The sequence below is a fragment of the Stomoxys calcitrans genome, chromosome 4 (genome assembly GCF_963082655.1).
Source record: "Stomoxys calcitrans chromosome 4, idStoCalc2.1, whole genome shotgun sequence".
NCBI lineage: Eukaryota > Metazoa > Arthropoda > Insecta > Diptera > Muscidae > Stomoxys > Stomoxys calcitrans.
In genome coordinates, this window is record NC_081555.1 from 68,031,106 (window position 1) to 68,175,284 (window position 144,179).

General features: G+C 37.3%; 1 protein-coding gene across 1 annotated transcript; it reads right to left on the minus strand.

Moving 5' to 3' along the window:
* Positions 1 to 12,862: 12,862 nt before the first annotated feature.
* Positions 12,863 to 104,280, minus strand: LOC106093929 (homeobox protein B-H2-like). The gene is made up of 3 exons (XM_059367422.1): positions 103,342 to 104,280; positions 37,037 to 37,259; positions 12,863 to 13,971 (listed from the first exon to the last, which is right to left on the minus strand). Exons 1-3 carry the CDS (start codon positions 104,111 to 104,113, stop codon positions 13,308 to 13,310), a joined length of 1,659 nt encoding a protein of 552 aa, XP_059223405.1. The 5' UTR covers positions 104,114 to 104,280; the 3' UTR covers positions 12,863 to 13,307.
* Between the last annotated feature and the right edge of the window lie 39,899 nt (positions 104,281 to 144,179).

A 144,179-nucleotide genomic window follows, 5' to 3' on the forward strand; every position in this document is an offset into this window, starting at 1 on the left:
CTACTCCCACATATATTTATCTTGAGCCCCATACTTCCATAGTTTTCCATAGAAAATCGGTTCAGCCGTTTCTGAGTCTATAAGGAACACACAAACATACAAACAAACAAACCTACAAATAAACACAAATTGATTTTTATATATAAGATATTTTTGACTTTAGTTTATTGTGGAGAATAAATTATTTATGAGAGAGGAGAAAATTCTAGGCCAGGCCGAAGGCCGTTTAATTTCTTCCTCGTTAGAATGCATTTTTATTTAGAACCAGTAAGGAAAGGCAAAAGTCGGGCTGTGGCGACTTTATAATACCCGACACCTGAACTATAGGTACAAAGTGGGAGCTTTGTCTAATTCTGAACCAGATTTGATGGACCTCAGCGGATGTTTTCAGATGGTTCATTAAACAATCCGTACCAAATGTCGTGCACATATGTTCAAACTGTAATAAATACGGTTGACATATGGCTTATATGATTGCAAATTACCCAAAATCTCATGAACATATATATGGGAGCTATATCTTAATCTAAAGCGATTTTAACCAAACTTCTTAAATATTGTGCCAGCCATCGAGGAAAGAGTTGTACACAATTTTGGCAATATTGGTCAATAATGGGCTTGCAATGAGCCTAGAAGTGAAAATCGGGCAAAATACATAAAGGGTGATTTTTTTGAGGTTAGGATTTTCATGCATTAGTATTTGACAGATCACGTGGGATTTCAGACATGGTGTCAAAGAGAAAGATGCTCAGTATGCTTTGACATTTCATCATGAATAGACTTACTAACGAGCAACGCTTGCAAATCATTGAATTTTATTACCAAAATCAGTGTTCGGTTCGAAATGTGTTCATTCACCGTAACGTTGCGTCCAACGGCATCTTTGAAAAAATACGGTCCAATGATTCCACCAGCGTACAAACCACACCAAACAGTGCATTTTTCGGGATGCATGGGCAGTTCTTGAACGGCTTCTAGTTGCTCTTCACTCCAAATGCGGCAATTTTGCTTATTTACGTAGCCATTCAACCAGAAATGAGCCTCATCGCTGAACAAAATTTGTCAAAATTTGAACACATTTCGAACCGAACACTGATTTTGGTAATAAAATTCAATGATTTGCAAGCGTTGCTCGTTAGTAAGTCTATTCATGATGAAATGTCAAAGCATACTGAGCATCTTTCTCTTTGACACCATGTCTGAAATCCCACGTGATCTGTCAAATACTAATGCATGAAAATCCTAACCTCAAAAAAATCACCCTATATATGGCAGCAAGTAACATTAAACGACATAAGAAAAGGAAGAAAATTTGGAGAGAATCGGCTAACATATGAGCACTTTATTGCAATATTAGTCCATATCGGACGAACATATATATGGGAGCTATATCTAAATTTGAACCGATTTATAGCAAACTTCCTAGATATTGTGGTGGTCGTTGGGGAAAGCGCTGAACAAAATGTTGGCAAGAATGTCGAAAGTCAAGACAAAATTCGTCTTGCTAAATTTCGAGAGAATCGTTTAACAAATGACCATTTTATTGCAATATTATTACAAATCGGACGAACATATTTATGGAAGCTATATCTAAATCTAAACTGATTTTTGCCAATTTCAATAGGCTTCGTCTCTAGGCCGAAAAACGTGCCTGTATCAAATTTGAAGACGATCGGATGAAAACTGCGACCTGTACTTTGTACACAAATAAACATGGACCGATAGACGGACATAGCTAAATCGAATCAGAAAGGGATTCTGAGTCGATCGGTATACTTTTCAATGGTTCTATCTCTCTTCCTTCTGGGTGTTACAAACAAATGCACTATGTTGTAATACCCCGTACCACAGTAGTGATGTAGGGTATACAAATGTTGACTTTATTTAACTGTTAGACCTATGAGAGGGGGACAACTTTAAACCCGGGTGAAGGCATTGGTAAAATTTTTCTAAACAAAATTACATTTATATTCCAAATATGGAGGAAATTAACCTGACTTTGACCGAGCATAAGATTTTCTCTTCTCTCATAGGTCCAACAGTAAAATAAAGTATTCATTCTTCTAAATCTTAATAAAAATGGCTATTGTCATGGCCATTCCCAAAAGGGCTATTGCATTCCCAAGTAGTACCCAAACAACAGACATTGACATCGTTTGGGCGATATGACATTTGTCGTTTTGAGCGAAATGACGCTACGTCTAATTTTTCGCTCCGGTGTGATCAACATGTTGATATACTCGTATTCTTGATTGGTTTACCACCCATTTCTGTATGTACTGCGAGATACTTTGTTTTTTTGGTTTTTCCAGGAATTTGCAAAAAAATTTTCAGATGTGGTTTTTCCCACCTAATGCTGGCAACGTTTGTGAGGTGCTATGCCATGTAAAACTTCTCTCCAAAGAGGTGTCGCACTGCGGCTCGCCGTTCGGGCTCGGCTATAAAAAGGAGGCCCCTTATCGTTGAGCTTAAACTTGAATCGGACTGCACTCATTGATATGTGAAAAGTTTGGACCTGTTCCTTAGTGGAATGTTCATGGGCAAAATTTGCAATATGAAGCACCCGAACATTGAGCTTCAAGTTAAATTTTAGTGTAAACGTGACTCCTTAGTACTTAAATTTGTTAAATATTTATATTTCCGTGTCTTTAAACAATTTATCAGCTCTTTGAAGAGGTCTACCGTTCCGAAAAACAGCAATTCCAGATTTGATTGCATTGTCCTCTAAACTCCACAATGAAAAATATTCTTTTAAATTGTTTGTCATCCTCTGCATAACATTGGCATCATCCACTAAAAGCACTATGAGTTCCGCATAAAATAATAATCGGACAATGTATTTTCAATTAAAAATTTTGCTGAAATCGGACCTATAAACAAATTTGTAATGTTAGCTGAATAACTCAATTAAAGCGGTTATCAACTCAATAAATCAATTAATTGGACAATTGTTTATTATTTCAAGTTTGACTGACCCAATTGAAGTAAATAATTGCTATTTTCCCATAAATAAACCATTTTTTATTAAAAGAGCAAGTAGGTGGAATATTACTCCTCATATAATTTTACCGCAGGTGCCTTCTCTGTAAAGTGTACAACGGCGAAATCATTATACCCTACTCCACAACTGTGGTACAGGGTATAATAACTTAGTGCATTTGTTTGTAACACACAAAATACAAATACAAATACATTGATAAGTATACCAATCGATTAAGAGTCACTTTCTGATTCGATTGAGCTATGTCGGTCTGTCTGTCTGTCTGTCCGTCCATGTTCATTTGTGTACAAACTACAGGTCGCAGCTTTCTTCCGATCGTCTTCAAACTTGGTACAGGCATGTTTTTCGGCCTAGAGACGAAGCCTAATAAAATTGGAAAACAATTGGTTCAGATTTGGATAAGGCTCCCATATATATGTTCGTCCGATTTGCAGTAATAATGCAATGCCTATTCTCTTGAAATTTAGAGGGAAGTTTTTATCTTCACTCTCGATATTACTGGTGAATTTCATAGAAATTGGTTCAGATTTAGATATAGCCGCCATATATGAATATCGCCCGATTCTCACTTCAAGAGTCACTGCAAACGCATTTTTTGACCAATAACCCATCTGAAAACATCCACCGAAGTTCATCAAAATTGGTTCAGAATTTGATATAGGTCCCACATTGTGCTTATAGTGTAGTTGTAGGGTATTATATGTCGGCACCGCCCAACTTTTGCCCTTCCTTACTGGTTTTCATATTGAAAAGTTTCGTAAGGAATAACAACCTTAGCATTTCGTATATATTGTAATATCTAGAATTCATCCACATGAAGAGATATATCTAGGAAATTGTTTTTCTGTTCTGCACTGCAATTCACAATCCTAATTTTTTTTGCAAATTCATTTTTGTCTAGAGGCGCGAATAGCTGTTTTCTCTTAAATTATTGGGTTGCCCAAAAAGTAATTGCGGATTTTTTAAAAGAAAGTAAATGAATTTTTAATAAAACTTAGAATAAACTTTAATCAAATATACTTTTTTTACACTTTTTTTCTAAAGCAAGCTAAAAGTTACACAGTCACAAGCTGTGAAAAAATTTGTCAACGCGGACTATATGAAAAATCCGCAATTACTTTTTGGGCAACCATACATCAGGATTGCACAAAATGACAATATGGTTGTGTGGGAGCGAAGCAAGATATATATATTTGGCCTATTTGCACTTCAATTCGGATTACACGAATGTGAGAGAGGACGCAATGCCATCTTGTTCTTGTAGCAATAAATACATACCCTGAATGTTATAAAAAACAATTTTAATTAGTGCAATTAAAAATTTGCTATGCATTGGTCTTTTAGCCATTCATATATCACGATTCAATGGCAAATGTAATTTCAATGTCAACAATAATTATCGAAGCAAATAAATACTTTGTAAAAAATATTTTCATAAATCACCACTATGTTTAATTGGTCAAATTCAAGACAATATTTTATCTGTGTATCATTTATATAACGTACGAAGAGTAAGGGAGAGAGAGTTCATCCTTATTGAACACCCACTTTTGATTCAAAGTATTCGGAAACCTCATCTTTAATCCAGATCGCCGATATTGTGTTGGTGTGAATGTTTTAAAGGACTTGAACAAACTTTTAGGAGATCTAGAAATTTTATCGTACGCTGGCAATCCCGAGACCACCGTGGCGCAGAGGTTAGCATGTCCGCCTATGATGCGAAGCGCCTGCGTTCAAATCAATAGCGAATCCAGGCGAGACCATAAGAAGCAATCTTCAGCGGTAGTTTTCCACTCCTAATGCTGGCAACATTCAAAGAGGTGTCGCACTGCGGTACTCCGTTCGGACTCGGCCATAGAAAGGAGGCCCCTTTTCATTGAGCTTAAACTTGAATCGAACTGCACTGATAAGTGAGAAGTTAGCCCCTGTTCCTTAGTGGAATGCTCATGGGCAAAATTTGCAAATGATCAAGATGTCTACGAGATCTGCACAAAAAGGGTCGCGACTTTTAAATTTTCGTTGTTATGTTGCTAACTCAGAATCACTTTCTGATTCGATTTAGCTCTTTCCGTCTGTCTACCCGTCTGTTCATGTTATTTGAGTAAAGTTTACAGGTCGCAATTTTCATCCGATCGTCTTCAAATTTGGTACAGACATATTTTTCTACCTAGAGCCGAAGCCTATTGGAATTGAAAAAATCGGTTCAGATTTGGATATAGCTCCGATTTGCAGTAATAATGCAATGAAATTTTTATTTGTGAACCGATTCTCTTGAAATTTGGTAGGAGGAGTTTTCTTTTGACTCTCGACATTAATGGTGAATTTCATAGAAATCGGTTCAGATTTAGTTATAGCTGCCATATATATGTATATCGCCCGATTTTAACTTTTTTAGTTACAGCAAGTGCATTTATTGGCCAATATTGCCACAATAGTGCACATCGCTTTCCTCTACAGCTACCACAATATCTGAGAGTTTGCTCGAAATCGGTTCAGATTTAGATATAGCTCTCATTAATATATTCGTCCGATTTTAAGAAATATTGCAATAATGTGCTCATTTGTTAACTGATTCACTTGAAATTGGATTTTCTTATGACTCTAAATATGACTGGTGAATTTTATAGAAATCGGTTCAGTTTTAGATATAGCTGCCATATATGTATATCGCCCGATTTTCACTCAAAGATCCACTGCAAGCGTATTTATTGGCCAATCTTGTCAACATTTTGTACAACGCTTTCCTCGGCGACTACCACAATATCTGAGAAGTTTGCTCAAAGTCGGTTCAGATTAAGATATAGCTCCCAAAAAAACGTTCAACAGATTTTAGGTAATTTGCCATAAAATTGTCATTTGTCAACCGTAGTTATCACAGTTTGACCATATATGCTCGAAATTTGTTACGGATTGTTGAACGACCCATCTAAAAACATCCGCTGAGGTCCATCAAAATTGGTTCAGAATTGGATTTAGCTCTCACATTGTACTTATAGGGTAGGTGTAGGGTACTATACTATCGCCACCGCCAGCGCTTTGCCATTTCTTACAGGTTAATCGATAAATAAGTGGAAGATATAACCGAATGTTATCGTTTGCACTCAATAACATAACTACATTATGCGAGTCTTTTTCACCATATTTGTACATCGTTTATTTATGATCCGATTATTCTTCGATACATGAAGTTATTATATTCTGGTTTTTAACACTTCACGGCAATATCCAAAAAATTGTGGCATATCTGTCGTCTTCTTGTTCCGTGAATTATGAGCTCATAAAATTAACGTTAATATTGTTGTTATCATCATTCGAGAAGGTCTGTGACAAATACCAAGACTCGTCTTCTGCTTACCAAAATTGGAAATGAAGGCGGCAACAAAGGCAACTCAAAAACACCGATTGCCATTTAAAACAATTAGTTAATTAAGTTACACATTTTTAAATGTTTCAAAGTGTTTTCGAATTGAAATGTAGCGTTTAAGTAAAAGTGACAAAGAAATCTCCCAACCGATGAGCACTGAATTAATAAAACCTTATCTGAGGCTAAGGTTGAAATGCAATTTGAGTTTTTTTGTTGTTTGTTTTAATTTCGGGTAGAATTTATATTTCAAATAAAGAAAGTAAATTTATGGATTTTCTGACGAACAAAGAGAATCAATTCATTAAATAAAGGGTGATTTTTTTGAGGTTAGGATTTTCATGCATTAGTATTTGACAGATCACGTGGGATTTCAGACATGGTGTCAAAGAGAAAGATGCTCAGTATGCTTTAACATTTCATCATGAATAGACTTACTAACGAGCAACGCTTGCAAATCATTGAATTTTATTACCAAAATCAGTGTTCGGTTCGAAATGTGTTCATTCACCGTAACGTTGCGTCCAACGGCATCTTTGAAAAAATACGGTCCAATGATTCCACCAGCGTACAAACCACACCAAACAGTGCATTTTTCGGGATGCATGGGCAGTTCTTGAACGGCTTCTGGTTGCTCTTCACTCCAAATGCGGCAATTTTGCTTATTTACGTAGCCATTCAACCAGAAATGAGCCTCATCGCTGAACAAAATTTGTCAAAATTTGAACACATTTCGAACCGAACACTGATTTTGGTAATAAAATTCAATGATTTGCAAGCGTTGCTCGTTAGTAAGTCTATTCATGATGAAATGTCAAAGCATACTAAGCATCTTTCTCTTTGACACCATGTCTGAAATCCCACGTGATCTGTCAAATACTAATGCATGAAAATCCTAACCTCAAAAAAATCACCCTATATTAAGAGAGTGTGGCATACATTTGTGTCAGGAAACCAATAGCAAGCATTGTTTCGAGAAAAACCAAAAGCATGTCAGTGTGAGCAAGGAATGAGTGGCAATTATTTATTTTACATTATTCATGTTTTCTATATTAAAAACATAAATTCAATTAATTATTGCTTCAATTATTCTAATTACTACCATATTTCCATGCACGCTGTTTGAAATGATGGAAACCGTATCAAGTTTGGTTTAACCGTCTCACAGTGAAATGGGTTCGAAACAATTGGTAAAAAAATGTACTGTTTGAGAACTAGACAACTCTCTGGGGTTTTAAGAGAACCCTGCCCAGGCGCATAAAGTTCCCTGTTCACCTGGGCCTTTTGAAAATTTGTTCGGGCTGCCAAGACTTCTTTTGACCGAGGTAGGGGTCTTGCTTTACGATTCATTTGTGGCTCTATTCGAGATTTAATTGATTCGAAAATTTGCAAACAACTATGCCGCAAAGAGTGTCCACATCTGATTATTCAGTCAAATGTTATAAAGTTTGGAAACGAAAAAAAAAAAAAATTCCACCTGTTTGTTGTAATTACGCTACAGCTTTAAAAATTAAGATATTAAGCAGGAACTTTGCACAAATAATTTTTTACCATAGGCAGGTTAATTTTTATGATTTTAAGTTCACATATTGACCCTTCTCCCATGTTAAGGTCTTGAAACCATTAAAGGATTTATTATCCAATTTTGCCGAAATTTGGCACAGTGAGTTGTGTTTGGTTCCTTGATAGCCGTACCAAGCATGGTCTAAACTGGACAGTGTTGTTGTTGCCGTTATAGCCAAATTTGCATGTGGAAATGGTGATCTTCGTCAAGCTGCTGTAGATGAGCATATTCGCTCTATTCCAAGTGACCGATCGTCGCGGGAACAGGATTGACCATTGATTCTTTAAAGAATACGAGTACAGCTATGGTTTCATAAATGATGAATTTTTCACCAGATTTTGGCGGAATGTGGTTAATATATAAATCCGTGGTGATGGGTATTCAAAATTTGGCTCTCCATAACTTAATTCCTTTAAACTAGGCCATTGATATGAGAAAAGTCGCAGCTAAGTTCATTAATGGGAATCCGTCCTGATACGCTGTGCTTTCTTCAAAAATATATGAAACATAATTTTCCTTTGGTAGATTGAATGAGGCTGATGGCGAAGGGATACATGCATTATTCGCATTATTTAGTTGCCTCGCGGATGCCTAAGGCAACTCATCATGACAAGATCGATCAAATATTGTGAGGATGAACTTCTGACGGACTCAAAACATGACTCAAACGCAACAGTGGTGCAAATTCTGAAACCTTACTTTGGTCCGGGTTCTGCAGATAAAACTCCATCATTCTAAGGCCGCTTCGATGGCACGAGAGGTCCATGTGTGTGCGGAGGATTGGATCGTGGCCTTAGAATTCCTGGCTTTAAACTACTCCAGGGCACGGGATATGGGAAACACAGAGCCTGTATTTTTGCAAAGAGTGGTCTAAATATATTTTTCTTCTAGCAGTAGCAAAACTTAAAATTAATAAGTCTCATCACTGACTGGGTCTCTTAATATGACACACCCACCATTCCGAGATGCCGCCTTCAAGCCTTAAGTTGCTTGTTGACGCCGCTTCTGCAGGGAAAAATAGCCTAATTGCAGGAAGTAAGGGGTTAGATGCCTATCGAATATATTATAAGATGAAATCTGGCGATAGGTAAACCTGACCTTTATTACCAGAAACAGGCAAGAGGTACTAGATGTCACATTTGTATCCGAGGATATAACCGGAAGGATACGCGAAGTGTTGGATAACCACAGCTTCTCTGATCGTCGTTATATTAGTTTTAGCCTTGTGCTAAAATACCGCAGAAGTGGTCCCTCCGCTAAACAGAAGACTATCCCTTTTCTGCACGACTATCCCTTCTAGACCAGAAAAGGAAGTAGAAACTGCGGAGGAAATAGACATAAGGGTCAAGCAGACCAAGAAGGCCCTGAATGACTCGCTTGTGTCAGCATGTCCAAGTGCTAAGCCAAGGGGTAAACAGCGACAGCCGTGGTGTTTGGTGAAAGTCAAAAATGCACCACACGATTGGGACGTTTATAAAGCTGAGCTAAGAAAATAAAAGGGCGAACTGAGAAAGGCTCAGAACAAATCCAAGGTGGAATTTTATAGTTCCGTGGAGGATACATCTCAGGCTCTACGATAAGGATGTATGGACAATGTCAAGTGAGAAAACATTAGAACTACTCCGTGATACACATTTCTCGGGAAACTCTTCAACGGACAACGTGGCGCCAGAGAAGCTCGTCACTGTTATGCATTTGTCGCAGTTTATTCGAGAAATTGTGTCTGAGCCAAAAATCCTTTGGGCGATAAAAAGATTCGACTCCTTTAATTCGCCTGACGGATTTTATCACAAGCCTCTCTGATTATTGGGAAGATCACTTGAGCTATGGGGTATGCCCATACCTCAACAGTTCAGCAGGAGTATTATCAGGGCTGGCCGGGTAACGCCGTAGATATATCCCTGCGTGGGTTACGACGCACAGGGGGTTTAAATAGGTCAGAGCTTACGTCCTCTGTTACCGGTCCTTCGTAACTGAAGAAAACGAGCCATCGCTCTAATTGCTGTTCGGATGTTGTTAAATCCGATCCGTCCTCATCTTTTACTATTGCCGATGTCCTTATATTGTTGCCGCTCATTTGTTTTAATGACTCGTTGACATCACGCATGTTTCTAATATTAGCTGCATTTTCGACTGCTTTGCCAACATATTAAAGAATATTCGCTTATCTCTGCGAAATAGGTATTTATACAGCGCGGCGGAGGCGCGAAATTCAGTCCTGCCAGAGGTTTTTGTAAGACTTGATTTTGTCCATAGCAGAGCGTAGCGTACACGTTTCCGGTGTACGTTGCTTATCCACAACCAGAAAAATTAGTCTGCTGATATCGGCAAACATAGTCTGCTGATTTTAAATTAAAAATTTTGAACTTTTGAACTAATTTTTTGTTCAAAAGCATGTATTTAAAAGTAATAATTATTTTGTCTGCAGTTTTTCAAACTTGATCAAAAATTAGCAAATTGTAGAAAATTTGAATAATTGTTACTTATATGCTTGTAAAATTAAAAAATAAGATAGATTATAAAAATTTTTGTGGCCATTGTCATTCCTGGTATCGCCAAGTCCTAGCATTCCTATGATTGATTGTAGATTATTGTTGTTATTGCCCACCATGTCCTCCTCTCCAATAACAAGTTTAACGTCTCCTTTTGGTAGTGAGCGTGTCACTGAGTCGAGTTGGGAATAGAATTGACCCTTTGTTCCGTCGGCATCGGGTTCGGTTAGCGCGTAGTATTGCAAAATGGAAATTTTGCGGAATTTTAAATTTAGTCGTGCCGTCATGATGTTTTCAGATATGACATTGTATGATAGATCATCAGGGTGTTAGTAACGACTTTTGCCGAAGCTATGAAGACGTTGAGGAAGAAGAGACTATAGAATATCTGCTGTGTGTGTACCGCACTGGCAGTTAGAAGGAGTTCCACTTCAGCTTCTCATTTCCTTGAGAACCCGTCTGATTTAGCGGATGTGAACCTTCACAAGTTATTGGGCTTTTAAAGCGATCTGGATGGTTCAGCGGTAAGAACTAGAACTCCTTTTCCTGTGGTATCGAAATGGACGAAAACATCCTAGTTAGTCTAATGGCAGATTGCCAGTTAAACCTAACCTAACCCAGGTTAGGCTTGCTTGAGTAGAAGGTGCGAATATTAATCTGCCCCATGCCACTATGGGCATACACTGCCCTGTGCTACTTACAAAATTCCTAATTGTTTTCCATACAACGCCCCTAAGTTGGGTCATATCTGGTATTGTGTCCCCACCTCCGTGCCGATGTCTGTTAGCTGCGAAAGCCGGGCATTGAAATAGGAAATGCTCCAACGTTTCATCATCTTCCCCACATACCCTGCAAATGCTATCACTTATCGCCTATTTTGCATAAGGGAGCTCTTAGTCCTATGTGCTCTTAGTCTTGACCTTCTTCTTACTTTCTTTTAGTAATAGACTCATCTTTTCACGATCTGGATCTCCCAATAGGATTTTTGTCGCCTAAACGGACTTAACTCGGACTGCCTCGACCCGAAACGCATCAAGCTAACCAAGTTTATTGGCGGCAGTCCTCTGGCCTTCCGTGCCTTCACTGCGCGTATTAGGATTAGATTTTAGATCCATGGCTACTTTGGAAAAAATTTTTAATCTTAATTATTTTTCACAATTGTAGTAGAAAGTGGAAAAAAGCATATCATTATTTTTTAAAAGTTGTCGAATTTTAGATTCGTTCAGATTTGGATATAGCTGCCATATAGACCGATCTTCCCATTTAAGGTCTTAGGCCCATGAAAGCCACATTTATTATCCGATTTCGCTGAAATTTGGGACAGTGAGTTGTTTAAGTCCCTTCGATATCTTTCTTCAATTTGGCTCAGATCAGATTAGATTTGGATATAGCTGCCATATAGACCGATCGCTCGATTTAAAGTTTTGGGCCCATAAAAGGCGCATTTATTGTCCGATGTCGCCGAAATTAGGGACAGTGGGTTAAGTTAAGCTCCTTGATATACTTCTGCAATATAGCGCAGATAGGTCCAGACTTGGATATAGCTCATATATACCATATAGACCGGTCTCTCGGTTTTAGGTTTTGGGGCCATAAAAAGCGCATTTATTATCCGACATCCTTCTTCAATTTGACTCAGATTGGTCCAGATTTGGATATAGCTGCCATACAGACCGATCTCTCGATTTAATGTTTTCGGCCCATAAAAGGCGCATTTATTGTCCGATGTTGCCGAAATTTGGGACAGAGTGTTAAGTTAAGCCCCTCCACATATTTCTGCAATTTTGTCTAGATCGATCAAGATTTGCATATAGCTGCCATATAGACCGATATCTCGATCTAAGTTTTTGGCCCCAAAAAAGACGCATTTATAATCTGATTTAACTTAAAGGCTTTTCGACATCCATGGCGTATATGGTTCAGATCGGTTTTTTACTGGTTTCTTTTTCAACAGTCCCTATACTATTTCTATCATCATCAAATCATCATCTTGACGATAGATATTTACCGCGCAGAAGCCTTAAAGTAGATCTATATAGCGTGAGGTCCAGCGCTTTTGGAGAGAACGTCGTGATTTTGGAGAGAACGTCATGATTTTGGAGAGAACGTCGGCATATCAACCAGGTCTAAACAACATTCATGCAGGCACGGTAGCAGATTCGGTGAATAGTCCTCGGAGAACGACCGCCTCCCATTGCACCTGTAGTAATTGACCTCCCCCGGCCAACCAAAGTAGGTCTGGCCCAATTACAATCCGGCAGATGCAACAGAGCAGGGATTGATGCCAATATGCAAACTTACCTTGCGAGGAAAATATTTCTATACTGAGAAATATTTTCCTCATTCCTTCAGAGCTAAACCCCTTGGCGTAAGTTTCAATTGTGATAATGCTGATTTTAAAAATTTTATTAATTATTTTAACATTTAAATGTGTTATATGCTAGTGTTTGTACAAGAAAAATATAATTTACAAAGGTTACAAATCTATTACAAATCTATTTGAGATCCATTGACGCTGGGTTATGATCGAAATTTAAAATTCAAACAAGTCATCAAAATTTCTCTCAGAATCTCAGATATCAGCTCAAAGGATCACTATCACACCTAAGAGTATTTGAGAAATCTTTGGTTTTCGCAGATGAATCGTCTCTTTCGCACCGTTTCCTGCTGAAATGTGAATTTTCAACAAATGTGACGCCAGAGGCAAATAATGGAAATGCAATGTGCCGCATAAGCTGGAAAATTCTATAATTTCCTAGCTCGAGGCGAATTCATATTCTTGGAATTCTCTCGATTTGTTAGAGTTAACTAACTACCCATTGCAACTATGTAAAAATATTTCATGCCAGGCTGCATCATAAATGGTTTTTGTGGTTGCTTGAATGCTTTTCACACTTCGATGGCGTCATCCTCATCATCTGCCTCATTATCACTTGGAGATGTGGTAGCGGTTACCGCTGCCAATGTTTTACTGCTTGATTGGGCGGATGAACCACTACTGGTTGTTGGCTTGTTACGTGAATTCTCGTGTCTTTCTGGAGGGCTACCCGGATTCAGGGGAGGACTACAGGAACGTTCTATAATTTCCACACTTTTGCGATTATCAGCATCTCCTTCGTTCTCTTCACTACGAGTTGGGCTTTTATTGTAGAGACTAGACTTGATAGAGGGCGAATTTGTGGACCCAAACGATTGAGTCGCCGTGTGATAATAACTGCTAAGCGATTGCAGTGAATTGGAAGCACTCAGGTGAGGTATGGGCGTTGGAGTCAAAGGCATGGCACCTAGTCCACCGGAGGACAAAGGACTCATGGAATTCATGGAGGGATACATACGATACGAAAGGGGCTTTTGTAGTACAGCAGCTGCCGCTGCCTGACGATAGTACAGGTCTATTGGCGTAGCAGAAGTCAAATGGTGGCTAGGGGGTGGATGAGCATAGGGCCATGTACTGAGATAGGGTGAACCGCCATAAAGTCTCTGAAAAGCTGCATAATTTCCAGCCTCTGCAAGCAGTTCCAGCCCAACGGCAGTTTGACGCTTCCATTTGGTTCTGTAAGGACAAAGAAAAAAATTTCCAAATCAGCAAGAAATTATCTAAGCAAATATTGAAGAAGTAAATAGAGACCACGTATATACCTATGTGACCACTTATGATACAGATATTTTCAAAAACTTTATTCAATTATACATAAACTTTTACTGATATAGATCGCCATTCACTTCTTTACATAAACATCACATAGCGAAAAAGTATTTTTTCATCCTTACAATTTTCCGACATCTAGTAACAGCACCTCCGTTTTCCAACAGAGCAGCACAACTAGCCCTAGTATCTTACAGTCGCAAAAACTACTGATTATACTCCAACAGAGTCATATAGGTTTGCTGTCAGAAACTGGAATCGAACAGCACTCAGTGATATATGACAAGTTTACCCCAGTTCCTTAGTGGAATGTTCATGGGCAAATTTGCATTTGCAATGGCAGCTAGAAAACCCATACAAAAGTACATATATTACTAGAATTAAACATTCATTAAATACATTAGGAAAGATCAACTTAAAATAACGCATGTTCGCCCATAGAAATAGGCAGAAGTCGAATAAATAGATATTGAGACCACAGTAATGGATTTAGATCAAGAATTCTGTAATCCGAAGCCGAATAAGATATCGGTTAGCCCGTAGTTACGGGTCCTACATACACACGGATGCGCTCAGTCGTCACACATGAACCGCGGTGGATTAGGTTGGAATCAGCAACGTCATCGAATTCGCATGAAGCAAGTCATGCAAATCACAAATAGATGTAGACGAAAGTAACGACTAGACATCAGTATAATTAAGGAGCAGGAGCAACGAAGAAACAGAAGGAGTGTAGCAGCGGTACGTCGACTCAATATATATAATATATTGAATAGAAATGGTAAAGAATAGTCTGTATGACAGAATAGCAAAACGAATCTAATATTGCCCAATATTTACTATATAAAACGGCCGATTCCATTTTAACCTTGCAGGTCCTGCAGTGAATATTTGAGACTTAATACTGGTATCAAATGTGGTCCAAAGCGAACCCCTTAGATATAGCTGCCATATAGACCAATCTCCTGTTTTAAAGTCTTTGGAAAAAATGGCGCATTTATTACTATATTTGGCTGAAATTAAACCTAATATTTCACCAATTTGGATGTAGCTGCCACATTTGAAAGCGAGCTTCATTCTGTGCTGCCACACGTAAGCAGTGCTTTTAGTCGTTAAGGTTAAGAATTGTTTAACTTCGGCGAGTTACTTTTTTTAAATTTGTTTACATAGTTGCATTTTTCAATGCGGCGATCCTCAACGTGCTCATTGTATTTAGGTCTCTAAGCAGTTGTTATGAGTTTGGGTGCGCATCGTTACAACGGAAAGAAAAAAAAAAACGACATGCAGAAAAAGAGGTAACAAGGAAAAGCGTGTTCGGCCGTGCTGAATTCTACATACCCTCCACCGTGGATCGCATTTATCGAGTTCTTTTCCCGGCATCTCTTCTTTGGCAAAACAGGATATAAGAAAAGATTTGCTCTGCCATTAGAGTGATATCAGGATATGGTCCAGTTTGGACCACAATTAAATTATATGTTGGAGACCTGTGTAAAATGTCAGACAATTCGAATAAGAATTGCGCCCTTTGTTGGCTCAAGAAGTAAAATAGAAAGATCGATTTATATGGGAGCTGTATCGGGCTATAGACCGTTTCAGACCATAATAACACGTATGTTGATGGTCATGAGAGGATGCGTCGTGCAAAAATTCATTCAAATCGGATAAGAATTGCGCACTCTAGAGGCTCAAGAAGTCAAGACCCAAGATCGGTTTATATGACAGCTATAACAGGTTATGCGCCGATTTGAACCATACTTGGCACAGTTGTTGGATGTCATACCAAAACACGTCGTGCAAAATTTCATTCCAATCGGATAAAAATTGCTCTAGAGGCTCAAGAAGTCAAGACCCAAGATCGGTTTATATGGCAGCTATATCAGGTTATGAACCGATTTCAACCATACTCAATACAGTTGTTGGATTTCATAATAGAACACGTCGTGCAAAATTTCATTCCAATCGGATAAGAATTGCGCACTCTAGTGGCTCAAGAAGTCAAGACCCAAGATCGGTTTATATGGCAGCTATTGGGTTGCCCAAAAAGTAATTGCGGATTTTTCATATAGTCGGCGTTCACAAATTTTTTCACAGCTTGTGATTCTAGTACATTTGATTAAAGTTCATTCTAAGTTTTATTAAAAATTCATTTACTTTCTTTTAAAAAATTCGCAATGACTTTTTGGGCAACCCATATATCAGGTTATCGAGCGATTTGAACTATTGTTAACACAGTTGTTGTAAGTCATAACAAAACATGTCGTGCAAAATGTCAGCCAAATCGGATAGGAATTGTGCACTCTACACACTCAAGAAGTCAAGACCCCAGATAGGTTTATATGACAGCTGTTACTTTTAGCTTGCTTTAGAAAAAAAGTGTAAGAAAAGTACATTTGATTAAAGTTCATTCTAAGTTTTATTAAAAATTCTTTTACTTTCTTTTAAAAAATTCGCAATTACTTTTTGGGCAACCCATATATCAGGTTATCGAGCGATTTAAACTATTCTTAACACAGTTGTTGTAAGTCATAACAAAACATGTCGTGCAAAATTTCAGCCAAATCGGATAGGAATTGTGCACTCTACACACTCAAGAAGTCAAGACCCCAGATAGGTTTATATGACAGCTATATCAGTTTATGTATGGACCGATTTAAACCATACTTAACACAGTTATTGGAAGTCATAAAAAAATACCTCATGAAAAATTTCAGCCAAATCGGATAAGAATTGTGCCCTCTAGCGGCTCAAGAAGTGAAGATCCCAGATCCCGGCTAGCTTTACTCGGACGGACGGACGGACGGACATGGCTTCTTCGACTTAAAATGTTATTAGGATCAAGAATTTATTTATGGGGTCTTAGATGAGTATTTCGAGGAGTTACAAACAGAATGACGAAATAAGTATACCCCCATCCTATGGTGGAGGGTATAAAAACCAGTAAGGAAAGGCAAAAGTCAGGCGGGGGCGACTATATAATACCCGACACCACCTAGTCTACGAACTACTTTGAACTAACTATTGTTAACAATTTAACAACTATTGGTTTGGTAGTTACCTCTCTGATAAATGCCAGCCAAAAATAACTGATCTTGGACGTATAGACTACAGAAAAAACAGCTAAATTTTGTAAAGATCGAACCTAAAATGACGCTTCAACAGCCTTAAAAATCTATGTCAGGTTTAGGACGTCAAATAAAATAACTCACGCAAAAGTGTGTAAAGATCGGTCCAAAAATGTGGCTGCTACAGCCATAAAACTCCATATCGGGTGAATAATATATATATGGGAGCTATATCTAAATCTGGGCCGATTTTGACGGAATTTAGCACCCATATTTAGACGGCAAATAAAATACCTCATGCTAAATTTTATAATGATTGAACTAAAAATGAGGCTTCTACAGCCTTGAAACTCTATATCAGATGAAAGATATATATGGCAACTATATCTAAAATGAGCCGATTTTGACGAAATTTCGCACCCACATTAGGACGTCAACTAAAACATCTCATGCTAAATTTTATAAAGATCGGACCAAAATTGTGGCTTCTACAGCTTTAGAAGTCCATATCGGATGAAAGATATATATGGGATCTATATCTAAATCTGAACCGATTTTGTTCAAAATCAATAGCGTTCGTCTTTAGCCCGAAAAAGTGACATGTGCAAAATTTCATGACAATCGGACAATAAATGCGAACTATACCTTGATCACAAGAATACATGGACAGACATAGCTAAATCGAATCAGAAAGTGATTCTACGCCGATCAGTATACTTATCAATGGGACCAGCTCTTTCCCTTGTTAGCATTGCAAACAAATGCACAAAGATATAATACCCTATACCAGAGTAGTGGTGTAGGGTATAAAAATAGTCAAGCCCACACGTACTCCATGAGTCATCACCGCATACCGAAAAAGTTACAATTTGGTGCGCTTTATGGGTCGTCATTGGGCCGTACTTCTACCGTAATGATCAAGACCGATAGGTTACTGAGAATAGGAATCGCTACCGTTCAATGATAACAGCATATTTTTGGCCCCAAATGCATGATACGGACTTGTAGGACATTTGGTTCCAACAGGACGGCTCCACAAGCCTCACAGCGAATGTCACAATCAATTTATTGATAACCAGGTTTGGAGAACATGTCATCTCACGAAATGGTCCAGTCAATTAGCCGCCTTAGTCGTAATTTTAACCTTCCACTTTGAGATGTAGTTATCAATCGCCGAGATTCCCTTTTCCCTTTTGTTAAAAGAGCTTTAGTTAATTTAGAGGATGAGGCAGCTGTTGAAAATAATGGCAAGTAATTTCAGCGAGTTGCTTTATTGGATGATTTGAAAAGCCATCGAATCCTGCAAACTTTAGAGACTTAGGGCTCCATATAATATTAACTAATTTACTTACAGTAAAGTAAAATATTCAGTGTGGACATAGGGCATCAACAAGCTCTCTCCATCTAGAATGATATTTGGCCAAAGCCTTGGCTTGATTCCACACTTCCAACTCTCTTTTTGTACAGCAGATCCATATGTTTCTCGGGCGTCCCCACCTTCGCTGTCCTTGCGGGTTCCAGTCTAGGACATTTCTCGCTATATCATCGCACGGTCAGCGTAGAATATGACCCAACCAAGTCCCTTCTCTCTTCCGGAATTCTACATCGACAGGGAAGTGTTTGTTCATATTTGCAATTCTTCATTTGAAATACGGTTTGGCCAGAAAATTCGAAGAATTTGGAAATTGGGTAAAATTGCAATTATAATGAAAACAAGGGCAGATGTATTTACTTCGATTGAGTGGAAATATTTTTATGAATAAACCAATGTGCAACTTGAGAGAAGTCGAAAACTTGCAACATTTCATAGCCAGATGTCCAGTATTACAAAAATTTAGGGTACGGCTTTTTGGAACTGTCTATGTAGATGAGGTACACTTAATACAAATAATAATTGGATCTCTATGTTGTAAATATATTAATTTATATAATTATGGTAGCAATGCCTTGAGATATCAAAACCACGTAATTAGAGAACAATTTTGAAAAAAAAGATGGAAAATATGTAAATTTTTCTTTAACTTTATAAAAATTGTGACTTAACATTAAAATTTATAAAATTTGTATTTCCAAAATTTGTGTAACTGCATACATATTAAAATTGGCTATTGAACATCACAAATTAAAACAAAAATTGACAGACATCGATTTTAAATTATTGTCATTTATTAACAACACTTAAATTAAGTTGTGTTTTTTGTTTTTATACCCACCACCGAAGGATGGGGGTATATTCATTTTGTCATTCCGTTTGCAACACATCGAAATATCCATTTCCGACCCTATAAAGTATATATATTCTTGATCAGCGTAAAAATCTAAGACAATCTAGACATGTCCGTCCGTCTGTCCCTCTGTCTGTTGAAATCACGCTACAGTCTTTAAAAATAGATATATTGAGCTGAAATTTTGCACAGATTCTTTTTTTGTCCATAAGCAGGTTAAGTTCGAAGATGGGCTAAATCGGACTATATCTTTATATAGCCCCCATATAGACCGATCCGCCGATTTAGGGTCTTAAGCCAATAAAAGCCACATTTATTATCCGATTTTGCTGAAATTTGGGACAGTGAGTTGTGTTAGGTCCTTCAACATCCTTCGTCAATTTGGCCCAGATCGGTTCAGATTTGGATATAGCTGCCATATAGACCGATCCTCCGATTTAGGGTCTAAGGCCCATAAAATTCACATTTATCAACCGATTTTGCTGAAATTTGGGACAGTGAGTTGTGTAGGCCCTTCGACTTCCTCCGTTAATTTGGCCCGATCTGCTCAGATTTGGATATAGCTGCCATATAGACTGATCCTCCGATTTGGGGTCTTAGACCCACAAAAGCCACATTTATTATCCGATTTTGATGAAATTCGAGACAGTGAATTGTGTTAGGCCAATCGACATCCTCTGTCAATTTGGCTCAGATCGGTCCAGATTTGGATATAGCTGCCATTTAGACCGATCCTCCGATTTATGGTGTTAGGCCCATAAAACCCACATTTATTATCCGATTTTGCTAAAATTTGGGCAATGAGTTGTGTTAGCCCCTTAGATATCCATCGTCAATTTGCTCCAGATCGGTTCAGATTTGGATATAGCTGCCATATAGACCGATTTCTTGATTTATGGTTTTGGGCCCATAAAATGCTCATTTATTGTCCGATGTCGCCGAAATTTGGGACAGTAAGTTAGGTTAAGGGCCTTGACATACTTCTGCAATATCGCACAGATCGGTCCAGATTTGGATATAGCTGCCATATAGACCGATATCTCGATTTAAAGTCTTGGCCCCATAAAAGGCGCATTTATTGTCCGTTTTCCCAGAAATTTGGGACAGTGCTTTGTATTAGGCTCTTCAACATTTTTATGCAACTTATCCCAAATCGGTCCAGATTTGGATATAGCTGCAATCTAGAGCAATATCTCTATTTAAAGTCTTGGCCCCATAAAAGGCGCATTTATAATCCGATTTCACTGAAGTTTGACACAGAGTCTTACAATCCCAATCCCATGGCAGCCGGTTGTACGCACCGGATTGACCCGATGGAATCGTCATCGGCAAAGGCTGCCGCCTCAGTGTACGTGTTCGTCTTTTTTCGTCATGGAGAGGCACATCCCGGAGTGCCTTCTCCGTATGCTTCTGGTCCGTGCCGGGATTGAAAAGAACCCCGGACCCTGGTTCTGTTCCGTTTGCCAGAACCGCCTTCATCATCGGTCAGTGTCGGTGAGGTGTAACCGGTGCTCGGAGTGGGTACATTTCCGTTCTTGCTCTGGCCTAACTTCGCTACGGGAGTATAGTCATACTGGCTATGTCGCTAGGTGCTGTGCGAACATAGCCAGCAGTGGGTCACAAGCGTCGCCGTCGTCGCCTTCGGCGTCCTCGTCGTCGGACTATGTGACCCCCCCGACCTCTCCCGTACGGCAATTTATGCAACGACAGCACCCTAGCCCTACTATTGCCAGGCCAGTGCCGGGAAGTGTATCGTTCTTGCAGTTAAACTGCAATGGACTGCGAGGCAAGATTGATGAGATTGTAGATTTTATGAGTCGGAAGAGCATATCGGTCGCAGCGATCCAGGAGACAAAGCTGACTAACACCTGCAGCTTGCACAGTTGTCACGGCTACAATGTGCTACGTAAGGTTCGCTCAAGGAATGGAGGTGGTCTGACCCAAAAGTGATGACGGCCTGGCAAGCCGTCATCTCTTTGGGGTCAGACCACCTCCCCATAATCCTCACCATCGACCGACCACCCGACTTCATAACCTCTGAGCGCCGGACGTTCATCAATTACAAGAAGGCCAATTGGACTGGCTTCAGAGAGTATACCAATCGCCGCTTCAATGAACTGCCACCCCCCTCTGATGTGCTTGCGGCCGAGAGGAAATTCATCAACGCAGCAGCCGCTCGCTTTATACCAGCCGGTCGAATACCGCAAGTGCGACCCAATTTCCCGGCGCAAGCAGTGGTACTCGCAGATGAGCGTGATGGGATTCGTGCTATGGACCCCGCTAACCCCAGAATCAGCGAGCTGAATCTTGAAATAAACAGGGTAGTCAACGAACATAAGCGGAATTTGAGGCTGGAACACTTGGAGCATTGTAACTTAGGCACCGGTGCAGGCAAACTGTGGGCCACTGTTAAGTCTCTTCGAACCCCGGTAGACGGGACGACAGGACCTCAGTCACTTTTGGCGAGATAACCGTGACTGATCCGAAGAGATGCGCCAGGTTGTTCAACCGTCAATTTATTGTGCATCCCGAGAGAGACAGGGCAAGGAGGAGAGCCATTCGTCGTATTCGTGGTCTCCGAGCCGATGAACAGCCATCACAATTTACCGTGGGCGTAGTTACGAATGTCATCCGTGGCGCCAAATCTTCCAAGGCGTTGGGCCCCGACGGAATCTCTACATTGATGCTGAAGAATCTGAATTTACCAGGAGTTGAGTACCTTACCACTGTCCTTAACCTGTCACTGAACACTCTTATAGTTCCCGATGTCTGGAAAATGGGCAGAGTGATCCCGCTACTGAAGCCTGGTAAAGACCCGAGTTTGGGGGAGTCGTACAGACCGATCTCCCTTCTCTCACCAGTGGCTAAGACGCTTGAGGCATTACTCCTCCCGAGCCTCGTAGGAGAATTTCCATTCGCCGAGCATCAACACGGATTTCGGAGACTGCACAGCACAACAACAGCTTTGCATGCCATCACCACACACATTTGCCGTGGCTTCAATCAACCCAGGCCATGTGATAGGACGGTCCTCGTGGCACTAAACCTATCGAAGGCATTCGACACGGTCAGCCATGCCAAATTATTTGAGGACATCGCCAACACGTCCCTCCAGCCAGGCCTGAAACGTTGGGTCGCGAATTATCTGTGTGGCCGCCAGTCATTTGTGGAATTTAGGGATAAGAAGTCAAAACACCGTAGAGTGAAACAGGGAGTTCCCCAAGGTGGGGTGATATCTCCGGCTCTGTTTAACCTCTACCTATCCTCCATCCCACCTCCTCCAGACGGCATAGAGATCGTATCATATGCGGACGATTGTACGATCATGGCATTAGACCCCCACTCATTGATGACATCTGCGATAGGCTGAACGTCTACCTCAACGAGCTTGCCTCATATTTCGCTGCAAGAAATCTGAAGATATCCGCCACACTGTTCACTACAAATACGCGTGAGATGAATTCTGAGCCGACTGTGACGGTCGATGGAGAAATGATTCCGACCATCAAGTGTCCCAAAACACTTGGCGTCACATTTGACAGCTCCTACACTTTCTCCCCACATGCCACAGCAATCTGCAATAAAGTCAAAAGTAGAAACTAGGTCCTCAAGTCACTCGCTGGCGGCACTTGGGGTGCAGACAAAGAAACCTTGTTGACCACGTACAAAGCAATTGGCCGGTCTGTGGTAAGTTATGCAGCGCCAGTGTGGTCACGTCAACTTTGTGACACGCAGTGGAATAATACTCAGATCTGTCAGAATGCCGCCCTCCGAACTGCGACGGGCTGTCTCCTTAGTTCTCATGTGGACCACCTCCATCAGGAGACAAAGATCCTACCAGTGCGAAGACATAACTACATGCTGTCTAAGCAATACCTTTTGGGCTGTTATCGCAGAAATCATCCAAATCATCATCTTATGGATAGATACCCACCGCCCAGAAGCCTTAAGGTAGATCCACACGATCTAGAGCGTGAGGTCCAGCGCTACAAGAGAGAACCTCTAGATCAAGCGGCATATCAAGCGGGTCTGAACAACATTCATGCAGACACGGTAGCAGACGCGTTAATTGGCTACCGGGTGAATGTAGTCCTTGGAGAACGACCGCCACCCATTGCACCCGAAGAAATCGACCTCCCCCGGCTAACCAGAGTGGTTCTGGCTCAATTACGTTCCGGCAGATGCAGCCGCCTAAATTCCCACAGAGCTAGGATTGATGCCGACGTGCAAGATGTATGTCCCGATTGTAACCAGGGACCGCACGATACACGTCACATGGTTAACTGCCCGGCCAGACCCACTCGACTCAGACCCAGATCCCTGGGGACGCACCCCATCTTAGTCGCGGAGTTCCTGGGTCTTGACAGAATCAAGCAGACGAAAGATAGTACCCAATAAACTGCTACAACAACAACAACAACCGAGTCTTACATTAATTAGGCTTTTCGACATCCGTGTCGTATGTAGTTCAGATCGGTTTATTTTAAGGTTTAGCTAGTATACTTATTAGTATTTGGTCCAAATCGGAACCTATTTTGATATAACTGATATGGGACATAAGGTATGAAATTTTCACCGAATTTTGATGAAAGGTGGTTTACATATATACCCGAGGTGGTGGGTATCCAAAGTTCGGCCCGGCTGAACTTAACGCCTTTTTACTTGTTGTATACTAATTTCGTTATTCCGTTTGTAATACATCTATATATTGATATAAGAGGCGATAAAGTACATAAATTCTTGATCGTCTTGACATTCTAAGACGATTTAGTCCTGTTCGTCCGTCTGTCGAAACACGCTAACTTTCGAAGGAATAAAGGTAGGCGCTTGAAATTTGTCACGGATACTTGCTATTAGTCCTGGTCGGTTGGGATTGTAAAGGGCTATATATGTCCATGTTTTGATATAGCTGCCACATAAACCAATCCTGGCTCTTGACTTCTTGAGCCTTTAGAGGACGCAATTCTTATCCGATTTGGCTGACATTATGAGCAATGACTTCTTCTATGGTTTCCAACATCCACCATGTATGGCCCGAATAGGTCCATAACCTGATATTGCTCCAATAGCATAGAATTTCTTATCTATTATCCTTTGTTTGCTTATAAAGTGATACCGAGCAAAAAACTTGACAAGTGCCATTCATGGTGAAGGGTATATAAGATTCGGCCCGGCCTAACTTAGCACAGTTTTGTTTCTTTTTTTTCTCACACTTGGTTTTTGAAACGAACCTAAATAAAAGATAAACCATCCCTAGATCTATTTAGCTGCGATTGTCTTCAATTTTTTTTGTCTTGTCAAAAAGATATGGAGAAAGAGGTGTTAACTGCTTATATATATGGGCCCAAAAAAAAAAATAAATCAAAAAGTAATGATGATTTAATTATTATATCCGCAATCGTCGAAACGAAAAGCGCTGCATCATATAAAGAGCTTCCAAAGAGGGACTTTTTCAGAGACTTGTGGTAGAAATTTCAGAACGAAAATTCTTTTTTCACATAGCGTTAGTAGTCTAATCTTGAATTTTACACCAAAACGGTGAGGTCCTGAATATCATATTCCCCGAATTAAAATAGTATAGAAAAAGTAAAGGGATAGCTGACAAGTATATTTTTGAAGTCGAAAAACAGTGTTCTTAAAAAAAAATACTTTTTGAGGGCAAAAAACAATTAGCATGAAAGCTAAAATCCTTTATCAAACCGGATATCGCAATGAATCCATAAACAGGATAAAGGAATTACTTATGAATTATGTTGAAAAAACTTCGTTCTCAATTTGGAATGCTATAAGAATAATATTTGATTTTGACTTTCATGTCTATTTAAATGAGTATAGACTTGACCCGAATATTTTACTTAAATTTATGACATTGTTTTGATTTTTCTGTATTATCCTTACTTATAAAAAAGGATACAGATTTTCAATATTTTATTTTAAAGTTAGCCACATTTTAAAAGATAACGATATAAATACTCTACAATCACTTTCTACTACAATTTTGAGAAAATTAAGATTAAGTCTAGTATATTAATTGAGTATATTCTATTCAAGTGAGTGATGATGACTTTTTTACAACCTCATATCTCTGTATCATCATTTGATGAGTTGATGATAAGGTGATTCGAAGAAAAAACCTCGCGCACAAAATGATGTAAAAAATTTCACAAAAATCATTTTATCGTATGAAATTTTATTTAATTCACAAATAGGCAAAAGTTCATTCATTCCTGCAACAGGAAATAATTTTTGAGAAAAAAATCAAAAAGTCAAACAAGGTCCAAAATTAACTTGCCAGGTAGAAATGTAGTGCAGGCAAATAATCCTTTTAAAATACTTATTATAGTGAAGACTTTTATTGAACCTAGTTTCCCTTTATCATATTTTCATGAGTTTTTTAAGATAAGAGAAAATCGTAAAGAAATTCGACTAAAAGAAACCTTACACACAAAACAACCTTTTCAATATTTAAATGGAACAAATTTTATTTAAGACATTAAAAGGCAAACTCAAAAAGTCATCACCCTAGTAAGCACACAAACCGTACTAAAATATTTTAGAATGGCGCTTTAAGTACAAATCTTAACAATATATTTGCCAAGATAACGATAAAAATACAAATGTGACGCCGCCAATTCTTAATAGCCCCCTTAAGGTTGCTCCCTCAAGGTGCTCAATGTGTGAAAACGTATGAACGGTTTATAGGACTATGGAATAATTCAGCATGTGTAGTTGTTGGTTCTGTACCAGGGATCCGGAGTGGGTACCTTTTTTCCGATCCCGCTAAGTCACCAATTTTCCTCTTCGCTCCGTTCCACTCCACGCTTCGCTCCTGCTCCTTTACAATTAAATTGACTATTTTTCACAGAGCAAGAGCTATACAAATTATTTTTACCCTTCAGATTACAACATCAAGCAATTTACAACTCCGATTATACATATTCATGATCGCCTTCCCTATCGGACTATATCTTTATAAAGCCCCGATACAAACCGATCTCTCGAATTAACTTCATGTGGCTCTAGAGGGCGGGATTCTCCGCCAATTTTAAAATCTGTTTCTTTTATGACCTCCAAAATTCTTCTTAAGTAATCGGTCCATAACCGTTTATAGCTCCGATCACCCGATTTTATTTCTTGAGCCTCTTTTTGCAAAATATTGTCTATAAACTGATAAAACTCACATATGAATAATACGACCTCCCGATTTTACTTCCTAAACCTCTAGAGGTCACAATTCTAATTTGATTTGGCTGAAATTTTGCATAATGATTTCTCTTATAACATTCAACAAACATGTCAAGCATGGTCTGAATTCGTCTCTAACCTAATATTTTTCCCATATAAAAACGGTCATCCGTTTTTACTTCTTAAGCATATACTGGAAGCAATTCCTAACTAAATTTTTAAAACAAAATTTGGTGCTTGATCCTTTTTAATTTCTGACTATAAAGAAAAACCGTGGAAAGAAGTAAACAAACCCGAACAATGGTGGATGGTATGCAAAATTCAGCCCGACCCAACCTAACTTGTTTTTACTAGACTTAATACTAAACCTTTTAAAATTAGTAGAGTCGGTTCTTTAATACATTTTCGATAATGATTTAATAAATTCAATGTTATCTCGTGTGATTTTTTAAGAGCTATAGGAAAGTTTATCAAAAAAAACAAGTAAAAGCGTGCTAAGTTCGGCCGGGCCGAATCTTATATACCCTCCACCATGGATCGCATTTGTCGAGTTCTTTTCCCTGCATCTCTTCTTAGGCAAAAAAGGATATAAGAAAAGAGTTGCTCTGCTATTAAAACGATATCAAGATATGGTCCGGTTCGGACCACAATTAAATTATATGTTGGAGACCTGTGTAAAATTTCAGCCAATTCGTATAAGAATTGCGCCCATTGGGGCTCACGAAATAAAATAGAGAGAACGATTTATATGGGATCTGTGTCGGGCTATAGACCGATTCAGACCATAATAAACACGTTTGTTGATGGTCATGAGAGGATCCGTCGTACAAAATTTCAGGCATATCGGATAATAATTGCGACTTCTAGGGGTCAAGAAGTCAAGATCCCAGCTCGGTTTATATGGCAGCTATATCAGGTTATGAACCGATTTGAACCTTATTTGACACAGTTGTTGAAAGTAAAAATAAAATACGTCATGCAAAATTTCAGCCAAATCGGATAGGAATTGCGCCCTCTAGAAGCTCAAGAAGTCAAATCCCCAGATCTGTTTATATGACAGCTATATCAGGTTATGGACCGATTTAAACTTTACTTGGCACAGTTGTTGGATATCATAACGAAATACTTGGTTCAAAAATTCATTCAAATCGGATAAGAATTGTGCCCTCTAGAGGCTCAAGAAGTCAAGACCCAAGATCGGTTTATATGGCAGCTATATCAGGTTATGGACCGATTTGAACCATACTTGGCACAGTTGTTGGATATAATAACAAAACACGTCGTGCGAAATTCCATTCCATTCGGATGAGAATTGCGCACTCTAGAGGCTCAAGAAGTCAAGACCTAAGATCGGTTTATATGGCAGCTATATCAGGTTATGAACCGATTTGAACCATACCTGGCACAGTTGTTGGATATAACAACAAAACACGTCGTGCAAAATTTCATTCCAATCGGATAAGAATTGCGCACTCTAGAGGCTCAAGAAGTCAAGACCCAAGATCGGTTTATATGGCAGCTATATCAAAACATGGACCGATATGGCCCATTTACAATACCAACTGACCTACACTAATAAGAAGTATTTGTGCAAAATTTGAAGCGGCTAGCTTTACTCCTTCGGAAGTTAGCGTGCTTTCGACAGACAGGCGGACGGACGGACGGACGGACGGACGGACATGGCTAGATCAACACAAAATTTCACGACGATCAAGAATATATATACTTTATGGGGTCTCAGACGAATATTTCGAGTAGTTACATACAGAATGACGAAATAAGTATACCCCCCATCTTATGGTGGAGGGTATAAAAACAACATAAAATTCAGAAATATACATGAAATCTTGATTTGAATCGATAGTACGGTTCATTTAATTCAATGTTTGGATTGTATTTCCTGCAAATGTTGATCGTGACTGTGACATCCGCTTAGTCCAATTTGGCATACTCATTCCAACATTTCGGCCAGTATCTCACGAATAAATGCTTCAATGTTGTCTTCCAATGCGTCAATTGTAGCGGGGTTGTCTGTATCGACATGCAATTTAACATAGTCCCACAAAAATAGTCTAAAGGCTTTATATTGCACGATCTAGGCGGCCAATTGACCGATCCCGAACGAGAACTAAAATATTCACCGAACTCGCCTTTTAATAAGTCCATTGTTACGCGTGCTCTGAAACCACATGTCAAGCAAGTAAAGCTCTTGCATTTTGGGCAAAAAAAATTTGATATCATCTCACAATAGCGCTCACCATTCACAGTTACCTTACGATTCGCATCATCTTTGAAGAAGTGCGGCCCAATGGTCTGGTCTTCACTACAAAATCGACAATTCTGATTATTCGCGTACCCATTGAGCCAAAAATGAGCTTCATCGCTCAATGAAAGAAGCGCGCGATGAATTTTCTAAACAGAACATATTTCGTTTCGATAACAGAATCCACACTTAATTGGCAGATGGGTCCAAATGACAGCTGTCATGTTCTGTTTGGATGTCAGAAGGCTATGTACAACTCACTGTTTCCAATTTCAAAGAAATCGAATAATAAATGCGCATCTTGTGGCTACAACAATAACCAATATCAAGATCATAATTGGCATAGATGCCAAAGAACTCTCGGTTCCAAGTTTGGTTAATGAGTGCGCTTTTTATGAGCTTAAGACCCCAAATCGGCTGATCGGTCTATATGACAGCTGTATCTAACTAAAGTCGTAAGTGGATTATACTCGGCCCGTATATCGAGAGACCTAGTGCAACTCCTTTTTTCACACCTTGGCGAAATCGAGTTTAATTAATTCGACTGTTATGGCCTATGACTTTATACCTGGAAATCGGTTTTTATGGCAGTTATTCTTAAATATAGTCCGATCAAGACCCTATTTGGCATGAATGTCAATTGGTCTAACAGAATCACTGTTTCGTCAAAACCGCCATATCGTTCTATTTGCTAGCTATATCCAAATATAGGACGATCTGGACCACAACTCACTGTTTAAAATTTTAGCGAAATTGAGTTATAATTGCCCATGTTAGGCCTTAAAACCCTTTACCGGCAGACGTTCTTTATTGCAGCTACACCTATATATTGTTCGATCGGGACCTTATTTGGCAAGAAAAACCCACCATTGGGAATTTCAGCAAAATCGTATACTACAATATATACGCCTTACTAAGAACATAGCCTATGTACGAGTGAAATGCGAAGCTGTGCCAAGTTACAGCTCGATATCAAAACTTTTGAAGACTGTTACATGATTACAATAGACGGAGGGATGGAAATACACACGGTCATCGTTAAATCGCTTTATAAAGAAGATCAAGAATATATAAAGATCGTAGGTTTGAAAAGTAATATAAATGGATATATGTACCACCTATTTTTTTCTTGTCTAAGCGGGGAGGATTTGGGGATTGGAAACCGCTCCTGTCGCCTCCGAATCCCTATACAGAATGCCATCTGCAAAATCTCACCCATGTCGGTTAATTCACCCAATCTCACCCATGTCTTTTAACTATTGCCACTTCCAGATGTTCAAGAAGTAGTACCAGGAGGTGGGCTCATATGGTAACTGTATCCGATTTGGATCGACTTAGGCCAAACCTGTCACAAATAGAATTCATAAAAGAACACCAGTTGCAAAATGTTAACCAATTCGGATTGAAATTGGAATCCATGTTGATTAGAAGAACTAAGTATTTTTATAGAGCAACTTCATCATAAGAAATTTATTGCAATGTGTTGGCTCTATCTAATATACAACTTGATTGTGAACATGATCTTAATTGAATGTTAAACTGATTCATTTGCATCGTCATTGAAACTGATAGACCACCAACGCAATAAAATAATGAAACAATAATAAGCATGGAACAATTACTATCCACTTCAGTAAACTAACACATGGCGACAAGAAAGACATTCTCCCAGAAACTAAATTCTCATGAATACTTTTAATTGGTCACGGACCTTTTCAGAGAAAATAAAAGTTTTCGTTTTTGAAAACGCAACAAAGAAATTCGTTATGGGATTTTAACTGAAAGCATAAATGATACAAAAAAGGAAACCATTTATGCATACAATTTTATCAACAGAAAATATTAATTCATTAAAAGAGACAAAAAATGGTAAAAACAAAAACGGCTACAACTACAATGATTACCAAGCACCACATTTAATCCAGAATGACAGACAACCGTTTGCCATCATCAGCCGGGTACACATAAACGCTTCTCAAAACCATTAATGCACATGTCAATGCAATTCGAACATCATTAATCATTGCTGAGGCAAAAGAACAGTGGTCAAAGTGAAAAATAAACTCCTGAATTTAGTAGGCCTCTTCCAAAACCAGGCAGGTATTGTAATTTTATATCGAAGCCAAAACTTGTAGTGTCATTCACAAAATTGCCCTCAAACCGAAGTGAAATGAAAAAAAGATAAAGCTGCAGCTTCAGGATGATAAAATTGTTGTTGTGGCTGCCGCTGACTCTGTCGTTGTTGCCATCCCATATTGGTCTGTGTTTATATTTCTCACTTAATTGTTTTGTTATACGCCTACCGGCATTTTACAGCCTCTAAATGCTGCGGCATTGTCCGCTTTTGTGTTGAACAAATTTCCTGCTGCTGCTTTGTGTAGTCCCTTCTCCGCCCGTCTGCCCTTGTCTGGGTGCCATAACACAGCAATAGCATCTCTTATTTCGTTTTACAACATAATTGGGATTTCGTCTTTGGGAAGCCATTCTTTAATCCAATTTCAAAAGTCAGTGTAATCCTATTAAAACCAAAAATATTTGCACTGCACACCAGCAATTGTCTTCGGACAAAGTAGGATCGGTCCAGTGAGCAGTGGGTTAATGAAAATCTCTAAATGTCCTAAAAAGCCAAAGAGAGCAAGGTATGAGAATTTCATGCTGATTTTTGCAAATTTATGTTAATAGACCGGCGCCTAAATTTCATTAAGAACGGCGACTTTGTCTTCCATTTGAACATTCGACAGAAAACAAAAGACTCAAGGCACAAACCTGTTTTAATAAGAAAACAAAAACAACACGCCATAGTAAAGAGCGTCTTAGTTCAATTCGGTAGCATATTATAAATTGGTGTATAAATTCGAGGTCTTTTTAAACATTTGATAAATTATTTGCTACAAAATTGCTACACTTAGAGATTGGTGCCCGATAGAACCAATAGTCACATTAATTATGCTTGTGGACAACAATTTCTTGATAAGTGCATCTGAATATATTCACTTCAGCACTATACTAATTTATTGCTAGCTAATTATAGCCAATGAAGACTGCATTAAAACCAAACAAATAAAAGCGTGCTAAGTTCGGCCGGGCCGAATCTTATATACCCTCCACCATGGATCGCATTTGTCGAGTTCTTTTCCCGGCATCTCTTCTTAGGCAAAAAGGAATATAAGAAAAGAGTTGCTCTGCTATTAAAACGATATCAAGATATGGTCCGGTTCGGACCACAATTAAATTATATGTTGGAGACCTGTGTAAAATTTCAGCCAATTCGTATAAGAATTGGTCCCATTGGGGCTCACGAAGTAAAATAGAGAGAACGATTTATATGGGATCTGTATCGGGCTATAGACCGATTCAGACCATAATAAACACGTTTGTTGATGGTCATGAGAGGATCCGTCGTACAAAAGTTCTGGCATATCGGATAATAATGGCGACCTCTAGGGGTCAAGAAGTCAAGACCCCAGATCGGTTTATATAGCAGCTATATCAGGTTATGAACCGATTTGAACCTTATTTGACACAGTTGTTGAAAGTAAAAATAAAATACGTCATGCAAAATTTCAGCCAAATCGGATAGGAATTGCGCCCTCTAAAAGCTCAAGAACTCAAATCCCCAGATCTGTTTATATGACAGCTATATCAGGTTATAGACCGATTTGAACCATACTTGGCACAGTTGTTGGATATCATAACGAAATACTTGGTGCAAAAATTCATTCCAATCGGATAAGAATTGTGCCCTCTAGAGGCTCAAGAAGTCAAGACCCAAGATCGGTTTATATGGCAGCTATATCAGGTTATGGACCGATTTAAAGAATACTTGGCACAGTTGTTGGGTATCATAACAAAACACGTCGTGCGAAATTCCATTCCATTCGCATAAGAATTGCGCCCTCTAGAGGCCCAAGAAGTCAAGACCCAAGATCGGTTTATATGGCAGCTATATCAGGTTATGGACCGATTTGAACCATACTTCGCACAGTTGTTGGATATAATAACAAAACACGTCGTGCAAAATTTCATCCCAATCGGATAAGAATTGCGCACTCTAGAGGCTCAAGAAGTCAAGACCCAAGATCGGTTTATATGGCAGCTATATCAGGTTATAAACCGATTTGAACCATACTTGGCACAGTTGTTGGATATCATAACAAAACACGTCGTGCAAAATTTCATTCTGATCGGATAAGAATTCCGCACACTTGATGCTCAAGAAGTCAAGACCCAAGATGGGTTTATATGGCAGCTATATCAGGTTATGGACCGATTTGAACCATACTTGGCAACTTTGTTGGATATCATAACAAAACACGTCGTGCAAAATTTCATTCCAATCGGATAAGAATTGCGCACTCTAGAGGCTCAAGAAGTCAAGACCCAAGATCGGTTTATATGGCAGCTATATCAAAACATGGACCGATATGGCCCATTTACAATACCAACCGACCTACACTAATAAGAAGTATTTGTGCAAAATTTCAAGCGGCTAGGTTTACTCCTTCGGAAGTTAGCGTGCTTTCGACAGACAGACGGACGGACGGACGGACAGACGGACGGACATGGCTAGATCGACATAAAATTTCACGACGATCAAGAATATATATACTTTATGGGGTCTCAGACGAATATTTCGAGTAGTTACAATCAGAATGACGAAATTAGTATACCCCTCATCTTATGGTGGAGGGTATAAAAAAGAAAGATAACTGCATTAAATTCCTTTCAACTATAATCTATGTGAGTTAGTCTATGTGGGCATTATATCGAAAAGTAATATTGCGAGCGATAATGGAAATATCGCCACTCTGAAGCCAAATCGTGAAATCAATTAATTCACATATGTAACAAAGGTTAGTTTAGGTTAAGTTTAATTGGTAGTCTGCCATCAGGCTCAGTTAAACGTTTTCGTTAATTGCAATACCACAGGAACAGGAGAAGGCCTTCTAGTTACTACCTTTGAACCATCTGAGAAATGAGAATTTAAAATGGAACTCGTTCTGACAGCCAGTGCGGTGCGCACGCATAGCAGATGTTCTATAACCTCTTCTTCCTACAGCTTGGCAAAAGTCGTTCAGTCAGTATGTTTTCCGATCAGACAGGAACCTCTAATGACGGACACAATGACTGAGATGTCTGTTATATCCAGTGACAGCAAAGCGGTAGAGCTCTTCAAGTCTAGATTAGGCCACATAACTTTGGAATGCTCACAAAACCCACCTAGTTTGGATCCATCCGCATAGACGTCTATGTAACTTCTGTTACCAGAGATATTGTCCTATCAGGAATAATAGTACAGTACTGGCTGGAACATCGGGCATTGTATCAAGGATAACACAGTGACCGTAGCCGCCACATGACCAACGAGAAAGCTACCTTAGCCTCATAGCAGTTGTCGCAGCAATTTGTCTAGCCACAATGCCCAGAGGCATTAGGTGTAGCATTAAATTCAATGCATCAGATGGTGTTGTCCTCACCATCCGGCTGAGTAATGAACAATAGGTGGACTTTTGAAGCGCCGTCCACCAGATCACAACCGCATATATAACCGCATGCCCAGTGCATCACGAGCAGTTTAAACACCCAACTTTTGCCAATAGCTCTCTTGCAGCTGTATAGGGCACGAGTTGCCGTTCTTGCCTTTTTTAAAATGTTGGATTTGAAGTTCAATTTCCTGTCCAGCAAAACACCCAGGTATTTTGCGCTTTCAGTAAATGGAACATTCTCTCCTCCCAAGAAGACAAGTGCCACTGTAGGTAACTTCTATCTTTTGCTGAAAAAAACTATTTCTGTCTTACATAGATTTACGCCGAGACCACTTTCGGTAGCCCACTTCGCTGTTGCACGTGGAGCCTCCTGAACTATATCTCTATCTGAAATTTCATCCAAATCGGATAAATTGAGATGAGATCAACAATGGAGCAATATCAAGATAGAACCTGAATAATCCAATCTAACCAATGGCGCTTTTCTCCAAGGGAGGACATAATGTTTCATTTGCTGAAAAAGCAAAATAGACAGGAAATGTAACCTTAAATCAATATTTTTGGAAAGGGCACGAAACTCAGCTTTTGCCCAGTAAACCTGCATTGGCAGAAGTTGGGCGCTTAAACCGCGTGTAATACACAGACTGTATACTGCAGGACGGCGCTTCGAAAATCAAACTATTGTTCAATACTGAGCCTGATTCAAAGGATGGCTTGTTTGTACAACGCACTGAGGACGACACCATTTGATGCACTGAATTGAATGTTATACCTAATGCTTTTGGACACTGCGCAGACAGATTGCTGTGAGGCTAAGAAGCTTTCTCTTTGGCGATGCAGCAGCTACAGACAGTGTTATCGTTGATGCAAATCCCGATGTTCCAGGCAGTGTGGATTAAACATCGCCTGAGCCGCTTCTTGATAAGAAGTACTGTACCACTCTTCCTGATAGAAACCATTGGAATAATAAACGAGAATGTAACCCCCTACTGCAGTATGTTTCAAGCGGAGATCCTTGCATTTAAAGAAGAAGTGGTGGAATGCCCAATATATAACGTCATAATGACAGTTTGCATAATTATCTTCTCAGATAGCCAAACGGCCTTTAAATTCCTGGAGAAAGTATTTCTGAATTCAAGATTCGCGGCCGACTGTCCTATATCTCCCAACGTGATAGCTTCACAGTCAAAATTCACCTGTTCTGGGTGCCAGGTGACAGACATATTCCAGAGATATATCCAGGGGAACTTAAATCAGTGGATATTCTTCCAGCGACTTGTAAACTAATGCCCATATTCACAAAACTTATCGAAACTTTAAAGTAGGTTTATTTGACAGTTTTCCATTATAGAACTGTGAAATAAACCTACTTTAAGACTGCAATAAGTTTTGTGAATATGGGCATAAGTGGGGAGTGACTCTCAAGATGATTTATTGGATGTATACGGCCATAGTAAGACCAGTACTGGCCTATAGAGCACTGGTATGGTGACATGCCTTAGGGAAGAGGACGCGTGCAAGGGAGTTCGAGAAGGTCCAGAGACTGGCTTGCGTCGGGACCACAGGGGCACTGAGATCCGCACCGAAGGCAGGCCTGGAGGCGATGTTGGATATGAAACCCATTGGGGTCTATATTTGGAACTACGCCGCCACGGTCACGCTTAGGCTAAGGGAGCTCGGCATGATGAAAGACGATGGTTGCGGCCACAGTTCGATTCTGGGTGTTATGGATACGGAGGGGATTGAGAGGCCGAACGAGTGCGCCAGGTCTGGGGTTCATCTGCGCTGGGCGGACCAGTCATCGGTCTTGCCTACGTGCCATTTGTCGAGCTACTGAACACAGTAGATGGGATGGCCAGGGCGGCGTCGGTGGCGAGGTGGGACTCGGTGGATGGTAGCCGGACTGCGAAAGCGCTATGTCCAGTCATCGATCAGAGGAGGACGAGGGAGTTGCTGGCGTTCGATAAGAGGTCGACGAGTACCTTGACAGGGGTCATAACCGGACACTGTGCCATAGGCCGCATGGCGGCGCGCATGAGGATACCGCACAATGACTTCTGTAGGAGTTGCCTCGATGAAGATGATGTCGTGTTCCTGTCCGGGTCTGCAGAGACGTAGGCTGCCTTTTCTGAGGAGCCGTTTACTCTGTGAACTCAATAAACTTACAAACGTAACTCTGCTATGTCTCCAGAGGTTTGTTGAGGTGCTGCCACAAGCTCCGGCGTAGGTAGATCCGTGCTTGTGTGGCGACGGGCGTTTTTTCAACCCCCGCTCGCGTTCTCCACTCCTCCTGTCTATATTTTATTCGTAAATAACCTCTTGTCCGAGGTGTCACATCTTCTTTCTCTTCCCTTTCTATCTCTAGGGTACCACAATGGGCCAAACTGGCCTCCGAGTGAACTCACCTTTGGTGAGCAACCCATTCAACCTAACCTAGCCAAACCTGAATCGGATAACACTCAGTTTGCCCCTATTCCTTTATGGAATGTTCATGGGCAAAAAAAAATTGCATTTGAAATCGAACCGTGGAATATGATGAAGGCGAAAAACTATGTAGGCAAAATCCTATGCAGTGTTGTCCAGAATCAATGCTTATCGGCTAAAACTCTATTACTGACAATATTTTAGTCCTCTAAACTGGTTTGAACACAGGGACTAGAACTTGACTTTGTGTGACGCAAGGTAAGTAAAAAAAAAATAACTGATAATCACTCCATCGTCAGTATTAGCTTTAATTAACTCCTGACTTACCTTCGATTCTGGTACCATGTCTTAACCTGACAATCGCTCAACTCCAATTTATTTGCCAACTCCATGCGGTCCTGTACGCTCAAGTATTTTTGACGTTCGAATGATTTTTCCAATGTCTGCAGTTGGTGATCTGTGAATGCCGTCCGTGCTTTGCGTTGCTTTTTGCTTAAGCCCATTAAATTGTCACTGCTCTTGATGCTGTGGCCATCATCGTCTTTGGCACCTGTAACAACCAAGAAAATGTCGTAAATTAACACTCAGTGATTACTTTTAGATGAGTATTTTTAACTACATTAATTAATGAGAAACTATTTTTAGACATTTTTATCCTTTACCAAAGCAGAGTACTATTTCACATCCATGAAAACAAATGAAGTTTGGATTTGAAACCTTTTAATAAGTACATATCATCATTTTCTCATATTAATTACTTTGGAAGTAAATTTGAATAGTTATATAGTTAGTTATACAAAATTATTTTATTTTGCGTATACAAAATTATTTTATTTTGCGTATACAAAATTATTTATTTGTAAAAATACCTCTGTAGCCAAATTTTGATAGTGGAAAAATTATTGAAATTTAGAAAAAAAATGTACCTTATCCAAGGGTTTGCATTAACACATGCAAGTCCAACAAACACGACCATCATATCTTGAACAGATATAAACATTATCAAAGGCAAAAAAATTATTATACATTGTAATTTATTTGTAGCTTAGTGGAAATGTACTTCGAGTATAACACTTAATAAGGAAATTCATGATTTTCCGGAAAAGGTATGATCAACAATGTACACAGCCTGGTAATTAAGCCTACATAAACACCCAAGTACAAGAAAACACAGAAAAACGTAACATAACACATCAATTGTAAAACATTTCCGCAAAATGTGGTTAAATGTTTCATTTGTAGTCAGCGTTTCAGCGAACAAAAAAGCAGTGCGAGAGTAACACGCTAATGTAACCCACAATGAATGCTTGGCTCCTTGGAAAACTGACTGACTGACTGACTGATCGTAGTATGAACCAAACCAAATGTTAATGAATTAATGAACATATGAATGTAGCCACAAGCTGGCAGCAGCAAGCTAATGGCTCCAGCAATATCGCACTGTTTGTCCAAGAACACTCCGTGCAGAGGGGAGGGCTGCACTCCATTAAGTAAGCGTTTAAAAATGTAGCCGAAATGTAGCTGTAACTGAAGCGAACAACCGAAAAGGCAAATGCATTCAAGGTGCAAATGATTTAGTTCGAATTAAATGCTTTAGTAACTTCCATAAAGTATGCCAATTACAACTGAAAAAGGAAATAATCAAGCAAAGAAAACGTGGCACTGTGGGCCACAGATTGAGTTTAAAACGCTCAATCTGTGGCTAGATCGACATAAAATGTTATGACGATCAAGAATATATATACTTTATGGGGTCTTAGACGAATATTTCGAGTAGTTACAAACAGAATGACGAAATTAGTATACCCCCATCCTATGGTGGAGGGTATAAAAAACACGTTGAAATAAATTAACTGTTGCGCCCGCTACAGGCTCAAGAAGTTAAATCGGCAAACATTTTGCATTGTTCGAAGTTACAAGTCATGCAAAATATCAGCCAAATAGGTTAAGAATTGCACTTCCCAGAGCCTTAAAAAGTCACGATCCGAGATCAGTTTATATGGCAGCTATATCAAAACATGAACCGATAATGAACATTTACAATCCCAACTGACCTACACTAATAACAAGTACATATTTGTGCGAAATTAGTTTTTACACAGATTTAAATAATTTTGAAAACTTTTGTTGAAAAGTAAACTACAAAATTTATAGTCAGTTATCATTCGCTTAGCAAGCCAACAAATAAAATGTGTTCTCAACAACAATGTTGGTACATAGTTTGTTGAGTGCAAGACATTACAAAATATTTGTTGGTGTGTCGAAGATTTAAAAAAAATATATTTGTTTTTTAACAACAAAATTGGTATGCTGGCTGTTTAATATGTCCCTTGACTTCCACCAACTAACTCAAAAACAATTTTGTTGAAAATCCTTAAAATTTCTAAGTTTCCTCCGTAAAATTTCAATAGACGCACTTAAACAACTAAAGTAATTAATTCAACTACCAAATTTGTTGAGCATCAACTCTTTTCATATACAAATAAAGTTGTTAAATTTTTCTTACAGTGATTTTTTTCTGTGTAGCGTCACTTCTTCGAGAGTTCGCGTGCTTTCGACAGACGGACATTACTAAATCGATTTAGAATGTCAAGACGATCAAGAATATTTGAAATATGTTAGGTCTCAGATCAATACTTAGATGTGTTACAAACGGAATTACGAAATTAGTATTCCTCCATCCTATGGCGCAGGGCAATTGCTTTACCGGCCAATAATAAATTGTGATCAGATGTCTTGTGCCATATGTCATATGACCATTGCTTACAATCATGCTAAACTAAAACTAGTAAAAGAGTGCCAATTTCGAGCGGGCCGAATCTTATATGCCCTCCAACATGGCACTCTATCTCTTTTTAGCCAAACAAAGGATAATGAACAAGAATTGCTGTTATTTCAACTATATTTGGTTACGAATCGATTCCAAAACTTTGCAAATTTGCCCATAAACATTCCATTAAAGAAACGGGGAAAACATCTCACAAATGAGTGCTTTCCGTTTCCAGTTTAAGCTCAATGATAAGAGGTCTCAATTTTATAGCCGAATCCGAACGGCGTGCCGCAGTGCGACACATCTTTGTGGAGAAGTTTTTACATGGCTGCCATACCAAATGATACAGCACCTTCCTAATTTCGCCAGTATTAGGAGGGGATAACCACAGCTGAAAACATTCATGAGGTTGTCGATCGAAACCACTCGGTCAGCGTCATAGACGGACATGCTAACATCTGCGCTAATGAACCGATTCCAGTCATACTTAATTTGGATAGGAATTGCCCCTTATGGGAGTTCAAAAAATAAAATCGGGAAATTGGGTTATATGGGAACTATATAAAAACATGAACCAATATTGCCCGTTTACAATCCCAACCGATCCACACAAATTGGAAGTATTTGTGCAAAATTGCAATCTTCTAGATTTATGTCTTCGACAGACAGACATACGGAGAGACATGGCTAATTCGACTCAGAATGTCAAGACGATTAAGAATATATATATATTGGGTTGCCCAAAAGTAATTGCGGATTTTTCACATAGTCGGCGTTGACAAATTTTTTCACAGTTTGTGACTCTGTAATTGCATTCTTTCTTCTGTCAGTTATCAGCTGTTACTTTTAGCTTGATTTAGAAAAAAAGTGTAAAAAAAGTATATTTGATTAAAGTTCATTCTAAGTTTTATTAAAAATGCATTTACTTTCTTTTAAACCCAATACTTTGTTGAGTCGCATATCAATATTTCGATGTTTTGCAAATGGAATGACGAAATTAATGTACCCCCATCCCAGGGACGTAGCCAGGATTTCAAAATCGAAATCTTGCCAAAATTCTTCAGTTACTGTGATATTGGCAAGGATTCCTCACCAGCTAAAAATTGTTCCTGTCGAATTTTATTAAAGATTTTTGTACATAACACATAACAAAATCATTATTCGCAAAATCTTTTCTTTGGAAAAAGATTTTCTTGGATGAAAATCAAACATTCAAAATGTTAATTTAAAAATGTTTAAGTAATACTTTACTGTGCTCAAATCTACGGTCTAAGCCAGCAGAACTAAAAAAGTTCTGCTTGAATTTTCGCCCCTTTGTATCAATTCCTTAAATAATGTATAGTGAATTATGGAACTCTAAGGAAAAAAACCAAATGTTTTTTTTTTGTTTCTCTTTCGAGACGAACCCAATGATCGGAGATTTTCTTTGCAAATGGAAAAGGACAGCCAGAGATCGTAACACACACCAACCACTATCGGACGCGTTTCGTAATTTGATTGCAATTACTCATCAGCCATAAAGGCTTCAAGGACCGTACGTTGGTATTTTGTACTTATAACGAATTTAATATTATATAAAAATTTTTAATTTTTCAAATATTACTAATTATTCTTTGGAAAATTTTTTCAGACTAACAAGCAATATTCTTTTACGAATGAAATTTCAGTTAAAAGAATAAAACAAGTCATTTTTCAATCGCGTATAACAAAATATTGGACTTTTAAGTAGCTATATCTAAAATTAAACCGATTTGAACCATGTACTAAACACTATAAATCGGGATATCGGTCTATGTGGCAGATCTGGGATATCGAAGGATATCGAAGGGCCTAACACAACTCACCGTCCCAAATTTCGGCGTCATCCGACAATAAACGAGCCTTTTACGACCCCAAAACCTTAGATCGAGAGATCGGGCTATATGGCAGCTATATCCAAATCTGAACCGATCTGTGCCATACTGCACAAGTATGTCGAAGAGCTTTAAGGGATTTAACCCACTGTCCCCAATTTCGGCCACATCGGACAATAAATGCGCCTTTTATGGGCCCAAAACCTTTAATCGAGAGATCGGTCTATATGGCAGCTATATCTAATCTAGACCGATCTGAGCCAAATTGACAAGGGATGTCGAAGGGCCTAACTCTACTCACTGTTCCAAATTTCAACAAAATCGGGTAATAAATGTGGCTTTTATGGGCCTAAAACCCTTAATCAGGGGATCGGTCTATATGGCAGATATATCCAAATCTGTACTGATCTGGGCCAAATTGACGAAGAATGTCGAAGGGCTTATCACAACTCACTGTTCCAAATTTTAGCAAAATCGGAAAATAAATGTGGCTTTTATGGGCCTAGGACCCTAAATCGTAGGATCGGTCTATATGGCAGCTATATCCAAATCTGGACCGATCGGGGCCAAATTGACGAAGGATGTCGAGGGCTCAAACACAACTCACTGTACCAAATTTCAGCAAAATCGGATAATAAATGTGGCTTTTATGAGCCTAAGACCCCAAATCGGAGGATCGGTCTATATGGCAGCTATATCGAAATCTGAACCGATTTGGGCCAAATTGACGAAGGATGTCGAGGGGCCTAACGCAACTCACTGTCCCAAATTTCAGCAAAATCAGATAATAAATGTGGCTTTTATGGGCCTAAGACCCTGAATCGGCGGATCGGTCTATCTGGGGGCTGTATCAAGATATAGTCCGATATAGCCCATCTTCGAACTTAACCTGCTTATAGATAAAAAAAGAATCTGTGCAAAGTTTCAGCTCCATATCTCTATTTTTGAAGATTGTAGCGTGATTTCAACAGGCAGACGGACAGACGGACGGACATGTCTAGATTGTCTTAGATTTTTACGCTGATCAAGATTATATATACTTTATAGGGCCGAAAATGGATATTTCGATGTGTTGCAAACGGAATGACAAAGTCAATATACCCCCATCCTTATAAAAACAAGTAAGAGCGTGCTAAGTTCGGCCGGGCCGAATCTTATATACCCTCCACCATTGATCGCATTTGTCGAGTTCTATGCGCGGTATCTCTTTTTAGTCAATCATAGAATATTGAATAAGAACTGTTATCCTATTGGAGCTATATAAAGTTATAGTCCGATTCGGACCATAATTGAATGCTGATTGACATTGTAGAAGTCATTGTGTAATATTTCAGTTCATTCGGATAAGAATTGCGCCTTGTAAGGGCTCAAGAAGCAAAATCGGGAGATAGGTTTATATGGGAGCTGTATCAAGCTATTGATCGATTCAGACCATACTAAACACGATTGTTTACGGTCATGAGAGAAGGTCTTGTACAAAATTTCAGCCAAATCGGATGAGAATTGCGCCCTCTAGAGGTTCGAGAAGTCAAGATCCCAGATCGGTTTATATGGCAGCTATATCAGGATCTATATCGATTTACGCCATACTTAGCACAGTTATTGGAAGTCATAACAAAACACCTCATGCAAAATTTCAGCCAAATCGGATGAGAATTGTGCCATCCCTTGGCTCAAGAAGTCAACATCCAAGATCGGTTTATATGACAGCTATACCAGATTATGAACCGATTTGAATCATACTTAGCACAGATGTTGAAAGTAATACCAAAACACTACGTGCAAAATTTTAGTTAAATCGGACGATAATTGCGCTCTCTAGAGGCTCTGGAAGTCAAGACCCAAGATCGGTTTATATGACAGCTATATAAGTTTATGGACCGATTTGAACCATGCTTGGCACAATTGTTGGATATCATAACAAAATGCGTCGTGCAAATTTCATTCAAATCGGATAAGATTTGCGCCTTCTAGAGGCGCAAGTCAAGACCCAGGATCGGTTTATATGGCAGCTATATCAAAACATGGACCGATATGGCCCATTTACAATACCAACCGAACTACACTAATAAGAAGTATTTTTGCAAAATTTCAAGCGGCTAGCTCTATTCCTTCGGAAGTTAGCGTGCTTTCAGCAGACAGACGGACGGACGGACAGACGGACGGACGGACAGACGGACGGACATGGCTAGATCGACATAAAATTTCGCTACGATCAAGAATATATATACTTTATGGGGTCTCAGACGAATGTTTCGAGTAGTTACAAACAGAATGACGAAATTAGTATACCCCCCTTCCTATGGTGGAGGGTATAAAAATTTTTGGCAAGAAAATCTCATGAGGATTTTGGCTATAAGAAACTTTTAATAACTTTTCGTTTAAACAACCACAAAAATTTTATCTTTTTAAAAAATTACATTGCGATTTGGTCTTTAACAAATTTGCATTTACACATTATATATATTCACTATTTATGAATATATAAAATTTCATCATTATCGCACAACGGAATCGAGAGTCAGGAATAATGGGTTAAAATTTTATCTTTAAAAATATTTATTAAAATTTGTCTGCAGAAAAAGTTTTAGGAAAGTGTTGCTTGGGACAGACAAGCATAATAAAAAGTCCTTAAAAACGTTTATGCAAAACGTAGTGTCGCAAACTGGAACATTTTATTGAAATTTTGGCTTTAAAAATTTCGAGGTTAGGTTGTCTTTACAGAGTTTTTCTTTAGAAACAAATTTTATTGAAATTTGGTATAAAATAGGGCACTGAAGCATTTATTTTTGTAAAATTAGACAATTATTTTAATACATTATCATTCTTGGTCCATTAATTTGGACAAAAATTAACTTTGTGCAAATTGACCAAAGCAAAAAATTAGGTCATTTAACCACTTAATTTAATGGGAAAGGATATTTTTTCAAGTTAAAACTTTTAACTTCATTTAATTGTACATTTGCTGTTGCTCTTTCCTTGTTTCTTGTTCTTGCCCGAAAAAATATCACTGAACAAGGACCATTGGTTGTGATAAAGGCGATGTAGGCTACCAATTTTTATACCCATCACCACATGATGGGGAGTATATTAAACTGTTCATTGCTTTTGTAACACCTCGAAATATTGACCTGCGACCCCAAAAGTATATATATTCTTGATCGCCTCAACATTCTGAGTCGATCTAGCCATGTCCGCCCGTCTGATGATATCACGATAACCATCGAACGAATAAAAATGTACCTTTGCGCAAGTACTTCTTGATGCAGGTCGTAGGAGGTTGCAAATGGGCCATATCGTTACAGTGAAACAAGTGAAAACAATCTCCAGGTATGACTTCTTGAGACTCTTAAAGCCGTAATTTCTATCCGATTTGGCTAAAACTTTGAACAGAGTATTTTGCTACGACTTCCAACAACCGGTCTATATATATGTAGCTTCCATACGTGACAGACGGCCGGACGAACATGGCTTTATCGACTCGGAATGTCGGGACAATCAATAATATTTATACTTTATAGTGTCCCAGATCAATACATCGAGGTTTTATAAACGGAATCACTTGATAAGTATAGCCACACCCCATGGTTGTGGCTATAAAAACACTAAAACAATTCCATATTTTAAATGAAACTTCATATTATTAGTATTGATGAACCATTTCTGCATTGTTCGCATTGGTCACTTTGCCTCTTCTTCTCATACAACGACTTAAAAGAGGAAGAGAATAGTACATTACCAAAACTGTTTCCTCCCTAGCTTTGGATAGTGTCATCCTCCATGCGAATGTGATGCTCACACAGGCCATATTTGGATCCGACCTATTAATGAGAGTTTGGTGAAGTTTTGAGGTAAACTAAAGTATGCAGCCAATGCAAGGACTCAGACATTATCATAAACCAGATGTTAGGCCAATATTCACCTTTTCGCCCTCTCCAGTTTGTTAGGTTCAAAACCCATCTCCTGTACAGAAACCTTTTAGGTATTTTGCTTCATTAAAGCTCAAGGCCTATTTCAAGCGCAGGAACCAATCCGTGTATGTGTATAATGTATCGAAATTAGCCATTAGAAATTTCCAAATCGGTCATATGCTTTCTGATCTTTTCCAGTAAACTAGCCCACTGTTTCCACAGCAAATCATGTTACCTATTGCCACACAAAAGTATTCCCGATAGATCCCAGTTGTTCACCCAACATACAGTTGCTATTACCAATGCAAAACTATGTAAATCCCATGAATATGTTGTAAAAATGTAATGCTGGAAAAAAAAGTGGAAAGATAACACCAAGAGATAGCATACACTTTGACTTCTTTATGAAAGAAGATTCACAGAACTGTAGAGCGAAACACAAGAAATAAACGTTGGTATTTCTTAAATGTTTTGTTTTTCTTTTCATTTTAATGGCCTTCCAGTCACTCCCCGTTCCCTTAAATGTAAAAATTGTGGTTAAAATCGAGAAAGAGGAGCATAATAAAGAATAGTCAAAGTCTTCCATTCTATGGTTAACTATGGAACTTCCACACAGCACACAGGAAAAGACTAAAGAAATATTTAAAGTCGGTTTGCTGGTTGGTTGATTGCTTAGTCATGTGATATGAAAACGTCGTCCCAAGTCGAATGCCTGTGCATTGTTTAGATTTTGTTTGGATGTTTGCTATGCTGTATTTGTTGATTTTACATTTAATGTATAATTAAGTGTTTTGTGGCTAAACTGCATTAAACATGGTTAAATGCGCAACTGTAAACCGTTGATGGTGTTGCTGCAATCTAAGCCATTGTTCCTGTTGGTTTTCTTCATTAGTTTGTCGCTGCTGTTTTGTTGATGTTGTGGAGTAAATTTACTGCTCGACTGGCTGCACATTTCTTTTCTGCTACAGCAACGACTGCGGACCGACAACACAAATCCCTAACTACAAAAACAAAAAAAAACTTGCAAAGCTTGCAACTTTTTTTATAACATCAAATGTGGTTAAAAACCAGGTCTTCTCTTTTGATATCGTTCTTGTTTCTTGCAATCTGTTTGCATTTTAATTAACTCAGATTTCATCTTCATTATCTACACCTATCATCTATTTGAAAATCTTGGTTTTAGTTTTGATTTAGCCTCGAGGTGGCTGAGGAATTTAAAGAAAAATTTCTTTAAAGTCAAAGTGAGTTAAATTTTTTTGACCGCTATCTCTTTATGGGCAAACAAAAGAAAATGGATGGAAATTGTTATCCGTTATCTTACTATAATTGTTATGAATCGGATCAGACCATATTTGGCACATATGTAGAAGCTAATAGGAGAAGTCATTGTACAAAATTTAATCCATATCGGCTAAGAATTGCTCACTCTACAGGCTCAAGATGTAAAATCAGGAGATTGATTTATATAGAAGCTATATCAGGGTTTGAACCAATTTAAAATATACACTTCAAGCTAAATTTCATGATAGTTGCGCCCTCTAGAGGAAGGCTTAAGAAGTCAAGATCCGAGATTGGTTTATATGACAGTTATATCAGGTTGTAAAACGATTTGATTCATACTAAGCACAGCTGTTGGACGTCATTACAATACACATCATACAAAGTTTCAGTTCAACCTATGGTGGAGGGTATAAAACTAAGTGTATTGCTCGAAAGACATAAATATCGATTTGGTTGTAGTTATCAGTTAAGATAACCAATGACCGAGATTAAGAAACGTATGAATCTGCATGCCGAATACAAACAATTCCCCCTGAGGCTGACAAGGACCTCAATATAGCCATGTAGAAGTTCGCTTGGTTTTCGTTCACCGATTTCGAAGATCCACTGGCCGATGTTAATGATCATATATCCAATATTAGCCTGATTTGTCTAGCTTCGCGATAAGTTTGCTTCTTAGCATTCGACTGAAATAGTTCATCACCCATCACAACTGTTGTCTATATTAGTCTATAAACTCTTCGGCACACGAACATTTCGATTGTCATATCTGAACGACTTCAGTAGTTGTAACATTACAACTTTTGATCTATTGATTTAGGCGGTACAAAATATCCTAGAAATTATAGGGACGGACTTAGGCCTCCATTGTGGGTTATTGTTACATTTGATCACCTTTCATCCGATTTACTTAATTATTTTAAAAATTAGAAGATTTTAAGAATCTCTAAAATCTCTCTCACTCCGTAGTGCACAGTTTTGGGAAATGCAGCCCAAAACTGAAAAAATTATCATAACTTTGCCATACCTTTTGTAAGTGTTTTCTAAATAACTCCGTTGATTTTTAAACTGCATTCGGGATATTCATCAGAAAAACGCATTAAACTTTGGATACCCAATACTAGGTTATATTACTTTTCCAGTTTTCGTGAAATTGGGTGACAAATTAGTCTTCTATCAACCCAAGTCGTTTATTCACCAGATCGGTTTCAATGGTGGCTATATCCAAATATGATCCTATCTGAAATATATTCTGCACAGTTATTAAGGATTCTAGTTTGAAGTTTCATCGAAATCGTGCAATAAATGCGACCTCTTCCATAAATCGGCAGACAAGTTCATACGGCAATTATATTCAAATATGATCCGACCTGTTTGACTCTGTTTTCGTCGATTCAAAACAATTAATTTATGGTATACATAAAGTTTTAATGTTCCACGTCGAAAAACGTGGATGCTAAAGCTAACTAAAGTTGGAAAAGGTCCTTAAGTATACCATCGTGTACATAAGGGTTAACTGATATGGATTGCAAAAGACTATTCGCCACAACTAAACCTAAGTTCTTCGAATAATAATTATTCAATTAAATTCAGACGACAGTTTGTTTGCAAAGTGTTTGTTGCCGTTTATCATTATTCTCAGAAAGCCCAGGGTATTATTTCCTTCAATTTCCTCTGAAACCTCGTAATGTATTAAAGCTCCCCAAACTAATAGTCATCATTAGCAACTCCTTCCTATATTTAATTTATATTTTGTGGTAAAATGCATGCTTGTACCTTGCTAAATGATTATCGTTATTTAATCTTAAATCTTTAGAAATTTTGCTTCAACTGTCTTCCATATCATACCGCCATTATTCATATCTACACTTTGTTCTAGAACAATTGTTAACTGGCTATATAAAGGGTGATTTTTTTGAGGTTAGGATTTTCATGCATTAGTATTTGACAGATCACGTGGGATTTCAGACATGGTGTCAAAGAGAAAGATGCTCAGTATGCTTTGACATTTCATCATGAATAGACTTACTAACGAGCAACGCTTGCAAATCATTGAATTTTATTACCAAAATCAGTGTTCGGTTCGAAATGTGTTCAAATTTTGACAAATTTTGTTCAGCGATGAGGCTCATTTCTGGTTGAATGGCTACGTAAATAAGCAAAATTGCCGCATTTGGAATGAAGAGCAACCAGAAGCCGTTCAAGAACTACCCATGCATCCCGAAAAATGCACTGTTTGGTGTGGTTTGTACGCTGGTGGAATCATTGGACCGTATTTTTTCAAAGATGCTGTTGGACGCAACGTTACGGTGAATGAACACATTTCGAACCGAACACTGATTTTGGTAATAAAATTCAATGATTTGCAAGCGTTGCTCGTTAGTAAGTCTATTCATGATGAAATGTCAAAGCATACTGAGCATCTTTCTCTTTGACACCATGTCTGAAATCCCACGTGATCTGTCAAATACTAATGCATGAAAATCCTAACCTCAAAAAAATCACCCTTTACAACATACACCACCATCACAAAGCGAAGGGTTAAAATAACAGTAAATTAAAGTTGCTGCTTTAATTTTGTTTAAATATTTAACCAATGTTCCTATTCATTCATTCGTTAAATAAGTTTGCGTGCTTTGGGTCATATATGTTTTGAAATTTAATGAACAGATAGCGCTGAGTCATTCTGCAAACGTATGCGGCAATTGCAATAAGGCGGAATCAAAAGACTTAAGCAACAAACGCGATTACAGTTCTGTTTTGATGCCAAAACACACCAACTACACACCGTCATAAGTTAATCTTCCTCCTCAAGCAACTATATGGGGGGTGGGGTTTCTGCAAATTTCCGTGGAAAAACTTCAAATGTGTATTATTAAAAATGTGTTAAGCATAAATTATAATTTTTTTGTAATAAAAAATGGCTAGAGAACCAAAGACAATGAAAAATGTTGATGGCCGGTTGGCGCCCAATGTAGTAATAAATTGTGCACGGAAAATTAATAGTGTTCTTTAGCTAAACTGAACGAGGAAAATGTTATTCAGTGAAATGCTCTATATTGATGTTAGAAATTAAGAATATGAATTTGTTACAAAACTTTTCTAAGTGGCATTAAAACCAAAAAGGAAAGGCAGATTTAACGAAGATAGGCAGAATTAACGAAGATACACCATTGTTGCAAAACGGTGCAATTCACAACAATGACTAGGACTATTCCTCCTGGATATGGTTCAAATCGCGCCATATTTAAATATAGCTACCATATACACTGATCAACCGACTTAGGGTCTTAAGATCATAACTGCTGCATTTATTAACCGATTTCGCTGAAATTGGTAATAGTGAGTTGTACTAAGCCTTCCCACATCCCTACTGAAAATAGTTCAGATCGGACCATATTTTGATACAGCTGTCCGCCGATTTAGTGTCATAAGCCTATATAAGCCTAATTTATTAACCATTTTAGGTGAAGTTCGAAACAGTGAAGTGGGTCTTCAAAGTTTGGTACGACCGAACGTAATATCTTATTTGTTCATTGCAACAATTGTCTGTTTGTCAGGATTCCAGCCATTAAATGCATTTTCATATCAGATGAACAATTAAGGTTGAAGCACTATCTACGCATATCTGAACTGATTTTGATTATAACCTTATATTGGTATTTGAAATAATGCATTTCCCACTTTTGATAAGTTTGGAAGAAATAATCACAGACGGACATTACTTTGTCGCATCAGAGAAATGTGTTAGTAAAAACACAAAAAACAAGTAAAAGCGTGCTAAGTTCGGCCGGGCCGAATCTTATATACCATCCACCATAGATCGCATTTGTCGAGTTCTTTTCCCGGCATCTCTTCTTAGGCAAAACGGGATATAAGAAAAGAGTTGCTCTGCTATTAAAACTATATCCAGATATGGTCCGGTTCGGACCACAATTAAAGTATATGTTGGAGAACGATTTATATGGGATCTGTATCGGGCTATAGACCGATTCAGACCAAAATAAACACGTTTGTTGATGGTCATGAGAGTATCCGTCGTACAAAATTTCAGGCATATCGGATAATAATTGCGACCTCTAGGGGTCAAGAAGTCAAGATCCCAGACCGGTTTATATGACAGCTATATCAGGTTATGAACCGATTTGAACCTTACTTTTCACAGTTGTTGAAAGTAAAAATAAAATACGTCATGCAAAATTTCAGCCAAATCGGATAGGAATTGCGCTCTCTAGAAGCTCAAGAAGTCAAATCCCCAGACCTGTTTATATGACAGCTATATCAGGTTATGGACCGATTTCAACCATACTTGGCACAGTTATTGGATATCATAACGAAATACTTCGTGCAAAAATTCATTCAAATCGGATAAGAATTGTGCCCTCTAGAGGCTCAAGAAGTCAAGACCCAAGATCGGTTTATATGGGAGCTATATCAGGTTATGGACCGATTTCAACCATACTTGGCACAGTTGTTGGGTATCATAACAAAACACGTCGTGCAAAATTTCATTCCAATCGGATAAGAATTGCGCACTCTAGAGGCTCAAGAAGTCAAGACCCAAGATCGGTTTATATGGCAGCTATATCAAAACATGGACCGATATGGCCCATTTACAATACCAACCGACCTACACTTATAAGATGTATTTGTGCAAAATTTCAAGCGGCTAGCTTACTCGTTCGGAAGTTAGCGTGCTTTCGACAGACAGACGGACGGACGGACATGGCTAGATCGACATAAAATGTCGCGACGATCAAGAATATATATACTTTATGGGGTCTCAGACGAATATTTCGAGTAGTTACAAACAGAAATACGAAATAAGTATACCCCCCATCTTATGGTGGAGGGTATAAAAAATGATTTAAAAACAAATAGTCTGCTGAAAAATTCTTCATAGACTTGCGTATACCATTATATCTTTTAAAGCTAAGGAATACAATTTAATCAAACATTTAAAATTTAACAATTTTTTAATGATTTCAAGTACTAGAAGACAAAATATCTACTTAAATCATATTTATGCTTTTAAACATAAAATGAACTATTGTACAAAAATAAACAAAAATGTACATTAATATATAGGGAATGCCTTAACGAGCGATTACATGTTAAACAAGTAAAAGCATGCTAAGTTCGGCCGGGCCGAATCCTGGGAACCCACAACCATGGATTCTGCTAAAATATGAGAGCTATATCTAGTTATAAACCGAATTAGACCGTACTAGACCGTATTAGACCGAACAATATATGCAAAATTTCCGCACTTGGCACAGTTGTTGGGAATCATAACAGAACACCATGTACAAAATTTCAGCCAAATCGGATGAAAATTGCGGCTTCCAGGAGCTCAAAGAGTCAAATCGGGAGATCGGTTTATATGGGAGCTATATCATGTTCTTGACCGATTTAAACCGTACTTGGCACAGTTATTGGAAGTCAAAATAGAGCTCTACGAGCAAAATTTCAGCCAAATCTGACTACGACTTCCTGGGGCTTAGGAAGTCAAATCGGGAGATCGGTTTATATGGGAGCTATATCAATTTATAGACCGATTTAAACCGTACTAGGCTCCGTTATTGGGAGTCATAACAGAATACCATGTGCAAAATATCAGCCAAATTGGACAAAAATTAAGGCTTCCAGGGGCTCAAGAAGTCAAATCGGGAGATCGGTTCATATGGGAGCTATACCAGGTTAGAAACCGATTTGGACCGTACTTCGCACAGTTGTTGTCATAAGTCATAACAGAACACTATGTACAAATTTTCAGCCTAATCTGACGAAAATTGTGGCTTCCATGGGCTCAAGAAGTCAAATCGGGAGATCGGTTTATATGGGAGCTATATCTAAATCTGAACCGACATGGCCCAATCCCCAACGACCTACATCAATATAAAGTATCTTTGCAAAAAATCGGTTCATGTTTTGATATAGCTGCCATATAAACCGATCTTGGGTCTCTACTTTTTGAGCCTCTAGGGAGCGCAATTCCTATCCGATTTGACTGAAATATTTTCACGTAGTTTTTTGGTGTCACTTCAACAACTGTGTTAAGTACGATATAAATCGGTTCATAATCTGGTATAGCTGTCATATAAACCGATCTTGGGTCTTGACTTCTTGAGCCAACAGAACGCGCAATTCTCATCCGATTTGGCTGAAATTTCGCATGTGATGCTTTGTAATGACTTTGAATAACTGTGCTAAGTATGGCGCAAATCGGTACATAACCTGATATAGCTGCCATATAAACCGATCTTGACTTCTTGAGCCTCTATAGGGCGCAATTGTCATCCGATTTGGCAGAAATTTTGTACAACGGCTTCTCTCATGATCTTCAACATACGTGTCTAATATGGTCTGAATCCATTAATAGCTTGATACAGCTCCCATATAAATGATAGCAGAGTCAGAAGGGGGTGTCCAGTGCGACACCTCTTTGGGGAGAAAACGCGTAGCATTGTACCTCACAAATGTCACCACCGCTGAAAATTTTTTCTAATGTTCTCGCCAGGATTCGAAACCGTGCGTTCAGCTTCATAGGCTAACGTTATAACCACTGCACTACGGTGGCAATAACATAGTAACTACAATTTTCAATCTATTTTTCCGAATTTGGTACAGATTGTTTGTAACCCATTTGAAAATCCTAGCTAACTAAGATTGTAGTTCGTTTAAACTAAAGCTTGGTAATGGGACGTTTAAAAAAAAAGCACAAAATTTCAGCTCGTGTCACTTGAGACGCGTGCGATTTTTAAACCTGCCCAAATTTTCGACATTCCACATAGCAAAGCCTTATAAAACCTATATAGTTCTCTTTTTAAGAAATTTGTTAAACTGCCAAAAAAACTTATACAAATTGTTTTGGGTACCATTTCAACGGATCAGCAAAAACAAAAACACATTCAAATGATAAGTGATTGATATTTTCGAAGTCGGTCAAAATATTTGAAATTGATATGAACAAAAACACAAGAAAAGAACATACCAAAGAATTTGCAAAAAAAAAAAAAAAAACAATTCCCTAAACCGATACAAACAAAGCCGATGAAGTAACGAAAACGTACACTGAAATAAATGACATCCAACTCTACTTGGGTTTTATATAAACAGATTGTAGGAGAAATGAAAATTATGTACTGCAAATTATTTTAAGGAGCCACTTTCAAAAAACAGACAAAATGGAAAATGGGCAGAAGGGAAAAGAATAATGGAATTCACAGACAGATTTAAGAACGGGCATATTGAAGGATAGCAAAGTGGATAGAAAATCTTACAGAAGAACGGCGTAACGTAACATATGACGTCCTGTATGAAGATACTACTTATTTGGCAAAGATGAAAATCTTAAGCAAAAATTTTTTTCTAGCCTTTCTTCATAACTTGCACAAAATTTTTTTATTTTCCCTTTATTAAGTTCAGAGGTAACAGAATGAAATAAATGATCGTCTTGACATGCGATCACACTTTAATTTAGTTTGATTCGATCGAAAACAGCACATGAAGAAAATCAATCAACCAAGAAATGTCAAAAAGACTATGCGTAAGGCATAAATCAATTTCATAAAAAACATGTTATCGATCCATGCATGAAAGTGATATTCGTTCCTAAGGAATTTGAATCAAAAATTTGTGTATCGATGCATTTCAAAGGTTTCTCCTCTTGTTTTCGATGATTGGAATGTTATGCCAATTTTTATGAATTTATATGACATCACCACTAGCACGGAAACAATGATGATTGCTAGCTACACCAGCAACCTCATTGAAAGCAACATCACATTAATGATTGCTAATTAGGACGATGATTAGCTTGAAAATATTTTTATATGTATCATAATATTTAAACATGTTAACAGTATTTCTGCCATTGTTATGGCCTTTGTAGTTTTTTTTTTTTTTTGAGAAGCTAACATTTTATATTAACATTTTATTTCTGTTAAAGAAAAACTAAATCTGCTAATCAACCGTTAAAATATTTTTTTTTAAATTAAATTTTTGGTCCATCGACATTAAATGCCACACCTATGACTCAACGCCAGCGATTCATATTATTCGCATTTCCTTGGTAGCAGCAGTTCAGTAATTTCGATGTCGAAACCAACTGGAGAATGAAATTTTAATGGACCCTATACTTTTATCATAAAATAAATTAAAATTGTATTCAACTCACTTTATGGAACTTTAGATAGGTTTCTCAAAAATTGGAAAAATTAAATTTCAACAAAATTTTGCCACGATTGAATTTTGACACAAATTTTCTATAAAAAAATAAAGTGTTTTCAGTATTATACATATAGAAAATTAACTACATTCAGCAGGAGAAACCCAACGGATTAGAGATATAGATCTCGTTCAGAACTTAGCAAAAACACTTTTCGTGCTGACAGGCCGTCCATAACTGACGATTTTCCCGTATTATCAAATATTGAGCAACATGGGACAATTTTTACGAAAACATACCAAATACATCGTGTACGGAAAAATTTCCCATATGTTCACCGAAACAGTAAATATCAGGGTTCTTAAATAAATCAATCAGCTCAATCGAAAAGTACCAGGCCAGAACTCCTAACGATGGACTTACTTGGTCTGTCCGCTCATTCGTTACAAAAATTTTGCCCTAGCTTTTAAGATTTGAATCAAATGTAAAGAACGAAATTTAAAGATTATGAGGAACTGCTTCAATGTCACAATTTCATTAAAGAAAAAACAAAACAAACAACAACTGTTTGGTTACACAGAAAAAAACTAACATCTCGGTATAGTTAAGAAATTTATATACTCAATTCAAAATATTTTTGAAATATGACCTTTCAAGATATTTGTATTTTGTATTTTGCATTTATGGAAAGCTATATCTTAGTTAATACAATATTGAGTGGGCACTATGTGCAGGGTGCGCCAGAAAAACTTATTTGTTTGAAAAAACTCCCGAGCGGTGAGATGGGTACGGAGGGAGGCCTGGGTAGGGCTTCTTTTCTAACGGTCGCTCACTTGTTGCTATGCAACGTACCTTCCGAAATTCCACTCACAGACTCGTTCCCGGTGATAACTTATGGCGTTATTTGAAATCCCTGGTCTATGTCGATCGACCACGGTCCATAGCACAGCTTAAGAACAACATTCGTGACGCCATTGATAACAAACCGATTGATATGCAGCAAAGAATGGACATGAAATTCAAAAATCGATTTAATCAATGTATGTACAATGGCGGTCACCATTTACCCGATATTATTTTCAAGGCTGTATGAAAAATAAATTGGGATATTTTATTCTCAAGTAAAAAAGAATTAAAACTATTACTGAAGCATTGTTGTTTTTATTGATCTTTCAAATATGCAAGTATCTCTAGCGCACTCTGTATATCGCGAAAAAATCTACTTTTTCAACCATAATTGCCTTTTGCTTCATTGCTGTCTATTTTAAACGTGGGTTAAGCCCACGTTCGCAGGTAGTAGGAATATCATCATAGAAACACAATTGTCTCTGGCACCGTCTCTGTAAAGTGTATAATGAAAAAATATTTTAAAAAATCTTAATGGATATCCCCATCCTCATCTTTTCGAGTATAATATATTGAAGTATTGATCCATATGAAGAGGTGTTGTCAGGTAATTCTGTTTTTGTCAATCAATATTAAGAAACCTAATTTATATATGGATAAGTAATAGGGTGAGGCAATTTGAACGTCTTAAGGGGCGCTTCGCGTTATTGATTCTTGCGATGTCTACGTTAAAAATCAAGCTTTCAGATTTTGAACCGCAGTTTTTTCTCAGACTTTATTTTTTTTTTTTTGAAAATCTGCAAAATTTCTTGGGCTCATATTTTGACATATTTAGTAGTAAGCAAAGTTGAAGCTATTGTTTCGGGCTACAATTTCTCTAAACATATTATTTAGAAAAAACTTCGTTTTCAAGACCGAAAATTCGAAAATGTAGAAAATTTACTGTTTTTTCACGATTTTTTTTTTTGGATATTGAGGCCTATAACAGCTAAACCATTGAGATTTTCGATCCAAAAATTTTAGCCAAGACAATAGTTAAGTACTGGCAAATGCATTGGAATGCTCCTTCAGGCAGTTTTGGCCTTGTGAAGATTCCAATTTTTCGTGAAAATATTGTTAAACAAGTAAGAGCGTGCTAAGTTCGGCAGCGCCGAATCTTATATACCCTCCACCATGGATCGCATCTGTCGAGTTCTTTGAGCAGTATCTCCTTTTAATGGCAAAAAAAGAATTATGAATGTGGGTGATGGAGGAGGTGGGGCTATATCAAGTTATAGTCCGATTCGCGGCTCAAGAAGCAAAATCGGGAGATCGGTTTATATGGGAGCTTTGTCAAGCTATAGATCGATTCAGACCATATTGCACACGTATGTTGAAGGCCATGGGAGAAGTCGTTTTACAAAATCTGTGCCAAATTGGACGAGAATTGCGCCCTCTTGAGGCTCAAGTCCTCAAGATCCCAGATCGGTTTATATGGCAGCTATATCAGGATAGGGAGCGATTTGGACCATACTTCGCATAAATGTTGGAAGTGATACCAAAACGCAAATTGGATAGTAATTACGCCTTCTACAAGCTCAAGAAGTCAAGTCCCAAGATCGGTTTATATAGCTGCTATATCAGATAATGAACCAATTTCAACCATACTTCGCACAGTTGTTGGAAGAGATATCAAAACACTATGTGCACAATTTCAGTCAAATTGGATGAGAATTGCGCCTTCTAGCGTGCTTTCGACAAATAGCCGGACGGACTGACAGACGGACGGACATGGCTAGTTCGACATAAAATGTCACGACGATCAAGAATATATATACTTTACAAGGTCTTAGACGCATATTTCGAGGTGTTACAAACAGAATGAGGAAATTAGGTTACCCCCATCCCATGGTGGAGGGTATAATTATCATTTTCAGTTGTTCATAGCGCAAAATCATAAAAACGTTCTATTTCTTATTGATTTTCATTTGTTTTATCCAAAAGTATAATGTTTTTATACCCTCCACCATAGGATGGGGGGTATACTAATTTCGTCATTCTGTTGTAACTACTCGAAACATTCGTCTGAGACCCCATAAAGTATATATATTCTTGATCGTAGCGAAATTTTATGTCGATCTAGCCATGTCCGTCCGTCTGTCTGTCCGTCCGTCCGTCGGTCTGTCTGTCGAAAGCACGCTAACTTCCGAAGGAATAGAGCTAGCTGTCATATTAACCGATCTTGGGTCTTGACTTCTTGAGCCTCTAGAGGGCGCAATTCTCCTCCGATTTGGCTGAAATTTTGTACAAGACCTTCTCTCATGACCTTCAACATACGTGTTTAGTATGGTCTGAATCGATCAATAGCTTGATACAGCTCCCATATAAACCTATCTCCCGATTTTGCTTCTTGAGCCCTTACAAGGCGCAATTCTTATCCGAATGAACTGAAATATTACACAATGACTTCTACAATGTCTATCAGCATTCAATTATGGTCCGAATCGGACTATAACTTGATATAGCTCCAATAGGATAACAGTTCTTATTCAATATTCTATGATTGACTAAAAAGAGATACCGTGCATAGAACTCGACAAATGCGATCAATGGTGGAGGGTATATAAGATTCGGCCCGGCCGAACTTAGCACGCCCTTACTTGTTTTTTTTTTTATATTCACCACGATGGGTCGGTCCGTCCGTATGTCTGGAATCACTCAACAGTCTTTAAAAATTGAGATATTGAGTTGAAAATTTGCACAGACTCGTATTTCTTCTGAACGCAGGTTAAGTTCCTGAATGAATCAAACCGGACTATATTTGGAACAGGAAGTTATACTAGGGACTCAGATTTTTAAACCGAATATGGCCCATATTGGACCATATTTACATTACAGCAGCCATATAAACCAAAATGCCGGTTTAAGGTCTTAAGCCCGTAACAGGCGCATTTAGTATCCGATTTCGATAAAATTGAAAACGGTAAGTTGTTTTAGGTCTCTTGATATCCGACTCAAATATGGTACGGATCGAACCATTTTTAGATATAGCTGTCATATAAACTGATCTCCCGATTTAGGGTATTAAGCCCATTAAAACCGCAATTATTATCCGATTTCTCTGAAATTTGAAACAGTGAGTTGATCAAAGCCTCCCAACATCTGACACAAATATGTTTCAGATTGGTCTATATTCAGATATAGCTGCCATATAGATCGATCTGCCGACTGAGGGTCTTGAATCCATAAAAGCTGCATTCATAACCAGATTTTGCTGAAACAGCGAGTTGTACTAAGCCTTCCGTCTTAGGTGCAATCTAAGTAAGGTCCATATAGGGCAATATTTAGATATAGCTGACATAAAGACCGATCTTAAACCCGCAAAAGCTGATTTCACAGAAGGACTCTAGAATGTGTTAGATGAGTTCAACCTGTGGGAAAGAATTGTGTGATTGTTCCTGATACAACAAATGGGAATACCAGCAAAAAGTTGGCGTTTTAGTTCGACTGCAACAAATGTTCGAAGAGAAAGGCCACACCTGGATCACGTTTTCGCGTTGTCAGGGACGATAAGCTCTATGGATCGACTAGATCACCATACATTGAGAACTTCTTTGTATAGGAATTGATGAGCAACTATGATGAATTGAAAGCAGCCATCAGAAATGGTAAAACTCAAATTCAAGAAATAGGCGCATAGAGAGCCGACATGAAGTTTCTCTTCTACCCCACTGCTGTCTTCCGTCACTTTACTGCGAGGAGTGAATTTCCTTTTTCAAAGCTTAACCAAATCCCAACCATCTGCAATGCACGCTGGAACTCTCGTTCCATTCTAGCTCTTCTTGCGTTAATTGTGGTGCCTTAAACCGGGAACAGGCAGCGTAAAATCTGTTCATTCATTTCTTTCTCATGGCTTAATCATTGGTTTAGTAGTCAATTGTTTCGCGCTGAAGACTTTTAAGAACTATCTGTAGCTCTGAATGACTTGGGTAGTCAGCTCTCAATGCCTGAAGACACACTGGAAAAAGGATGAATCTCCAAGCAACAGTACCCGGAGCAACCAGTGCAGTAAGCGTAAGATCAAAATTATTCACGGCTTATGTTACTCCTGCCGCAGCAAGAACAACCTCTCACTTAGATTCATCTTCTCCAATGACCAACGTTGATATTTAACGTCCTTGAACATTTGATGATGTTGCATATATGAGGCTCTTAAGCAACGATGTCCAAATTGAAAATGTGACTGTATGTGTGTAATACCCTTTTAAGTATTTAATTCTGTCTATATGTAAACAAGTAAAAGCGTGCTAAGTTCGGCCGGGCCGAATCTTATATACCCTCCACCATGGATCGCATTTGTCGAGTTCTTTTCCCGGCATCTCTTATTAGGCAAAAAAGGATATAAGAAAAGAGTTGCTCTGCTATTAAAACGATATCAAGATATGGTCCGGTACGGACCACAATTAAATTATATGTTGGAGACCTGTGTAAAATTTCAGCCAATTCGTATAAGAATTGGGCCCATTGGGGCTCACGAAGTAAAATAGAGAGAACGATTTATATGGGATCTGTATCGGGCTATAGACCGATTCAGACCATAATAAACACGTTTGTTTATGGTCATGAGAGTATCCGTCGTACAAATTTTCAGGCATATCGGATAATAATTGCGACCTCTAGGGGTCAAGAAGTCAAGATCCCAGATCTGTTTATATGGCAGCTATATCAGGTTATGAACCGATTTGAACCTTATTTGACACAGTTGTTGAAAGTAAAAATAAAATACGTCATGCAAAATTTCAGCCAAATCGGATAGGAATTGCGCCCTCTAAAAGCTCAAGAAGTCAAATCCCCAGATCTGTTTATATGACAGCTATATCAGGTTATGGACCGATTTCAACCATACTTGGCACAGTTGTTGGATATAACAACAAAACACGTCGTGCAAAATTTCATTGCAATCGGATAAGAATTGCGCTCTCTAGAGGCTCAAGAATTCAAGACCCAAGATCGGTTTATATGGCAGCTATATCAAAACATGGACCGATATGGCCCATTTACAATACCAACTGACCTACACTAATAAGAAGTATTTGTGCAAAATTTCAAGCGGCTAGCTTTACTCCTTCGGAAGTTAGCGTGCTTTCGACAGACAGACGGACGGACGGACGGACGGACAGACGGACGGACATGGCTAGATCGACATAAAATGTCACGACGATCAAGAATATATATACTTTATGGGGTCTCAGACGAATATTTCGAGTAGTTACAAACAGAATGACGAAATAAGTATACCCCCCATCTTATGGTGGAGGGTATAAAAACAGTTTTTGGACTGAATGATTGGAGTGTTGCAAAAACAAAAAAAAAAGATAAGATAACTTAAATACCCAGCAAAAAATTGTTCCAGGCTTGGAAGCAATACGAAACAAGTAAAGGCGTGCTAAGTTCGGCCGGGCCGAATCTTATATACCCTCCACCATGGATTGCATTTGTCGAGTTCTTTTCCGGGCATCTCTTCTTTGGGAAAAAGGATATAAGAAAAGATTTCCTCTGCTATTAGAGCGATATCAAGATATGGTCCGGTTTGGACCACAATTAAATTATATGTTGGAGGCCTGTGTAAAATATCTGCCAATTCGAATAAGAATTGCGCCCTTTGGGGGCTCAAGAAGTAAAATAGAGAGATCGATTTATATGGGTGCTGTATCGGGCTATAGACCGATTCAGACCATAATAAACACGTATGTTGATGGTCATGAGAGAATCCGTCGTACAAAATTTCAGGCAAATCGGATAATAATTGCGACCTCTAGAGGCTCAAGAAGTCAAGATCCCAGATCGGTTTATATGGCAGCTATATCAGGTTATGGACTGATTTGAACCATACTTGGCACAGTTGTTGGATATAACAAGTAAAAGCGTGCTAAGTTCGGCCGGGCCGAATCTTATATACCCTCCACCATGGATCGCATTTGTCGAGTTCTTTTCCCGGCATCTCTTATTAGGCAAAAAAGGATATAAGAAAAGAGTTGCTCTGCTATTAAAACGATATCAAGATATGGTCCGGTACGGACCACAATTAAATTATATGTTGGAGACCTGTGTAAAATTTCAGCCAATTCGTATAAGAATTGGGCCCATTGGGGCTCACGAAGTAAAATAGAGAGAACGATTTATATGGGATCTGTATCGGGCTATAGACCGATTCAGACCATTATAAACACGTTTGTTTATGGTCATGAGAGTATCCGTCGTACAAATTTTCAGGCATATCGGATAATAATTGCGACCTCTAGGGGTCAAGAAGTCAAGATCCCAGATCTGTTTATATGGCAGCTATATCAGGTTATGAACCGATTTGAACCTTATTTGACACAGTTGTTGAAAGTAAAAATAAAATACGTCATGCAAAATTTCAGCCAAATCGGATAGGAATTGCGCCCCCTAAAAGCTCAAGAAGTCAAATCCCCAGATCTGTTTACATGACAGCTATATCAGGTTATGGACCGATTTCAACCATACTTGGCACAGTTGTTGGATATCATAACAAAACACGTCGTGCAAAATTTCATTTCAATCGGATAAGAATTGCGCACTCTAGAGGCTCAAGAAGTCAAGACCCAAGATCGGTTTATATGGCAGCTATATCAGGTTATGAACCGATTTGAACCATACTTGGCACAGTTGTTGGATATAACAACAAAACACGTCGTGCAAAATTTCATTCCAATCGGATAAGAATTGCGCTCTCTAGAGGCTCAAGAATTCAAGACCCAAGATCGGTTTATATGGCAGCTATATCAAAACATGGACCGATATGGCCCATTTACAATACCAACTGACCTACACTAATAAGAAGTATTTGTGCAAAATTTCAAGCGGCTAGCTTTACTCCTTCGGAAGTTAGCGTGCTTTCGACAGACAGACGGACGGACGGACGGACGGACGGACGGACGGACGGACAGACGGACGGACATGGCTAGATCGACATAAAATGTCACGACGATCAAGAATATATATACTTTATGGGGTCTCAGACGAATATTTCGAGTAGTTACAAACAGAATGACGAAATTAGTATACCCCCCATCTTATGGTGGAGGGTATAATAAGAAAACACGTCGTGCCAAAATTCATTCAAATCGGATAAGAATTGCGCACTCTAGAAGCTCAAGAAGTCAAGACCCAAGATCGGTTTATATGGCCATGGATTGCATTTGTCGAGTTCTTTTCCGGGCATCTCTTCTTTGGGAAAAAGGATATAAGAAAAGATTTCCTCTGCTATTAGAGCGATATCAAGATATGGTCCGGTTTGGACCACAATTAAATTATATGTTGGAGGCCTGTGTAAAATATCTGCCAATTCGAATAAGAATTGCGCCCTTTGGGGGCTCAAGAAGTAAAATAGAGAGATCGATTTATATGGGTGCTGTATCGGGCTATAGACCGATTCAGACCATAATAAACACGTATGTTGATGGTCATGAGAGAATCCGTCGTACAAAATTTCAGGCAAATCGGATAATAATTGCGACCTCTAGAGGCTCAAGAAGTCAAGATCCCAGATCGGTTTATATGGCAGCTATATCAGGTTATGGACTGATTTGAACCATACTTGGCACAGTTGTTGGATATAACAAGTAAAAGCGTGCTAAGTTCGGCCGGGCCGAATCTTATATACCCTCCACCATGGATCGCATTTGTCGAGTTGTTTTCCCGGCATCTCTTCTTAGGCTAAAAAGGATATAAGAAAAGAGTTGCTCTGCTATTAAAACGATATCAAGATATGGTCCGGTACGGACCACAATTAAATTATATGTTGGAGACCTGTGTAAAATTTCAGCCAACTCGTATAAGAATTGGGCCCATTGGGGCTCACGAAGTAAAATAGAGAGAACGATTTATATGGGATCTGTATCGGGCTATAGACCGATTCAGACCATAATAAACACGTTTGTTTATGGTCATGAGAGTATCCGTCGTACAAATTTTCAGGCATATCGGATAATAAATGCGACCTCTAGGGGTCAAGAAGTCAAGATCCCAGATCTGTTTATATGGCAGCTATATCAGGTTATGAACCGATTTGAACCTTATTTGACACAGTTGTTGAAAGTAAAAATAAAATACGTCATGCAAAATTTCAGCCAAATCGGATAGGAATTGCGCCCTCTAAAAGCTCAAGAAGTCAAATCCCCAGATCTGTTTACATGACAGCTATATCAGGTTATGGACCGATTTCAACCATACTTGGCACTGTTGTTGGATATAATAAGAATACACGTCGTGCAAAATTTCATTCCAATCGGATAAGAATTGCGCACTCTAGAGGCTCAAGAAGTCAAGACCCAAGATCGGTTTATATGGCAGCTATATCAGGTTATGAACCGATTTGAACCATACTTGGCACAGTTGTTGGATATAACAACAAAACACGTCGTGCAAAATTTCATTCCAATCGGATAAGAATTGCGCTCTCTAGAGGCTCAAGAATTCAAGACACAAGATCGGTTTATATGGCAGCTATATCAAAACATGGACCGATATGGCCCATTTACAATACCAACTGACCTACACTAATAAGAAGTATTTGTGCAAAATTTCAAGTGGCTAGCTTTACTCCTTCGGAAGTTAGCGTGCTTTCGACAGACAGACGGACGGACGGACGGACGGACGGACGGACGGACGGACGGACAGACGGACGGACATGGCTAGATCGACATAAAATGTCACGACGATCAAGAATATATATACTTTATGGGGTCTCAGACGAATATTTCGAGTAGTTACAAACAGAATGACGAAATTAGTATACCCCCCATCTTATGGTGGAGGGTATAATAAGAAAACACGTCGTGCCAAAATTCATTCAAATCGGATAAGAATTGCGCACTCTAGAAGCTCAAGAAGTCAAGACCCAAGATCGGTTTATATGGCAGCTATATCAGGTTATAGACCTAAGTATGGCGTAAATCGATGTAAAACCTGATATAGCTGCCATATAAACCGATCTGGGATCTTGACTTCTTGAACCTCTAGAGGGCGCAATTCTCCTCCGATTTGGCTGAAATTTTGTACAACGGCTTCTCTCATGACATACGTGTCAAATCTGAATCGGTCAATAGCTTGATACAGCTCCCATATAAACCTATCTCCCGATTTTGCTTCTTGAGCCCTTACAAGGCGCAATTCTTATCCGAATGAACTGAAATATTACACAATGACTTCTACAATGTCAATCAGCATTCAATTATGGTCCGAATCGGACTATAACTTGATATAGTTCCAATAGGATAACAGTTCTTATTCAATATTCTATGATTGTCTAAAAAGAGATACCGCGCATAGAACTCGACAAATGCGATCAATGGTGGAGGGTATATAAGATTCGGCCCGGCCGAACTTAGCACGCTCTTACTTGTTTTAATTATTTTAATTAAAAGGCAAATTAAATTTGTGCTTCTACTATTGCATCCAGGGGAGCAATATTTTCTGCCGGGTACTTGTTTATACCCTCGAAGCATTTAATCAATAAAAATATTGTTTTTAAAATTAAAGCAGAAAAACGTGATGTTTTTTTTATCAAATGTATGATTTTATCAAATCTTAAATAATAACTGATCAAAATACAATACCGGGATATGAGGTTATAAAAAAGTCATCACCCTAATGCATTCCTCATTTTATTTCTCCAATGTTCTGCATTTTCGGGCACGTTTCTCATGTATCCAATTGTTCCGTTTATATTTTCATATCATGATTTTTTTGGTTTTTAATCCTCAAATATACACTATAAATTAAAATTATTAAAAAGTAGCTTTTTTCGCCTTTTCCAATCTTAAGTTGTATTCTTGTTCAAATTTATTTCCTTTAACCGCCCGCTTTCTTTAAATACATCAGGGATGTACAAAATGAAAATATAATTGTATGGGGAAAAAGATAGAAATTTTGGGTTTGCCTTCAGTGGTGTAAATGCATACTTGCCCATGAATATTCCATTAAGAAACTAGGGCAAACTTTTCCGATTCAAGTTTAAAGCTCAATGATAAGGACCCTCCTTTTTGTAGCCGAGTCCGCATGGCGCGTCGAAGTGCGACTCCTCTTTGGAGAAACGTTTTTACTTGACATAGTACCTCAAAAATATTTATCTCCAGCATAAGGAAAGAATAATAACCACTGAAAACTTTTCTGATGTTCTCGCCAGGATCCGGACCCAGGCGCTCAGCGTCATAGGCGGACATGCTAAGCTCTACGCTAGGGTTGCGTCCAAATGATTTACGCGTTCATATATTTGGTTCATGAGTGCTCATATATTTGCATTACAAGAACACTTTACTATCTTGTTTAATATGGAGAGCGATGAATATCTTTATAGTTTTAATACCCACCACCGAAGGATGGGGGCATATTCATTTTGTCATTCCGTTTGCAACACATCGAAATATCCATTTCCGACCCTACAAAGTAAATATATTCTTGACCAGCGTAAAAATCTAAGACGATCTAGGCATGTCCGTCCGTGTGTCTGTATAAATCACGCTACAGTCTTTAAAAATTGAGATATTGAGCTGAAACTTTGCACAGGTTCTTTTTTTGTCTATAAACAGCTTAAGTTCGAAGATGGGCTATACCGGACTATATCTTGATATAGCCCCCATATAGACAGATCAGCCGATTTAGGGACTTAGGACCATAAAAGCCACATTTATTTTCCGATTTAGCTGAAATTTGGGACAGTGAGTTGTGTTAGGCCACTCGATATCCTTCTCCAATTTGGCTCATATCGGCTCAGATTTGGATATAGTGTCATATAGACCGATCTCTCGATTTAAGGCTTTGGGCCCATAAAAGGAGCATTTTTTGTCCCATGTCGCCGAAATTTGGGACAGTCAGTTAAGTTAAGCCCCTCGACATTCTTCTGCAATATGGCCAATATCGAACAATATTTGCATATAGCTGCCATATAGACCGATCTCTCGATTTATGGTCTTGCGCCCATAAGAGGCGCATTTATTGCCCGATTTTGCCAAAATTGGGCACAGTGAACTGTGTTAGCACCTTCAACATCCTTCTTAAATTTGGCCCAGATCGGTCCAAATTTTAATATAGCTGCCATATAGACCGATCTCTCGATATAAGGTTTTGACGCATTGTTTGTCCGATGTCGCCGAAATGTGGTTCAGATCGGTTTATTTTTAGATATAGCTGCTTAAAAGATCAATATTTTGTTGTACACAATTGAACAATTACTTATACTTATTAGTATGTGATCCCAATTGGAACATATTTCGATATAGCTGCTTTGGGGCATAATGAAGGCATTTTCACCGGATTTTGACGAAAGGTGGTTCATGTATATACCCGAGGTGGTGGGTATCCAAAGTTCGGCCCGGCCGAACTTAACGCCTTTTTACTTGTTAAATAACAATTTTAATTTGTACAATTAAATGTTCGTTAAACTTACAATCACATGTCTTGATGAAATTGAATTACAAAACTTCTCACTTGAATAGAAATACATCCAAAAAATCTAGAAACTCGCTTAATGACATATTCGGAAAACACAGAGTTTTTCCGAATGGTACACAGCATTCCCATGAAAATAAAATTACAAAATTTTCAAATATTAACAAAACTTGTCAAACTTAATTTTTTTTCTATAGAAATAAGGTGTTGGAAAATATTTTGGCCCATAATGAAATTTTAGCAAAATTTTCCATACAAATTTTAATTTAATTTTAATGAAACTTTCTACAATAGTGGAATGCTAACAAAATTTGTCATAGTTGTGAAAATTTTGCAAAGTATCTTATTAAAATAAATTTTTTGTTGCCCATAGAAATAAAATTTTTCCATTGATATGAAATTTATTGATATACTTCACAATTACATGTAATTTTTACCAACAGAAATAGGTAAATAATATTTCGAACACTTGTTGAACTTACTTTTCTTTTGACCTCACCATTAACATCATGTAGCATATACACGTGTCGACCTTGTTAGTTTTACCGTTTAATAGCTCACATGTTCTTTTTCAATATTGGTATTGTTGACCAAGATCGCGTAGGAGGTTTCCAGTTGTTAACATAATCTTTGAACTCATTTCGATACGGTTAGGGTTTTCTATAACTAGGGATATTTTGTGGCAAGCCTTGGTTGCTTCGTTGAGATATGAAAATGATCATCTCAGACAGAGAATGTTGTTAAATATCACAAAATCTTTATTAATTGAATCCACATGGAAATGAAACAAAACACAAAACATGTTTTGCATTTTTAATAGGTTTTTATTTCGAAAACATTTAGCAAATTAATACAAGCAATCAAATCAATTTGTATTAACACAAAACTAGTATGGGTCGCTGATGTCTGTGTGAGGTGAAATACCTATAAATAAAGATTTGGGATTTAAATTTGAGTGGTCTCATCTCCTTCGATCCATTCATTTCCCCACCCCTCTTTTTCATGCGAGTTGAAGGCGCAAGGGGTTTCAATATGTCAGTGCGATATCTTACAAGATTTATGATGATGATGAATTGAATGGCAAAAACTTTTAAATCATTGAATCGTTTTAACCGCAAAGATTTATTTGGTGATCGTCAATATCTTATCAACTTCTCGACTAAAATGAACATGCAAATAAATCACCAAAGAAGAGAAAAACAAAATACGAATGAATATTTATATATTTTATAAAAAAAAGGGCTTGAGCTTTTTAAGATAAAGCAAATTAAACAAATAAATAATAGAATTAAAATAACGATTTTTTTTTTCTGAAAAAGTTAACACCTTGCTATTAGACCACTAATGGGTTTATGGCCATCTACTATGTATGGGAAAACTTTTTCGATACCATCCTCCAATTTGTTGGCTCACCAAACGCGTATTTCTCTTCGAAGCCAATGACAATTAATCATAACTCAACAATTTATTCATTAATGGCTTCATTTTGTCAATAAACAAAACGTCAAATATAAAATTAAGCAGATTATTTAAAAAGAAAAACTCCTAAATTTTTATCAGTTTCTTTCAAAAGCGGTAAAAGTCTTAATTTGTGTGAAGAACCTAATGCATGGATTTCAATCACTTTTTAAAACGTAAATGGTGACAAAAAAAATATTCGTACAAGAAATTTTAAAAGTAGAAATGATGAACGTGAAGTTGATTAACTAGGCGTCTTTAAAAGAGGGGGAAATCAAAACGTAGATCAATGTTTGTTCGATTACTACTGACTTTGCTTTTATTCCCATACTGTAAATGTGAACACAGAACTGTCATCACCGTCAATAAAACCTTCATTTATGTCACTTATATCTTCATTTATCTTTAAAAGAAATAGAATTTATCATGTGAATCTCAACTGGCCTAAGCAAAAAAATGTAAAAACAAAACTATCACCTTTTTTTTTTTTTTTTAATTTTCCATACGCAGATTAATTTTTTTGTTTTTTTTGTTTTTGATAAAGCTGCCATTTATTTCCTGATTTTGATGAAGTTTGACACAATAAGATGTGTTAGGCCCCTCGAGATTCATGGCGAGTATAATCCAGATTGTATCATATTTGGATGTAGCTGGTCCCATAAAGGCACATTTATTACCCAATTTTGCTTGCTTAGTGAGCTGTGTTAGGCCGGTATAGATCTGTCTTCTGATTTAAAGTATTGGGCCGATTAAAGTCCCACGATTGTGGTGAAATTTTTGAAACAATGAGTTGTGCTAGACCCCTTTATATATGTAGCTGCAATATAGACTTATCTACAGATGTAAGGCCTTGCGCCCTTAAAAGGTACATTCACTACGCTTAAATATCCGTTCCCAACAAGGTCTAGATCGGACTATAGTGTAATATAGCCGTGTAGAGAACGATATTCCGAATAAACTTTTGGGTTCATAAATAGTGAAGTTTTCCTCGGATTCCGTGGTGGTGGATATCCAAATTTCGATCCGGCAAAATTTAATGCGTTCAGCATTTTTGTACCCACCGCCATAGGATGTCATTCCGTTTGTAACACCTCGAAATGTTGATCTGCTAACCTAAAAAGTATATACATTCTTGGTCGTGTTAACATTTTATGTCAATCCAGCTATGTCCGTCCGTCTACGGAAATCACGATTGCAGTCGAGACATCTTGAACCTCTTGAAGCCCCAACTTGGCTGAAATTTTGCGCGTAGTGTTCTGCTACGGCTTTTAAAAACAGTGCAGTGTCCAAAACAGTCGATAATCTTATATTAGCTCCCAAATAAACCGAGAAGCTCTTATTTTTGCATGAATTGGTAGAAATTCAGTTTGATTTATTTGTGTAAATTTTCAGCAGAATCCATGGTGATGAGCTACCAAAACTTGACCCGACCGAAATAAGCATGTTTTGGTTTGTTTTTCCTTTATTCCTTTTTTCCTTTTTATTGATTCATATTTAGATGTAGTAATATATAGTATGACCATATCAAAAAAAGCTTAATTAGAGTCATAAACAGATATAGACTCTACAAAAGCAGGTTCCCTGGTTTGAAATTTGGGCCCCTAGCACCGTTAACTATTATCTGATCGGGGCAAATTTTTGAATGTGAAGTACTACTACATGTTTACCACCATTACAGCAGGGCCAAACTTCTCATATATCAATGGGTGATGTCCTATTCAAATATTAAGCTCAATAATGAATTCCCAATATAAACCGATTTATTGATTTGCCTACCTAAAAGCGCCAAATATTGTAAAATTTTTTTCATAAAATTTAAAACTAGTTGACCTTAAGAGATAGTTGAAACTATGGAGCACTTTCATGTAGTTGTAAAGCGTATCAGGGACGCCCTGATTGATTGACTTAAGTCTGCATGTTCTCGGACCAACCCAGGGGGAAACAACAACCGCCATCATGGTTCACATAGCTTGTTGATCTAAGGAAGAATTGCCAAAAACTTTTCAAGGGGGCGAAGGCCACAATAACTCGAAGGCTGAACAGGAAAACCGAATCACACGAAATCTCAAGGTTTTAGATACTTTAGACCGTTATTCTTTATGTTTAAGACTCTGTCCTATAACCCTTTGAGGCATCCCTCAGGAAGCTGGGTATGCAGCCAAAATCATCTAGGCGTAAATCCTTTTAAATCGATAGAAGCGCATTTTACCAGCAAAAGCATGGTATCCATGGGAGGAGAGATCGTTCAATTTACTGAAAGCGCAAAATACTTGAATGTTTATTTGGATGGAAACACTTACTTTAATCCGACATTTTGGGAAGTCTCCAAAAGCAACTTTGTGGTGGTGTGGATGCCCCATATTATGCACCCAAGTTGTCGGTAAAATCGGTGCGGCGAATATCCCTGTCTAACTACTACCTCTTTATCTTTTTATACCCTCCACCATAGGATGGGGGGTATACTAATTTCGTCATTCTTCTTGTAACTACTCGAAATATTCGCCTGAGACCCCATAAAGTATATATATTCTTGATCGTCGCGACATTTTATGTCGATCTAGCCATGTCCGTCCGTCCGTCTGTCTGTCGAAAGCACGCTAACTTCCGAAGGAGTAAATCTAGCCGCTTGAAATTTTGCAAAAATACCTCTTATTAGTGTAGGTCGGTTGGTATTGTAAATGGGCCATATCGGTCCATGTTTTGATATAGCTGTCATATAAACCGATCTTGGGTCTTGACTTCTTGAGCCTCTAGAGTGCACAATTCTTATCCGATTGGAATGAAATTCTGCACGACGTGTTTTGTTATGATATCCAACAATTATGCCAAGTATGGTTCAAATCGGCCCATAACCAGATATAGCTGCCATATAAACCGATCTTGGGTCTTGATTTCTTGAGCCTCTAGAGGGCGCAATTCTTATCCGATTGCAATGAAATTTTGCACGACGTGTTTTCTTATGATATCCAACAACTGTGCCAAGTATGGTTCAAATCGGTTCATACCCTGATATAGCTGCCATATAAACCGATCTTGGGTCTTGACTTCTTGAGCCTCTAGAGTACGAAATTCTTATCCGATTGGAATGAAATTTTGCACGACATGTTTTGTTACGCTATTCAACAACTGTGCCAAGTATGGTTCAAATCGGTTCATAACCTGATAGAGCTCTCATATAACCCGATCTTGGGTCTTGAATTCTTGAGCCTCTAGAGTGCGCAATTCTTATCCGATTGGAATGAAATTTTGCACAACGTGTTTTGTTATGATATCTAACAACTGTGCCAAGTATGGTTCAAGTCGGTTCATAACCTGATATAGCTGCCATATAAACCGATCTTGGGTCTTGACTTCTTGTGCTCAATTCTTATCCGATTGGAATGAAATTTTGCACAACGTGTTTTGTTATGATATCCAACAACTGTGCCAAGTATGGTTCAAGTCGGTCCATAACCTGATATAGCTGTCATATAAAACGATCTTGGGTCTTGACTTCTTGAGCCTCTAGAGGGCGCAATTTTTATCCGATTTGAATAATTTTTTGCACGATGTGTTTTGTTATGATATCCAACTTACGATATCGAACTTAAGGATCGCCTTTACAACCACAAAATGATTAAATTTGCATATGTTACCTACAAATAGCTTGAAATAAAAACACCGCAAATTTTTCATTGAAACACTGGTCTTTTTTAAGGTTTGACATCATTTTCATTGAATGAGAGATAAAAGAATGAAATATATAGAAATTTATTAAACAATCGCAACTATTATCATTGCTACTGTTATTCTGAAAGGGAGGTTCTTTTGGTTTCATGCATAATCTCACTTGCAAAGTAGCCAGGAAATTGTATATAAACGATATTTAAACTAAATATTTATAGAAAATAGAGCAACAAAAATATCAAATTAAAACTTGAAATTGTGCATGTCATAAAACGACAACAAATTACTAAAGTATCATATAAAAATCACAAAAAATCATAAAAAATAAAACCAACGCAAATTCTATAGAAAATGATAAAAAAACAAGTAAAAGCGTGCTAAGTTCGGCCGGGCCGAATCTTATATACCCTCCACCATGGATCGCATTTGTCGAGTTGTTTTCCCGGCATCTCTTCTTAGGCTAAAAAGGATATAAGAAAAGAGTTGCTCTGCTATTAGAGCGATATCAAGATATGGTCCGGTTCGGACCACAATTAAATTATATGTTGGAGACCTGTGTAAAATTTCAGCCAATTCGTATAAGAATTGCGCCCATTGGGGCTCACGAAGTAAAATAGAGAGAACGATTTATATGGGATCTGTATCGGGCTATAGACCGATTCAGAACATAATAAACACGTTTGTTGATGGTCATGAGAGGATCCGTCGTACAAAAGTTCAGGCATATCGGATAATAATTGCGATCTCTAGGGGTCAAGAAGTCAAGATCCCAGATCGGTTTATATAGCAGCTATATCAGGTTATGAACCGATTTGAACCTTATTTGAGACAGTTATTGAAAGTAAAAATAAAATACGTCATGCAAAATTTCAGCCAAATCGGATACGAATTGCGCCCTCTAGAAGCTCAAGAAGTCAAATTCCCAGATCTGTTTATATGACAGCTATATCAGGTTATGGACCGATTTCAACCATACTTGGCACAGTTGTTGGATATCATGACAAAATACTTCGTGCAAAAACTCATTCAAATCGGATAAGAATTGTGCGCTCTAGAGGCTCAAGAAGTCAAGACCCAAGATCGGTTTATATGGCAGCTATATCAGGTTATGAACCGATTTAAACCATACTTAGCACAGTTGTTGGGTATCATAACAAAACAGGTCGTGCAAAATTTCATTCCAATCGGATAAGAATTACGCCCTCTAAAGGCTCAAGAAGTCAAGACCCAAGATCGGTTTATATGGCAGCTATATCAGGTTATAAACCGATTTAAACCATACTTGACACAGTTGTTGGATATAATAACAAAACACGTGGTGCAAACTTTCATCTCAATCGGATAAGAATTGCGCACTCTAGAGGCTCAAGAAGTCAAGACCCCCGATCGGTTTATATGGCAGCTATATCAGGTTATGGACCGATTTGAACCACACTTGGCACAATTGTTGGATATCATAAGAAAACACGTGGTGCAAAATTTCATATCAATCGGATAAGAATTGCGCACTCTAGAGGCTCAAGAAGTCAAGACCCAAGATCGGTTTATATGGCAGCTATATCAAAACATGGACCGATATGACCCATTTACAATACCAACCGACCTACACTAATAAGAAGTATTTGTGCAAAATTTCAAGTGGCTAGCTTTACTCCTTCGGAAGTTAGCGTGCTTTCGACATACAGACGGACGGACGGACGGACGGACGGACAGACGGACGGACGGACAGACGGACGGACATGGCTAGATCGACATAAAATTTCACGACGATCAAGAATATATATACTTTATGGGGTCTCAGACGAATATTTCGAGTAGTTACAAACAGAATGACGAAATTAGTATACCCCCCATCTTATGGTGGAGGGTATAAAAAACAAGAAAAAAGCTAAAAATAAATAAAAAAAAAAACGGGCAACAAATCGCACGTTGGAAATAAAAAACCATAACAAAACCAAAACACGTATACATGCGCACAGCTGGTGGGACGGACAGACACAGACAAACAAACGTATATTGTAGCATAGTCCCAACCAACTATATGGACAAAGAAAAACAAATAGCTGAAAATCGAGAATAAAAGCCAGTCCATAACACAATTATGGGGGGTCGAACCACAGAATGCAATGCATTTGAGCTGAAAATTACACTAAACAGTTTTGTTGTTGCTGCTGCTGCAGCAACCATTAAGAACCTAGGCAGCTGAGTCCGAAGCTTTGCTGCTACAAATGCGAACAATAAAATCAAAATGTTTCGATTAAACTTTTAATAACACATTGAAAGTCCAACAGAATATGTTTTAATAGATTTTGCAACAACCATAATAAACCAACTACCATTACAACCCACTACTGTTGTTCAATTAGTTTCTAGTTTGTTTTTGTCTTTTATTGTGTAGAAAATTCCAAAATGCAACCTGTGGATGTCTAACTAAATGCGAAAAATTGCTGCATTTTTTGCGCTTAGTTGCACATTGTGATTGCACTTTTCTTGTTACCAGTTATTTGGGTAGATTCGCTTGATAACGAGCACTCCATCCCGGCATCAGCCAATTGCAAACTCAGTTGTCCGATACGCATAACGTTTAATTAAAACTTGCCATAATTTCATCCATTTGATTTGTATTTTATTCAGTGAATTGCTTCGGAATTGAAGTATCCTCTTGTAGGCTAAAGAGAATTGTAGCTCAGTCGTTTATTTGAGGCTGCTAATTAATAGTTTTACGCTATTTAATGGAGAAGTTGGGAGAGACTTATTATTTAATCCAATAAATTATCTAGTCAGTTGCACAAGCAAAATGGATGTAGATCAAGTAACTAGAAAAGTAAAGAGAATTACGCAAGTAACAAGTAAAAGGGTGTGCATTTTAGCTGTGTCGAATCTTATATACCCTTTGGCGGAATGGTGTTGTTTTTTATGCATAGTCAGATAAGAAGTTCTAAAGAAGTCAAATTGGGAGATTGCTTGGAATGGATGTTGTTAGCCATAGCAGGTGTCATCGGTCAAATTTTCAGGCTCATTGGCTCAAAAAAAAATCAGGAGATCGATTTATTTGGAAACTATTTCTTGACCGCATTGACCCAATTAGAATCATAACCGACTTAGATCCTTAACCGACTTATGATGTATACAACAAGTATATGCTTTTAATTAAGAGCTGTTGAATTAACACTTACGAAAGTCAGCGTGTAATCAACAGACAGACGGGCATTAAGTTTGTCAGTCAAAACATTGGTATATCCACCACTAAGTGTGCAGTCAGTCGACATGCTGCATCAAAAATTACCGTTTCACATCGGTTAATATTTGGCTTTCACTTTGCAAGTTTTCTCTGTGTGTATATCTCATTCCAAATTCATGTAAAATTGGTCTAAAGTCACTTTATCTTTAAAACTCAGATGTTTAGTCAGAAGATCGGTTTATACGTTAGCTACATTATATATTGGCTGAATTCGGGTCCCTGCTCCATATATTCAAATTTCAGCGAATTCGGATGAAAAATATATATTCACTCAATGAGCACAAAAAGGGCACTATGAAAACTATATCCAATAATAAGCCGATTGAGACATTACGTGACGGCTAACAATAATATTTTTACTAGTCTTTAGAAATCAATCACATCGGAGAGTCGGTAGGTGAAAGTATTGAAAGTAACCGACTTAGCACCCACTCCCAAGAAGCTGGAGGTCATCCAGATAAACATCACATCTGATGGACAAAGCCAGCAGAGACTCCGCCACCCATGCCGGAGCTGCAGCGACTGGTGGTCAGGGCTCCAATTGGAAAAAATCAGCACAAATCGGAACATTTGTTTAACCATAAAACGAATAGTTCTCATAACGAGTAAGAGCTTTCTAAGTTCGGCCGGGCCGAATCTTATATGCCCTCCACCATGGATCGCATTTGTCGAGTTCAATGCCCGGTGTGTCTTTTTAGGCAAATATAGCTGTCATATAAACCTATCTGGGGTCTTGACTTCCAGAGCGTCTAGGGTGCGCAATTCCTATCCGATTAGGCTGCAATTTTGCACCACGTGTTTTGCTATGACTTCCAATAACTATGTTCTGGGGTCTTGGCTTCTTGAGCCACTAGAGGACAAAATTTTTATCCGATTTGGCTGAAATTTTGCATGGGGTGTTTTGTTATGGCATTCAATAAGTGTGCAAAGAAAAGTTCAAATCGCTTCATAACCTGATATAGCTGTCATATAAAGCGATCTAGCGTCTTGACTTCTTTAGCCACTAGAGGACGCAATTATTATCCGATTTGGCTGAAATTTTGCATAAGGTGTTTTATTATAACTTCCAACAACTGTGCAGAGTATGGTTGAAATCGATCCATAATCTGATATAACTGCCATATAAGCCGATCTGGGGTCTTGACTTTTTGAGCCACTAGAGGACGCAATTATTATCCGATTTGGCTGATATTTTGCATGAGATGTTTTGTTATGACTTTCAACAACTGTGCTAAGAATAGTTCAATTCGGTCCATAACTTTATATAGCTTCCATATAAACCGTTCTGGGGTATTGACTTCCTGAGCCACTAGAGGGCGCAATTATTATCCGATTTAGCTGAAATTTTATACAACGACTTCTCTTATGACCTTTAACATACGTGTCGTGTAAATGGCATGAATCGGTTTATAGCCTAATGCAGCTCCCCTATAAACCGAACTCTCTATTTTACTTCTTCAGCCCGTAAAGTGCGCAATTCTTACAAGATTTGGCTGAAATTTTACACAATGACTTCTACTCGACTTCGTCTCCAATATTCAGTTTAATTATGGTCCGAAATGAACCATAATTTGATATGTTCCAATAACATAGCAATTCTTTTCTTTTATCCTTTGTTTACCTAAAAAGAGATACCGTGGCAAGAGCTCGACATATGCCGTCCATGGTGAAGGATATATAAGATTCGGTACGGCCGAACTTAGCACGCTTTTACTTGTTTTAATATAATTGTGTATCATAGCATCGAAATAAATCCAAAAAAGGTTTCGAATTATCAACTTATCAATTATCAAGGTTTCGAATTATCGAATTATCAACTCATATATGTTTATAATTTGTAAAAAGTTGTCACAAATTCGAGAAAGAATTTCTCGCAAAAACACATTTACCTATATAGTAAACAAAGTCCAAGGTTTTTCACAAAAGAAGTTTATTTGGCGAAAATTTCTTGTATGTGAAACGAATTATTTTTTTAGGTGTAGTACGACAAAATCTTATGGAGAGATCCGGTTCGTGAGGCTATACAAAATAGGAGGCTTGTACAAACTAAATGCGGCAATTGATAGCATGTGTAGGATATGTATAGAAGTCGACGAAACGTTGGAGCATTTCCTATGTCATTGAACCGACGTAGCGGCGTGGTGTGGAAAACAATTAGGGATTTTATTATTAGCACATAATTCCTGACTTAGATTTTCTTCTTTGAGATTATGTTAGGTTAGTTTGGTTTGAAAAGAAGGTGTGGATATTAATCCGCCCCATGCAACTATATACATACACTTAAGCCATTATTCGGCTTGTTGTGCCTCGAAAAAGAAAATATAAGTTAGGAATTCCGTGCTACTTATAAAATCCTTAATTGTTTCCCATGCCACGCCCCTGATTTGGTTCATGTCAGGTGTTGTGTCGCCACCTAAGTGCCGGTATCTGTTAGCCGCGAAAGCCAGGCAATGCCATCCTACCGACCGTTTCGCAGTTCTACAGTCTTACATGGGCGTTCTTTGCCTACGCCCTTAACTCGGACTGGGTCGACCCGAAAGGCTTCGGGTTAACCAATTTTATTGACGGCAGTTCTATGGCCTTCACTGCCATATCGTCTGTTTTCTCATTCCCGACGCCCTCGCGTTAAAACCACACCACCACACGCATTCCGTGATCGCTCGGATCTCTGCCTAATCGAGATTAATTTTTGAAAAATTATACAATGAGCACTTTTTATACTCAACACCACAACCAAGGAACAGGGTACTATGCCTTTGTCCATTTGTTTGCAACGCTAAGAAGGAGAAGACCAAGACCTATTGTAAACCCTTTGAGGACAAAGAATTAACGGCTCTATAAAATTTTGATTTATTGCAAATTCCTTCTTAAAATAGTCCAATCTACCAAGTAAAGTGTCGCCAAAATTGTTAAAATTTTGCTCCGTCTATGAAAAAAAAATGGGACATATATGTCCCATTCGTCCTGAAAGTTAAACATTTGGGTAGGAAATTGTTGTCGAATATTGCTTAAAATTCAGAATAAATCGGATCGTCAAGACAGACTAGATTGCCAGAGATGAAATCACCACAAAAACAATTCATGCGCGATTTGTTGTAAGGGTATACAGCGAGCGTTAAAATGAAACGTATAAAAGCATTTGATGAAAAAAAAATAACATCTATACATTTACTAGTTATACGGAATACTTAATTTATTAACTTTCCTTTCTGAAACAACATTTATTAAATGATAAAATTAAATTTGAGGTATTTGGCAAAAAAGCCTGTAAAAGTATGACAAATCGGTCAAATCCGAAAAAACCTAGTTATTTGGAGGCTCAAGAAGCAAATTCGGGGCTCTATCTATTTATAAATATCTCAGCCGTATCTGGTTTGGGTATTTGAGACTTTAAGTGTATTATGAATGGTAAACTCCAGCCAAATTAGATAAATATAAAGGCCCATAGATGCTCAAAGAGCGAAATCTGGTGGTTTTGGGATATACTAATATATCTGTACAAAATTAAAAGCTAAAAGCTTTTTTCGCTCGTAAGCTCATTATTTCGATAGACGGAGGACAAATGAATCGTCTAAGAATTTAAAAAAACATCAGGAACATTTATCATATATGGTAGGAAATCCATTTTTAGAGGCCAGACGAGTAAAAATATTCTTCCCATCATATGGCGGTGAGCATAAAAAAGATTTTCCGCCTTAAATGCTCGCCTTGGCAAGTAAAAAATATTGAAAATTGGGATTGACCCGACAGTTATTGGGTTAGATTTATTTCGCGACACACTTTTTCAACAGCTCTATTCTATTACATAAAATAAAGGAAGATGGCATCTAACCATTTGTAACCCTTTGCAAAACTCGCTCTCATTATCTGAACTTTAACGCTGATACTGTTTTAAAAGATTTGTAGTTGCAATTACGTTAGCTACTGAAATAATAACCATTCCAACAGGAAATTGCACCTCGTTAAACAATTAAACACTCTAATTTAGTTAATTTTATTGATTTGTCTATTAACTATTTTTTTTATGAACTAAAAATTTATATGTAACTCTTTTAAATGCATATATAGGAACAAGTCAAAGACTGATTTTTACCATTTTAGTTAACTTTGAGGACGAATGGGACATATATGTCCCATCAGTGTTTCCCTATCGATTAAATGCAAATTTTCAAAAATCCATTAATAAATGTGGATTTAAGAGCAAAAAAACAAAATCAGACACATTTGTACCATTCGTCCTCAAGATCGCAGTAGCCAAACTTTAGATCCTATCGTAAAATAATATTGCTGTTCTATTCGGTATTTCAGTAGGTACACAAAATTAAAGCCTGGCTGGATTTAGTCATAGGTTCTATTTATTGAAAGTAGTAGCAAGGCTCGCTGGTGTAAAGTATAATATAGCGGCTGCGCCCGACTTTAGCCTTTTCTTACTGGTTTAGCCATACCTTTATTTATTATACCCACTAATCTCGATCGTCTGGACATTCTTAGTCGATTTGTACATGTCATTTGTCCCTCCTTCTGCGGAAATCACAATAGCGATCGAACGAATACAGCAACACGCTTGAAATTTTGTACAGATACTACTTATTGGTGTAGGTCGTTGGGCACGGCAAATGGACCATATCGGTTCAAAATTGGACATAGCCACCATATAAAATGTTCCTTCGAATTGACTTTAATCCTTTTTATTTAACTAAAATCCTTTGAGAGCATGGTTCAACGCGATCATAACCAGATATATCTCTGTTATAAACCGATCTCTCGATTTTAAAATTTATGGCCATGTATGACACAATTGTTGCCGATTTGGTTTAAATTTTTCATGTAATGCACTGTAATGATTTCCAATATCGGTGCGAAGTATGGTCCAAATTGTACAATAACCTGATATGGATGTCATATAACACAATATGACACAATACCAGATATGAACCAACTTAGGGGCATGGAATGTCGCAGGGATTTGGTAAGTAACATTACTGACGTAGCCGATTACTGGCTTAAATGTTTGTCCGTAGTGGCATGGGGCCAACTAATATTCGCACCCTCTTTTCAACCTAACCTAATCTAACTTCGGAGCGAAACAAAATCTTACAAAGTATAGCGACAAAACAAATCCGCTTCGGATTTCTGGCTTCAATTGAATTCATTTGGGAACATTTTTAGTAGAATCCATTGGTGATAAGTTCCCAAGATTCGGCCAAACTGAGCACGTTTTACTTGTTTTATTAAATTCGTTAAAATAAAAAACAAAACCCAAAATTTGAGGGGTAGGTTTTTCTGGGGAGGCTAAGTCCATCTTCTAGAAGCCTTTCTATGTTAATGGTGCCAATCTGCAATCAGACTCACCAAGACGTTTTATTCCACTGATGCCACAGTAACGGGTAAATAAATATGTCTTCTAGCTCCTACTGTTGAACCCGGAACATTGCTTTAAAAACCTTATAACTTATCATACAGTAATTCTAATAAGTCCTCAAAGGGAAAAAAAGGAAATTTCTCACAGCTACTGCTGAAATAGTTTTTAACTTCAGTCTATCAGCATGTTTTCCAATCGGACGGACACGTTAAGTGAGAGTTCAGTTCCAGCCAAGGACGGTACAACAATAGCCATCTTCAAGTTAAGATTGGGCCACATAAACTTGAAAATTTCACAGGCCCCAATTCATGACCACCTGTCATCCGTTGCCCTATGGGCTCTATCTCGAAGAATTAACTTACATGTCGCAGGAGGCATACCCACGTTTGCATTATAATTCTCGGGGATATCCCTTTGGGTCATCTCATTGAGGGATCTGCGACAAGGGCAAATTTAACTAAACACGGTTTGATTTGGACCAATTACAATCCTAATCAAAAGATAGAATGCTTTTAACAGACGAACGTGCAGACGTGATTTGATTGAAATTGAGCGTCAAATTGTTCAAGAATATATATCAATCTATATATGTATAGACTCAAAAGTGCCAGAAGGAATATGGAATTAAAAATAGAAATCACATATGTATTTGCAGGTCCACTGTGACAAGTGCGCTAAGACCAAAACATGGATTTGTTTCGAACCACTGCAATAAGTGTGGGTATCATAAATTCATAAATAAAATTTTTACTTAGCTTATCTTTATTAACGTTAGAAATTTCAACAGATCGATTGGTTGGCATTTAAGCCAAAGATTTATTTTTATCTATCGTAAAAATTTCGCTCCATAAATTTAAGATTTACGATCCATATAAGTTTTATGGAGTTACCAATCCTCCTAACACTCACTCCCACATGCCAATGTTCCCATTATGAGCTACCATTGTTAACGGACCTTTTGTTATTATTTTAACAATTTTCCATAAATTGTTCAAATTATTTCACCAACATCAGCATCAAACATTGTAGGGGCCACGATACGCAACAAAGTTGCTTCGTGGCTGTGCGGTTCCATTTATGGTCGCATTCACAATGTTGTCTGCTTTGTGATTGAATTGCTAACACAACATTTTTCGAATACGAAAATATTTCTAATAAAACACATTCACATCTTTGTTTGTATGTTGTTGTTTAACTTAAAAAAAAATAAAACAACCACACATTCATTCATTCAGCCATTCATTAATGCAATCACTCACACACTCCAGTCATTAATGGACGAATGAGCAGTGGACGTGTTATGGGAGTCAGTTTCATTTGTCCTCCATTCAAACTTCGAAAGGTTTTAATGGATTATCTGTTTTGTTGTGGAAGTTTCGCCTCTGAGACATGTGTAAATGTCTTTGTTGTGATTGTTCGGTAATCTATCGTCCAACTTAACTGGTTAACTCTGATTTTATTGTGTTCAGAATTTTATGGAATTTGTAATTAGAACCGAGCCAACACATTGTTGTTATTGCCAAGCATTAAAGCTTTTTATGATGTTAAATGTGTTCTATGAAAAATTACTTCCTACAATCGAACAAAACAAGTGATCACAGGCCATCATAGCATAAGTGAACGAAAACTTATGGAGATACACAAATGAGGTTTGTCTCCAACACAGTTATGGGTATATGTAGATCATTTTTATACCCACCACCGAAGGATGGGCGTATATTCATTTTGTCATTCCGTTTGCAACACATCGAAATATCCATTTCCGGCCCTATAAAGCATATATATTCTTGATCAGCGTATAACTCTAAGACGATCTAGCCATGTCCGTCCGTCTGTTAGTCTGTCTGTTGAAATCACGCTACAGTCTTTAAAAATAGAGATATTGAGCTGAGATTTTGCGCAGATTCTTGTCCATAAGCAGGCTAAGTTCGAAGATGGGCTATATCTGACTATATCTTGATATAGCCCCCATATAGACCGATGCGCCGATTTAGGGTCTTAGGCCCATGCCCCATTTGTTATCCGATTTTGCTGAAATTAGGGTCAGTGAGTTATGTAAGGCCCTTCGATATCCATCTTCAATTTGGCCCAGATCGGTCCAGATTTGGATATAGCTGCCATATAGACCGATCCTCCGATTTAGGGTCTTTGGCCCATTAAAACCACATTTATTATCCGATTATGCTGAAATTTGGGACAGTGAGTTGTGTAGAACCTTCGACTTTATTCTTCAACTTGGCACAGATCGATCCAGATTTGGATATAGGTGCCATGAAGACCGATATCTCGATTTAAAATCTTGGCCCCATAAAAGGCTCATTTTCGACATCCGTGTCGTATATGATTTAGATCGGTTTATTTTTAAATATAGCTACTTAAAAGACTGCTATTTTTTTACACAATTGAACTATGACTTGTACTTATAAGTATTTGGTCCAAATTTGAACATATTTCGGTATAGCTGTTATGGGGCATAAGGTATGCATTTTTCACCGGATTTTGACGAAAGGTGGTTTACATATATACCCGAGGTGGTGGGTATCCAAAGTTCGACCCGGCCGAACTTAAAGCCTTTTTACTTGTTAAAATTTTAAAATGAGCTAAAATTAAATAAAGCTAAGAGTGAAGTACAAAGCAAAATTGTTTGTTTGTGTTCCTTATAGACTCAGAAACGGCTGAACCGATTTTCTTGAAAATTTCGCAGATGGTGCATAATGATCCCGTGGTGAAAATAGGATACTACATTTTTTGATATCTGAAGTGGGGGCGGATCCTTCCCCTTACCCTGATTTTCAGAAACGCCAGATCTCGGAGATGGGTGGTGCGATATAAGCGAAATTTTGTGTGCTCTTTTATAGTAACCTACCAATACCAAGTGTTTGGGGAACAACCCCAATCGGACGTATTTACCGACCATGGCAATATGGGACTCAAATGAAAAGTGTTGGCGAGTAGAATACGAATCTGATTTCCATATGTGGGACTAAGTTTCTGGGGTTCCACCCCTTCCCGAAAACACTCCCAAAACAGGACTTATTTACTGACCATGGCAATATGGGGCTTAAGTAAAAGGTATTCGAATGTAGAATACTAATCTGATATCCAGATGTGCGACCAAGTATTTGGGGGGGCGTCCATCCCCCAGAACATCCCCAAAAGGACAAATTTGCGACCATACCAATATGGGGCTGAAATGAAAGGTCTTTGGAAGTAAAGCACGAATCTGATATCAATATTCGGGTAAAATGTCTATGGGGTCATCCCATCCCAATAACACCATCCAAATAGGAAGTATTTGCTGACCATTGCAATATGAGGCACATATAAGTGGTATTTTAGAGTAGAACACGTAGCTGATATATATTTTCAAATCCAAGTCGCTCAGTGGCCGCCCATCTCCCAATACACTCAATACACTGTGGCTATACATACACCCGCAGCCGGAAAACTCAACAGCTACTTTAAGAAAACAAATAATGGTAAAAACGGAATCTCCTACGTTAACGACCCCTACAACCGAAATAAGGACCACGATCTGCGCCCAGAATGATTAGAGTCTTTACAGAGAAGATGTACAGTATACGAAGGTTTTGGAAAAGTACAAAGCACACATAGCCTCCTTACAGGAAGTGCGGTGAATCGGGTGAGGCGTTACACCAAATTATAATACGAGGCTTGATTTTGACTGTGGTAAGTCGGAGACTGAAACACCTTGTCTCCAGGTTAACTCCAGTGGATAAGAGACTAGCCACAATCCCCATTAAAGCCAAATTCTTTAATAGTATTAGTTTTATCTGTACCCATGTCCCGACAGAAGCCAAGGATACCACTACTAAACAAACCAACGATATATTTTATGAACGCCTAGAGAGAACATATGAATGCTGCCCTGCACATAACAAAACAAGTAAAAAGGCGTTAAGTTCGGCCGGGCCAAACTTTGGATACCCACCACCACGGGTATATATGTAAACCGCCTTTCATCAAAATTCGGTGAAAAATTCATAACTTATGTCCCATATCAGTTATATTAAAATATGTTCCGATTTGGACCACATACTAATAAGTACAGTAGATATATATTAAAATAAACCGATCTGAACCATATACGACACAGATGTAGAAAAGCCTAACATTAGTCTTTGTCAAATTTCAGTGCTATCGGATTATAAATGCGAATTTTATGGGGCCAAGACTTTAAATCGAGATATCGCTCTACATGGCAGCTATATCCAAATCTGGACCGATTTGGTCCAAGTTGCATCAAAATGTCGAAGAGCCTAACTTAAAGCACTGTCCCAAATTTCGGCAAAATCGGACAATAAATGCCTCTTTCATGGGCCCTAAACTTTAAATCGAGAGATCGGTCTATATGGCAGCTATATTCAAATCTAGACCGATCTGGGCAAAATTGATGAAGGACGTCGAAGGTCCTAACTAAACTCACTGTCTCAAATTTCCGCGACATCAGACAATAAATGCGTCTTTTATGGCCCCAAAACCTAAAACCTAGATATCGGTCTATACGGCGGCTATATCCAAATCTGGACCGATCTGTGCGATATTGAAAAAGTATGTCTAGAGGCTTAATTTAACTCACTGTCCAGAATTTCGGCGACATCGGACAATAAATGAGCATTTTATGGGCCCAAAACTTTAAATCCGGAAATCGGTCTATATGGCAGCTATATCCAAATCTGAACCGATCTGGAGCAAATTGAAGACAGATTTCGAAGGGTCTAAGACAACTCACTGTCCCAAACTTCAGCAAAATCGGATAATAAATGTGGCTTTTATGGGCTTAAGACCCCAAATCGGAGGATCGGTCTATATGGCAGCTATATCCAAATCTGGACCGATCTGGGCCAAATTGACGAAGGATGTCGATGGGCCTAACACAATTCACTGTCCCGAATTTCATCAAAATCGGATAATAAATATAGCTTTTGTGGGCCCAAGACCCGATTTAGGCAAAATTAACGAAGGAAGTCGAAGGGCCTAACACAACTCCCTGTGCCGAATTTCAGCGAAATCGGATTATAAATGTGGCTTTTATGGGCCTAAGACCCTAAATCGGAGGATCGGTCTATATGGGGGCTATATCAAGATATAGTCCGATATAGCCCATCTTCGAACTAAACCTGCTTATGAACAAAAAAAGAACCTGTGCAAAATTTCAGCTCAATATCTCTATTTTTAAAGACTGTAGCGTGATTTCAACAGACAGACGGACAGACGGACGGACATGGCTAGATCGTCTTAGATTTTTACGCTGATCAAGAATATATATACTTTATAGGGTCGGAAATGGATATTTCGATGTGTTGCAAACGGAATGACAAAATAAATATACCCCCATCCTTCGGTGGTGGGTATAAAAACAAGTAAAAGCGTGCTAAGTTCTGTCGGACCGAATCTTGGGAACCCACCACCATGGACTCAGCTAAAAAATTTTACAAAATAAATTTTGTTGAAGGGGATAATTTTATTCCTCATACCAAAGCTTTGTCGAACCAGCAAAAATTAAAGCTTCTAGGAACCCCACAAGGATGATCGACAGACCGATCAAGTTATAAACTGATTTGGATCGTACTTGGCAAAATTGTTGGAAATCATAAAAGAATACTACAAGCAAAATTTCAGACAAATCAGACAAAAATTGCGACTTCCAGGGGTTCAAGAAGTTGTAAAAAATGGCACATTCAAACAACTATTAGAAATCTTACGTTTCTTTTGATTCATATATCAAGATTTATTTCAGAAATCAAGATTTAGTCTATATCAAGATTTAGACCAGTCTGAACCATATTCGATAAGGACGTTGAGGATCCTAAGACAACCACCAAATTCAAGCGAAATCAGTTAAAAACTTTGGGCCTACAGGCCAAATTTCAGCGAAAACGGATAATAAACGCGGCTTCTGGGGGCCTTAGTCCTTAAATCGGGAGATCGGTCTATATGGCGGCTATATCAAGATATGTTCAATATTCGATGCAGGTTGTCCTCAAATAAATTATACTTTATTTAATTGGCGATGACAGAATATGTGTTCTTCCATAAGCCGAACGTAGAATAGCGTTCCAAGCGCCTCTTCTACACTCCTTCCAAAATCTTTGACACCAAGTTTCGAAGTGTCTCTCTCTTACCACTTGATCTTTCCATCGGGCTTTTGGCGGTCTCGGTTTGCATGTACTTTATTTAATTGGCGATGACAGAATATGTGTTCTTCCATAAGCCGAACGTAGAATAGCGTTCCAAGCGCCTCTTCTACACTCCTTCCAAAATCTTTGACACCAAGTTTCGACGTGTCTCTCTCTTACCACTTGATCTTTCCATCGGGCTTTTGGCGGTCTCGGTTTGCATGTACCTTCGTGATAGCTTCAAAAGAAAAATCTGCCTCTTATACACTCAAAGCACTGCCTCGTCTGCTTTCATAAGTACCCATGTCTCGGAACCGTATAACAACACAGCTAGATCGGTGTCTTGTATAGTGTAATCTTCATCTGTCGAGATGAGGCTTTGTTTTGAAACTGTTTGCTTCATCCAAAGTAGTATCTGTTTACCAGTATTATTCTTCGCTTTATTTCAAAATTGGTGTCATTCGTTTCGGTTACGCAGTGCCGAGGTATATAAAGTTGTTGACTATCTCAAATAAATCACGGTGCCAAATTGCAGTGAAATCGAGTAATAAATGCGGCGTCTATGGGCATAGGACCTTCAATCGCGAGATCAGCATAGTCCGATATAGCTCATCTTCGAACTTAATCTGCTTATGGTATAAAAAATTAACTGTGCGAAGTTTCAGCTCAATATCTTAATTCTTAAAGACTGTAGCGTGAGTATCACAGATGGACGGCCATGGCTAGATCGTCTTATAATTTTACGACGAATATGTGTACTTGGTAAGGTCGGAAATCGATATTTCGATATGTTACCCCATCTTGAATATACCCCCACCTTTGGGTGGTGCATTTAATAGAAGTGATTTTTTCAAAATTTTTTCGTCAACAATTATTTAAAAAATTTTGCCTGAAAAGAAAATTTGATCAAAATTCTCTTGTTATGAAAATTGCATCATTTTTTGTCTTAAAAACATTTTTTATTGCAAATTTTTTTCCTTACACAGATTTTGTTTAAAAAATATGTCCTTCAAATTTTTTCCTCTTAACAGCTCAATCAATATTGTCTCGGAAACTGAAATGGGGATATGCAATTAAATTTTTGAATTCATCTAAGGTTATTTTGTACAAATTTAAATTGTTATACTTTTAGAGGAAATAACAGGTTAATCTGGTTTTTTAAAATTTGAAAAACTTAAATCGGTTTATTCGGTTTACAGTTATCTATCTCAAAAAGGAGTTCGAATCGGTTCGTTACCATTTCTCATCAAAATCTACTGGCAAATGTTTTAACTCAATGTTATTTATACAGGCAAGATTTTATGAGGTTTTACTCTTGAACTAAAAACCAAAATTCGTTGTTCATATCAAACACCTTTAATGTATTTATCAAACATAAACAAAAATCCAATTTCCGTTATTAAATTATAAAAATTAAAAAGGTTCATTAAAAACATGCAATGGGGGGTAACTCATCCTAATAATTATTTCCACTACTCTGAACTCACTCATACTTATTTCGTAAATTTATTTCATTCACGCATGCGCACTTCACCTGTCGTCTTAATGAAAAGATAACCGATATTACGTCAATAACGAAATTTAAAAAATGCCTTGTAACATCAGCATCCGTTCAAAATGCATTAAAAATGCTTCGCATACACACTTTCTATATTGGGTGCTTTGTAATTTATTCCTGTTGTGGAAAACAAGTGCTGCATGCCACAGATCCGGTAGTCAAATGAGTTTAAACTGTTACAAATCTGAGCATTATGACAATACATTATACTCAACAAATAGGCGTGATCACTTTCTACGATACCCAAAATGATTTTCAGAAAAATTCAAATTCATTACAAAGTAAAACAGAAGTAATTACAAAACCAAAAAGGTAGGTTTTTTGAAGAAACCCCTCCAACGAATTCTCAATTAAGATTCGAACATTGAACAAGTTCATTGATACCATTTCATTGATGAAGTTTTGGGGTATTCTTTAAATAACATTGCCAACACATTTGCACAATGCACAGTGGGTAGATAGTCAAATTTTTAGAAAAATTGCTATGAAAAAAGTAAAAGCAAATATGCTACTTATAATAGTTCCTTTACTTGGAATTGATTTGTTTTCCCTACTTTATGATGTTACAAACGAAAAGATTTAATCATTCCGGTTATAACATCCCGAATAATCTAAAAATTATATATGCATATTTTTTATCGTCGATCTAACCATGTCCGTTAGTCAGTCTGAAGCAATCAAACCTTGATCACTCGAAAGCGTTCGATACCGTTGGTCACCAGAATCATTTCTTCAAACTTCGTCATTTTGCGGGTTTTCTACAACGACTACTAAACTGCTAATGTCCTACCTCACTTAAAGATCATAATCGGTATCCGTAGGGACCTCGAGATCGCAATCATTACCAGTAGGAAAAGGAGTTCCTCAAGGATCGATTATTGGTCTGCTTTATTTTCAATATATGCTAACGATCTTCCTGACTAACTAACTCACAGTCGAGTGAATATGTATGCAGACGACGTTCAAATTTGCTTGAGTAGCCATCTGAATGATTAATGGGCTCGGGTCCTTCATAAACCTTAGCAAATCAAAAAGTTTAACTAAACACAAGAATAGGAAAATCTCCTTGCAAAATATCGACGTATATGTTGAATGGAAAAGTTCAGGTAGTCCCTACTGTGAAGAATTTGGGAATAATATTTAACAGTTCACTAAGTTGGACGAATTATGTTAATGCAGCCGTTGGACCAACTTTTACAAAACTAGGTACACTATGGCTTAAGCATTCACTCACACCGCGAATATGAGGTCTCTTGCCCAAAACTATCTTAGTTCCAGGGCTGTTATAAGATTGTGAACTCTCTGGTAATGGCGACTCACTCAGTCGGCATAAATTAAATATTGCGTTAAATGCCATAATACTATGTGTATGGCTTAAGAAAAACACAACATGTCTCCAACTATACCAATTGCCTCTATGGATACAGTTTTGACTCTCTCGCGTGCGTCTTTGGAACAATGCACAGACTTAACAAAAAAAAAGACTTAAACATTTATTCGTAAAATTAGTTTTTTTTACGATTATATATTTCTTTATTTATAATTTTTTTAATATTATTTTTGTCTTGAACTAAACGATTTGTCTTCTTTGCTTTATTCCTTTCTTTATGCTTATTAATAACTTTTTTGTATGTTTTTAATTCGCATGTAGTTTCTGCAATATTTTTGTAATTTTTTCAAATCGGATGTATGAATGTACCTATACTCGTAAACCTGTACTGTAATTTTTATTAAACATTGCCTTGTTGTGGATCCAAAAAAAAAAAACAGCTATCCAATTGAAGTTTTGTACAGACTTTTTAAGTCCTTCTAAAAGCCCTAGTGTTTGTCCAAACTCGCTGTAATTCGGCATGAGAGATATTCTTATGACCTCTAACCCCACACCAAACCCTATGTAGATGGCTCCAATAACAAGTTACTGTTTATTCCGAGAAGTTTATTTATGACCCCCAACACCTCACTAAATACAACTCAATTGGGTCCATAAACAGATATAGCTCCTATTTGACGTTTCAGTCCTTATAAGCCTAAATTTTTATCCGACTTGGTTGAATTTCAAAACTTCACTCTTTTAGAGCCTCAAGAGTCATAACAGAGGATTGATTTTTATGGAGGCTACTTTAACGTGCTGGTAAAATTCCATTACATCGGATAAAAATTTAGATGTATAGAGAATCGAGAACTCTATCAAGGGATCGGTTTATGTGGAGGCTATATTTACTTACGAATCTATCCAGAAGGGCCTGGTGTGGGATTTGAACATTAGGGTAGCTAGATATTTTCCCTGGGGGTGGCTACAACATAACTAAAGAAATATATTTTTTTTTTTTTTTCTGTTTTCTAAAAATACAAGAATTCGTATGAACGTATACCATTTTGATCTTTCGTTTTTCTGATTCAAAAACTTCGAATAACAAGAAAAATGCTTTCTCTTTCCGTCAAAATTCGTTACTGATCGAAAAGTTCCTGTTTTTTGTGCCTTAATTGGTGAGCTGAATTACTTGAGCACCAGTTACTTCTAGAACCAATGTTTACACTAGAGCCCAAATGCAATGGATTTGAGCAAATCTCCCAAACCCGTTTACACTACGTTTGAAGTGATTTGGAGTTCGAATTTTTGAGCTAAATAAAAATTCTGAAAATTTTTTGCAGCATTTTTAATGTTGTAAGCGGTTTTGTTATTGAAAACATTTTGTTAATTCAACTTCAAAATTTAATAATTTCATTAAATGTTAGATGTTTCAAAAAATGCTGGGGAAAATACCGGTAATAACCGGAAGTCACTGCAATCCCAGTGTTGCATTTGAATTTTTCGTATTACAAAACGACTTTCGAATAAGATTTGCTTCATATATTCTCAAATAAGTAGATATTCTCACACTGAACATGAACGTTGCTAAAGAAGAGATTTCCGAAATCTCGTGCAAATCTAGATTTGCAATAAGTGTAAACAAGATACTACAGCTTCTTGATGTTGATTTCACGAAAACCCGATTCCAATTGCCCTTAGATGACAATATACTGAGATATGGTGAAATTATGTGGAGGCTATCGTATTTATTGTTGAGGTCGGATAAAAAAAAAATAACCGTTATTATCAAATTTCGTGAGTTACGTATGTTTGATTTTCGTGTTATTTTTTATTTTGTCAAACATATCGGTTATATATGTTGGTTTTATCAGTCATTTTGGATTGTCAGAAAAAAGGTTAGTCATGTTTTGGTGTGCTCTTCGATTTTTTACTAATCGATAAAATGGATCAAAGAAGCTGTTATTAAATGTTTTGTGTAACTAAAAAGTGCGTTTCGGGAGTGCTTCGAGGATTGGAAAAAAATGAAAAAAGTGGAAAAATTGGAAAGCTACCTGAGGGGGATAACTTTGAAGGGGACATGATAGTTATTGATGAATAAACAAATACTTTATGAAAAAAATTTAAATAACGGTTATTTTTTAAGCTCTAAGTGTGTGAGAGTGCTTTTCAAGTAAAATTTGAATGAAATTTAGAACTATTGTTGATTTTTTGCTTTTTAAGTCATAACCCCAGGTTTAAGCTATTTTGCCCATACAACTTTTTCGATTGTCAGAAAATCATAGGTCTGTGTCTAACGACTTAAAATGAAATATACTCGCCCAGTCGAATGCATTAGTCGATTCTAAATGATCACACTTTGATGTAAGAATTCAAATTCATATTCTTTCTGATTTCTAGATTATCTGTTATATTCGGACTAAACTTCCTCGCAGAAGTCATTTGGGCGGATAGCGTGCACACTCAATATCATTTCTTGCTCCGAAATTGATTGACGCTTATATACTCGCCACCAAGGATTTGTTATGTTCTTTGGACCACATACACTTATAAGCTCAGGGTTTTGACAAGTCAACCCTGAAGATCGGTTTTTGTAGGTTGGAAGTAATAACAAAAGTCTTTGTGCACAATGAGAAAAAATTGCGCATTCAAAGGCTCCAGGATGTCAAATATGAAGACAGACCTACACGTGCGCTATCATAGTAAGAGACGATTTGGATCATCAACTATTCTACATCAATAAGAAGCTTTTGTTAAAATTCGGGGCAGTTAGTTTGCGTGATTCTTACACACAGATGGATCTATATGCTCTTGATCCACTTAATATATCATGGCGATCAAAAATATAAATATATGTACTTTATTGTGTCTTAAACTAATAGACGAGTACCCATTTCATGCTTGAAAGTTTAAAAAAGATAAGCGGAATACCCATTTGTGTAAGCAAACATTCAACAGATGTTGTTACTAATGAAAATACAATAACTCCGAGCCGGAAAATCTTTCCCAAAATATTTTCTCCGAACTTCACATCAAATCCCAAAGTCCAAGTGACAAAATTGGCAAATTGCAACAAAAAAAATCAAAATTTAAGACACAGAAGACTGAAATTTCGTCCAATATAAGTCGTTTAGCAGACAACAATCGATGCTTTGAGAGAATTAAAAGCATATGAATGGCATGCCATGAGATTGTGACATTCCTATGACTAGCCTCAGTAAGATATTGCTCGTTCATTTGGTCATTCCAAATATGTTCTGATTGACGAAAGGCCTAAACAAATTTGCATCGATTAGATTTATGATTTAATTCCTCCGCGGAGGCTTATATTTTTAACATCAGTACTGCTGACGAATCTTGAAGCAATGCAAATGAGCCCGAATATATTGTCATTATTTGATTACATTGATATATTTTATTGTTAAGCACCACTGTTCTTCAACTTTTTTGTGATTGGTTTTGTATCATAACAACAATGCCGCATGTGTTTTATGATTTCAAGGAGTAAGCAATCAAATCGGTCAATGGCTACCAAAAAAAAAACGGGTAGACGAGTTTCCGTCTACCAGTTGATTTGAATGGAAAACCTGACTTTAAGCCTGTTTCAGTCTGTCCTTCTGTCTAAGCGATTTCGACGTTTTTACGCATTTATCGAACAATTACTCGACTTGTTTTCAAAACATCTTTTTCTACTCTCAAACAAATTCAATGTTCGAATTATGCTGACTCTGCCTCTGTCTAACCTCTCACTAACCACATGGAGTACGAATCCCAAAGTGCTTTTCATTACCAACAGCACCAGCAACTCAACTTAGGCCGTCTTTTGGGATTCATTCAAGAATAGCTGGTATTGAAGTTGTTCCGTAATTTTGTGTTTATCGTCAACAAATGAAGAGAGTGATGAAGGTTGGTCGATGGGGGGATGGATGTAGCCAAACGGGCAAATGGTGGCTATGGTGAAGACTGTGTAAACGCTGTTGATTTTTTCGGTTTCTTTAAGCCGCTTAAACGATTAAAAAACGTAACAAACTCTAAGAAAATGTCACAAATGTCGATCAAACTGAAATGTGGAAAGAAAAAGGCCAAAATCGAAAAGACGCACACTGCAATACAGGCAAAAAGTCACAAATGTAACAGCTTAAGAAACCAAAAGCAACGACAGCAGCAGCAACAACGGCGGCAACAACAACAATATCACCTTGTTAAGAGATTGTTTACTTTTAATTGAATTTAATTTTTCACTTTTCTTCTACTTCTTGTTTGTGAAGAAGTCAGTCAGTCATTCATTCATTCATTGATTCATTCGCTTGGCCTATGCTGCCGTACCACCATATCACATACAACTACAAGTATTTGAAGTAAGCGCGGCAATAGCTCAATTTCCGTTGAAATTGAAACAAAATACCAAACTATCGGTTACAATTCAATTTTGTTGTGATCACTATTCTGTTGTTGTTACCTTTTTCTCTTACGTCTTGGTTTTGGTTTAATATTGAATTACATTTCAATATCTCTCCGATGGGCTGGGCAGGGCTACAAAGCTGGAGAATTTTGAAATGTATGTATAATTTTGACAGGCCACACCGAACATCATAGAAATGTCAACAGTTTTACAGTTCACAAAATTTGGGTTTCCTATCAAAAGAGCATTCAAGTTGCGAATGAACCGGAGTTCTGATATACGCAAAAGTAACATCCAAGAGAGTTCGAATAGCATGTCATGGTTAAATACTTCCATTCAAATATGGAATAGCAAAAGAACGTTTTAAAAAATAGACAAATGTGTGCTGTTGTTAAAGCTCTTGATTGACTACTCGGATTGCGAGCTATCAACGAGATTTGTTTGCATTTTGGTACAGTGTAGAGCCCATATCTGAGTTCGAAACGGGCCCTCTAAGTTTTCCTTCTTTCAAGCGCGATTAAAGACAAGGTAAACATACTTCCCTCGTTCGGACACGTTAGCAATGGTAGAGAAGTACCCATGTATGCGTTTGAGGACTCAAGACGTTAAATTTTGTTGTATATGTGATACATGCATCACATACACAACAAAGTTGTCGTAAGTAAGAAGACATCAGATACATATGCAAATGCATATATTTTTTAAAGCAATGGAAAAAAATTTTTCAGACGCAGAAATTTATTTCATTGTATGTAAATTTACAAAACGCTTAAAAAATGTGTGCATATTTTGCATATGTTTGCATATTTTGCATATGTTTGCATATTTTGCATATGTTTGCATATTTTGCATATGCTTTGAATATAGTGCATATTTTGAATATTTTTATACCCTCCACCATAGGATAGGGGTATACTAATTTCGTCATTCTGTTTTTAACTCCTCGAAATATTCGTCTGAGACCCTATAAAGTATATATATTCTTGATCGTCGTGACATTTTATGTTGATCTAGCCATATCCGTCTGTCTGTCCTTCCGTCCGTCCGTCTGTCTGTCGAAAGCACGCTAACTTTCGAATGAGTAAAATTAGCCGGTGAAATTTTGCACAAAAACTTCTTATTAGTGTAGGTCGGTTGGTATTGTAAATGGGCCATATCGGTCCATGTTTTGATATAGCTGCCATATAAACCGATCTTAGGTCTTGACTTTTTGCGCCTCTAGAGGGTGCAATTCTTATCCGATTGGAATGAAATTTTGCACGACGAGCCAACAACTGTGCCAAGTATGGTTCAAATCGATCCATTATCTTACATAGCTGCCATATAAACCCATCTAGGGTCTTGACTTCTTAAGCCTCCGATTGGAATTAAATTTTGCACAAAGTGTTTTGCTATGACTCTCAACAACTGTGCTAAATTGGGTTCAAATCTGTCAATAACCTGATATAGCCGCCATATAAACCGATTTGGGATCTTGACTTCTTGAGCCTCTAGAGGTCGCAATTATTATCCGATTTGCCTGAAATTATGTTCGACGGATCCTCATCACCTCATCCACCATCAACATACGTGTTTGTTATGGTCTGAATCGGTCTATAGCCCGATACAGCTCCCATATAAATCGATCTCTCTATTTTACTTCTTGAGCCCCCAAAGGCCGCAATTCTTATTCGAATTAGCTGACATTTTACACAGGTCTCCAACATGTAATCTAATTGTGGTCCAAACCAAATCTTTTCTTATATCCTTTTTTGCCTAAGAAGAGATGCTGGGAAAAGAACTCGACAAATGCGATCCATGGTGGAGGGTATATAAGTTTCGGCCCGGCCGAACTTAGCACGCTTTTACTTGTTTCCTTTTTTTGCCTAAGGAGAGATGCCGGGGAAAAAACTCGACAAATGCGATCCATGGAGGAGGGTATATAAGATTCGGCTCGGTCGAACTTAGGACGTTTTTACTTGTTTTACATCAAATACGCCAGATATCGAAAATGGGTGAAATGATTTAAGAGAATTTTTGTATGCACGATTAAAATAACACAAAAAACATAAATTTCCGATCAAGCTATTGGGGTAACACCGCACCCCATACTGACTCAGACAGATCGGAAAAATATGTGGCTCAAATGAAAGGTACATTTCAGAGTACATTACGAATCTGGCAATCAATTATTGAACCATACGGACCATATGGATATAGCTGTCATATAGACCGATCTCGCGATAAAAGGTTTTGGGTCCCTAAATGGCACATTCATTATTAAATTTTGCTGTAATTTTAAACAGTGTGTTACACTACACCCCTCAACATCGGTGGCAATTTTCATATAGACCGGACTATGTTTGGTTATAGTTGACATATTGACCGACCTCACGATTTAAGGTTCTGGATCCACAAAAGGCCTGGGATTTCGAGAAATTTAAAACTGTGAGTTATATCTCTCGACATTTTTTCCGAATGTAGTCTTAATCGGGTCATGTTTGGATATAGTTAATATATAGACCGATCTCCCGATTTAAAGCCTTTGGTCCATAATATTCTCATTCATTACTCGATTTATGTGAAATTTGAAAACTGGGTGTTGAAAAATAGGGGCTCAAAGCCCTAATATTGGGTTGCCCAAAAAGTAATTGCGGAGTTTTCATATAGTCGGCGTTGACAAATTTTTTCACAGCTTGTGACTCTGTAATTGCATTCTTTCTTCTGTCAGTTATCAGCTGTTACTTTTAGCTTGCTTTAGAAAAAAAGTGTAAAAAAAGTATATTTGATTAAAGTTCATTCTAAGTTTTATTAAAAAAGCATTTACTTTCTTTTACAAAATCTGCAATTACTTTTTGGGCAACCCAATATAACTAAATATGGTTGATATAGACTATATTCGGTTCAGATGTCGAGTGAAGTAGTAAAGCTCTTTCTTTTAAATTTAAAGTAAATCAAGCATTAAATGCGGCTCTTATTGGCCTGATACACTTAATCGAGAGATCGGTATATATGTGGGCTATATGAAGACATCATATTCGGCACAAATATCAAGGAGTTTAATTGGACGAGTTGTGCCAAATTTCAGCGAAATTGGGTAATAAATCCGGCTTTTATAGGCTTAAAACCCTAAATCAGGAGATCGGTACAAATTTACATCCAGAAAAATACTTAAAAAACTTGCCGTTAACATTTTTAAGATTCTGAACTTATCTTATTCGGCTTGTACATTTTGCTTATATTTTGTATATATATATATTTTTTTTTTTTTTTGTTAAAAAAAGTATATTTCAGATATGCACTCAAAATGCGTTTTCTTACAATAAACTATGCCTATATAAAAATGTTGGTCAAAATCAGTCCATTTAGAAAAAGTGCATATATTTCCGCTCTCTTGCAATAAGGCATTCAGAAAAAATTCAATAATACAAAATTAGTTTCTTCTTTTTGCAAAGAAAGTGCCAGCGGGTCAGCTTTGGGTGCTAAGCACCCCCAACGGATCTGTAACACATTCCCACATTCCATAAGGTCGTTATTATTTCCTTAAACCACCTTATTGCTAAAAGATCGGTGTATTTCGAATCATTATCTTCTTGAAATTTACATGCTGAAATCATTTCATTCTCCGCATACGGGAGCATAATATTTTGGAGTATTTCAATGTATTGGGATGCATCCCCGATGTTGCGGAACCAAAATATAGGACCAACACCTTTGTAAGACAGACCATGTTTTTCCATTTTTGTTGTATGTCGAAGACTTTATTATTAATTTCTACGAACGTCTCACATATTTTCGGGTCCCATAACCACCTAGGTTAGGTTTGGTTAGGCTGAAAAGAAGGTGCAGATATTAATCCGCCCCATTGCACTATGGACATACACCTAAGCCAGTAATCGGTTTGTTGTGCGCTCTAAAAACTATAAAGTAACCTCTAAAAAGAAAATTTTTAGTTAGGAATTTCGTGCTACTTACAAAATCTTTAATTATTTTCAAATCCTTAATTTATAACTAAGGAAATGCTCCAACGTCTCATCATCTTCCCCGCATGCCCTACACATTCTATCACTTGCCGCACCGATTTTACATAAGTGAGCTCGTACTCCTATGTGTCCCGTTATGATACCAATAGCTTTACTGACCTCCTTTTTGCTTCCTTTCAGTAATAGCCTTGTCTTCTCACGATCTGATCCCCTCAGAGGATTTTCGCCGTCCTACCGACCGTTTCGCTGTTCCACAATGTTGCATGCGCATTCGTCGCCCACTCCCTTAACTCGGACTGCGTCGACCTGACGGCAGTCCTCTGGCCTTCACCGTCAAATTGTCTGCCCTTTCATTTCCCCTTACTCCGTTATGGCCCGGCAACCAAACGATGCGGATTCTCCCATCCTCAGAGAAGCCGTTAATCTCCTTCTTACACTGCAAGACTGTTCGTGACCTTACCGCCCTGGTTGTTATTGCCCGTATGGCAATTTTACTGTCGGTAAAGATAACCATAACCACCTAACTAACTAAAATGTTTAAAGTTCTACAAAATTGTTGATTCATCCAATCACAGCATGTTTCTCTATTTCTCAAATGGCCTATTATTGTGAGGTTTTATAAACTGTAATGTCTCTGTGATATGCATTTTTCTCAAAAGTATAAAATTTGCTGGACTTTGGGCTTACAAGTTATTATCACGTAATGCTCTGCGAACAATTTCCACGCATATGGATGGACAAACACTCTCTCTAAATACAGTCATAATTCCTTAGGGATTGCGGATGCTTATATTTACATTTTTTTTTCGACCACTTAGTTGTATGCGACGCATATGATTTGTCATGTCTTGCTTTAACCTTGGTTTTTTGTAATAATGTTTTTCTTTTCATTTTTGTAGAAAAATTCCGTAAATATTGAACTCTTTCTCTATGTTTATTCTTAAGATATAAACTTTTTATCCAACACACGAGTCACGTTTTAACTGTTTAAACCCTACACCACTGCTGTGGTACAGGGTATTATAACTTAGTGTTTTTGTTTGTAACACTCCGAAAGAAGAGAAATAGACCCATTGATAAGCATACCGATCGGCTCGATTTAGCTTTGTCCGTCTGTAATTTGTGTACAAAGTACATGTCGCACTTTTTATCCGATCGTCTTAAACTTTGGCACAGGCATGTTTCTCGGCTTAGAAGTAAAGCCTATTGAAATTGGAAAAAATCGGTTCAGATTTGAATATAGCTCCCACATATATGTTCAACCGATTTGAACATCGGTTGAACAGATTTGGATATAGCTGTCATATATGTAAATCGCCCGATTTTCTCTCAAAGAGCCACTGCAAGCGCATTTATAGAAAAATCTTGCCAACATTTTCTACAATGCTTTCTTCGACGACTACCACAATATCTGTAGAGTTTGGTCGAAATGGGTTAAAATTTAGATATAGCTCCCATGTATATGTTCGTCAGATTTTGGGTAAATTGCAATAATGTTGTCATTTGTCAACCGTAGTTATTCCGCTTTGAATATGTTTGCTCTAAATTTAATACGTATTGTTTAATAACCCATCTGAAAACATCCGCCGAGGTGCATCAAAATTGGTTCAGAATTGGATATAGCTTCAACATTGGACTTATAGGGTAGGTGTAGGGTATTATACAGTCGGCACCGACCGACTTTTGAACGTCCTTACTGGTTTGAATTTAATTTAGATTAAAAATGTCAACATTTGTACGATATTTTCCGTAATTTATTAAACACTGTTATTATTTTGAACGCCTCAATACGGCCACTTTTTTAAAATAGTCACAATAACTTGAACACTTTCAACAAATGTACCAATATTATAGCTTATTTAGTATTGAACTGACGTACAACAAAAATAGGTAAGGCAGTCGGATTGCAAGAAAGTCCGCGTTATAAAATAAAATCAATAAGTATTTATATTTTGCTGCGCTGCTATTATTTTGACCGCAACTGCTTATACCCGAGGTGGTAGTTCGGCCCGGACGAATATAATGCCGCTTTATTTGTTTTATTTTTTTGTTGGTCTGTAGCAACCCCCTGGAAAATGTCTAGCCACGCCAATGCTGACTACAGTCCGTAAGGTTCCCTATCTCCCTAGAAAAGCAAAACCTCCTTGTTTAAAATTAGTCAAATTTTCCACTCAAAGGTAATTAACAACGTGAGATGGGGTGTGTGGATCTCAATAAAGATAATTTGAGATAAATCACAGACCATTTCCAGGCTACGGCCCGTCTATATAGTGCCCAACATCTTTGAGCCTTCTCAGTATGCTCCTGAATGTCACACGTCCCATCAGGTTTCCTGTCCTAAGTATTTGACCTTGTCAAATATCGAAATCGTTCTATTGCCGAAACGTGGTGCTTCAAATTGGAACACCTTTCTCGTGAACATTTAACATTGACACCCCTGGGTTTATAAAGTAAATTTTTGTCCTTAGAAAAATTAATTGTAAATTACTTTTTGAAATTTTTTTTCGTTCATTCATAATTTCGACTTTTCTGAAAATTTCATAAATTTTTTTTTACAAAAATTTGAGCAGATTTTTTTTCTTTTGAAAATATCTGGTTAACATGTTTTCTGCTACATCAATATTGTCTCAAAAATGTACAACTTTTAACTTAATCTAAAAGATAAATGAGGATGTATTTAAACCAGTAACAGATTTAAACAGCTTTTTATTTAAAAATCTCAAAAACATAAACTGGTTTTTTAAAAAAGTTGATTTTTCGAATACATAGTTCGAAAACAGGTTTAAGGGAAAAGTAATCACCCTAATCAAAAGACGCGCCGGACCACTGGAAGGCACTTAGATGAGAGTGGACCGCTGTTCTTCCCGTAGATGTATGCAACTCTCACATATAAATGAGTGCTGTCCCATTCAATGATAAGGGATCCCCTTTTTAAAGCCGGATCCGAACGGCGGAAACACCTCGAAATGTCGGTTCGATATAGCTCCCGTATAAAGCTCCTTCGACTGGACTTCTTGAGCTCCTAGAAGCTGAAATTATCTAGCCCCTTAAAGCCGCAGTTGTTATCCGATTGAGCTGATATTTTGCACGTTGGGTTCTGTTATGACTTCACACCAACCTTACAAGTATAGTCCACATCGTTGTATAACCTGATATATCTCCTATATAAACCGATCTCCTGATTTGACATCTCAAGCCCCTGGAAGCCCCAATTTTTTTCAAATGGGGCTGAAATTTTGTATGTAGTGGTCTGCTACGACTTTCAACAATCGTGTCACGTACGGTCCAAATCCTTTGTGTAAACCACCATGGTGATGGGTTTCCAAAATTCGGCCTGGCCGAACTTAGCACTCTTTAACTTGCTTCCGATTCGAACAAAGGTGTCATAAACGGATATGCAAACCTCTGACTTACGATAGCATCTACACGAGGGACCGAACCAGAGCTGGCAAAATATCGATGGCACTATCGATACCATCGATATTTAGTTTTTTGACTGAATATTGATTGATATTTCTCCGGGGGTTACTATCGGAAAAGTTAATTTTTTTTGCAAAATTAAACAAAAACAATCGATGCGACATGAAATGTATACTTAAAGATGCATTGCGCCAATAGAGAGCGTAATTTTCATCCGATTAGGTTAACATTTTGTACAATGATTTCTCTCATGACTTCCAACTGACTTTATTAATCTTGGTTTTATTTGGTCTGTGCTTTGATATTGCTACCAAATAAATCGATCTCCCGATTTTTAGTTCTCATTTTCGGTTGAAATATAGGATATGGGAAATAAACGATAGTATCGATACTATCGATATTTATTATTAAAACTATCAAAAATATCGAATGTTGCGACTATCGATAGTTTGGTAGCTCTAGACCGATTATATAGTTTTTCACACAGTTCGGATGTTGCTTCCTCAACTTCAACATAGATTAGAATTGTGAAGAGTCTCCTACATTTCAGTCAAAGTGGATTTTTGACCCCCCCAAGAAACCTAGCACTACTTCTAGAGAAAAGTTGGTATAACCTAAAAATATCATCAATGCCAAAATATCAGAGAATACTTGGCATAACCTAAAAATATCATCAGGTACTCTTCTTTGGGCAGACTCAACGTTCCTGTTGCATTTTCAGTACTAGGGGCCTGTAAAATCTATAATGGAACTCGTGTCTTTTTAGCCAACTTTTGCAGATACTTCACCCATCACTTTTAATTTTATTTCTTATTGTTTACTACTGGATGGGGGTATACTTATTTCTTCATATCGTTTGTAACTCATGGAAATATTAATCTGAGCCCCAAAAAGTTGTTATATGCTTGATAGTCTTTGACATTCGAAGTCGGTTTAGTCATGTCCGTACGTCTGTCTTTTGAAAACTCGCTGAATTTCGAAATAGTAATGCTATGCGCTTAACATTTTGCACAAAAACTTCTCATTAGCGTGGTCAGATGGGATGTAAATATTATCGGTTCATATTTGATATAGCTGCCTTATAAAACGATCTCCCGATATGACTTCTTTCCCCAAGTTGTGTTTTATTATGACTTCTGACAACTGTGCTAAATATGGTTTAAATCGGTTCATAACCTGATATAGCTGCCACATTAACCGATTTCCCGATTCGACATATCGAGTCTCTAGAGGGCGCAATTATAATCCGATTTTAGTGAAATTTTATTTGCACATTGTTTTTTGTTATGACTTGCGACAATTGTGTTATGTATGGTTCAAATCGCTCTATAGCTTCATAGACCTCCCATATAAAACGATCTCCCGAGTGGACTTCTTGTGCCTCTAGAGGGCGCAATTTTTACCCGATTTGGCTGACTTCCAAAATCTTCTCTTCGTACGATCCAAATTCCATATAGACCAATCACCAAACAAGACCAAAGACCAATCACCCGATATAACTTTAGAGCTTCTAGGAGGCCCAATTATTATCCGATAAAGCTGAAATTTTCAACGTGGTATTTTGTTTATGACTTTTGCCAGGCATAAGAAGTACGGTCCACTGCTTGATACAGCTCCTTTATATTTAAAAAACATCATTCAAAGAACTTTTCAAATGCGGTGTATGTTGGGTTTATATATGATTCGGCCCAGCCGAACTTAGGCGCTTTTACTTATTTAACCTGTAGAATAATATTTATTTATCTAGTTTCGGGCCATTTTCATTCTTTATATTATTCAATTGAATTTTCGGTCTTTTTTATTTATTTAAAGAAATCGGAATTTACACTTACCACTATCACTATCACTATCATCTATTGTGCTGGCCTGATCACCGCTTATACTGCTGTCACCACCTCCACCTACCATTGCGTGACTGCCATTATTTCCACCAATATTTGTCCCAATATGTTGGCCATTCAAATCTCTGTTATCTCCCCTTAAAAATAAAGGCTGCGGTGAACGTGACCGGTCATCCGGATCCAAACATTGCGTGGACGGTGGTGTTCTATAGGATATATCATCTAAATCTCTAAGACGTTCTCGTTCCCGTTCATTGCGTTGAATGGCAGCATAATGAGCTGCTGCCGCGGCGGCACTGAAACCATTGTGACCGCCGGCGGCCGAGGAAAATCCCATTAATGCGGACATTGGGGAGTGGGTCAAAGTATGATGAGGCGGAAAATGTGGTGATGCTGCAATTGGTGGTGCTGTTGATGGTGGAGGCAAATGTTGCAGAGACGCTGGTGGTGGGGGTGGCGGTGATGTTGAAGGTGACGATCCATTATGTGTAGATAGTTGTTGTTGTTGTCGTTGTTGCAATAGCTGATGCTGTTGCGCTATGTAGTGTTGCAGGGCAGCCTGATGTTGTTGACCCGCCAAATGGGGTGTTGAAATCTGATGATTTGTTTGTTGTGCCGACAAAATATCCGTTATCATAAATCTTGATCGTGAGGCTTGTAAGGCCGTTGTCAATGGATCTGTAGTGACCCTGGAGGGGGGCAAAGTAACATTTGGGGGGTTTGTTGCTGTTGATGACATTTCGGGAGGCATAGTTGTTGCCATTTGAAAATGGATTTTGAGCTATGATTTTGACACTGATCTTATATAAATGGGATATAATTTAGCAATTTAGCATCCTTGTACCTACATGTATTTTAATTAAAACAAAAATATCTCTTTACACACTGTGCACTTTGAAATATGATATTGGCAGCTTACTTGTTTTTTATTTTATTATTATTATTTTTTTTTTTTTTTTTTCTATAAAAGTTGATATATACAAATTGTTTTTTTGTTTTTTTTTTTTTTAATTTCCGTCGCTACCAATATCTATGTTATTTTGTGTTTTTTTAGCCAGCTTGGCATCGTTTCATTCGCATACGTTTTTGCCTCTGGATGGGGGCCAACAGAGTTTAATCATGGCATGTACACGCACAGATTCCACGTCTTGGCTTAAATGCTGTTCGACCGATACTAAAGCCAGGTGCTTTAGCAAGTTGAGCACAGCAATCGCCTTTAGGGTTCCATGTGCTTACTGGTTGGTGGGGAGTAATTAATGGGAGAAGCTGAAAAAACCAGTAATTTTTTATGGAGCTGATGCTATTGTTGTTGTCATTGCCGTCGCCACACGCATATAATACCCACACAACATTCAGTCACCTTTGAGAGCGCTCTCCTACAAAAACATGCCTTTTGTTTAATACCCTCTGTCGCCCTCTCTTTTGCTCTTCAACACGTAGCTTTATCTACAATACGTTGACTATAGCTAGACTGCTCAGTTAACAGTATTTTTAGGTATGGTCTCATTGACTCTCTTAACTCTCGCAAATTCAACGAATATACACACACACATATATATAGACGCTTTGGTGCTTATGAGAGGATGTGTTGAATATGGATGGCTCAGTGTTCGATTGCTTTGTGTGGGCACTTATTGGCCCTAATTGTTTTCAATTGACATGCATTAGTCTTCCATAAAAACCTGATGTGGCCCCCTTTCTTTCGTGCTGCTTCTACAGATAAATTCAAATATTCGCACTTACTCATTCCCTCTCTTTCTCACATGAAACTTTGATTCCTTACCACTCAACGTTTTTATACTCATCTGGCAGTTTTTTTGTAGTTTTCTTTTGTCTGTTTAACACGCAATGACCTCTTAGCTGATCAGAATGATTTTTTTGTTCAGCAGTTTTATGCTGATGAACATGTGTTAGTAAGTGGTGAATTTTTCTGCTTGGAAAATTATAGCTAAGTGCTCTTTTTGTCCTTTTGTTTAATTGCTTTTCAAATAAAAGTTTTCAACTACTTAATTATCACCAAATAATGAAAATGGATTTTATGGCAATCACAGCACATTGCACTACAAAGATAGAACTTTAAGATTTAAACTGTGAAAATATTTTTATATTATTTATTTAAGTTTTGGTAGAGTCTCAACTTCTGCCTTAGGATTTTGAATGCCAAAAATATTGCCAATATACTGCAACATACATACATGTATCAGAATTCGATTATTTGGTCAAAAGGAATGCATGATAAAAATCTAAAGAATAATTGTATATTGCATATTTTTGTAAAAAAAATATTTTGTTTTTATAAGAAAACTTTGATTCATTTTCAGTGGCTTTCTAATAATTTGTGTATCCTAGTGGGGTTCTTACTAGACCTGGCAAAATATCGATGGTTCCATAAATAAATATATTTTATTTTTTGGCTGAATATAGACTGAGATTTTTTTTATCGATATTATCGCCAAAATTAAACAAATAAACAAAAATAAATAGCAATTCATTCCTAGCTGCATTCAATCGTATTGATATAGGATCCCGATTAACTTTTACAAAGGTTAAAAACCAAACATATCAGCATGAAGGATCGATTATACCGTTTCAGCTACAATTTTCAATGATGGTAAAATACAGATTTAAGTACGTCACCAAGTCTTGGAATTTTACAATAGTGCAATTTTGATTTCTTGCTCATCCAATCCTAAGATCAGTACCTATGACATAAATAGAGGGGGAGAAATTGGCACAAGACACGTCCCCCTAATGCGAATGCTGACTGAGGAAGGATTTGAACCCATCTGCTACGGAGACAATGTTGTAATACTGCTAAGAGGAGAGGATCCGAATTAGCTATGCAGAAAGGTCGAAAGGGTCTTGCAGATGGCATACGACTGGGCTAGACCCAGAGGTCTCACAGTTACCCCGAAGAAGATTGAAATCTGCCTGTTCACGAGAAAGACGAAGGTGGGCCAATTTGACGAACAACGTCAAATACTTAGGAGTGATTTTGAACAGGAAACTGAATTGGACGTGTTACATTCAGAAGTATACTGAGTAGTCTCACAGATCTTTGGCACTATGTAGATTGGGCTTGAATCCGAGGATAATCCTCTGGCTCTACAGTAGCATGATTAGACCAATACTTACTTGCGCCTCGTAAGTTTCATTGACTGCGATAGAGAAAAAGTGCAACGTAAGGATAATACTATAGGTTCAAAGAATATGTTGTCTTGGCATAGGCGGAGCGATGAGGACCACGCCCACTAGGGCACTGGATACTTTTCTAGATATTCGACCCATTATTAGACTTAAGGCTATGGCAAAATGGATAGAGGATAGGAACAGGTCATACCATCACACCTTTCAAACCCTGATGGAATGGAAGGCGTTTCCGATCGGATACCTGAGACGACACTTGAGGTCGAGTGCGAATATATACACTTTATGGGGTCTGAGACGAATATTTCGAGGAGTTACAAACAGAATGACGAAATTAGTATATCCTCATCCTAGGGAGGAGGGTATAAAAACAAACAAGTATTACTGACTCTATGTTGCAAAAAAATTCAAAAATTAAAAGTTTGTCAATGTATTCAAGGTTTTGTGTTGTTGAATTGAAAAATAAGTTTTTTTGTGTTATACGACTAATAATAAATCTTGGTTTAATTTTTTTTGCAAAAAAATTTCCAATAAAAATTCGAATAATTCAGAAATCCGAACAACCTGAGGAACGGAGAGGATCGAATTTCCAAGAGTCTGCTGTATGTAATATATTATAGTGTGAATTGGAAGAATGAAAACAGAAAACAGAAACAGAAAAATCGAAAATATGACTATATAAATGGACGAATAATTATACATACGAAACGCACCCGAAAATGAAGACCGTGGTATGTATTTATGTACATTAATGTTGCCCTATTACATTGGAATATTTAATTATCCATATATAAATTAGACATTTTAATATGGGCCAAAAGAAACACAAGGTCCTAAATAGATTCCTTCAGATGGATCAATACTTCGAGATATTATATACAAAATGCTATGTTTGGTATTCAATACGAATTTTTTCAACATTAAATAATTTCTTCTTTAGACAATTTGCAGAGATGGCGATGAAAACTCTATGAGACTTGAAGTAAATACCCAAGTGAACAACGTATAGTCCAATTTTTGCTAATATTCCATCTATCTGCGCATATTGTTTTTTTTTCGCCATCTACATTGTTCCCAAGATTTTTTAACCAATGAATGATTTTTTAACTAGTAGTAGTAGTAGTAGTAGTATTTATTTTCATAATTCTTTATGTATACAATGTGTGGTAAGATTTTGTACAATATATAAATAAATACTTAATATTAATCTCTAAGACATGACATATTGTCGTTAGTCTGCATATGGGGTTTTGCTATTGTTATACATATATATACAGATAATATTCAGTTTAATAGTTGAATTCATTTATCAGATTTAGCCTGTATCTCATAGCCATTTTGGTGTATTTTGCAAGCCGTGTCCATTCTACAACTGCGCCATCAAGAAGACTTATTACTTCGTTTTCTGTTAATATTTCCTTGTTAAAATATATTTTCCTAATTTCTTTTAACACCGGGCACCGGCCTATGAAGTGTTCCACGTTTTCTATCTCCATTGTGTTGCAGAGCGAACATATTTCGGATCCATTGTTCCTGTATATATTACCATTTAGAATCGTTGTTTCTGTTCTGATCTGTAGTATGCATCTTATGTCTTCGATCTTATATGATGTTTTTAAATAGTTTGCTCCTTGCATAGGATCTAAATTTCTGTATATCCTACTTGTGCTCTGCTTTCTCGACATATATATATTATAATTCTTTACTCTTAGTGCTTGTAGCAGTTTAGTTCCGTTTTCTTTCCAAGTTGTTTTGTTCAGATTGTTTATTGACCACTCAATATCATGTTCCGCTCCCATTTCATTTAGGCGTTTTACCCAGGATAATTTGTTCTGCAGTATTTTCTTTGAAAGAAGAAATGGTAGACGAGATTCGTCGTACTCAAATAGAGTTTTAAACACATATCTTATGTTTAAATCTAGTGTAAATATATGTCCATTTTCGATGGAAGTTTCTAGCATTATGGCGTATGTTGGTATGCAATCTGGGAGATTAAGCATTCTCTTGATGAAATATGTCTGCAGCTTGTCAACTTCCTCAAAGTGTTTGTAACCCCATACTTGCGCAGCGTATGATTGTATTGATCTGCTAACGGCTAGAAAGAGTTTCCACTTAGATTGAAGTGGTACATCCTGTTTTTTTAGAAAGTCGTTCCATGTGCTATTTATACTAGTTTTTGCTGCTTGATTCCTTTTTTCAACATGCTTGCTAAAGCTCATGGATGGTGTTAATGTTACTCCTAGATAACAATATTCCGATGTTATCGTCACAGGATTCGATTTAAATGTCCAGTTTTCATTTCTGGCTATTCTCCCACCTTTTCTAAATACCATAATTTTTGATTTATTTAAATTTACTTCGACTGTCCATAGTTTACAATACTCTTCCAAGTTGTAGATCATTTGTTGTAGCACATTTGGTTCATCGGCTAGTATTACGATGTCATCGGCATATAGAAGTAATCTTACATTTAATCCATTTAGGTTAACTCCGCCTTCTAGAGTGTCATGCAGGTCATTTAGGTACAGAGCAAATAATAGCGGTGAGAGTAGGCATCCTTGTTTGACACCTGACGAAGTATTGAAGTATTCCGACAATTCATTTCCGGTCCACACTGCTGATGTTGTGTCTTTATAAACGTTTTCGATAAATCTTACAGCTTTCGTTGACATGCCTATCGATTGCAGTTTGAATATGAGCGCTTTCCTTGAAATGTTATCGAACGCCGCCTTAAAGTCAACGAAAAAAGCATACGTTTTCTTTTTTTGGCTGAAATTCAAATGTACGATTGAGGATAGGTTATAAATATTGTCAGACGTGCTATAATTTTTACGAAAACCTGCTTGATACTCATTTAGTATCTTATGTTTCTCCGACCATAGTGACAGTCTTTCATTAAGTATGCCCATCATTATTTTTGCAATACAATTCATAAATGCAATACCTCTATAGTTGCACGACAAGGTTCTATCCCCCTTTTTGAAAATTGGATAAATGATAGTCCTGAGTAATGATTCATCAACACAACCGGAGTCGTACAAGGTATTGAACGTATTCACAATTTCTGCCAATAGATCATTTGGTGCATTTTTAAAAAATTCGTATGGCACTCTATCCTCGCCAGGAGCCTTATGGTCTTTTGTTTTACTCAAAACTTTTTTGACTTCCGACAGTGTTATTGGCGTGTCCAGCTCGTGATAAAATTGCAAATTGTGTGCATATTGGATGTCTGATTGCTCTTGGTGAGGATTTAATAGATTTTTGAAGTGCGTTTGTAGATCTTCTGCAGAAGATTTAATTTCTTGATAGTAGTTCGTGTTTCTTATTTCTTTGGCAATTTTCCACCACTCTTTGCTATTTTGCACTCTTTCTAGGTTGCTTTCTATGATTTTATAGTAAGAGTCTTTAGCTTTTTGACAGATTTCCTTATATTTTTGCCTTTGATCCCGATACTCCAGTCTATTTTCCTCGCTACTGTTGGCCCTGTATTTCTTGAGTGTGGCCTGAACAAGTATTCTTGTTTTATGGCACGTTATATTAAACCATTTTTTTTTTTTGGAGTGAATTCTTGGCTTTTTGGAGATTGATTTTTTAACTATGTTGATCAAATTAATGTCAGTTTGGGGCCATTTACAGGAGGGCTTCTGAGAATGGATTAGCACTCAACCCACCCAAAAAAAAAATTGCATAGTTATATTGAGAAATCACCTGGATACTTCATGTCTTCCAAGCCTTATATTGATTGACTTGAATACGTGAACTCCGCTAGATATTTAGGTGTTTTTTTGTCTTGAATACATTATCGCCAAATCTTACCTCCTGCCAAAAATATTGTACTGCAGTGTATATAACGTAAATCGTTCCAGCAGCGTGCCACTCCTAGCTTATCAATTTTACAAGATGGATTATGCAAGGATATTGGATCTGCGTAGTTTGGTCGCCCTGCATAAGATAATATTTACACGAAAACCTGAATATCTTTCTGGCAGATTGATATTTGCACGTTCCTTGGGAACAAACTTCTTTATATAGTTCAGAAGTCGCTACCGAGTCTTTGACTTTTAAGTGTAAGCTTCAAAACTACCTCACATTGTTGTTTAATATTAAATGATTTTGCAAATTTACTTTTTTTACTTTTCTCTTTATTTTCTTATTTAATTCTTTATTTCAATAATTTTGTATTAATTAAATTTATATTTCAAATTAAATACTAAATTATTTTTGTTTTTAAAACTTCGTTTAAAATTAATACAATGCTTTTCAAAGAGGTTTAATTAATATTCATATGTTTTTGTCTTTATTTATACGTCATTTCCGATAAATTCCGCTTAAGATAAACTAATTACATATCTTAAGCGGAATATATCGGAAATGACCTCTAATATTTTAAATTACATATCGGTGGTCATTTGACAAAACAACGCCTCTCGAAAATACCAATTTTGCAGGAGAGCGAAAAAACACAAAAAAATTAACATACAAAACTTTTTGTGAATCAATGTGAGCAAATGTGCACAGCTAATAAGATAAATTAGTCTTTGTTTTACACCAGGTTTCAAAATTCCAGCACTAACCGTTTCTGAAAACATTTTTAAATAATAATGTATGTTGTTTTGTCAAATTTATTTTGAGCAACGAAAATGAAATTAAGGCATCCTATATCGAATAATATATTTTTTTTTTTGAGAAACTTTCCTTCAATAAAATAAGTGGAAATATAACGAAATATGTTACTTTGTCAAAAACACTCTTTAAAAAAAAACTAGCGGCACTGAAATAAGTTATTTTGTCAAAAGGACTTTTCGAATCTTTTGAAAAACGGGCTACAAAATTGATTCATGTTCTTTTGTCATATGCAATTTCACATAAAAGCGGAGACATGTTAATTAGACCAATTGGATAACTCTGGAACCAGAAATGGTAGAAAAACTCCGGTAAGACAGAAAGAACCGCCTTTAAAACATACATTTATAATAAAAATCCTGGAAAATTGTTGTATCTCGATATAAGTTGTTTTGCAAATATCCACAGATATTATAAGTAGTACTATAAATATAAGTTGTAAAACTTATTGTACTATACTTCAAAATAAATAAACAAATAAAAAAAATCCATATGGTTGTACCATTAAAACCCTCTCTGCAAGTGATACTAATTAGATTTTTGTTTTTAATAAAAAGACAAAATATTTTAATAAAATGTATTTAATTTTGTTTCCGCAATAAATTGACTGAAGTAAAAAATGGGAAAAATACCAATTATTTTCTGTAATTAGGCCAGTTAAACTTTTTTTTTAAGAATAAAACAATTTCCAATAAATTGGCTTATTGATGTGATAACCGCTTTGATTGAATTATTCAGCTTCTCACATGTAAAAATTGCAAAATCGTTTATTAATAATATAAACTTGTTTCAAACTTGAACTTTAATCAAATTTAATTTGTTGGATAACCTTTTGCCATCTTCCTGGCAAATTTAGTATTCCACGCTCATAGAACTTCTGGCGTTTATCTGCAAAAAACTGAACCAAGTGCGATTTTATAGCCTCATCATTGCCGAAAGTTTTACCATTTAAGGAGTTCTGCAAAGATCGAAATAAATGGTAGTCTGATGGTGCAAGGTCAGGGCTATATGGTGGATGCATCAAATGTTCCCAACCAAGCTCACTCAGTTTTTGGCGAGTGACCAAAGATGTGTGCGGTCTAGCGTTGTCCTGGTGGAAAATGTATTCAATTTGTCCAATTGTTGACAGTAAACATCCGAATTAATCCCACCAAACAGACAGCATAACCTTCTTTTGGTGGATATCAGCCTTTGAAGTGGTTTGAGCTGGTTCACCATGCTTGTACCATGATCGTTTTCGACTAACGTTGTTGTAAACAATCCATTTTTCATCTCCAGTTATGATTCGTTTTAAAAACGGATCGAATTCATTGCGTTTAAGGTGCATTTCACAAGCGTTGATTCGGTTTGTTAAATGAATTTCTTTCAATACATGTGGTACCCAAATATCAAGCTTTTTCACCAGTCCAAGACTTTTTATGTGATAATGAACGGTTGATTTTGGTATATTTTACTTCTCTCCTATCTCACGCTCAGCTACATGACGATCCAATTCGATTAATGCTTAAAATTTGTCAACGCCGACTATATAAAAAATCTGCAATTACTTTTAATCAACTAATAGTATAACACACTTTTGAAAATTTCGAACAAATTTTGTAAAAAAAATATTCCTTTCGTGAGCTTAAGACGGTAAACTGGGTAATCGGTTATAAAGGGATAATAATAAATGTGATCTCTACCTGAATTGCAAAAACGACAGACTGACTATCAGCACAAGGGTTACCTTGCTCGTTTTTAGTGACAAAATGTTAAAAAGAGAATGGCCTTTAATTTGATGTATGACACGGGTAAATAGCATTAGCCGTTTCAGAGATATTGATCTCCAATGTCCCTAAAGTCGCCAAGTAAACAAAAAATTGAGATTTTCATAACATTGAGGCCCCAGCAGCACGTGTTAACATCTTTCTATTGCGCTTAAATTTTGGGAATCTTCAAATCTAACAAAATGAAACATTTTAGGAGGGTGCCGCCAAAAAAGTCGGCATCGATATTTCCTTTGAGATAAAGCTACCCTAATGGACACCCTCCCACTAAAAGCGAATTTTTGCCGTAATCTGTAATCTCAGCTCATTATTTTCTTAGTTATTTGAGTTTAAAAAACAAGAGTGCCGACAATTCGTACATGCCAAACATAGGAGGAACACCAATTGTGAAATTTTATTTTTCTACTCACACCAAAGTGTGCACAACTTTCTAAAATTAATTTAATTAAATAATTCAATTTAACATATCCTTCATCAAAAACGTTTGAGAAACTAGGTCATATTGAAGGTCAAACAACTACAAATATTTTGTTGCCGCTTAGCATTCAACATAACCCTTCACAATTCGACTGCAATGAAAGAAAAAAAAACAAAAACAACTCACCGGCAAACGGCCATTTTGGGGAAAAAAACGAAAAGCAACAAATTGACAAGTCAAAAATTTGCCCCTCTTTAGAAATAAATCACCAGTGTGGTGAAATTCAATGAGTTGCTATAAACAGGGGTAGCCATCTGTATTCACCTTTGGGTTATAGTCATTGTTATGGGTTCTCCCATAAATATATACAGCAAAAACACATCATATGCCAACCATTTATACTGAGTGGTGTGTTATTTTCTCCTAACGGTTGGCAATTGTTGTTACAGCATCATTTATTGATCAAGACCCGCCCAATTCACATCTGGTTTAACGGGTTTTTCTCGGCACAGCATCTCACTAAAAGTTAATGTTTTCTCTTTCTCTCTTTTGGAGCTTTGATGGGTGGAACGAAAGGAGTATTTATTCATTGATTATAGCCGAGGCTGAGATTGTGTGCAAATGTTTGAAAGGGATGTTATGTTTGTTCGTTTGCCAGCTATGGAGTGTGTGAATGCTTGTGCACGGGTGAGAATTGGCAAAAAGAGAAGGAGCTCACACCGATGACGACAGAGGACTTCTTTGTTATTTTTTCGGCTTTTAACACTTTTTTGTTTGACATTTAAACAGTAAATTGACGCCAGTTAAATAATGATGGCTATGATGATGTTGCAAACAACGGCGACGTCGCTGTTGCTAATGTTTTGTGTGTTGTTGTCTTCGTATTTGCTTTTGCCTTATCATTCGCATTTCTCGTCACCGTTCACAGACGAATTCAATTGTTGTTTGTGTTGTAGTTACGCTTTCATTTTAGTCACTACGAAATAAATAATTGAAGGGGAGGGCGGTGTATATTGTGATAGGTATTTTTGCTTGTGTGAGTAACTGCGAAATAGCGTTTGTAAAGGCAACTTTAAACTCTCAGATATCGTTTTCAGCATTTTAGTTTTATTTTGAATGGTTGGTGTTTTTTGTTTTTGAGTTCTTCAACGAAGGATGGGGGGTTAATGGTTTTGGCAATGCTTTGTATGGCTTTATAAACACACATTTATGCGTTTTATTGCAGAGTTTAAATGCGTTGGCATCATCGTCATCACCATCAGCCAGTCAAGCGAGATCGCCCCACCGTCTGACCAAGTAGCCAACCAACCAGCCATCCATCCAAACGACTTGGCCAGAATGAGAGAAGGAGTTGTTGGTATATACTGTGTCTTTTTGTTTTTCAAAATGGCTTAATTGAAATATGTACAAATGTACATTGAAGTCAGCTAGCTATTCGTTCGAGTTAAGAAACTCCAATACAATCTCGTCTCACCGCAGTGGGACAGTTCGGTGAGTGGGTAACTTTCATGATATCTTCGCTGACAAAGGTTTAATTTCTTTTTCGGGAGAGCGAGAAGACGATTTAAGCACTTTTTGCTAAGAAAAAAATATTTCCCAGACTTCCGTTTCCTGTTCATGTTTTGCTGTGGAAACTTTTCTAATTATTGCGTCGTTTTCGTGTATTTGATATAATTTTTTCGAGGGGTGGAGGTTGTGGTTGTTGTTAATGAACTTCTGTTAATGATATTTTAACGTGTTAATTAGTGTAGGGTTAATTTGGAAACTAAAAAGATGCTGATTGAGGTTTATTACTTAAGGAATTGTTTCAGTTATGAAATTGTTTGTTAATAATCTATCCATCATGAATGGGGAGATGTGGTTAATAATGATTAAAAAAAAATCAAAAATAGTTCAGTTTTATTTGTTTTAGTCAGTTTCAAACACTATGCCCTCAATATTCTTTCAACATAACTGCATAGAGAAAACTGACTCGCGAAAACCAATTCACTCCCTGACGACGATAATCGGCGATTATCTAAGTATTGGAAAAAACAAATCAAATAAATAATTAAAAAACATAAGCATAATTTTCTAAATAGGAATGGAAAATATTTGGTGTTTTATTCCAGACTAACGAAAGTTTTATTTCAAGACTAAAAGTTTTCCAAGCAATTTTGGATAAGATTTGGGTATCGTAAAAGCATACAATTCTTGGTTAAAAGTCTCTTAGAAACTCAAGAAATCAAACCAAACAATCCCACATTCAGAATATTTAGGCAAGTATTTATATAAAATATATGTAAAGTCTTTTATTTGCCAGCTCTTCTCGATTCCCGGAAAAGCGGATATGACAAATTCTCTTACAGTGTTCTCAGAAACTTTTAACAATTTCGCTTCTCCTTTTTTAACCAATTGCTTTAGTACACAAAACGAAATAAACACCGTTTGCTGATTTTAAATTTAACTCGTCAAACGTGCTAAGTTCGGACGGCCCGAATCTCGAGATCACACAACTGTGGATTTTACAAAAAATTACACAAATGAACCTTGTTAAAGGTCACATGTGTACTTTACGTACATCAGCTGTGTTTTATTTAGCGGATTCGTTAGCTTATGGATAAATAAAACGCTCTTCCCGCTAAATGCGTTATACTCTAACGTTGACAGCACTGACACCACATCTGAAATAATAAAATATCAACAAAATAAACAACATAAGCCATTTTAATTTTAAACATATGTTTGTCAGATTTCATAAATGTGATTTTATTGAAATCCTAAGCAATTTTGCCGCTTCAGAACGTTAAATCAGTGAATGAATATGTTGCGTTCTTCCTCTTTCAGTTCTGTCATTCAGACTGAATGATGACACCATATATTTTAATAAACGGCGATAGTAAGCGGCGATAAGATGAGCCGCTAAGCTAAACGGAGATAGCATATTTCTCCATACAAACTAAGCGAGAAAGTCAGCTTAGTGAAAATATAAAACACCCCCATCATTTCGGCCAAATCATCTAAAAATTGAGCCTTCATGGGGCCCTGGAAGACTAATCGGAAGATCGATTTATATGGAAGCTATATAAGGTTATAGACCGATTCGAAACACACTCACCATGGATGTTGAAAGCCATAATACAACACTACGTGCAAAATCGGAATAAAGTTGCGAATTCCAGGGACTCAAAACCTCATACTGGGATATCGGTTTGTATAGGAGCTATATAATATTATAGAACTTATTTTGGCTGATTGAGAGGGATATTGTACTTGAGAGAGATTTCGAAGAAATTGAGGAACAGTCGATAACCTGGCAATACAACATTCGGATATGATGGAGAGTTTTTCTTGCAAAAAGGATTTAATTTAATTTTGATATAAACAAGTAAAAGCGTGCTAAGTTCGGCCGGGCCGAATCTTATATACCCTCCACCATGGATCGCATTTGTCGAGTTCTTTTCCCGGCATCTATTCTTAGGCAAGGATATAAGAAAAGATTTGCTCTGCTATTAGAGCGATATCAAGATATGGTCCGGTTTGGACCACAATTAAATTACATGTTGGAGACCTGTGTAAAATTTCAGCCAATTCGAATAAGAATTGCGCCCTTTGGGGGCTCAAGAAGTAAAATAGAGAGATCGATTTATATGGGAGCTGTATCGGGCTATAGACCGATTCAGACCATAATAAACACGTATGTTGATGGTCATGAGAGAATCCATCGTACAAAATTTCAGGCAAATCGGATCATAATTGCGACCTCTAGAGGCTCAAGAAGTCAAGATCCCAGATCGGTTTATATGACAGCTATATCAGGTTATGGACCCATTTGAATAATACTTCGCACACTTGTTGGATATCATAACAAAACACGTGGTGCAAATTTTCATTTCAATCGGATAAGAATTGCGCACTCTAGAGGCTCAAGAAGTCAAGACCCAAGATCGGTTTATATGGCAGCTATATCAAAACATGGACCGATATGGCCCATTTACAATACCAACCGACCTACACTAATAAGAAGTTTTTGTGCAAAACTTCAAGCTGCTAGCTTTACTCCTTCGTGGTTTCGACAGACAGACGGACGGACATGGATAGATCGACATAAAATTTCACGACGATCAAGAATATATATACTTTATGGATACTTTATGGGGTCTGAGACGAATATTTCGACTAGTTACAAACAGAATGACGAAATTAGTATACCCCCCATCCTATGGTGGAGGGTATAAAAAGGGGTTACTTTGGATGCCGACCACCTCGGGTATATATGTAAACCACCTTTCTTCATAATCCGGTGAAAAATGCATAATTTTTGCCCCCATAGCAGCTATATCGAAATATGGTCCGATTTGGACCAAATTCGGCACGGCCATTGTGTGATCTAATAAGTAAAAGTCATTGTCCAATTTTTTAAAACAAAATGTTGGTCTTTTTGGTAGTCAAATCCAAATATAGACCGATCTGAACCATATATGACACGGATGTCGAAAAGTCTAACATATGTCACTGTGTCAATTTTAGCGTAAACCACCTTTCTTCATAATCCGGTGAAAAATGCATAATTTTTGCCCCCATAGCAGCTATATCGAAATATGGTCCGATTTGGACCAAATTCGGCACGGCCATTGTGTGATCTAATAAGTAAAAGTCATTGTCCAATTTTTTAAAACAAAATGTTGGTCTTTTTGGTAGTCAAATCCAAATATAGACCGATCTGAACCATATATGACACGGATGTCGAAAAGTCTAACATATGTCACTGTGTCAATTTTAGCGTCGGATTAGAAATCCGCCTTTTATGGGCTTTAAATCAAGAGATCGATCAATATGGCAGCTTTATTCAAATCTTAACCGATCTGAGCCAAATTGAAGAGGGATGTCGAAGGGCCTTATACAACTCACAATCCCTAATTTCGGCGAAATCAGACAATAAATGCGCCTTTAATGGGCCCAAGACCTTAAAGCAAGAGATCGATCTATATGACAGCTATATTCAAATCTGGACCGATCAGGGTCAAATTGAAGAAGGATGTCGAAGGACCTAACACAACTCACTGTCCCAAGTTGTGGCAAAATCGGATGGTCGGACGGACATGGCTAGACCGACTCAGAGCGTCGAGACGATCTAGAATATATATACTTTAGGTGTCTTAGACGAACATTTCGAGGTGTTACAAACGGAATAACTAGATTAGTATGCCCTTATCCTATGGTGATGGATATAAAAAAAACCAAATGGAATCAGCCATTGGCGTTTACTTTTTTGACGGATGAAGAGGAGTCTAACATTGTAAAAGTAACTCGAGGCACAAAGGAATAATTTTGACTCCGTTGTTTTTTTTTTGCTGAAAAATTCTCTCTTCTCATTTTTGACAACTGTTACGGTATATATATTTACATGAACCCGTTTTTGTAGGGGAATGCTTCCGTTTTTGTTCGGCTTGTCTTTCCATAATTTTTTTATTTAAAATGAGATACACAAAGCGAAATCATGTTTTTTTCGTTCGTAGGCCGAACGAACGCCTGCGTTCGACGTTAACAAACAGCCTATAAATCATATTTATAGTTTTAAATTAAACTTGCTCTAATGATTTCTGTCATTGGACATGCCTATGGCTAAACTTTAAAAAATTTCCATTTCTGAGTTTACCACCCGCCCATCACTTTTTATCCATCACTGGTCCATACGTTTAAATACTCACCCTCTTCCTCTCTGGTTCGGTAAACGAATAATCGTGTGCTGCTATCGAAACATTGTTGACATTAAAGAGTTTTGGGGTTTAGAACAAAAGAAAAGTACTTTTATCGTAGGCGAAGTTGCTAAAGGGTTTACAATAAACAAAGTAAGTTACTGTCAATAATGCAACGTTTTGCACCAACATATCAAACGGCGGCTGGTTTGATATGTTGATGCGAAAGGTTACATAGTTTCACTAAAAGAAAAACTTCGTAATAAAAGTACTTTGTTTCTCGTAAAAAGGTCTCAAACGTTTTATTTTATTTTTGCGTGTATATTAATATGAATTTAAAATTTAAAAAACTTTCCTTCCAATGATAAATTCGTAATATAAAATCAATAGACAGTGCTAACTGAACATATTTCTCTTGATACGTTCCGATGCTCCCTCTATTACAACATTGAGAGCAAACTAAAGTTTTTCATAAAAGAGGGTGAAGGTCTTATGGTTTTGTTTTTTATTTGAGCCTCATTAAGTCCTCCATTGATTTAAATGTCCGATAGGGTTTTTGGTAGTTGTACGGTCTGATGGCGTTTCAATGAAATTTGTAAATTTGCCCACGAGCATTCTATTAAAGAACAATGGGGAGACTTTTCCTGTGCATTCTTTTTATAGACGACTCCGTTGAACGGCATCGCTACGTAAAAAAGCTGATTAATTGATTAAGGCTCGAAAAATGTCGCAGGAAATAGTTGAGGAATAGCCAGTACCAAAACAATATTTCAAAAGTTGTCGTCAAGATTCGAATTGAGACATGCAGCAGCTTAAACCTTATACTGAGTTCGACTTTTCATCCGAACAACTATCAAAACATACAACAAGTAAAAAGGCGTTAAGTTCGGCCGGGCCGAACTTTGGATACCCACCACCTCGGGTATATATGTTAACCACCTTTCATCAAAATCCGGTGTCCCATAGCAGTTATATCGAAATATGATCCGATTGTGACCAAATACTAATAAGTAAAGGGTGATTTTTTTGAGGTTAAGATTTTCATGCATTAGTATTTGACAGATCACGTGGGATTTCAGACATGGTGTCAAAGAGAAAGATGCTCAGTATGCTTTGACATTTCATCATGAATAGACTTACTAACGAGCAACGCTTGCAAATCATTGAATTTTATTACCAAAATCAGTGTTCGGTTCGAAATGTGTTCATTCACCGTTCAGCGATGAGGCTCATTTCTGGTTGAATGGCTACGTAAATAAGCAAAATTGCCGCATTTGGAGTGAAGAGCAACCAGAAGCCGTTCAAGAACTGCCCATGCATCCCGAAAAATGCACTGTTTGGTGTGGTTTGTACGCTGGTGGAATCATTGGACCGTATTTTTTCAAAGATGCTGTTGGACGCAACGTTACGGTGAATGAACACATTTCGAACCGAACACTGATTTTGGTAATAAAATTCAATGATTTGCAAGCGTTGCTCGTTAGTAAGTCTATTCATGATGAAATGTCAAAGCATACTGAGCATCTTTCTCTTTGACACCATGTCTGAAATCCCACGTGATCTGTCAAATACTAATGCATGAAAATCCTAACCTCAAAAAAATCACCCTTTACTAATAAATACAAGTCATTGTTCAATTGTGTATAACAAAATATTGGTCTTTTTAGTAGTTAAAATCTAAAAATAAACCGATCTGAACCATATACAACATGGATGTCGAAAAGCCTTATATAAGTTAATGTATCAAATTTCAGTTAAATCGGATTATAAATGCGCATTTTTTTGGGGCCAAGACTTTAAATCGAGATATCGGTTTATATGGCAGCAATATGCAAATCTTGATCGATCTAGACCAAATTGCAGAAATGTGTGGAGGGGCTTAACTTAACTCTCTGTCCCAAATTTCTGCAACATCGGAAAATAAATGCGCCTTTTATGGGTCCAAAACATTAAATCGAGAGATTGGTCTATATTGCAGCTATATTCAAATCTGGACCGATCTGAGCCAAACTAACAAAGCACGTCTAAGGGCCTAAGACAACTCACTGTCCCAAATTTCAGCAAAATCGGATAATAAATGTGGCTTTTATGGGCCTAAGACCCTAAATCGGCGGATCGGTCTATATGGGGGCTATATCAAGATATAGTCCGATATAGCCCATCTTCGAACTTAACCTGCTTATAGACAAAAAAAAATCTGTGCAAAGTTTCAGCTCAATATCTTTATTTTTGAAGACTGTTGCGTGATTTCAACAGACAGACGGACAGACGGACGGACATGTCCAGATCGTCTTAGATTTTTACGCTGATCAAGAATATACAATATATATACTTTATGGGGTCGGAAATGGATATTTCGATGTGTTGCAAACGTAATGACAGAATAAATATACCCCCATCCTTCGGTGGTGGGTATAATAAAAAGCTGGTGACGAAAAGAAATACACAAACACATACAAATACACGCATAAGCGGCACTTTGGACAAAATAGCACCGACATGTCGCTGCGTTAATATAAATCTTCTTCAATTAATTCCAAATTTTATTAATCGCACAGAAACTGGGTCACAAAAAATTTTTTTTCAATGTAATTGATTTTGTTATGTGCCGTTGCATGACTTTTGTATGTGTTCAGCTGTCCTATAGAATGAGGCATATTCCGCAATCAATTATTAGACAATTTTGGTGCGAGTGAACTTGGCACTTTGCTTAAGGCGGAACTTCCTAACTTATAGGTAACGGTGGTCTGCAATGTCTATTACAATATGGTACTGAAACAATGTGCAACCGTTTGTGCTGCCTTTTTTCATATTTACGAAATAGTTATGCAGATATTCTACGAATCCGAAAACCACCCCAAAATAGAGTGGCACAGTAAGAAACTAAAAAAACTCCCTCATTTGTGTTCAATCCAAAACAGGGAATTTCACACTTGTTTGCTAATTGCCCACAAATGATACTTCGTGCATACAAATGCACAAAAATACTTTGCCAACAACCTTTTTGCCAAACGACTAAAGCTGTTAGTGTCGCTGTAGCTTTGAATGAAAGCTGAAATGGGCGCCGGTCTGGCTGGTTGGTTGGTAGGAACTTCGGCATACATTACATCTAGTAACCACCCAATTCATCCCAACATTTATTCTTAAATCTCAATGGCTGTATAGCCAATCTAATGCCATAAACCTCCCCATAGCCCAACTTACTTTGTTCCCTCCATTACTCTAACTTATAAACTCACATTAATACATACGTAGTACATGTACATGGGTATTTAGTACGCGAAACCGTAGCTTCTCCAGGGAATGCGATTGGAAGCCTTTTATATATAGTGAAACGGAATAGACGTTGTTGTATTGGGTTGCCCAAAAAGTAATTGCGGATTTTTTAAAAGAAAGTAAACGTATTTTTAATAAAACTTAGAATGAACTTTAATCAAATATATTTTTTTTACACTTTTTATACCCACCACCGAAGGATGGGGGTATATTCATTTTGTCATTCCGTTTGCAACACATCGAAATATCCATTTCCGACCCTATAAAGTATATATATTCTTGATCAGCGTGAAAATCTAAGACGATCTAGACATGTCCGTCCGTCTGTCCGTCTGTCTGTTGAAATCACGCTACAGTCTTTAAAAATTGAGATATTGAGCTGAAATTTTGCACAGATTCTTTTTATGTCCATAAGCAGGTTAAGTTCGAAGATGGGCTATATCGGACTATATCTTGATATAGCCCCCATATAGACCGATCCGCCGATTTAGGGTCTTAGGCCCATAAAAGCCACATTTATTATCCGATTTTGCTGAAATTTGGGACAGTGAGTTGCGTTGGGCCCTTCGACATCCTTCGTCAATTTGGCTCAGATCGGTCCAAATTTGGATATAGCTGCCATATAGACCGATCCTCAGATTTAGGGTCTTAGGCCCATAAAAGCCACATTTTATATCCGATTTGGATGAAATTTGGCACAGTGAGTTGCGTTAAGCCCTTCGACATCCTTCGTCAATTTGGTCTAAATCGGTCCAAATTTGGATATAGCTGCCATATAGACCGATCCTCCGATTTATGGTCTTAGGCCCATAAAAGCCACATTTATTATCCGATTTTGCTGAAATTTGGGACAGTGAGTTGCGTTGAGCCCTTCGACATCCTTCGTCAATTTGGCCCAGATCGGTCTAAATTTGGATATAGCTGCCATATAGACCGATCTCTCGATTTAAAGTTTTGGGCTCATAAAAAGCGCATTTATTGTCCGATGTCGCCGAAATTTGGGACAATGACTTGTGTTGGGCCCTTCGATATTAGTCTTCAATTTGGATCAGATCGGTCCAGATTTGGATATAGCTGCCATATAGACCGATCTCTCGGTTGAACAATGACTTGTACTTATAAGCATTTGGTCTAAATCGGATGATATCTATAGAGCTGCTATGGGGCTTAAGGTATGCATTTTTCACTGGATTTTGACGAAATGTGGTTCACATATATACCCGAGGTGGTGGGTATCCAAAGTTCGGCCCGGCCGAACTTAACGCCTTCTTATTTGTTTTCTAAAGCAAGCTAAAAGTAACAGCTGATAACTGACAGAAGAATGAATGCAATTACAGAGTCACAAGCCGTTGAAAAAATTTGTCATATATGAAAAATCCGCAATTACTTTTTGGGCAACCCAATACCTCACTTTTATAGCACAATTATTAATTTCACTGTCCCAAAGAAGTCAGTGCGGTACATACTTGGAAATATATTCAAACTCCACGATATAACAGTAATATCAGCCCGAATTATATGTGCATCAAAAGATAAATCGACTGCAGTTGTGGAAGGTGCCCAATAAGGCATAAAAAATGGCAAGGACAAACATTTTTATTGAATAAGATTTAACAGCAGGATGAGAAAATATTATACCAACTAAAGACCGAAGTACATGCAATTGATAAGTCACACAAATTTTTCGTAAATAATGACTCAATAAAGATTGGTACGAAGTGGATGTCCTGGTCTAAGTCTGGAGATCTAATGTGTGGAAATTACAAAACAGAGGCGGAACTTAAGTGGCTATATGGGACAAACTAAAAGATTTAGATCTCAGTATAACCCACTATTAAGAAAAATGTGGTTTTCAGCTATTATCTTTTTGGCAACACCGGTTTAATCAGCTCACATACGTTTCGTGTTTTGTTTCACTGACAAACATCTTCAGTTTGGTCTAAATTCAACCATGAATCGTCTTACGAACAACGCCTGCAAATTATTGAATTTTATTATCAAAAGGCGTGCTCTGTCAAGAAAATTCATTGCGCGTTTCTTCCATTCCATCGACGAAGCTCATTTTTGGCTCAATGGGTACGTAAATAAGCAGAATTGTCGAATTTGGAGTGAAGATCAGCCAGAAGCATTGGAAGAGCTACCAATGCATCCAGGTGAGGTTTATGGGCTGGTGGCATTCAAAGATGATGCGAATCGTAACGTAACTGTTAATGGTGAGCGATACCCTAATATGATATCCTACTTGCTTTTGCCCAAAATGCAAGAGTTTGAGAGTCGAGTTCGGTGAAAATTTTATTTCACATTCGGGACCGGTCAATTGGCCGCCTACATCGTGCCATTTAACGCTATTATGACTATTTTTTGTGGGGCTATGTTAAAGCTCATGTCTATACAGACAAGCCAGTTTCAATTGACGCATTCGAAGACAACATTGAAGCATTTATGCGTGAGATACCGGTCGAAATGTTGGAAACAGTATGCCAAAGTTTAATTATATGGGACCGCAAACATTTAACTATATGGGCCGTACTATCGATTCAAATAAAGATTTTTTTTTTTTGAAAAACTTTCCTATAGCTCTTGATACATCTATTTTTAAAACAAATTCAAAAAACTAATTTCAAGCAATATGGATAAAAACGATTATGTTTTTGTAGACCATATCCTAAATATATTGTCTTATAATGTACATGGCCTGGATAACAAAATGATATTGCTGATTTTTATACCTTCCACCATAGGATAGGGGTATACTAATTTCGTCATTCCGTTTGTAACACCTCGAAATATTCGTCTGAGATCCCATATCTTGATCGCCATGACATTATAAGTCCATCTAGCCATGTCCGTCCGTCTGTCTGTTGAAAGCACGTCTGTTGATATTGTAAATGGGCCAAATCGGTCCATGTTTTGATATAGCTGCCATCAGTGACGTTGCCAGGGGGGATGAAGGGGGCCCTCGGGCCCGACACAACACCGCCAAATGATTTTGTCTAAAAAAATGTGTATTAAATTTATTCTAAAATAAAGTAACATTCTACAAGAGCAAAATTTTGCTGAAGCCAGGACCGCAATAAAATTATTTTTTCTTAAGGACAAAATTGTAATGAAATTCTTAGTAGAAACCAAATGTTTATGAAAAATTTTCTAAGCAATATTTAATGAATTTTTACTAAAGACAAAATTTTAGCGTAACATTCTCTAATGACAAAACTTCATGTAAGACTTTTTTTAAAGACAACATTTTAATTAATTTTTTTCATTTTTAATTAAATTTGTACAAAAAAAAAATTAACAACATTTTTTTTAATGAATTTTTTTAAGGACCAAATTTCAGTTTTTTAAAGGCGACCTAACCTCGATATTAGTTTTTTAAGCCAAAATGTCCAAAAATTTTGCATTATGCGACACTACATTTTCCATAAACATTTTTAAAGTCTTTTATTATGCCTTTTTGTCTTAAATACTTTTTTCTTAAATATTTTTTATATTTTCTTAAATATGAAAAAATACCGACTTTCGACAAGATAATTTACCCCCGAAACATGACGAAAAAAATTTTATTAACTGGTTTCTGTCGTCCACTTTACGCCAATCCAAATTTCATTTCGATACCTCTTTCCAAGCTGGAATTTTATTAAGGCAGGTCTATTGCTATATATTTTCCCCGTTAATGGGTTAATAAAATATTTCTTAAACACCGAGCCGTAATGCTAAATTTTAAAAGATAACATTTTTGTGTTTGTTTTTAACGAAAAGTTATTAAAAGTTTCTTTAAGCCAAAATCTTCATCAAATTTTATTGGCAAAAATTTTTTTAATAAAAATTGTTTCGAAAGACAATAAATTTTCTCTGAATTCTAGTTTTATTGTTTTAATTGAAATTTTGCCAGTAGAAAGTAAAATTAAAAATTGTCTTCAAATCAAAAATTTTGCTTGTTAATCTGAAAAACTTTTCCATAGAATAATTAGTAATATTTAGGGATAAATTATTTGAATTACATCAGCAATGAAATGAAAAATTTTAAAGACTCGGAATCACGATTTTAAAACCCCGAAATGGTCACCAAGATTAATTTACATATTCAAATAATTATTTTCAATAATTTATTTTTTTTTCTTAGAATTCTATAATTTACAATTGATACGAAGCCCATAGTGATTAATGGATGAATAGTCTAGTAGTTCTGTTTGCTTTTTTGGACAGAGTGAAATATTATTTAAAATATTTTAAAACTTAATTTTTGATTTTCTTCCAAGAAAATCTTTTTACAATGAAGATATTTTTCGAATTGCGATTTTCTTATGTCTTACGTACGAAAATCTTTAATGGAATTCGACGTGCCAAATTGCATGTTTACAAAAAGGTTGGTATTGAGTTTGCATCTCACAGTGAATAACCTACGTTTTTCACGATTACTTTTTTGAAAAACTACACAAAAATCACCGACAACATAACACTTTAATTAAAATTTTTGTCATTAATAATGGGAATGACCTAATGAACGAAATCAGAAAGTCTGTTTACTTCAAAATCTATTATCTACAAAAAGTAATCGTAAGAATATTAATGTTCACTGTGAAATACGAACTTAATACACACCTTAAGTGAGGAAATGTACTATTAGTCAATAGACATTTATCTATGGGTGTAAGTTTTATACGTTTGCCGCTAGGTAAGTTAACATCAAATAGTTGGCAAATAAAAAAAGTTGCTATAACGAAGAAATATCTTCGTGTTTCTGATTTTTATACCCTCCACCATAGGATTCGGGTATACTAATTTCGTTATTCTGTTTGAACCTACTCGAAATATTTGTCTAAGACCCCATAAAGTATATAAATTCTTGATCGTCGTGACATTTTATGTCGATCTAGCCATGTCCGTCCGTCCGTCTGTCTGTCGAAAGCACGCTAACTTTCGAAGGAGTACAGCTAGCAGCTTGAAATTTTAAACAAATACTTCTTATTAGTGTAGGTCGGTTAGTATTGTAAATGGGCCATATCGGTCCATGTTTTGATATAGCTGCCATATAAACCGATCTTGGGTCTTGACTTCTTGAGCCTCTTGAGGGCGCAATTCTTATCCGATTAGAATAAAATTTTGCACGACATGTTTTGCTATGATATCCAACAACTGTGCTAAGTTAGTATCAAATCGGTCAATAACCTGATATAGCTGCCATATAAACCGATCTTGAGTCTTGAATTCTTGAATTCTTGAGCCTCTAGAGTGCGCAATTCTTATCCGATTGGAATGAAATTTTGCACGAGGTGTTTTGTTATGATATCCAACTACTTCAAATCGGTCCATAATCTGATATAGCTGCCATATAAACCGATCTTTGGTCTTGAATTCTTGAGCCCCTAGAGGGCGCAATTCTTATCCGATTGGAATGAAATTTTGCACGACGTGTTTTGTTATGATATCCAACAACTGTGCTAAGTTAGTATCAAATCGGTCCATAATCTGATATAGCTGTCATATAAACCGATCTTTGGTCTTGACTTCTCGAGCCTCTAGAGAGCGCAATTATTATCCGAATTAACGAATTAATGACATTTTGCAAGTAGTGTTTTGGTATCACTTCCAACAACTGTGCTAAGTATGATTCAAGTCGGTTCATAATCTGGTATAGATGTCATATAAACCGATCTTGTATCTGATTTCTTGAGCCAATAGAGCGCGCAATTCTCATCCGATTTGGCTGAAATTTTGCATGAGATGTTTTGTCATGGCTTCCACTTACAGTGCTAAATATGGCGTAAATCAGTATAGAACCTGATATAGCTGCCATATAAACCGATCTGGGATCTAGACTTCCTGCTTCTCTCATGACCTTCAACATACGTGTCTCATATAGTCTGAATCGATCAATAGCTTGATAGAGCTCCCATATAAACCTATTTCCCGATTTTGCTTCTTGAACCCCTACAAGGCTCAATTCTTATCCGAATTAACTGAAATATTACACAATAACTTCTACAATGTTCAGCATTCATTTATGTTCCGAATCGGACTATAACTTGATATAGCTCCAATAGCATAACAGTTCTTATTCAATATTCTATGTTTGTCTAAAAAGAGATATCGCGCATAGAACCCCACAAATGCGATCAATGGTGGAGGTATGTAAGATTGGGCCCGACCGAACTTAGCACGCTCTTACTTTTTAGTCCCACCGCCTTTTCTTATTTTATCCCCAATAAATTTGAAAAACTTTAGGACATGATTGAAATTATAAGTATATACGACAATAGTAGGATTCAATTTTTACCGGACATCTTTTCCATCGAAATCGGAATTTCGATCGATTTTAACTAAGGCCAAAGAAGAAATAAGAATAAGCATAAGAATGGATCTGAATTTATGACCAAATGTCACCGTCGAAGTGTCAGCTCCTACTAGCAAAAACGTATGTTATGGACTTTCTGAGCTTCTTGAGGGCACTATTATTATTCAATTTGCTTTCGAAGTGATATTTTTCTACGACTGTTACGGCATGACAAGTACGCTCCATATCGCTCAATAAATTCATATAGCTCATATATAAAGGGTGATTTTTTTGAGGTTAGGATTTTCATGCATTAGTATTTGACAGATCACGTGGGATTTCAGACATGGTGTCAAAGAGAAAGATGCTCAGTATGCTTTGACATTTCATCATGAATAGACTTACTAACGAGCAACGCTTGCAAATCATTGAATTTTATTACCAAAATCAGTGTTCGGTTCGAAATGTGTTCATTCACCGTAACGTTGCGTCCAACAGCATCTTTGAAAAAATACGGTCCAATGATTCCACCAGCGTACAAACCACACCAAACAGTGCATTTTTCGGGATGCATGGGCAGTTCTTGAACGGCTTCTGGTTGCTCTTCACTCCAAATGCGGCAATTTTGCTTATTTACGTAGCCATTCAATCAGAAATGAGCCTCATCGCTGAACGGTGAATGAACACATTTCGAACCGAACACTGATTTTGGTAATAAAATTCAATGATTTGCAAGCGTTGCTCGTTAGTAAGTCTATTCATGATGAAATGTCAAAGCATACTGAGCATCTTTCTCTTTGACACCATGTCTGAAATCCCACGTGATCTGTCAAATACTAATGCATGAAAATCCTAACCTCAAAAAAATCACCCTTTATTTGACAAATTAATTCAAAGAAAGTAACAAATGCGATCCATAGTGGAGGGTATATAAGAATCGTCGCAGCCGAACTTAGCACACTTTTACTTGTTTTAAGTTCATAACACTTTTGCTTTATTTTTTCTTTCGGAAGTACACATTGGTCTTGATAAAGCCAATCAATTTACAAAATATTTTGGAGATTATGATATATTTTGGCAATGCGCTACGAAAATCTCACATTTCGACAGAGGAATTGAAATAGAAAAGGATCTCAGAAAATTAGGTATCCAACATTCTCATGTATTGCAAGGCATGATAAAAACAAGTGTGAAATTTCCTGTTTTGGATCGAACACAAATGAGCGAGTTTCTTTAGTTTCTTACTGTGCCACTCTATTTTGGGGTGGTTTTCGGAATTGAAGAATATCTGGATTTTTAAAACTTATTGAACAAATTTAAAACAAATTCAATGCAACTATGAGCCTTCAATACGGACATGCTAAGAACACTAATTAGGCTTTATCATAACTATTTCGTAAATATGAATCAAGTAAAAAGGCGTTAAGTTCGGCCGGACCGAACTTTGGATACCCACCACCTCGGGTATATATGTAAACCACATTTCATCAAAATACAGTGAAAATTGCATACGTTTTGTCACAATTGTTCAATTGTGTATAACAAAATATCGATCTTTTAAGTAGCTATATCTAAAAATAAACCGATCTGAACCAAATACAACATGGATGTCGAAAAGCCTAACATAATTCAATGTGTCAAATTTCAGTTAAATCGGATTATGTATGCCCCTTTTTTGGGGCCAAGACTTTAAATTGAGATATCTAGACCAAATTGCAAAAATATGTGGAGGGGCTTAACTTAATGCTCTGTCCCAAATTTAGACAACATCGGACATTTTTGCCTTTTATGGGCCCAAAACATTAAATAGAAAGATCGGTCTATATGGCAGCTATATCCAAATCTGGACCGATCTGAGTGAAATTGCAGAAGCATATCGAAGGGCCGAACACAACTCACTGTCCCAAATTGCGGCGACATCGGACAATAAATGCGCTTTTTATGGCCCCAAAATATAAAACCGAGAGATCGGTCTATATGGCAGCTATATCCATATCTGGACCGATCTCTGTCATAATGCAGAAGAATGTCAAGGGGCTTAACTTAACTTACAGTCCCAAATTTCGGCGACATCGGACTATAAATGCGCCTTTTATGCGCTTAAGACCCTATATCGGAGTATCGGTCTATACGGCAGCTATATCCAAATCTGGACCGATCTGGGCCAATTTGACGAAGGATGTCGAAGGGCCTTACACAACTCAATGTCCCAAATTTCAGCAAATCGGATAATAAATGTGGCTTTTATGGACCAAAGACATTTAATCGGAGGATCGGTCTATATGGCAGCTATATCCAAATCTGGACCGATTTGAGCCAATTTGACGAAGGATGAAAGGACCTAACACAACTCACTGTCCCAAATTTCAGCAAATCGGATAATAAATGTGGCTTTTATGGGCCTAAGACCCTAAATCGGCGGATCGGTCTTTATGGGGGCTATATGAAGATATAGTCCGATATAGCCAATCTTCGAACTTAACCTGCTTATGGACAAAAAAAGAATCTGTGCAAAGTTTCAGCTCAATATCTCTATTTTTGAAGACTGTAGCGTGATTTCAACAAACAGACGAACACATGTCTATATCGTCTTAGATTTTTACGCTGACCAAGAATATAAATACTTAACAAGTAAAAGCGTGCTAAGTTCGGCCGGGCCGAATCTTATATACCCTCCACCATGGATCGCATTTGTCGAGTTCTTTTCCCGGCATCTCTTTTTAGGCAAAAAAATGATATGAGAAAAAATTTGCTCTGCTATTAGAGTAATATCAAGATATGGTCCGGTTTGGACCACAATTAAATTTATAGGTTGGAGACCTGTGTAAAATGTCAGCCAATTCGAATAAGAATTGCGCCCTTTGTGGCCTCAAGAAGTAATATAGAGAGATTGATTTATATGGGAACTGTATCGGGATATAGACCGATTCAGACCATAATAAAAACGTATATTAATGGTCATGAGAGAATCCGTCGAACAAAATTTCAGGCAAATCGGATAATAATTGCGACCTCTAGAGGCTCAAGAAGTCAAGATCCCAGATCGGTTTATATGACAGCTATATCAGGTTATGAACCGATTTGAACCTTTTTTGACACAGTTGTTGAAAGTTAAAATAAAATACGTTATGCAAAATTTCAGCCAAATCGGATAGGAATTGCGCCCTCTAGAAGCTCAAGAACTCAAATCCCCAGATCTGTTTAAATGACAGCTATATCAGGTTATGAACCGACTTGTACCTTATTTGACATAGTTGTTGAAAGTAACAATACAAAACGTCTTGCAAAATTTCAGCCAAATCGGATACGAATTGCGCCCTCTAGAAGCTCAAGAAGTCAAGTCTCCAGATCTGTTTATATGACAGCTATATCAGGGACAGTTGTTGGATATCATAACAAAACACGTCGTGCAAAATTTCATTCCAATCGGATAACAATTGCGCATTCTAGAGGCTCAAGAAGTCAAGACCCAAGATCGGTTTATATGGCAGCTATATAACCATACTTAGTACAGTTGTTGGATATAATAACAAAACACGTCTTGCAAAATTTCATTCTGATCGGATAAGAATTGCGCACGCTAGAGGCTCAAGAAGTCAAGGCCCAAGATCGGTTTATATGGCAGCTATATCAGGTTATGGACCGATTTGAACTATACTTGGCACAGTTGTTGGATATCATAACAAAAAACGTCTTGCAAAATTTCATTCCAATCGGATAAGAATTGCGCACTCTAGAGGCTCAAGAAGTCAAGAAAGAGTGCACTCTAGAGGCTCAAGAAGTCAAGAAAGCACGCTAACTTCCGAAGGAGTAAAGCTAGCCTCCTGAAATTTTGCACAAATACTTCTTATTAGTGTAGGTCGGTTGGTATTGTAAATGGGCCATATCGGCCCATGTTTTGATATAGCTGCCATATAAACCGATCTTGGGTCTTGACTTCTTGAGCCTCTAGAGTGCACAATTCTTATCCAATTGAAATGAAATTTTGCACGACGTGGTTTGCTATGATATCCAACAACTGTGCCAAGTATAGTTCAAATCGGTCCATAACCTGATATAGCTGCCATATAAACCGATCTTGGGTCTTGATTTCTTGAGCCTCTAGCGTGCGCAATTCTTATCCGATCAGAATGAAATTTTGCAAGACGTGTTTTGTTATTATATCCAACAACTGTACTAAGTATGGTTCAAATCGGTCCATAATCTGATATAGCTGCCATATAAACCGATCTTGGGTCTTGACTTCTTGAGCCTCTAGAGTGCGCAATTCTTATCCGATTGGAATGGAATTTCGCACGACGTGTTTTGTTATGATACCCAAGAACTGTGCCAAGTATGGTTGAAATCGGTCCATTACCTGATATAGCTGTCATATAAACAGATCTGGGGATTTGAGTTCTTGAGCTTCTAGAGAGGGCAATTCCTATCTGATTTGGCTGAAATTTTGCAAGACGTATTTTATTTTTACTTTCAACAACTGTGTCAAATAAGGTTCAAATCGGTTCATAACCTGATATAGCTGCCATATAAACAGATCTGGGATCTTGACTTCTTGACCCCTAGAGGTCGCAATTATTATCCGATATGCCTGAAATTTTGTACGATGGATCCTCTCATGAGGAACTTAGCACGCTTTTACTTGTTTTTTTTTTTTTTTGGAAAATTGGACGGATAGCGTGCGCATTTAGTACCATTTCCTGCTCCGAAATTGATTGACCCTTATTTACTCTCCACCAAGGATTTCCAATGTTCTTTGGACTAAAATTTTTTTCACATCAGATAATAATTGCACTCGCCAGGTTCTTGACAAGTCAAGCCTGGAGATCGGTTTTTAAAGGTTGTGTTTTTGTGCACAATTTTCGCTAAATGGGGAAAAATTACGCCTTCAGGGGCCCGAGAAAGTTAAGTATGAAGATCGACTTACATGGGTGCTATCTAAATATGAGACGATTTGGGTCATCAACTGTTCTACATCTATAAGAATTTTTAAAAAGTAAGCGTCATTTCTGCACATATATGTATCTAGACGGATTTGACCCACTTAAAATATCATTGCCATTAAGAATATGCATTAAAGTGATGACTTTTTGACTTTTAATTAAAAACAAATTTCAGAACTTTTGCTTGTTAATGATTTAAATATTGAAAAATGTTACTCACATACCACTGAGAAGTTATATATTTGTGAAAAGAAAAATTTTTTTTTTTTTTAAATGATATAAATTCAAGACAAAAAAATGACATGGCTTATAATCTTTGCGAAAAGCCATATAACCAATGAACAAAATGAGACATTAATCATAGAAATGAACATCTCTCGTTCTTATTTCTAATTAAGTGAAGGTACCTCAATTTGAATAAAATGTTCAGTAATGGTCATAAAATTAGAAATGCCGTTTTTATACCCACCACCGAAGGTTGGGAAATGGGAAAATAGTCGAAGATGGAATCAATACTGATGTGCATGAATGCGTGGAGCTTTTCCTTTGCAAACAAAAGTTTCTTGGTTCAACTCTCGGCTGTGAAAAAAGCAAAAGTTTTATTTAATTTATAATTGCAATGTTTCATATTAAATTTGTGTTCTTCACAATTGAGCAATTGATAGCGCGGGAATGGGAGATGGAGACAGACGAAAATAAATAGGTTGAGTAATTGAGATGTGTCCAATTGGATGCTTCGGAGTGTTTGAAAAAATCGATTTTTTCCAATAATTTTATCTTTCATTTTCAATGCTCTTTAGTTCATATTTCAACTGTGGTAAAAGGAAAGTGGACTAATACTATGTATAAACAATTTTGTAGCTATAAAGAAATTGTTGAACTCACAACGAGCATATAATTCTTTAGTTGCATGAGAAGTTCAATATTTCCCAAATTTAGTTCATTTTAACTACTGTTGAGATTCACAAATTTTTGAGTGTATGGGCCGTAATTTATTTAACCTTGCTTACCATGCCATGGATGACCCCTTGCGTTTTACTCTAAATCGATCCATATTCGTTTAAAACAATATCTATAGGGGTCGGTACCGAGAGTTCATCTCGGCCGAAATAAGTTACAGGTTTTCTAAACTTCGTGTTTGTATTATAGGAATAGGAATCATATTTTCTATACAATTGTTTGTTTACATCAAATGAGATCGTTTTTCACTAGATATCAGATTTCCATACTACTTGGTTTGAAAAATGGTTACTGGTCCGCACATCGAATGACAAATTGATGTTCTTGTTGCTTTTATTCATCGCAATAAAAACTCAAAGTGGATTTTTAATGCATATAACACGGCAGCCTTTTGTCTTTGTTGCTTGTTTCTCTCTTTGGAGGTTTTTGGTCGCTGTTTTTTGGGATTGATGACGGATGCTTAAGCTTGTCGTACTCTTCTATATACACTACCCCATCCCCTGAGGGTGGGCTATTAAACAAGCGTTGGTTGTTTATGTTAATTAGCCATGTTCCTTTTAACATAGTGACAGATGAGGAGAAAACTCCAAAAAGCTTACCTTCTTCTCTTCCCATCAACACCCAATTCTTTCTCCCACACCGACTTGCGCTAAAGTTGAAAAGGCGTCAAAGCGGAAGTTCTTAATTTGTGTAAATTGGTTCAGTGGATAATTTATGAATCCCGGCTCGATATTTTCTTCCTCTGACATGATGGTGTGTTGTTTGTGGTGGCTTTCGCCAGCATCTTGTGTTGAGTGTCGTTGGAATGGTTTCGTTGGCTGTGATACTTTTTAACAACAAATAAAAAGATTTATCTCGACAAAAAGGAAAGAGATGGAAACATTTGGTTGGATGGGTACAAATGAACGTGTTTTAGTCAAGTGCTGCTTTTTCATATTATCGCTAAGAATATTAAATATAACGTTGTGAAGCTACACAACTTTGGTAGAAAAGGTCTTTAGCAAATTGAAGTTTTTTAAGATAGTATATATTTATGTCTTCGCAAAAGATCAAACCCTGCCCTATTTTACAGCCTACGCCACTACTGTGGTACAGAGTATTATAATTTTGTGCATTTTTTTTGCAATTTTCATCTGATCATCTTCAAATTTGGTACAGACTTTGTTTTGGCCCAGAGGTGTAACCTATTAAAAAGGAAAAATATCGATTCAGATTTGGATGTAGATCCCATATACATATACGCTACAATTTTGCACCGTTTGTAATAACATATGTTCTGTGCACAGAAAAAATTGCAAATTTGCCATTGAACATTCCGTTCAGGAACAGAGGCAAACTTCTCACATATCAATGAGTGCTGTCCGATTCAAGTTAAAGTTCAATGATAAGGAGCATCCTTTTTATGACCGAGCCCGCAGCCCGACACCTCTTGCGCAGAAGTTTTGACACCTCTTGGCAAAGTAATGTCGCCAGCATTAGGAGGGGATAACCACCGCTAAAAATTTGTTCTGATTCGAACCCAGGCGTTCAGCGTCATAGGTGGTAATCTTTGCACTACGTTGGCCTCCACACAGAAAAAATATTCCCTTAATTTTGACCAGTTAAAGATGAAAATATGCTTTATGAAAATAAAATGCTTTGATAATTGTTGAAATTGAAATTCCATTTGCCGTTGAATCATACCATCTGATTGGTTAAAAGACTAATGTTTTAAACATTTTTAATGGCACGAATTAAAATTGTTATACAATATAACATAAATGGTATGTATATGTTTTTGTAAGAAGCAAGATGGTATTTTGTATGTAATGCGAATAGGAGTGCAAATAGGTCAAATATGTATTTCTTGCTTCTCGCACAACTAAAAGCGTGGTTAGACGAAAAAAAATTTGGCAAAAAACATTTAGAAAGTGGGATATATATTTTTTAATCGCTTCATAAAACTCAATAATTTTTTGGAAGAATGCAAAACAGAACTTTTAAAAAGGCATTAAGTTTGGCCGGCCAGAAATTTGAATACCCACAACCTCGGGTATATATATATTAATCCCCTTTCGTCACAATGCGGTGAAAATTGAATGTCTTATGCACTCAAATTCGGCACGTACATTGAGTGGTCTAATAAATAAACAAAATATTGGTCTTTTTGGCAGCTATATCCAAATATAAACCGATCTGAACCACATAGGACATGGATGTCGAAAAGCCTAACATAAGTCACTGCGTCAAATTTCAACGAAATCGGATAATAAATGCGCTTTTTATAGGGCCAAGACTTAAAATTCAGAGATCGTTCTATATGGCACCTATAACCAAATCTAGACCGATATGGACCAAATTAAACAAGGATATAATAATCATCCTATTTTATTATAACTCCACTACTATATCCGTAGTTATATCTAAATAGGGTCTGGCCTGATCATATTATATTTAGGTCTCGAGAACTCATATACAAGTGGTATTTTCAGACAATAAATCTGAATATTATGGAATTGAGACCCTAAATTGGAAGATCGGTCTATAAGACAGCAATATCTATATGGTCTGATCTGACTCATATTTGTTTCGGATGACAGGAGGCTTAAAACAACTCACTATTTCAAATTTCAACGAAATCGGGTAATTAAAAAAATCTTTATGAGCTTCAGACCCTTCATCGGTATATATGACAGCTATATCTAAACACAGTCCGATCTTTACAATACTTGGGTCAGAAAGCGGATGGCTTAAAATAACTCACTGATTCAAATTTCTCACTGATTCAATTTTCATTGGGTAATAAACGTAGCTTTTATGGTTCCAGACCCTTAAACGGCAGATCGATCTATATGGCAGCTACATCTAAGTATAGTTCGATCTGAAACATGTTTAAGGCGGATGTCGGGAGGCTTAAAACCACTCGGACTTTATTTAGATATAGCTGCCATATACTTTATCCAATTTGAAGCCCATAAAGCTTTATTTTTTAACAGATTTTGTTGAAATTTTATACAGTGAATAGCTTAAGGTCTCCCAACATCTGACCTAAATATTGTTCAGATCGGACGAATAATCGGTCTATACGGCAACTACATTCAAATATAGTCCGATCTAAACCATGTTTAGGTCAGATGTCGGGAGGCTCAAAACAACTCTCTGTTTTAAATTTCAGCGAAATCGGATAAAAAATTAAGTATTTATGGGTATAAGACCCTTTATCGGCAGATTGGTCTATATAGCAGCTATATCAAAATATGGCCCGTTGAAGAACTTAGCTAGCGTGCATCAAAAAGGCGTATCTGCGTCAAATTTCAGCTTAATATCTCAATTTTTGAAGGCTGTAGAGTGATTACAAAAGACGGAAGGACAGACACACGGACATCGTCAAATACTTTGTAGGGTCGGAAATTGATATTTTGATGTGTTGGAAGCGGAATGACTAAACGAATTTTATATACCCTTCACCATGGATCGCATTTGTCAAGTTCTTTGTATGGTATCTATTTGAAGGCAAACAAAGGATAATGGATCAAAATGTCATGCTATTGGAGCCATATCAAGTTATGAACCGATTCGGATTATACTTGGTTTGGATGTTGGAGACTATGAAACAAGTCATTGTGCAAAATTTCAGACTAATAAGATAAGAATTGCGCACTATATGGGCTCGTTTACACCATTCTTAGCAAAGTTGTTGAAGTCATAACAATACACCTCATACGATATTTCATCCAAATCGCATGTCAAGATCCAATATCGGTTTATACGGCATCTAAATCAAAATATAAACCGATATGGACATGGATACGAAGTTTCGCATTTAACTCTCAAGTACTTTTCGTTTGAATCCCATATTGTCCCGATCGGCCCACATGTCCATTATGGTGTGGGGCGGGCCCCTTGGAACTTTACCCCAAAATCTATAACCAATTACCTATCATTTGATACCCATGTTGCCCCAATCGAAAAACATGTCTGTATAAGTGGGTTTTGGTGTGGAGTGGCAGCCCCCCACGCGTGTATCACCCTATTGTCACCGGAGGCCAAACTCTACCATCTGTGAATATTTCATGAAAGTTGTTTAAGCCGATTTAAGTCTACTAGGAACAGACAAACAAATAAAGCGCAACAATTCATTTTTATACCCTCCGCCATAGGATGGAGCTATACTAACTTCGTCCTTCCGTTTGTTACACATTAAAATATTGATCTGAGACCCAAGAAAGTTTATAAATTCTTGATCGTCTTGACAATCTAAATCGATCTAGTAATGTCCGTCCGTCTGTGGAAAGCACGCTAACTTTCGAAGCTGTAAATACTTCCTAAAAGTGTGGAAAGGTTGGGATTGTAAATGGGCTATATCGGTCCATGATTTGATATACATAGCTACCATAAAAACCAATCCTAGATCTTGACTTCTTGAGCTTCTAAAGGACGCAATTATTATACGATTAGGCTGAAATTTAGTATGAAGTGTTTTGTTTTGACTTTCAGCAACTATGCCGAGTATAGACTAAATCGGTCAATAACCTGATATAGCTCCCATATAAACCGATCACGGATCTTAAATTCTTGAGCCTCTATAAGGTGCATTTGTTTTCCGATTTGGCTGAAATCTTGTGCAACGACTTTTTCAGCGACCTGCGAAACATATGTGCTAAATATGGCCTGAGTCAGTACGTAAACTCATATTGCTTCCATAGAAACCGATCTCCTGATTTTACTACTTGACGACCTATAGGGCCAATTCTTATCCGATTCGGCTGAAATTTTGCACAATGACTTCTATTAAAGTTTCCAACATCCAAATCAAGTATGGTCAGAATCGGTCCATAGCCTGTTAAAGCTCCAATAGCATAGAAATTCTTAACCATTAAAGGATAATGGTTTGACTAAAAAGAGAAATCCGGCAAAGAACTTGAAAACGAAAGATTTGGCCTGGCCGAACTTAGCATAGTTTTACTTGTTATACCCACCACCGAAGGATGGGGGTATATTCATTTTGTCATTCCGTTTGCAACACATCAAAATATCCATTTCCGACCCTATAAAGTATGTATATTCTTGATCAGCGTAAAAATCTAAGACGATCTAGACATGTCAGTCCGTCTGTCCGCCTGTCTGTTGAAATCACGCTACAGTCTTTAAAAATAGAGATATTGAGCTGAAACTTTGCACAGATTTTTTTTTTTTTTTGTCCATAAGCAGGTTAAATTCGAAGATGGGTAATATCGGACTATGTCTTGATATAGCCCCCATATAGACCGATCCGCCGATTTAGGGTCTTAGGCCATTAAAAACCACATTAATTATCCGATTTTGATGAAATTTGGGACAGTGAGTTCTGTTAGGCTCTCCGACATCCCTCGTCAATTTGGTCCAGATTGGTTCAGATTTGGATATAGCTGCCATATCGACCGATCCTCCGATTTAGGGTCTTAGGCCCATAAAAGCCACATTTATTATCCGATTTTGCTGGAATTTGGGACAGTGAGTTGTGTTAATTTGGCTCAGATCGGATCAGAGTTTGATATTACTGCCAATAGACCGATCTCTCAGTTTTAGGTTTTGGGGCCATAAAAGGCGCGTTTATTGTCCGATGTCGCCGAAATTAGGGACAGTGAGTTATGTTAAGCCCCTTGACATACTTCTGCAATATGCCACAGATTGGTCCAGATTTGGATATAACTGCCATATAGACCGATCTCTCGGTTTTAAGTTTTGGGGCCAAAAAAGGGGCATTTATTGTCCGATGTCGCCGAAATTTGGGACAGTGAGTTGTGTTACGCCCTTCGACGTCCTTCCCCAATTTGGCTTAGATCGGTCCAGATTTGAATATAGCTGCCATATAGACCGATCTCTCGATTTAATGTTTTGGGCCCATAAAAAGCAAATTTATTGTCCGTTGTTGCCGAAATTTGGGACAGAGAGTTAAATTAAACCCCTCCAAATATTTCTGCAATTTGGTCTAGATCGATCAAGATTTGTATATAGCTGCCATATAGACCGATATCTCGATTTTAACCCTTGGACCCAAAAAAGGCGCATTTATAATCCGATTTCACTGAAATTTGACATAGTGACTTATATTAAAGCCTAACCATGTTGTAAATGATTCAGATCGGTTTATTTGTAGATATAGCTACTTTAAAGACCAATATTTTGTTATACACTATTGAACAATGACTTGTACTTATTAGTATTTGGTCCAAATCGGTACATATTTCGTTATAACTGCTGTGGGACATAAGGTATGCAATTTTCACCGGATTTTGATGAAAGGTGGTTTACATACCCGAGGTGGTGGGTATCCAAAGTTAGGCCCGGCCGAACTTAATGCCTTTTTACTTGTTATATAATATATTTTACAAATTTGTCTATTCTATAGATAGTTAAGAAGAAAACCAGTAAGGAAGGGAGAAAGTCGGGCGGTACCGACTGTATAATACCCTACACCTACCCTATAAGTACAATGTGGGCGCTATATCCAATTCTGAACCATTTTTAATGGACCTTGGTGAGCAAAAATATGTTCAAACTGTAATAACTACGGTTGACAAATAACAACATTAACAAATAACAACATTAACAAATAACAACAATTATTGCAAATTTCCCAAAATCTGACGAACATTTATATGGGAGCTATACCTAATTCTGAACCGATTTCCATGAAATTCACCAGTAATAGATTCATTAGGAAATCCTTCCTGCCAAATTTCGAGAGAATCGGGTAACAAATGATCATTTTATTGCATTATTACTGAAAATCGGACGAAAATAAATATGGGAGCTATATCCAAATATGAGCCGATTTTTTCCAATTTCAATAGGCTTCGTATCTATGCCGAAAAATACTCCCATACCAATTTTTAAGATGATCGGATGAAAATTGCGACCTGTAGTTTGTACACAAATTAACATGGTCAGACGGAGAGACAGACAGACGGACATAGCTAAATCGAATCAGAAAGTGATTCTGAGTCAATCGGTATACTTATCAATGGGTCTGTCTCTCTTCCTTCTGGCGCTCTTCGAATGGATCGAATGGAGCTAATATCGGTAGTTTGCCAGCTCTAATCCCTACTAAAGAGCCTTTCATATTTAATTGTTTAAACCACAAAGTGAAATCTATTTTGTAGTACAAACGATGTCAAGGGCCATTCACGAAATCACAACCATTCAACGCAAGCATTCTTTTACATTACAATTTCAATTAGTCAGTTTGGTCTCTCTATGATTTTATATTGTCATTTTATTTTTGGATTTTCTTTAATTAACATATAAATTTTCAGTTTATTACCATTTGTGGCCTCTAATTAGAAAAACAATGGACTTTAAATTATTACTACGCCACCCTTTGTAATTAAAACCACTGTAAAACCAAAAACCCAAATAGTGTCCACAGCATTTGTCAACATTAATTATGGATGTTTCCTTTTGAACGTTGATGATAACCGATCTCTTTGTTTATCAGACCAAAACTGAAAGTTTGATTATGTGTTGTACCCCAAAGAGCATGTTTGGTCTTTTCATTACAATGGATTTAAAATGCGCTTTAGATTTATGCTTTGTAATTTATAACGGTAATTATTTTGCCTTGATATATAGCTTTGCCACACCAACCATTGGGGGGAGGTCAGAAACAACACGTCAATCACAAAATAGTAATGAATGAAGAGGTTTTTACATAACAACATAAAAAATAATACACTTTTAAAGAAAAATTTAAAAAAATTTTATAAATATAATTATTTATCTTTTTGTATCCAGCATTTATCTTTTTGTATCCAGGACGAAGATATACGAGTACTTATATCGACATTACGTTTGCAACTCCTCTAAATATGCATATGAGACCCCATGCATTACTCACATTCGTTTGTTCGCCGAACTCATGATAGCTCTCGATTTTATAGCTGTTACATTGTAGAAACCGATCATCTGATTTAACCCCTGAGTATAGATAGATAAAAACTCTGGTGGTGTTAGTAATTTTATTTAAACTTAAAGCATATAATCATTGACGAAAATTTGATGACAGTGGCATTAGTGGCCCAAAAATATATTTTATTAATGTAGGCTATAATTATACCCTCCACCATAGGATGGGGGTATACTAATTTCGTCATTCTGTTTGTAACACCTCGAAATATGCGTCTGAGACCCCATAAAGTATATATATTCTTGATCGTCGTGACATTTTAAGTCGAACTAGCCTTGACCGTTCGACTGTCCGTCCTTCCGTCCGTCCGTCCGTCTGTCTGTTGAAAGCACGCTAACTTTTGGAGGAGTAGAGCTAGCCGCTTGAAATTTTGCACAAATACTTCTTATTGGTGTAGGTCGGTTGGCATTATAAATGGGCCAAATCGGTCCATGTTTTGATATAGCTGCCATATAAACCGATCTTGGGTCTTGACTTCTTGAGCCTCTAGAGGGCGCAATTCTCGTCTGATTTGGCTGAAGTTTTGCGCATAGTGTTTTGATATCACTTCCAAAAACTATGCTAATTATGGTTCAAATCGATCCATAACCTGGAATAGCTGCCATATAAACCGATCTTGGGTCTTGACTTCTTGAGCTTTTAGAAGGCGGAATTCATATCCGATTTGGCTGAAGTTTTGCGCATAGTGTTTTGATATCACTTCCAACAACTATGCGTAGTATGGTCCAAATCGGTCCATAACCTGATATAGCTGCCATATAAACCGAACTTGGGTCTTGACTTCCTGAGCTTTTAGATGGCGCAATTCCTATCCGATTTGGCTGTAATAGCTGCAGTATAAACCGATCTGGGATCTTGAGTTCTTGAGCCTCTAGAGAGCGCAATTCTTATCCGATTTGGCACAGATTTTGTACAACGGCTTCTCCTGTGGCCTTCAACATTCGTGTGCAATATGGTCTGAATCGATCTATAGCTTGACACAGCTCCCATATAAACCGATCTCCCGATTTTGCTTCTTGAGCCCCGAATCTGACTATAACTTGATATAGCTCCACCTCCTCCTCCGTCCATATTCATTATTCTTTGTTTGCCTAAAAAGAGATACTGCGCAAAGAACTCGACAGATGCGATCCATGGTGGAGGGTATATAAGATTCGGCCTGGGCGAACTTAGTACGCTTTTACTTGTTTTCAAGTAAGTTAGATTAGGTCTAATTGGCAGTCTGCCATCAGACTCACTGTGGTGCTTTCGTCCATTGTAGTATCACAGGGACAGAAGAAGGAAGATGCCGTGTAGTTCCTACCGTTGAAACATCCAGATCGCTTTAAAAGGACCAACAACTTGCGAATGTTCACATCCTCTAAATCAGACAAGTTCTCAAAGAAATGAAAACCAAAAGTGAAACTCCTTCTGACTTCCAGTGCGGGACACACACAAAGCAGATGTTCTCTTATTTCGCGACGTCCTCACAGCGTTACTGGCAACCTTCAGTCTGTCAGCATATTTTCCGATCAGACAGTGACGTGTAATGACGGACACAATGACTGAGACGTCAGCTCTAGCCAGTGACAGTAAATCGGTAGACCTCTTCAAGTCAAGACCAGGCCACATAATTTTGGAATGCCCACAAACCAATCGGTTTTATCAGGAATGTTTGTACAATAGTTCTTGTTAAAAAGCGGCTCAGGCTGTGTTTAATCCATACTGCCTGGGATACCGGACATTTTATCAAGGATAACACAGTGTAGGAGACGCATGACCAAAGGGAAAGCTCCCTTAGCCTCACAGCAGTGATAGCAGCAATTTGTCTAGCCACGATA

Bases quoted from the DNA above. Each gene is read 5' to 3' on its own strand.
- LOC106093929 (XM_059367422.1), bottom strand. From the start codon at position 104,113: ATGGCAACAACTATGCCTCCCGAAATGTCATCAACAGCAACAAACCCC. The intron at 37,260-103,341 runs GTAAGTGTAAAT...TGGTTGTTACAG, and splicing joins TGATAGTGATAGTGATAGTG to GTGCCAAAGACGATGATGGC. The intron at 13,972-37,036 runs GTAAGTCAGGAG...TTGTCCTTACAG, and splicing joins ACATGGTACCAGAATCGAAG to AACCAAATGGAAGCGTCAAA.